The sequence below is a fragment of the Sus scrofa genome, chromosome X (assembly GCF_000003025.6).
Source record: "Sus scrofa isolate TJ Tabasco breed Duroc chromosome X, Sscrofa11.1, whole genome shotgun sequence".
NCBI lineage: Eukaryota > Metazoa > Chordata > Mammalia > Artiodactyla > Suidae > Sus > Sus scrofa.
This window is the reverse complement of record NC_010461.5, coordinates 62,708,420-62,852,598: the sequence shown is the minus strand read 5'-3', so window position 1 is coordinate 62,852,598 and position 144,179 is coordinate 62,708,420. Positions and strand designations below refer to the sequence as shown.

General features: G+C 36.9%; 1 protein-coding gene across 1 annotated transcript; it reads left to right on the top strand.

Moving 5' to 3' along the window:
* Positions 125,363-126,899, top strand: RTL3 (retrotransposon Gag like 3). The gene is given in 3 exon segments (XM_003135208.1): positions 125,363-125,787; positions 125,877-126,010; positions 126,013-126,899. Coding segments are annotated over 3 exon segments (1,446 nt in total).

Sequence of the window (144,179 nt, the reverse complement as noted above, 5' to 3'; positions counted from 1 at the left end):
AAAAAATCATACACCATGGCCAGGTAGGGGTTCATCCCAGGTTCACAAGGATGGTTCGACATCTGCAAATCAATCCTCATACACCACATTAACAAAAGAAAAATCAAAAATCATATGATCATCTCAATACATGCAGAGAAAGCATTTGACAAAGTTCAACATCCATTCATGATCAAGACCCTCGCCAAAGTGGGTATAGAGGGAACATTCCTGAATATAATCAAAGCCATTTATGAGAAACCCACAGCAAATATAATACTCAATGGGAAAAAACTGAAAGCCTTCTCACTCAAGTCTGGAACAAGACAGGGATGCCCACTCTCACCACTGCTCTTCAACATAGTTTTGGAAGTCCTAGCCACAGCAATGAGACAAACAAAAGAAATCAAAGGCATCCATATAGGAAGAGAAGAGATAAAACTGTCACTGTATGCAGACAACATGATACTATACATAGAAAACCCTAAGGACTCAACCCAAAAACTACTTGAACTGATTAATAAATTCAGCGAAGTAGCAGGATATAAGAGTAACATTCAGAAGTCAGTCACATTTCTGTATACCAGCAATGAAATATTAGAAAAGGAATACAAAAATACAATACCATATAAACTGCCCCACACAAAATCAAATACCCGGGAATACACCTGACCAAGGAGGAAAAGGACTTATATGCCAAGAACTATAAAACTTGAATCAAAGAAATCAAAGAAGATGTAAAGAAATGGAAAGATATTCCATGTTCATGCATTGGAAAAATCAATAGTGTAAAAATGGCCATACTACCCAAAACAATCTACAGATTTATTGCAATCCCTATCAAATTACCCATGACATTTTTCACAGAACTACAACAAACAATCCAAACATTTATATGGAACAACAAAAGACCCAGAATCGCCAAAGCAATCCTGAGAAACCAAAACCAATCAGGAGGCATAACTCTCCCAGACTTCAAGAAATATTACAAAGCCACAGTCAACAAAACAGTGTGGTACTGGTATCAAAACAGACACACAGACCAATGGAACAAAATAGAGAACCCGGAAATAAACCCTGACATCTATGGTCAATTAATCTTTGACAAGGGAGCCAAGAACATAAAATGGGAAAAAGAAAGTCTATTCAGCAAGCATTGCTGGGAAACCTGGACAGCTGCATGCAAAGCAATGAAATTAGAACACACCCTCACACCATGCACAAAAATAAACTCCAAATGGCTGAAAGACTTAAATATATGACAGGACACCATCAATCTCCTAGAAGAGAACATAGGCAAAACACTCTCTGACATCAACCTCATGAATATTTTCTCAGGTCCGTCTCCCAAAGCAATAGAAATAAACCCATGGGACCTAATCAAACTGAAAAGCTTTGGCACAGCAAAGGAAACCCAAAAGAAAACAAAAAGACAACTTACAGAATGGGAGAAAATAGTTTCAAATGATGCAATGGACAAGGGCTTAATCTCTAGAATATATATGCAACTTATACAACCCAACAGCAAAAAAGCCAATCAATCAATGGGAAAATGGGCAAAAGACCTGAATAGACATTTCTCCAAGGAAGATATACAGATGGCCAGCAAACACATGAAAAAATGCTCAACATCGCTGATTATAAGAGAAATGCAAATCAAAACTACCATGAGATACCACCTCACACCAGTCAGAATGGCCATCATTAAGAAGTCCACAAATAACAAGTGCTGGAGGGGCTGTGGAGAAAAGGGAGCCCTCCTGCACTGTTGGTGGGAATGTAAACTGGTACAGCCACTATGGAGAACAGTTTGGAGATACCTTAGAAATCTATCCATAGAACTTCCATATGACTCTGTAATCCCACTCTTGGGCATCTGTCCGGACAATACTCTACTTAAAAAAGACACATGCACCCGCATGTTCATTGCAGCCCTATTCACAATAGCCAGGACATGGAAAAAACCCAAATGTCCATCAACAGAGGATTGGATTCGGAAGATCGAATACTACTCAGCCATAAAAAAGAATGTCATAATGCCATTTGCAGCAACATGGATGGAACTAGAGAATCTCATACTGAGTGAAATGAGCTAGAAAGACAAAGACAAATACCATATGATATCACTTATAACTGGAATCTAATATCCAGCAAAATGAACCTTTCCTCAGAAAAGAAAATCATGGACTTGGACAATATACTTGTGGATGCCTGATGGGAGAGGGAGAGAGTGGGAGGGATCGGGAGCTTGGGGTTATCAGGCACAACTTAGAATAGATTTACAAGTAGATCCCGCTGAGTAGCATTGAGAACTTTGTCTAGATACTCATGTTGCAACAGAACAAAGGTTGGGGAAAAATGTGTACATGTAAGGATAACTTGATCTCCTTGCTGTACAGTGGGAAAATAAAATAAAAATAAAAAGTTTGTCTCCTCTTGCCTAGAATCTATAAAGCTACAAACAGTGGTGATGTCTGGGCCACACTTATATCAGCCCCTGGGCCAAGAAGACCAGAAAAGTTGATGCTTGCTCCAAAAATGTGAAAAAGCATCAAGAGGGGGTAATGTAGGAGAAAACATCCCAATAAAAATATAGAAAGAGAGACCCTGGCCATGATGACTAAGCAAAGTCTAACCAACTGCCCCAACCCCCCCTCCCCACACATGTGCTTCTGTAAATTTGTTTCCACATCTACTACCTTGCCTGACATCACTCAGGTCCAACTAGCCAAGCATGGACCCAGAAGAGGTAGCCCATAAAAGCCTTGTGAAACCCTTCTTCAGGGCTCAGACTCTGGAGATCGATCTCCTCTGAGCCTGCCAGTGTAATAAACCTGAGTTCTCCAACTCTCCGAGTGCTTGCTTGGTGTCTTGCCAGGTAAAAGAGCTGATCCACTGCAGCCACAGAGCTGCTGGAGCTAGTATGCTACAGCCACAGGGCTGTCACCAGAGCTGATACGCTGTGGTGCAGGGAGTCTGGGTAGCTGAGGTAAAATGATTAGTATTTAAATACGTCAAAAAAAGAAAGAAAGAGAATTCTTTTCAGGTGACCAGACACCACTGATCAAATGCAGTAGATATAAAGTGAGACAAGGTGAAAATGAAACTGATCTCTGAAGTGAAAAAAGGATAAGGAGAAGAGCTATATTTGTGGGGTACTCAATGGTAGCAACTCAATGCACTACAATGATTAAAGTCCAACCTATAGTCATGGTCACTGTCTATCTGTGTTACCAGTTTATAATCTTTCTCTTCTTTGGATTAATATTCCTCAGTCTTCTCATTCATCTGCTTTCATTTCTCCCTAAAATACTCAAGTACTTTTCTCATTAACCTCACAACTCCCAAGTTATTTACCATATCACTGGGTCATATGCCCTTCTAGCATCACTCTTCCTCTTGAGCTCTAGCTTCACTGACCTATTTTCTGCTTCCTAGAATGAGATAAGATTCCTCACACCACAGACTTTTCCACATGCTATTCCCCTTGCCTATAGCACTCTCCCCTTCTCTAGCCTCCCCTTCACCAAGTTAATTTTTACTCTTCCTTTAGAAATTATGCCAGTAATCATGTCTTCAGGGAACCTGTCCTTCACCCATTGTTCAGGTCGTATCCACTTATTTCATCATGTTGTTACAGCATCATGGACATTTTCTTTATTGTATTCATCTCAGGTATAAGTTTACATGCTATTGTCAATTTTTTTTTAATTTGTGTGATAATTTGATTATCGGTCTCTCCCAATTGCAAACTCCAAGAGGATAGGGTCTATATCTGCTTAATTCAAAATTAATATTAGCAGTATTCTAAAAAACTCCTCTCTTGCCTAAGCAGATCAGTAGTGTTTCTTGTTTTCTTTTGTTTTGTTTTACTCATTAGCTGAAAACATGTGCCATTTCATGCATTTACAAACAAGTTCATATCAAGGTGTTATTTTAGAACAAAGAGTACAAAGATATAAAGCAAAAAAAAAAAAAATCTATGAACAAGAAAGTACTGAAGCTTATCCACTACATTTCCTTTTGCTCTCACCTCATAATCCTCACTGAACATTCTGTTTCTGCTTATTCTAATATTTGTGAGGTAGAAGAAGCAAAATGAAAGGTTTTCCAAGGTTTTCTCCAAACAGCTAGTTTATAGCCACACAACTTTGTTCAAAAAGTCCTTTGAAAAAAGCCTTCGTTGAGTTGCTGATGCCTTTGCTACTGTGTGGGAAATGAATATGTAGCTGAAAAAGTGCATTAAACTACCTAGGGGGGTATACATTTCTATTCTATCTGGTTGAAAAGAAAGTAAAATATGACTAACTTCCAACTGGGAATTTACACACTTGAAAATGAACAGCCAGATGCTTAAGACCTTAACACTCCAAAACCAAATCAATTTTTCTTTCTGCCAATGATATCAAAGGACTGGGTGAATTCACCCCAAGTGCTAGAGACTCAAATATATGTTAGTTTATTTAGAAACAGTACAAATGCAACCAAAGGATTTTAACTATGCTTATGGCTTAGGGTCCAGCTAAAAATTTTTGTAACTCTCATATTCTTTAAATGAACATAGTGCCTATATAAACCTGGGCAGTGTTCTATGAAGGGAAGCCATTTAATAACTCATGTTGCATTAATTAGCAGATGTCTTGAAAACTTTCAGAAAACAAAACAAAAAGGCTAGATCCTGAATCTCACAGACTTTCTTTTTTAATACAGTCTTTTGTTTCAATGGGAAAAAGGGACCACAAATTAAGTTCCAAACCAGTTCATAACACTGGACACTATATCACTGAAAGGACAGAAAATATTTTAGTCAAGCACTATCTCTGGAAGATTTTTTTTAGTTCATCCTTCATGTTCGAGTGCCATCACCTCTTAGTTGTTGATCTAGCAACTGGGATTTCCTTCTCACTAACTGAACAGGCTTAGATAATAGTAAGTTCCCACTGCTATAGGCAGGGTTATGTTTGGAAAATATGAATGTTTTTACCAAAGAACTTTGTAAAGCATCCAGAAGCCTTGAATGTTTGGTATAGGGGAGAAAAATGTCGAGGTAATAATAACTGCAATAAAAAATTTTAGTGTTGCATTAATATATGGCAGACAATACTTCCCATGCTTTATCTACATTATTTTGCCTAATCTGCACAACAACTTCATGTTGTAGTTAGTTATTATTCCTGCTTTATGCTTAAGAAAAATTAGGCACAGAAAGGTTAAGTGACTTGCCCAAAGCCACATAGCTAGTGATTCATCCATTAATTCTGAGAATTTCTGGGCTAATAATCCTTATCATATCTTCTTTTCAGAGAGGTCTCACAATTCTACCCAAATTATCTTGTTCATGAGCAAACAAAAGGATCTGTCTTTTGTAATACAAACTGCTCATTAGAAGCTGACAAATCCCACTTCTAAATTTTGAAAGTTTCTGGATCCAGATCTGCTAATATGAGGCCTTAAGTCACAGGCTAACTCTCAAAGGCATAAGGAAAAAATTTCTCAACCTAAGACAACAAAGCTAATAAATACCAAAACCAAATCAAAGTGAAAATTTTTGGAACTATGTTAGCAAAAATATGAAGTAGATTTTGATATGTTAAGCTAAAGATGGGAAATACAAGAGCAATCACTAAGAAAACAACACAAAACATAGTAAAAATCATTGAAACAATGGAAAAAGTATACTAGAAAATAGCCATTCAAGACAACGATAGATAGTTAAAGAGGAACATAGAACAAAAATGGTCATGAGCCATATAAAAAACAAAATGCAATATGGTATACAAAATTACAAACATATCAATAATAACATTAAATAGGATAGTTTGAACAATCCAACCAAAAAGCATCTAAAAGATTATAAAACTGAATTTAAAAACAAGATCTAGCAATATTCTAAAACATACACTTTAGATCAAAGACACAAATAGTTTGAAAGTAAAAAGGTAGAAAAAGACATCTCACAAAAAGACCAAGAAACAAAAAAGAAGTTAGAGTGGCTACATTAATATCAGATAAAGAAGACAAGACAAAAACCTTTCCCTAAGAATAAAAAGGGATATTTTATAATAATAATAGTCAATCAATCATAAATATTTTTATGATTATAAACACATATGTACCCATACACAGAGGCACAAAATATATGAAGCAATAATTATAACTTCCATAATTCAAGGCAGAAATAAACATTTCAATGATAATAGTTGGAGACTTCAACACTTCACTTTCAGGAACTTTCAGGAACAATGACTAGTGACTAGTCAGAAGGACAGGGATATAGAATAATTGAAAAATACTATACACCAACTAGACATAATAGAACTAATATTTCTATAAAATGCCACACTCAACAACAGCTAATATACATTCTTTTAAAGTGCAAATGGACTATACTCTAGGATAGACAATATGCAGGGCATAAAACATACCTCAATAGATTTAACAGTATTAAAATCCTACGAAGTATGCTGAGAGTTCCCATTGGAATTAAATTAGAAATCATCAACAGAAAAAAATTAGTACTTTATTTAAGGGTGCATATTAAACAATACACTCCTAAATAATAGTAGGTCAAAAAAGAATCGTGACAGAAAAAGGAAAATACTTTAATATGAATAAACATGAAAAATCATACCAAAACTTCTTATAATTGAAGTATAGTTGATTTACAATATTATGTTAGCTTCAGGTATACAACATAGTGATTCACAATTTATAGAGATTATATTTAATGTATCATTATTATAAAATATTGGCTGTATTCCCTGTGCTGCACAATAGATCCTTGTTGTTTATTTATTTTATATAGTAGTTTGTATCTCTTAGTCCCCTACCCCTATCTTGCCTCTCGTCCTTTCCCTCATCCCACAGGTAACCACTAGTTTGTACTCTATATCTGAGATCCTGTTTATGCTTTGTTATAATCATTCCTTTGTTTTATTTTTTAGATTCTACATACAAATGATATAAGTATTTCTCTGACATTTCACTAAGCATAATAACTTCTAGCTCCATCTACATTGTTGCAAATGGCAGAATTTCATTCTTTCTATGGCTGAGTATTATATATTATATATATGCCACAGCTTCTTTATACATTCATTTGTTGATAGTTACTTAGGTTGCTTCCAATCTTGGCAATTTTAAATAATGCTGCTATGAGTATTGGGGTCTATGTATCTTTTCAAATTAGTGCTTTCATTTTCTTTGGATATTTCTGGCTCATATGTTAGTTTTATTTTAGTTTCTTGAGGAACCTCCATTTTATTTTCCACAGTGACTGCACCAATTTACATTCTCATCAACAGTGTATGAGGGTTCCCTATTCTTCACATTCTCATCAACATTTGTTATTTCTAGACTTTTTTTAATGGCCACACTGGCGGCATATTGAATTTCCCCAGTCAGGTACTGAATCTGAGCCTCAGCTGCAACCTCAGCTGTGGCAATGCTGGATCATTTAACCCTCTGCATGGGGCCAAGTGTCAAACACACACCTCTCCAGAGACCAGAGCCACTGCAGTAGAATTCTTACTCCACTGTGCCACAGTGGGGACTCATAATTTGTAGACTTTTTTATGATTGCCATTCTGAGAGGTGTGAGGTGATAGCTCATTGTGGTTTTAATTTGTCTTTCTCTGATGATTAGTGATGTTGAACATCTTTTAAGGTGCCTAATGGTCATCTGTATATCTTCTTTGGAACAATGACTATCCATGTCTTCTGCCCGTATTTTTAATTGTTTTTGTCTTTTTAGAGCTGCACCCACAGCATATGGAAGTTCTCAGGCTAGGGGTCCAATCAGAGCTACAGCTGCCTACTATGCCACAGCCACAGCAACACCAGATCTGAACTGCGTCTGTGATCTACACCACAGCTTATGGCAACACAGGATCCTTAACCCACTGAGCAAGGCCAGGGATCAAACCTGCAACCTTATTATTATTAATCATATTCATTTCTGCTGCACCACATCAGGAACTCCTGTTTTTTTGATATTGAGTTGTATGAGATGCTTATACATGTTAGATATTAACCCTTTACTGGTCACATGAATTGTAAATATCTTCTCCCATTCAATAGGCTGTATTCTTGTTTTGTTTATGGTTTCCTTTGTTATGTAAATAATTTTAAGTTTAATTAGTTTCCATTTGTTTATTTTTGCTTTTGTTTCCTTTATTTTAGGAGACAGAGGTAAAAAACATATTGCTATGATTTACATCAAAGAGTGTTCTGCCTATGTTCCCTTCTAGAAGTTTTATGGTTCCAAGTCTTCACAACATACCAAAACTTACATGATAAGCAGTTCTTACAAGGTAATTTATAGCTGAAAATAACTACTTTCAAAAAGAATAAAAATCTTAAAACAATCAATATCCTACCATTTAACCTAAGAAACTAAGAAATAAAGAGCAATCTAAACACAACCCAACCACAAGGAAGGAAATGATAATAATTAGAGCAAATATTAATGAAATAGAGAATAGAAAAATAATATTGAAAAATCAATGAAACTAAAAGTTGGTTCTTTGTCTAGATCAACAAAATTGGCAAAACTTTAGACTGACCAAGAATATATATATATTCATATATATAGTCATATATATATATGACTCGTTACTAAAAATTGGGAATGAAATGGTAAATATTACCACTGATCTTACCAAAAATAAAAATTATTATAAGGAATACTATGAATAATTGTATGCTCACAAAATTGAGTATCTATAATGAAGAAATGAAATGGAGGATGAGGTCTAAGATGATGGAGTAGCAGGACATAAGTTTCACCTACTCCCACAAATACATTGAAAATACAACTATATGTGGAACTACTGACACAGAAAATTTGTGAAAAACTGATAAAAGACCTCAAGATTATGATAAATAAGAAATACACATAGGACATAAAGAAGAAAGAAGAAAAGAGAAAAAGAAACGAAAGGAAACAAAATGGGATCTTCTATCCCAGAGGGAGCTGGAAAGAGGAATAGCTTCTGCACCCCAGGAAGTTCCCCCACCAGCAACGAGATCAGCCAAAAATGGAGGAGAAACTCTAGACAAATGGTCTGAAGCAGTTAAGGAGACAGTCCTCCACAAATGGTTAGTGCTATGGGCAACAGGAAACTATAGGCAGGTGCCAGCACATGTTGGGAACTATAACTTTGGTCTTAGCAATCAGACCAAAAGAGGGAGCTGGGGCTGGCTATATGGGGGGCGGGAAACAAGGTTAGCCATGTAGAAACAGCCTGAAGGGACAGGAGTATAGGGCGACCACAATTGAGACCACATAAGCAGATCCAATCCAGTCGGGCTTAGAGACTAGATACCATTGCTTAGGGGTGCTGGAAGGAAGGGTGGGATCCACCACTACAGCCTTCTTCCCTCCACCTGCTTTCTCAAGCTGCAGGACACTGCCTCAGCTCCAGCTTGGGAATCACTTGGCCAAAGCAGCTGCCTACCAATGGCTGGGAAGCAGACCTGCTCTTAGGGTACAGACTTCTTGGAGCAGGTGGAGTAACTATCTAGGGAATAACATAAGTTCCTAGTTCCTTCAGGTGGAGGCCCTGTTGTGCTAGTGGAGCCCAACCTGCATCAGAAGAGCAGCAGGCAGTGGAGATGCTCAGCCCCTGAGAGATCAGGGAAAACATATGTGCTTTGGCTCCACCTGGAGAATCTGCAAAGTCTCTTACCAGCAGGGCAGCACCAGAAAAGCTGTCAGCAGCAGCACCAACTTCCTGCAAAAGCAACAACCTGCTTGAACAGGGAAAACATAGGAGTCTCAGCTCCACCCAGAGAGGAAGTGCCCATTCCCACAAGAGGACCACTGGATCTCGCTCCCTGCTGATCAGGGAAAACACAGGCACATTGGCTCTGCCCAGAGACTCTACAGAGGCTCGTGCCAGCAAAGCAGTGCCATAAAAACTGCTGGTGGCAGTGCCCACTTCCTGAAAAAGCAGTGGTCTGTGTGAAAACACAGGCAAACACAAGCATCTTAGCTCCACCCAGAGAATCTGCAGAGGCTTGTGCCAGCCTGTCAACAGCCATTCCTGTGAGAGGGTTGTCGGTTCCTGTTTCTTGTTGATCGGGAAAACACAGGCACCTTGGCTATGCTCAGAGAATCTGCAGAAGCTTGGGACAGCAAAGCAGTGCCAGAAAAGCTTCTGTTGGTAGCACCCATTCCCATGAGAGGGCTGCCGGTACCTACACTCTGATGGAGCTGTGAGCTTCCCAACTGATAAAAAGCACAAGACATCAGACCCCTGCCAATGGCCCTGTGAAGGCTTATGTCAGTGACTCTATTTCCACACCAAGGGAGCCAAGGGAGGCCCATTAACCTACATTCCAAACTGCAGGGCTACAGGGAGCACTCCTACCAGCTGCAAAGCAGGGGGAGGGACCACCAGAAATACACCCCAAAGATACAGAGAGAGCCTATGAGCAACAATTAGGGAGAAGCCCCCCACCCCTGAGGCTTTAGAGAGAGATACCTAGACTGGCCAAGCAAGGAGAATGCCTGCAGAGGAGCAGCACCTGCTACTATAACTACATAGAGGAATCCCTAGAACCTACCCAGCAAAGAGGTACACGTGAAGCACTACCACACCTGAGAACTCCAGAACTGGGTACCTGCTTCAATATCTACATACCAACTGCCAAGGGAATGGTAAACAGAAAGGTAGACAACATGAGGTGACAAAGAAGCAGCTTTCAGACAAAGGGAAAAAGACACACACACACACACACACACACACACAAAAAAAAAAAAAAAAAAAAACACTGAATGATGAGGGTATAGGCAATTTATCTGAAGAAGTCAGAGTGTTGATAGTAAAGATGATCCAAGATCTTGGAAAAAGAATGCAGACACAGATTGAGAACTTCAAAGAAATGTTTAACAAAGACCTAGAGGACTTGAAGAACAAAATGAATAGTGCAATAGCTGAAAAGAAAAATAATCTAGAAGGAACCAATAGCAGGATAACAGAGGCAGAAGAATGAATTAGTGAGGTGTAAGACAGAATGGTGGAAATCACTGCTATAGAAAAGAATAAAGAAAAAAGAATGAAAAAAACTGAGAAAAGTCTAAGAGACATCTGCGACAACATTAAATGTACCAACATTTGCATCATAGGGGTTCCAGAAGGAAAAGAGAGAGAAAATAGTTGGAGATTATAACTAAAATTTTCCCAAATATGGGGAAGAAAACACTCACTTAAATGGAAGAAGCACAAAGAATTCCATACAAAATTAACTCCGTAAGAAATACAGCAAGACATATACTAATCAAACTGACAAAAATTAAGTTCAAAGAAAAAATATTGAGACACAAGGGAAAAGCAACAAATCACATATAAGGGAAACCCCATAAAGATAACAGCCGATCTTTCAGCAGAAATTCTACAAGCCAGAAGGGAGTGGCAAAATATATTTGAGGTGATGAAGAGGAGGAATCTATAACCAAGAATACTCTAACCAGAAAACTCATTCAGATTTGATGGAAAGATCAAAAGCTTCACAGACAAGCAAAATCTAAGAGAATTCAGCACCTCCAAACCAGCTCTATAGCAACTACTAAAGGAAATTCTCTAACCAGAAAAGGAAAAGTCACAATTAGAAATAAAAATATTAAAAATGAAGAAGCTCACTGGTAAAGGCAAAGATAATTTAAAAGTAGGAAATCACTGATTGACAAATATGATATCTAAACTAGGAAGCATGAGAAAAGGAGAAGACAAATGCAGAACATTGAAAATGCATTTGAAATTAAGGAGACCATGAAGATGAAACAATCCTGCACACATATAGATGGATATATCAAAATATAAGGGTAACCACAAATCAAATAGCTATAATGGTCACATGCATAAAAAAGGAAAACCAAGCCAAACATAACACTAAACATGGCCAGCAAATGGAAAGAAAAGAAAACAAAAAGAGTAAGGGAAGAAAAAAAACCAAAATAGCAATCCTCCCAAAAATTTTAAGTAAATGACATAAATACATACTTATCCATAATTACATTGAATGTAAAGGATTAAATGTTCCAACTAAAAGAAAAAGACTGGCTGAATGTATTCAAAAGCAAGACCCATATATATGCTGTCTATGGAGACCCACTTCAGATCTAAGGACACATACAGACTTGAGGAGATGGAAGAAAATATTACATGCAAATGGAAATTATAGAAAAGCAGGAATGGCAATACACACATCAGACAAAGTAGATTTTAAAATAAAGGTCATGAGAGACAAAGAAGGACATTACATAATGTTCAAAGCGTCAATACAAGAAAAATAAATACCAATTTTAAATATATATGCACCCAACATAGGAGCAGCACAATATTTACAACAACTACTAACAGGCATAAAAGGGGAAATTGATAGTAACACAATAAGTGTGGGGGACTTTAACACCCAGCTTACAGCAATGGACAGATCATCCAGACAGAAAATCAACAAGGAAACACAGGTCCTAAATGATACACTAGACCAAATAGACTTAACTGATATCTATAGAATTTTTCACCCCAAAGCAGCAGAATATACTTTCTTCTAAAGTGTACCTGGAATATTCTCCAGGATACATCACATCTTCGGCCACAGACCAAGCCTTGTTAAATTAAAAAAAAATGAAATTATCTCAAGCATTTTCTCTGATCACAATGCTATGAGACTAGAAATCAACCACAAAGAAAAAAAAAGCAAAAAACACAAATGCTTGGAAGCTAAACAATATGCTACCGAACAAACAATGGATCATCAAAGAAATCAAAGAGGAAATTAAAAGAAATATAGGGACAAATAACAATGAAGATACAATAATACAAAGCCTCTGGGACACAGCAAAACAGTTCTGAGAGGGAAGTGTGTAGCAATACAATCTGATCTCAGGGAAGAAGAAAAAAACTCACTGTTGTTGGGAATGTAAATTGGTACAATCACTATGGAAAACAGTATGTAAATACATCAGAAAACTAAATATAGAACTACCATAAGACCCAGCAATCCTACTCCTGGGCATATATCCAGACAAAACTTTCATTGAAAAAGATATATGCACCCCTATGTTCATTGCATCACTACTCACAATAGACAAGACATGGAAATAATCTAAATCTCCATCGACAGATGAATGGATTAGGAAGATGTACATATATACAATGGAATAATAGCCATAAAAAGACAAAATAATGCCATTTGTAGCAACATGGATTGACTCTCATATTGAGGGAAGTCTAAAAGAGAAAGACAGACACCATATGATATCACTTATATATGGACTCTAAAATATGGCACAAATGATCTATATACAAAACAGAAAAGATCCTGGATATGTAGGACAGACTCAAATCTGCAAGGAGTGCAGGGAGGGGTAGGGAGCGAAATGTATTGGGAGTCTGGGGTTAGTAACTGAAAACTTGCATTTAGAGTGGGCGGACAATGAGATCCTGCTTTATAGCACAGGGAACTGTATATTTAGTCACTTGTGATGGAACATGGTGGAGGATAATATGAGAAAAAGAATGTATATATATATGCATGACTGGGTCACTTTACTGTACAGCAGAAATTGACAAAACATTGTAAATCAATCATAATAAAAATTTTAAAAAAGAAAAGGAACAAATTAATAGAAACATACAAACTTCTAAAGCTGATGCAAGATAAGTGGAAAATATGAATAACATAATAACAAATACTGAATTTGCATTTTATAATCTTCTGACAAAGAGAATTTCAGGAGCAGATGGTTTTTCTGGTGAATTTTGCCAATTATTTATGGAATAATTAACACCATATTTCCACAAACATTCCTTAAAGATAGCAGCCAAAAGAAAACTTTCCAATTTATTGTATAAGGCCAGTAATACTCTGCCACTAAAACAGAAAAAGACATCACAGGAAAGGAAGACCATAGACCATTATCTTTCATAAATTTAGTTGCAAAAATTCCTTCAAAAATACTAGTCAACCTAATCTAGAAACATATAAAAAGGATTTATATACCATATACAAGTGGGATTTGTTCCAGGAATTCAAATTTGGTTTAATACATTAAAAAAATCAAATTAACTTATCATTTTAATAGATAAAAGATAAACCACATGATCATCTCAATATATACTATAAAAGCATTGGACAAAAAAAATACCCTTTCAAAATAAAATCACTGAACAAACTAATAATAGAAGAGAAATTATTCAACATGTTAAAGGGCAGTTATGAAAAGCCTACTGCTAAGATCATACTCAATGGTGAAACAATAAACATTTTTCCAAGTTTGGAACTAAGTTTGGAACAAATAAAGGATGCCAGCTTTTACCACATTTATTCAACATAGCACTGGAAAATCTAGCCAGAGCAATTATGCAATAAAAATAATACACATCCAAATTGGAAAGGAAGAAACAAAATACCTCTACTTGCAGATAACATGATGTTATGTATAAAAAATTCCAAGGTATCCAGGAAATAACCATTATATCTAATAAACAAGGTCAGCAAGTTTGCAGGATACAAGATCAATATACAAAATTCAGTTGAATTTCTATACAACAGCAAGGAACATTCTAAAAATGAAATCTTAAAAAATATCATTTACTACTGCATAAAAATAAAACACATGGGAGTAAATTTAACAGAGAAATGAAAGATGTATATTGAAAACTATAAAGTATTATTGAAAAGAATTTAAGCATATCTAAATAACAGAAAGAGAAACTATGTTATGAACGATATAATGTTTTTAGGATAGTAATCTTCCTTAAATTGATCTATAGGTTCAAAATACTTTTTTCAAAATCTCAGCTAGCCTCTGTGCATAAAATGATAAGCTAAAATGCATTATGCAAATGGAAATGCAAAGTACCCAAAATTGCCAAATAATCTTTTAAAAAAGAGGATAAATAATCACAGTTAACCAATTTCAAAACAACATAGGGTAAATCAAGACTGTGCTGTTGGCATAAGGATAGACAAACATAAACATATAGATCAATGATATAGAAATGAGCATCCACAAATAAACCCATACTTTTATGTCATCAATGTTTGACAAGGGCACCAAGACAATTAAATGGGGAAAATTTTTTTTCACATATGGTACGAAACCAACTGTATATAAACATTCAAAAGAATGTCTTTGGATCTCTACTTAACATTATACGCAATGTACGAAACAAGCCTAAAGTCTGCCATCTACCTAAAATTGAGTAAAATTATAAAACTCTTAGAAAAATAAGAATAAACCTCCAAGATTTGGGGTTCGGCAATGATGTCTTAGCTACAATGTAAAACCCATAAGCTGTAAAAAAGAAGATTGATTGGCTTTTTTGCTGTGGGGTTGTATAAGTTGTTTATATATACTGGAGATTAAGCCCTTGTCGGTTGCATCATTTGAAACTATTTTCTCCCATTCTGTAAGTCATCTTTTTGTTTTCTTTTTTGGTTTCCTTTGCTGTGCCAAAGCTTTTCAGTTTGATTAGGTCCCATGGGATTATTTTTGCTCTCATTTCTATTGCTTGGGGAGACTGACCTGAGAAAATATTCATGATGTTGATATCAGAGACTGTTTTGCCTATGTTCTCTTCTAGGAGTTTGATGGTGTCCTGTCATATATTTAAGTCTTTCAGCCATTTGGAGTTTATTTTTGTGCATGGTGTGAGGGTGTGTTCTAGTTTCATTGCTTTGCATGCAGCTGTCTGGGTTTCCCAGCAATGCTTGCTGAATAGACTTTCTTTTTCCCATTTTATATTCTTGCCTCCCTTGTCAAAGATTAATGGACCATAGATGTCAGGGTTTATTTCTGGGTTCTCTATTTTGTTCCATTCGTTTGTCTGTCTGTTTTGATACCAGTACCACACTGTTCAGAATGGCCATCATTAATAAATCCACAAATAACAAGTGCTGGAGCGGTTCTGGAGAAAAGGGAACCCTCCTGCACTGCTGGTGGGAATGTCAACTGGTACAGCCACTATGGAGAACAGTTTGGAGATACCTTAGAAATCTATACATAGAACTTCCATATGACCCCACAATCCCACTCTTGGGCATATATCCGGACAAAACTCTACTTAAAAGAGACACATACACCTGCATGTTCATTGCAGCTCTATTCACAATAGCCAGGACATGGAAACAACCCAAATGTCCATCAACAGATGATTGGATTAGGAAGAGGTGGTATATATACACAATGGAATACTACTCAGCCATAAAAAAAGAATGACATAATGCCATTTGCAGCAACATGGATGGAACTAGAGAATCTCATCCTGAGTGAAATGAGCCAGAAAGACAAAGACAAATACCATATGATATCACTTATAACTGGAATCTAATATCCAGCACAAATGAACATCTCCTCAGAAAAGAAAATCATAGACTTGGAGAAAAGACTTGTGGCTGCCTGATGGGAGGGGGAGGGAGTGGGAGGGATTGGGAGCTTGGGGGTTATCAGACACAACTTAGAATAGATTTACAAGGAGATCCCGCTGAGTAGCATTGAGAACTATGTCTAGATACTCATATTGCAACAGAATAAAGGGTGGGGGAAAAACTGTAATTGCAATGTATACATGTAAGGATAACTTGATCCCTTGCTGTACAGTGGGAAAATAAATAAATAAATAAATAAAAATAAAATAATCTGGAAAAAAAGGAAGATTGAAAATTTGCATTTAATCAAAATTAAAACATTTGTAGGCCAAAGATCATCATCAAGAAAATAAAAAGACAGTCTATAGAACAGGAGAAAATATTGGCAATCATATATCTGGTAAGAAGCTAGTATGCAGAGAATATAATGAACTCTGACAACTCAGTAGGAAACAAGACAAATAGCTCAGTCATGGGCATGTGACTGGTAGTGATAGATGTTCATCCAAAGAAAATAACTAAATGGCCAATAAACTCATGAAAAGTTGCTCAACATCACTAATTATTCAGGAAATTAAAATCAAACCCACAATGAGATATCATTTCACATCTGTTAGGATGGCTACTATCAAGAAGAAAAAGTATCACAGAGGATGTAAAGAAATTGCAGCCCCTGTCTTCTGCGGGAATGGAAAATGGTACAGCCACTGTTGAAAGCAATATGGGGATTCTTTAAAAGGTTTAAAAAAAGAGATATTGTAAAATCCAGCATACACCTCCAGGTATTTATCCTAAAGAATTAAAATCAGGATCTCAAAGAGATATTTGAACACCCATGTTCATCATATAATTATTTACAACAGCTAAGATATAGAAATAACACAATAGGTATAAAGTTTAAACACAAGATGAGTAAGTTCTAAAGAACTTGATGCACAGCATCATGCATGTAGTTAACAATACAGTATTATGCACTTGAAAATATTTTATGAGGGTAGATCTTAAGTTAAATGTTCTTACCACTAGAAAAAAGATAAACAAATTAACTTTTGGAGGTAATAGATATATGTATTTTCCTGATTACAGTGATTGTTTCATGTGTACATTCATAAGTCCAAACTCATCAAATTATAAACATTAAATGTGCAGGTTTTGGTTAATCAAATGTACTTCAGTACAGTTGTTAAAAATAAAAATATATTGGTGTTCCTGTCATGGTGCAGTGGAAATGAATCTGACCAGGAACCACGAGGTTGCAGGTTCGATCCCTGGCCTCACTCAGTGGGTTAAGGATTTGGTGTTGCCATGAGCTGTGGTGTAGGTTGCAGCTGTGTCTCATATCTGGCATTGCTGTGGCTCTGGCGTAGGCTGGCAGCAAGAGCTCCAATTAGACCCCTAGCCTAGGAACCTTCATAGGCCATGGGTGCAGCCCTAAAAAGACAAAAAAATATTGATTATAAAAAAGATTTATTGAAAGATAATAATAGTACTTTAGAGTTATATTATTGTGATGATTACATAACTCTTTGAATATGCCAAAACCACTGAAAATTATCCATTTTAAACAGGTAAACATTAAAGATATGTAAATTATATCTCAACTAGGTATTTAAAAAGATGAGACTGGAAAAAAAATGGTCTCCAAAATCCACAGGGCTCTCATATTCAAGGATTCTATAATGTTTAATATATTTCATGCATTTTACCAATTTCTGTTGTCTTCTTTCTTTACCATACACTCTACTAGATTCCTTTCACCTCTGAACTCAAAATGAAGCAAATATTTAAAAACTCCATCATAGTCTAACTGGTTAATAAATCCACTTGCCAGACATTTTTAAATATCCTTAATGTACAAGCAGGCACATCACAGATGTGACTAATGCAGAATGATTAGACCTGATCCCTGCCTCCAAGCCTCTGACAATTAAGAACTCAAAGAATTGTAAATCAATGCACAGGAAGTCCTGATGAGCAGATCAGAGCAAGAAGGCTTGATAGAGTAGGGAGAATTCAAGCCTACTATTCAAGCCTATTTATTGAAAAATAAATAACATCTAGTAGGTGGACACAAGGGTACTCCCAACTGAGAAAACTACATAAGCAAAAGGATACAGACAGGAAGATCTGTTGTTAATGCCATTCTCTGAAGAACCTCAACTATAATATAGTCTAATTTCAGCTACCATAAATATTTGAACGTCATAAATATACACTCCTTTTAAAATATTCCATCATTCATACTTCCTACTTCTATCCTACAATATTTTCAATTGATGAGGCTTTGTTGCATTCTTATTCATAGTGCTTTGCTCAATGACTACTGAGATCAATTTCTTCAAGGTCTTCTCTGGATTAATAAACTTTTTTCCTTTTTCTTTCAAGTCAGACTTAGTACAGTGCCTCAGGGGGCAGTCCAAATCTAAAATAAGGAGATGCTCTAGGTCTTTTTTATGACCCCCCAAAAATATATATATAATAAAAGATTCCCCTGAAGGTTTTGTGTATTAAGATCTTTTAAATGATTAGATTTCATTATTTAGAGCAGTTTCAGGTTTACAGAAAAATTGAGCAGAAAGTAATTCCCCCACTTTTTCCTCACATAGTTTCCCTTATTGTGAATATATTGTATTAGCGTGGTACATTTTTTAACAGTGATGAACCAATATTGATACATTAACAGAAATTTATAGTTCGTATTATGGTTCACTCTGTATCATACAATTCTATGGTTTTGACAAACACATAATGTCATGTGTCTACCATTACAATATCATACAGAATAGTTTCCCTGCCTTAAAAAAATCTCCTGTGCTCCACTTAATAATAATTCCCTAGCTCTTCCTTGAACCTCTGGCCAACCACTGATATATTTACTGTTTCAGTAGTATTGCCTTTTCCAGAATGTCATGTACTTGGAATCATAATATATGTAGCCTTTCAGACTGACTGCTCACTTATCAAATACATTTAAGATCCTTTGGAAATTCCCACTGTGGCTCAGCAGTAACAAGCCCAACCAGTGCCCATGAGGTTTGATCCCTGGCCATGCTCAGTGGGTTGCAGATCTGGCATTACAGTGAGCTGTGGTGTAGTGGCAGATGCATCTTGGATCCGGCATTGCTGTGGCTGTGGCTTAGGCTGGCAGCTGAAGATCCAATTCAACCCCTAACCTGGGAAGTTCCACATGCTGTGGGTACCCAACAACAACAAAGGAGAATCTTTGATTATTTGATGTATTTTTGTGTCATTTCTTTTTATCACTGAATAATATTCCATTTTCTGGATATACGAATGTTTGTCCATTTACCTACTGAAGTACATCTTGCTTGCTTCCAAATTTTGGCAATTATTAATAAGGCTTCTATTAATATTCACATTAAAGTTTTTGCACGAACAAATTTTTCAACTCGTTTGGGAAAATACCAAGTATCATATGGCAAAGCTATATTTGGCTTTACAATAAACTGTGAAATTAACTTCTAAAATGGCTATACCATTTTTCATTCCCATGAGAAAGATGTTACTCCCATTTCAAGATTATTTTAATGAAAACGATATTTAGTATTGAGTTATGTGACCTTATCCATTATGGCTAATTTCTGAATTTGGAAAATAAATAAGAGGGAAAAACAGAGTATGTTTTCCATTGTCCAAGTGATATTCTGCTGTGATTCCTGGAGATAACAATGATTCCTTTCAAAACTTATTGAGGAATTTCCCTTGTGGAACAGAGGCTTAAGGATCCAGCATTGCTTCAGCTGTGCCCCAGGCAGCAACTGTGGCACAAGTTCAATCCCTGGCCTGGGAATTCCCACATGCCATGGGAGCAGCCAAAAAATAAAAATAAACAAAAATGCATCATCTCAATAGATGTTGAAAAAGCATTTGACAAAGTCCAACATCCATTCATGATTAAAACTCTTACCAAAGTGGGTATAGGGGGAACATTCCTTAACATAATCAAAGCCATTTATGACAAACCCACAGCAGACATAATACTCTATGGGGAAAAGCTTAATGCCTTTCCATTAAAGTCTGGAATAAGACAGGGATGTCCAATCTCACCACAGTTATTCAACATAGTACTTGAAATCCTCGCCACAGCAATCAGACAAAAAAGAGAAATAAAAGGCATCCAAATAGGAACAGAAGATGTACAACTGTCACTATATGCAGATGACTTGATACTATATTTAGAAAACCCTAAGGACTCAACCCCAAAACTACTTGAGCTGAACAACAAATTCAGCAAAGTAATGGGATATAAGATTAACATTCAGAAATCAGTTGCATTTCTGTATACTAACAATGAAATATTAGAAAAGAAATACAAAATACCTTTCAAAATTGCACCAAAAAAATCAAATACCTCGGAATAAACCTGAGCAAGGAGGTAAAAGACTTATATGCTGAAAACTATAAACATTAATCAAGGAAAATAAAGAAGACTTAAATAGATAAAAAGATATTCCATAGTCCTGGGTTGGAAAAAACTAATATTGTAAAAATGGCGAACCTACCCAAAGTGATCTACAGATTCAGTGCAATCCCTATCAAATTACCCATGACATTTTTCACAGAATTCGAACAAAAAATCCAAAAATTTATATGGAACCACAAAAGATCCAGAATTGCCAAAGCAATCCTGAAGAACAAAAACCAAGCAGGAGGCATAACTCTCCCAGATGTCAGGCAATATTACAAAGCCACAGTCATCAAGACAATGTGGTACCAGTACCAAAACAGATATACAGACCAAAGGAACAGAAATGAGAACCCAGAAATAAACTCAGACACCTATGGTCAATTAATCTTTGACAAAGGAACCAAAAATATTAGATGGGAAAAAATCTCTTCAGGAAGTGGTTCTGAGAAAACTGGACAGCTGCATATAAATCAATTAAACTAGAACACACCCTCACACCATGCCCAAAAATAAAATCAAAATGGCTTAAAGACTTAAATGTGAGACAAGACACCATCAAACTCCTAGAAGAGAACACAGGCAAAACATTCTCGGACATCAACCTTACAAATGTTTTCTCAGGTCATTCTCCCAAAGCAACAGAAATAAAAGCAAAAATAAACCAATGGGAACTAAACAAACTGACAAACTTTTGCTCAGCAAAGGAAACCAAAAAGAAAACAAAAAGACAACTTACAGAATGGGAGAAAATACTTTAAAATGATGCCCCTTGACAAAGGCTTAATCTCTAAAATATACGAACAACTTATATAACTCATCAGCAAAAAAGCCAATCACCCAATGGAAAAATGGGCAAAAGACCTGAATAGACATTTCTCCAAGGAAGATATACAGATAGCCAACAAGCACATGAAACAATGCTCAACATCCCTGATTATTAGAGAAATGCAAATCAAAACTACCCTGAGATACCACCTCACACCAGTCAGAATGGCCATCATTAATATGTTCACAAATAACAAATGCTGGAGGGGTGTGGGGAAAAGGGAACCCTCCTTTACTGTTGGTGGGAATGTAGCTGGTACAACCACTATGGTGAACAGTATGGAGGTACCTTAGAAATCTGTACATAGAACTACTATATGATCCAGCAATCCCACTCTTGGTCATGTATTCAGAAAAAATTCTCCTTGAAAAAGACACATGCACCCACATGGTCATTGCAGCACTATTCACAATAGCCAATATATGGAAACAATCCAAATGTCCACTGATAGATAAATGGATTAGGAAGAAGTGGTATATATATACAATGGAATTCTACACAGCCATAAAAAAGAATGAAATAATGCCATTTGCAGCAACATGGACGGAACTAGAGAATCTCATCCTGAGTGTAGTATATCAGAAAGAGAAAGACAAATACCCTATGATTTCACTTATATCTGGAATCTAATATATGGCACAAATGACCCTTTCCACAGAAAAGAAAATCATCGACTTGCAGAATAGAATCATGGTTGCCAAGGGGAAGGGAGAGGGAGTGGGATGGATTGGGAGCTAGGGGTTAATAGATGCAAACTATTGCTTTTGGAATGGATTAGCAATGAGATCCTGCTATGTAGCACTGGAAACTATGTCTAGTCACTTATGATGGAGCATGATAATTTGAGAAAGATAATGTATACATGTATGTGTATCTGGGTCCCCATGCTGTACAATAGAAAAAAATAAAATATTGGGAAAAAAATTTTAAAAACCTATCAAGTATTACAGTGCAGATCGTACTCAAGCCCAACTAATTGGGAAAGGAAAATTTCTAAAAATCTGGATCTTTGTGTGATGAAATTGCACTTTGTAATACGTTTTCCAATCCTGCAGAAATTTCTCAGGTGTATTTACCCACTGAACAGCTTCTGATAGTCAAGGATAGAGGAACCACATATTAACCTTCCATAATTTATGGAGCTTCAGATATTATTATTTCCAAATCAGTCTTTATTCTTCAATGAGCTTGCCTTCATTGTTCCTTCAACAGGCACTGGGTAAAATCTACCTATTATTATTAATGATTTTCTACCTGGATATCCTATCTTTCTAATTAGATTACCAACTCTTTGAGGGCAGATATCCTACTAATCATCTTTATATCCTCCCCTTCAGTATTTATCCAGTATTGCATCTTGCTATTTCACTTAGCTCTCTTTGGGTTGCAAGGAGATAGACCCAGTAAATCCCACTCAAGATTTGCAGGCATTTCAAGGAAAGTGAAGCACAAGAACTTATATATAGCCAGGCCTCACAGGAAGTGTAACAGGGATAGGAGTAGGGTAGTTATGAATGCTAATTCTGATGCCAGATTGCCTGGGTTCAAATCTTGTGTTCAAATCCTTACCAGTGCATGACTATACAAGCAAGTAGCCAGTCTGTTCTTCAATTTCTTCATCTGTAAAATAAGGAAAATAATCACACTTAGTTCATAGTAACCATATAAAAATTAAACGAATTAATATATGTAAAGAGGTAGGAAGAGTGGTTGGAACATAGCATTTTGTAAATATTAATTATTATTTATTATTATTATTATTATTAATCAGTTGTCAATGCATCTCTTTCTCAATTCTCCATTTCTAATCTATAGTCCTTCCTTTATATCTATTGAAGGACCTTCCCTGTTTTCCTTTTCCTGCAAACTAATTTCCTCTTTCTTTATTTCTACTCTCCCCAAATTTCATTTTAAATATCTTCTACCTTCCTTTCTTAGTCAGTCTAGCTAAAAGTTTCTCCTTTGGCCTACTATACTTCAAATCCATGACCTTCTAGTGACGTGATTAAGAGCATAAACTCTGGTTCTGGACTGCCTATGTTTCAATCCTAACTCTTCCACTTACTATTTATATGCTTTTGGGCAAGTTACCAAGTCTCTCTGTGATTTCATTTCCTCATTTTTTAAAGGGTGACAAAAATAATAGAATCTATCCCATAGTTTGGTTTGGGGTTGAATGAGTTAAGATTTTGCCAGGTATATATAGAATCTGCTGCATGAGCATTTGCTGTCAATATGTAAATTCTCAAAGTATTTTGGCTTTTGCTTCTGCTGCTAACTGCATCAGAGTAGAGTTTGTTTGGCTTAATTTGTCTTTTGTAGCCTTGAATTCCTGGTTTATAAATTGGTGCCAAGTTTAGGCATAGATTTCCCTTGTTTAGGTACGCATTTATAGTCCAGTCAGTCATAGCCAGAGCAAAGGGGTCAAAGAATACAAAACATGGTTACTCCTTGGTGGGACTGCAATGGTGGTAAATTTAATATTTCCTTTAGCATGTGAGCAGGCAAGTGCTGTAAATATATCTAGAACAACTTAGAGTTCTCAAAAATTGTTAATGTTTGGGTGAGCTGGATGAATAGAACAGATGTAGATTGGCCTAAATATGTATGGGGCCCAGAGCTCTTTCTGGAAATACATTTGAAACAAAATCCTAGAACTACAGAAAGTCAGAGCTGGCTCAGATCCTAAAGAAATCTCCCAAGTAAAATCTCCTCTTTTCCCCACCGTCTCTGCCCCATGTTTCAGCTTATAAAACTAAAGTCTAGAAATTGAACATGACACTCCAAATCATACAATGTACTATCAGATAACCTCAGTTATTCTACAATTGCTGATGCACCATTTAATTCACCATTTAATCTAAATATTTTTATAAAACCATTTTCTCCATATCTCCAACCATACATCCCAGATAATTTTGTCAGTTCTATGGCCAAGCCTTAAGCCAATGAATAACTTTATTTAGGCTCCTATATTCCTTCTTACTGGTTTCTATTTAAAGATGGCATCTCACAATATAATGTTTTTGAAAGGCTCTTTCACACCTGATACCATAATACATCAAGGAACTACAGTAAGAAATATTGAAAGGACCAATTTGTAGCATGGCCTCATCCATAAATTAGCTTCACTACATAAAGCATCTATGTATACTATATTTTTAAGTCCACCAAGATGATGAAAAATTTAAAGAAAAATGTAAAATATTGATCTAATAAAAATGACTGTATTTCAACAAAAGAGGTCTTATTATTTCTGACATCACCTCATCAGGTATATTATTATATTATTTAATCGTATACCATCATTCACTTATAGTCATCTATAAACTTGAGACACTGAAGAAAGCATTAAATTTCAAAGTGATTCACATAAGAGACAGCACATGTTATTTGTTTTCCTCTGTCTGGCTTACTTCATTTAGTATGATAATTTCTAGGTTCATCCATGGCATTATTTCCTTCTTTTTATAGTTGAGTAATATTGCATTTTGTGTGTGTGTGTGTGTGTGTGTGTGTGTGTATATATAATTATATATACCATATATTCTTTATCCATTCCTCTGTTGATGGACATTTAGGTCATCTCCATGTCTTGACTTTTGTAAATAATGGTGTTATGAACATTTGGGTGCATGTATCTTTTCAAATTATGGTTATCTCCAGATAAAAAAATGATATAATTGAACTTATATACTAAAGGGAAATAGAATCACAGACAGAGAAAACAAAGTTATGGTTACCAAAGCCTTTCCCTTTGGAAAAAATGGGGAGGGAGGGATAAGTTAGGAGTTAAGGATTAATATATACATACTACTATATATAAAATACATAACTAACAAGGACCTCCTGTACACCACAGGGAATTTGACTTAATATATAATAATAACCTATAAGGGAAAATAATCTGAAAAAGGACATAAATAAATATATATATGTATATATATGTATAACTGAATCATTTTGCTGTAAACCTGACACTAACACAACATTATAAATCAACTATATTTCAATAATGATATAGTGATTCATAAAGCAGAACCATGATAATAAATAAATCTAAAGTGAATTAAATTTTTCTTTAATCAGAACATTATAATCCCTCAATAATTGTGCATTTTAGTCTCTATATCTTTACTTATCCTAATACACAAGCCAGATTCCTTTTCCTTCAATTTCAATTTCTTCAAATATGTATTAATGAATCTTCACGTTATTTGAAAGGGGAAAGCTGTAGTATTCGCTGACTGAATAACTGATTTTTTTCGACAAAATACACATAACATCAAAATAATACTAAACATAAACAAGTCTCTCTGATGAATTCCCAGAAACAGAGACTCCTTGGCTTGATAGTAAGTGCTCCCACAAAATGATTCCAACTCATCACTCCAGACTTAACATCCATCACTGCCCTCCAGGAATCTGTCACTCAAATCAGAAAGGTTTACTTGTTTTCCTTTAAAAATGTTTTGCACATTCCAGCGTTCCTAATAATACACCACTTACATGACCCCTCCCTGCCCCTTACCACAGATTTTATGCACCAAAATTCTATTGGTTGTGATAGGAGCTTGGCAAAGGAGGAAAATCATGTACAATTGTTGTTTACACAGAAAGGCTTTACAGAGGAGGCAAAAGGATATGAAATGAGATTTGAAAACTAAGATTTGAAGTAGAGAGTTGGGGAAAGCATCTGGTTTGGGTATTAGGATAGGCAAAGGTGTGGAAGTAAAAATGCACAAGGATGTTTGCAAGAGGAGTAAACTAGTTTTGATGGTAAGAGAAAGCAAAAGTCTAAATTAAATAAAGGAATTAATTATTTAAATTTTGCCTATTTCCATAAGCTCTCTGAAGCAGGGCTGATATAGAGCATTGGTGTTAAGAAATTATGCATCTGAACAATATTTGAATGGAAAATCAACAAGACTTGCCAAGAGTTTTAAGTATGGAGGTACAGTAGTCATATTTTTTCATTTTGCTTTAGAAAGTTTGCTCTGGCAATGGCGTGAGAAATCCAATGGTGAGAAGCAGGAAGATCACTTAGCAGACTACTATAGAGATCAAAACATGAGGTGATGAGAGCCTAGCCCTGCCTGGACTAGTGAAAAGGATGATAAGGAGGAAATGTAAGAAATAATGTGAGGAAACTGGAAGAATAAGGTATCATTGATAAAAATAAGAAAGATGAAAGAGATAACTAATTTGGGAGATGGTACAGAGTTTATTTTTGGACAGTGCAAGAAGGGTGTAGCATTTGTGTGTGTGTGTGTGTGTGTGTGTGTGTGTGTAATGTGATTTTTTATGAATTACACTAGTATATATTAAATTGTATAAATTCTAACTTTAAAAGAAACTGGAGAAAAGAAGTTCAGGAGGATTTCAAGAAGAAGGTTGGGAAGGTAAGAGGAACAGTTTACATCTATCAAGATACAAAAATAGAGCATGCCATTTTTCACCCATAAAAGCACTGGCTTTAGACATATTATGATTTAGGTGACAAGAGAACCTCTAAATGGAAATTTTCTGGAGACTGTTTGAAAAACTAAGTTGGAGCTCAAATGAGAGGTCAGGATTGTAAATCTAGATTTGAGGCTTATTTTACAGAGCAAATAATTGAAGTGTTGATATTTCACAGAGGGAGAACACAGGGAATTCTGGCAATTTCCTGCATTTAAGGATTAGAGGAAGGAAAAGAGGAAGAAGTCACTGAAAAGATCAAGGAACACTATGACCCCAAATTCACCAATTAGCTCCAAGAAAGCAAGGACAACCAGCATTGCTTGTTAAATGCTGAAAAATGTTGTGATTCTGCTTGGGTTTGGCCATTGGAACTGGTGACTAGGCAATCACTAATAACCTCTGAGAGAAAAAATTAGGTAAAACCACAGGAAATAAAGAATGCAGTGGGTCATGAAGCAAAACATTTGGCAAAGAAAAGAACTAGGGAAGATAAATCTAGAACAGTGACAGGATCAAGTAAAAGACTTCCTTTATTCACACCAAAAATGGGTGAAATCTGTGAAGATTTCATCAATGAGCATTCCATCCTATAACAAAAAAATTACTTATTTTTATTTTGAAATCATTTGTATTCTACAAAGATCTGAGTTTATTGTAACATATTAGAAATATATTTGATCTATTTTCCAAAAAGAAATGCAATTGTCTATATTAGCATAGGCTAAGTGAAAATAACATCAGTTCCATATATTTCAAGAAACTGGAGATATATATAGACATATAGATATAGATATATATAGCTATATATGAATGACTGGGTAACTATGCTGTACAGCAGAAATTGACACACTATAAATCAACTATACTCTAATAAAAATAAAATTTAAAAAACAAAAACAAAATAAGCCAAGGGGAGGGGAGAACTGGTTGTAAATTTTATATGAGTGGCCCATTGTACAGCTATTTTATTTTTAGATTTTTATTTTTTCTATTATAGTTTATTTATAATGTTCTGACAATTTCTGCTGTATAACAAAGTGACCCAATCATACATGCATATACATTCTCTTTCTCACATTATCCTCCATCATGTTCCATCACAAGTAACTAGATACAGATCTCTGTGCTATACAACAGGATCTCATTGCTTATCCACTCCAAATGTAATAGTTTGCATCTACTAACCCTGAACTCCCAATCCATCCCAATCTCTAAGCCTCCCCTTTAGCAACCACAAGTCCATGAGTTTATTTCTTTTCTATAGACAGATCATTTATGCCATATATTAGATTCCGAATATAAGTAATATATGGTATTTGTCTATTTTTTACTTACTTTACTTAGTATGAGTGTCGGAGTTCCCGTTGTGGCACAGTGGTTAACAAATCCGACCAGGAACCATGGGGTTGTGGGTTTGGTCCCTGCCCTTGCTCAGTGGGTTAACGATCCAGTGTTGCCATGAGCTGTAGTGTAGGTTGCAGACGCGGCTCAGATCCCACGTTGCTGTGGCTCTGGCGTAGGCCGGTTGCTGCAGCTCTGATTCAACCCCTAGCCTGGGAACCTCCATATGCTGCGGGAGCGGCCCAAGAAATAGCAAAAACAAAAACAAAAACAAAGAAAAAAAAACAAAACAAAAAACAAACAAACAAAAAAAAAGAGTATGAGTGTCTAGTTACACCCATGTTACTGCAAATGGCATGATTTTGTCCTTTTTGTAGCTGAGAAGTATTCCATTGTGTATATGTACCACAGCTTCTTAATCCATTTCTCTGTTGATGGACATTTTGCTTTTTCCCTTATCTTGGCTATTGTGAATTGTGCTTCAATGAACATAGGGGTGCATGTATCTTTTTCAAGGAAAGTTTTTTCTGGATATATCCCCAGGAGTGGGAATCCTGGGTCTAATGGTAGTTCTATATTTAATTTTCTGAGGTACTTCCATACTGTTTTCCACTGTGGTTGTACCAATTTATATTCCCACAATGAAGGAGGGTACCCTTTTCTCCACACCTTCTCCAGCATTTGTTGTTTGCTGACTTGTTAATGATGGCTATTCTGACTTGTGTGAGGTGGTACCTCATTGCAGTTTTGATTTGCATTTCTCTAATAATTAGTGATGTTGAGCATTTTTTCAGGCACCTATTGGCCATCTGTTTATCTTCTTTGGAGAAATGTCTATTTAGGTCTTTTTACCATTTTTCAGTTGGGTTGTGTGTCTTTTTGCTGTTGAATTGTATAAGTTACTTGTATATTTTGGAAATTAAGCCCTTGTCAATTGCATCCTTTTAAACTATTTTCTCCCATTCTTTAGATTGTCTTTTTTAAAATTAATTTCTTTGCTGTGCAAAAACTTACAAGCTTTTGCAGAGCAAAAGACAGCTATTTAAGAGCATGCATATTTATGTGTATTTGTGTCTGTGTGGGTGAATGTGTATGTGTGTGTACAACCAAAATAAAATTATTTTATTGTATTTTATTTTTATAGAGGTATATCAATGTACAGCATTATATAAGTTACAGATATAAAACAAAATGATTCACAATTTTTAAAAGTATATTCCTTTTATTCCTCTTAGAGTTATTTTAAAATATCGGGTACATTCGCTTATATATATCTTTGTAGCTTATTTATTTTATGCACAGTAGTTTGTACCTCTTAATTCCCTACCACTAACTTGCCCCACCGTCTTTCCCTCTCATCATGGGTAATCACTAGTTTGTTCTCTAATCTTTGAGTCCAATTATTTTTTGTTATATTCATTAGTTTTTTTTTTATTTCACATGTAGGTGATAACATACAATGTTTGTCTTTCTTACTTGGCTTGTTTCATTGAGAATAACACTTTACAAGTCATCCAAGATGTTGTAAATGGCAAATGTTATTTTTTCATTGGATGAATAATATTTAAATGTGTATATATATATATATTTGTATTGTGCATATACATATACAAATAGGTATGTAGAGAGACTTGTGATATATATATATATATATATATACACACAGCTCATTTTTACTTTAATCTTTTATTTATATTGGAGTATAGTTGATTGTATTAGTTGCAAGTTTACAGCAACGTGATTCAGTGTACATATACATATACATTTGGCCACTATTCATTTCAGATTCTTTTCCCATATAGGTTATACAGAATATTGAGTAGAGTTACCTGTGCTATACAGTACGTCCTTTCGATTATCTACTTGATACATAGCAGTGCATATATGTTAATCTCAAACTTCTAATTTATCCCTCCCCCCTACCTTTCCCCTTTGATAACTCTAAGTTTGTTTCCAAAGTCCGTGAGTCTATTTCTGTTTTTTATATAAGTTCATTTGTATCACTTTTATAGATGCCACATATGTGATATTATATATTTGTCTTTCTCTGTGTAATATACTTCACTTAGTATAATAATTTCATCCATGTCATTGCAAGTGGCATTATTTCTTTCTTTTTATGGATGAGTAATATTCTATTATGTGTATTATGCATATACACACACCACATACTTTTCTTTATTCATCTGTCAGTGAACATTTAGACTGTTTCCATGTCCCATGTATTTTCTATGATAAATAGTGCCAGTGTTGCAATGAACATCGGAGTGCATGTATTTTTTCCAATTATGGTTTTCTCTATATATATGGAGTGGGATTTCTGGATCATATGGGAGCTCAATTTTTAGTTTTTTTGAGGAACATCCATACTCTTCTCCACAGTGGTTTCACCCGCTTAGATTCCCATCAACAATATAGGGGGGTTCCTTTTCTCCACAACCTCTCCAGCATTGATTGTAGACTTTTTGATGATGGCCATTCTAACTGTTATGAGGTGATGCTTCACCATAATTTTGATTAGTACCTTTTCATATGCTTTTTGGCCACCTGTCTGTCTTCTTTGGAGAAACATCTATTTAGATATTCTGTCCATTTTTGATGGTATTTTTTATTTGATATTGAGTTGCATGAGCTATTTGTATTGATCCCTTGTTAATGGCTTCATTTGCAAAGGTTTTCTCCCATTCTACATATTCTCATTTTGTTTTGTTTATGCTTTCCTTTGCAGTGCAAAACTTGTGAGTTTAATTACATCCCATTTATTTTAAGGCTTTTCTGAGAATTATATCAAAATGTGTTTTGCCTAAATTTTACATTAAGAGTTTTACACTATGCAGTCTTTCACTGCGGTATTTAATCCATTAAGAGATTATATTTCTGTATCATAATAGAGAATGTTCTAATTTCATTCTTTTACATAGAGCTGTCCTGTTTTCCCAGCACCACTTACTAAAGAGACTCTTTTCTCCATTGTATATTCCTGCCTCCTTTGTCATAGATTCATTGATCATAGGTGTGTGGGTTTATTTCTGGACTTTATATCTATTCCATTGATCTATATTTCTGTCTTTGTGCCAGTACCATATTTTGTAGTATAGTCTGCAGTCAGGGGGTCTATTTCCTCCAGCACAGTTTCATTTTGCAGTATTTCTTTGGCTAATTGGGATATTTTGTGTTTCTATACAAATAAAAAAATTTGCTCTAGTTATGTGAAAAATGCCATTGGTAATTTGACAGTAGTTGCATTTAATCTGTATATTGTCTTGAGTAGTATAGTCTTTTTGACACTATTAATTCTTCCAATCCAAGTATATGGTATAATTTTCCATCTGTTTGTGTCATCTTTGATTTCTTTCATCAGTGTCTTATAGTTTTCAGAGTGTAAGTCTTTTGCCTCCTTAGCTAGGTTTATTCCTAGGAATATTATTATTTTTGATACTAGAATAAATGTGAATGTTTCCTTAATTTCTCTTTCTTATTTTTCATTGTTAATGTGTAGAAATGCAAGATATATCAGTGTATGTATTAATTTTGCATTCTGCAACTTAAATGAATTCATGAGCTCTGGTAGTTTTTTTTTTTCTTTGTAGCATCTTTAGGACTTTCTATGGATAGTATCATCTCATCTACAATCAATGACAATTTCACTCCTTCTTTTCCAATTTGGATTCTTTTACATCTTGCTCCTCAGATTACAATGGAAAGGATTTCCGTAACTATGTTGAATAAAAGGGGAGAGAGTGGATATCATTGTCTTTTTTTCTGATTTTAGAGGAAATGCTATCATATTTCACTGTTGAGTATGATATTGGCTGTGGACTTTTCATATATGTCCTTTATTAGGCTGAGGTTGGATCTGCCTCTGCCTACTTTCTAGGGAGTTTTTTTTTTATCATAAATGAATGTTCAGTTTTGTCAAAATTTTTCTAAACCTTTTGAGATGATAGTGTAATTTTTATTCTTCAATTTGTTAATGTTGTATAACACTGATTGATTTGGAGATATTGAAAACTCCCTGGGAGTTCCCATCATGGATCAGTGGAAATGAATCTGACTAGTATCTATGAGGATACAGGTTCAATCCCTGGCCTTGCTCCATAGGTTTAGGATCCGGCATTGCCGTGAGCTGTGGTGTAAGTCACAAATGTGGCTTGGATCCCACATTGCTGTGGCTGTGGTATAGGCCAGCAGCTGCAGCTCCAATTCAAGCCCTAGCCTAGGAACTTCCATATGCTGCAGGTGTGGCCCTAAAAAACAAGAAAAAAAATAAAAATCCTTGCATACCAACTTGATCATTTTATGTGATTGTTTTATTATATTTTTGGATTTTGTTTGCTAGTATCTTGTTGAGGATTTTTGCATCTATGTTTATCAGTGATATTGGCCTGTAATTTTGGGTTTTTTTTGTGGTATCTTTGGTTTTGGTGTCATGGTGATGGTCACCTCATAGAATGAGCTTGGGAGTGTTCCTTACTCTGCAGGTTTTTTGAAGAGTTTCAGAAGAATAGGTGTTAACTCTTCTCTGAATGTTTGATAGAATTTGCCCGTGAAGCTTTCTGGTCCTAGACTTTTGTTTTATGGAAGTTTTAAAATCACAGTTTAAATTTCTGTACTTGTGATTTGTCCATTCATTTTCTATTTCTTCCTGGTTCTGCACTGGAAGTTTGTAACTTTGTAAGAATTTGTCCATTTCTTCTAAGCTGTCCATTTTATTGGCATGTAGTTGCTTGTAGTAGTCTCTTATGATCCCTTGTATGTCTGTGAGGTCAGTTGTAACTACCCCTTTTTCATTTCTAATTATATTGATTTGACCCTCTCCCATTTTTTCTTGATGATTCTGGCTAATGGATTGTCAATTTTGTTGATGTTTCAAAGAACCAACTTTGGTTTTCATTGATCTTTTCTATTGTTTTCCTCATCTTAATTTTATTTCTGCTATGATCTTTATGATTTCTTTCTATCTACTAACTTTGGGTTTTTTTCATTCTTCTCCCTCTAGTTGCTTTAGGTAAAAGTTAGCTTGTTTATTTGAGATTTTTCTTGTTTCCTGACTTAATATTGTATTGCTATAAATTTCCTTCTTTGGACTGCTTTTGCTGCATCCCATAGATTTTGTATCATAGTGGTTTTGTTTTTATTTGTTTCTAGGTTTTTTTTTAATTTACTCTGAGATTTCTTCATTGATTGATTGGTTGTTTAGTCTCCACATGTTTGTGTCTTTTGCAGTTTTTTTTCTCATAGTTAATTTCTACTTTCATAGCATTGTGGTGGGAAAAGAAGCTTGATTTGATTTCATTTGTCTTAAATTTACTGAGGCTAAGTTTGTAGCCATGCATGTGATCCATCCTGGAGAATGTTCCATGTGCACTTGAGAATAACATGTATTCTACTGCTTTTGGATGGACTGTGTTATAAATATCAATTAAGTTCATCTAATCTAATGTGTCCTCAAGGCCTGTGTTTCCTTTTGATTTTCTTTCTGAATGGTCTATCCATTGACATAAGTGGGTTATTAAAGTCCCCCACTATTATTGTGTAACTGTCAATTTCTCCCTTTATGGCTGTTATATATTGTGGTACTCCTATGTTGGGCACATATATGTTTAAAATTATTATATTTTTTCTTAGATTTATCCCTTGATCATTAGATAGTATCCTTTTTGTCTCTTGTAACAATCTCAATTTTAAAGTCTATTTTGTCTGATATTAACATTGCTACTTAAGGTTTCTTTTGCTTTTCATTTACATGGAATAATTTTTTCTATCCCTTAACTTTCAGTCTGTATGTGTCCCTAAAACTGAAGTGAGTCTCCTGTAGACAGCATATATATGGGTATTATTTTTATATCCATTCAGCCAGTCTATGTCTTTTGATTGGAGTATTTGATTCATTTACATTTAAAGTAATTATTGATATGTAGATTCTTATTGCCATTTTATTAATTGTTTTGTGTTTGTTGTTGTAGCTCTTTTGCCTCCCTTCTTCTTTTGTCCTCTTGTGATTTTATGACTATGTTTAATGTTGTGTTTGGATTTCTTTTCCTTTTGTGCATATGTATATATTGTATATTTTTGGTTTGTGGTTATCATGAGGATTTGATATAGCAGTATACAAATATAAAAGTGTTTTAAGTTGCTGATCTATTAATTTCAAAAGTATTTCTAATAGCCTTCTTTTGTATTGTCCTTTTCTAAAGATTGATTTTTTTGGTATCATATTTGTCTGTGGATGATTTCCTGCTTTTACTATATGTTTGCCTTTACTGGTGAGCTTTCCTAGTCCTATTTTCTCTTTTTCTAGTTATGGCCATTTCTTTTCCATCAACAGAGTTCCTTTTGCATTTGTTGTAAAGTTGGTTAAGTGGTGCTGAATTCTTTTCACTTTTACTTGTCTGTAAAGCTTTTGATTTCTCCATCAAATCTTTATGAGAATGTTTCTGGATAGAGTATTCTTTTTTAATTTTATGGCTACACTCGTGGCATGGAAGTTCCTATGCCAAGGATTGAATCCAAGCCACAGTTTTGGCCTACACTGCAGCTGCAGCAATACTGGATCCTTTAATCCACTGTGTCAGGCCAAGGATAAAACCCACACTTCCACAACAACCCAAGCCACTGCAGTCAGATTCTTAACCCATTGCACCATGATGGGAACTTCTGGGTAGAGTATTCTTGGTTTTAGGTTTTTCCCTTTCATCGCTTTAAATATTCCATGTCATGCCCTTCTGGCCTTCAGATTTTCTGCTGATAAATCAGCTGATAATCTTATGATGGTGCTCTTGTTTGTTATTTGTTGCTTTTTTCCTTGTTGCTTTTAATATTTTTTCTTCATTTTTAATATATGTCAGTGTATGTCTCTGCATGTTCCTCCCTGGCTTTATGCTGTATGGGACTGTATTTCCTGGACTTGAATGAGGAAGTCATGTTAGGGAAGTTTTGAGCTATTACCTCTTCAAATAATTTTCCTGGCCGTTTCTCTCTCTCTTCTACTTCTGGGATCCCTAAAATGTGAATGATGGTGCATTCAAGGCTGTCTCAGTGGTCTCTGCTCTCATTTCTTTTTGTTATTTTTTCTGTATTTTTCCCATGTCAGTGATTTTTACTCTTCTGTCTTCCAGCTTACTAATTTGTCTTCTGCCTCATTTATTCTTCTATTGATTCCTTCTAGCGTATTTTTCATTTCAGTTATTGTACTGTTCATAACTATTTCTTCTTTAAACCTTCTAGCTCTTTGTTAAACATGTTTTATATCTTCTAGCTCTGTGCCTCAATTCTTTTTCTGAGTTCCTAGGTCATCTTTTGCTATTATTTCTCTGAATTATTTTTCAGGTAGATTGCCTATATCCATTTCATATAGTCAATCATATAGAGTTTTATCTTGTTCCTTATCTGGAACATATTTCTCTGTTGTCTAATTTTGTCTAGCTTTCTGTGTTTGTGTTCTCTGTTCTGAAGGCTGTAATATTATAGGTATTCTTATGTCTTGTGTCTTACCTTCTGGTGTGAAAAGTTGTCCAGGAGTTTGTGTAGGCTTTTTGGTAGGAGAGACTGGTTCCTGATCACTAGTGAGTGAAGCTGAGTCTTGTTCTTTCGGTGAGCAGGGCCATGTCACAGTGTGTGTACAGAAGCAGCTGTGTGCCACGGATGACTTTCAGCAGCCTGTCTGCTGACTGGTGGGGCTGTGTTCCCACCATGAAGGTTGTTTGACCTGACGTGTACCAGAAGAAGATTCTGCAAGCTATTGGGTGGAGTCAAGTCCTGGGGGCAAAATGGTACCATCCAGGAAAGCTCATGCCAATGAATATTCTCTGAGGCCTCTGCCACCAGTGTCCTTGCCCCCACAATGAGTCACAACTGACATTTTCCTCCCCAGGAGACCCTCCAGAACCAACAGATAGGTCTGACCCAGGCTCCTATGGAGTCCCTGCTTTTCCCTGAGTCCCAGTGCACATGAAAACTTTTGTGTGCCCTCCAAGAGTGTGTTTCCCCCAGACTTGTGTAGCTCATTCTAGCCTTGGTGACTTTCAATGCCAAATGCTCTGGGGATCCTCTTTCCACAACCAACTCCCAGGAGCCTGACTTGGGTCTCAGAACTCTAATTCCTATGGGAGAACATCTGTGATATAATTATTTTCCAGTTTGTAGATTGCACATCCAGCTACTATGAGATTTGATTATATTGCAAAGGGTCCCTCATTCCATCTCATTGTGGCTTCATCTTTGTCTTTGGATGTAGAATTTAATTTTTGGTAGGTTCCAGTCTTTCTTGTCAATAGTTGTTCAACAGTTTGTTGTGATTTTGGTTTTTTTCATGAGAGGAGATGAGTTCAATTCATTCTACTCCACTATCTTGTATCTTAAGCTCTATTAAATCTTCTTTATCCATTCATCCATTGATGGTCACTTAGGTTGTTCCTACATCTTGGAAACTGTAAAAATGCTGCTATGAACATTGGGGTTCATGTTTCCTTTCGAATTCCTAGGGGCTTTTTTTAATTATATACACCGGAGTGGAATTTCTGGGTCATATGGTAGTTTTATTTTTAGTTTTTTTTTTTGAGAAACACTCATACTGCTTTCCACAGTGCTGCACCAATTTATATTCATACCAACAGTGTACAAGTTTTCCCTTTTCTCCACATAATTGCTAAAAAAATTTTTTTTATGATAGCCATTCTGAAAAGTGTGAGATGATAGTTCATTCTGGTTTTAATTATAATTTCTCTGGTGTTTAATAGTGTTAATCAGCTTTTCATGTGCCTATTGGTCATCTGTAGATCTTCTTTGGAAAAATAACTATTCAGAACTTCTGTTCATTTTTCAGTTGGGTTTCTTGGTCCTTTGTTATGTTGAGTTGTTTGAGCTAATTATATATTTTGGATATTATTCCCTTATTGGTCATATCATTTGCAAATGTTTCTTTCTTTCATTAGATTGTTCTTTCATTGTGTCTGTAGTTCCTTTACTTAATAACTCAAGTTACATTTGTTTATTTTTACTTTTACTTTTTTTTTAGGAGAGGGATTCAAAAATAATTGCTGTGATTCATATTAAAGCAGGTTCCATCTATGTTTTCCTTTAAGAGTTTTATGTTTTCTAGTTTTATATTTTCATTTTTAATCTATTTTGGGCTTATTTTTGTATGTGGTGTTAGGGAATGTAGTGATTCCATTCTTTTACATGTAGCTATCCAGTTTTCCCAGCACCACTTTTTGAAGACACTGTCTTTTCTTCAGTGTATACTCTTGCTTCATCATTGATTAATTGACCATAGGTGTGTGGGTTTATTCCTGGGCTTTATATATTATTTCATTGATCTATCCGTTTTTGTGCCACTACCATATTTTTTTATTATTGTAGCTTTGTAGTATAGACTGAATACAGGGAGCCTGATTCTTTCAGCTCTGTTCTTTCTCATGCTTGTTTTAGCTATTTGGAGTCTTTTGTGTTTCCATACACATTTAAAAATTATTTCTTCTAGCTCTGCGGAAATACCATTAATATTTTTACTATTAATATTTTGATAGGTACTTCATCAAATCTTTAGATTGCCTTAGGTAATATTGTCATTTTTACAATATTAATTATTCCAATCCATGAATACAGTATATCTTTCCCTCTGTGTGGTCTTCAATTTCTTTCTTTCTGTCTTTTTTTTTTTTAAAGGCTGCACCCACACCTTATGGAAGTTCCCACTCTAGGGATCAAATTGGAATTGCAGCTGAGAGGCCTACACCACAGCCACAGCAATGAAGGATCCAAGCCATGTCCATGACCTACACCACAGCTTACAGCAATGTGAAATCCCTAACCCACTGAGCAAGGCCAGGGATTGAACTGACAGTCTCATGGATACTAGTTGGGTTTTCAACCCACTGTGCCACAATGGGAACTGTTTCAATTTCTTTCATCAATATTTTATAGATTTGTGAGTTTAACCTCAGTGTTTAATTTTTTGCAATATGATTGTATATGGAATTTTTTTCCTTAATTTTTCTTGCTTATAATTCATTGTTATTGTATATAAATGCAACAGATATATGTATATTAATTTTGTATGCTGAAACTCTACCCAAATCAGTGATGAGCTCTTGGGCTCTTTTGGTAGCATCTCTAGGATTTTCTATGTATAGTATCACATCATCTTCAAATAGTGATAGTTTAACTTCTTCCTTTCCAATTTGGATTCCATTATTCCTTTTTCTTATTTGATTGTTGTAGCTAGGAGTTCCAATACTATGTTTAATAAAAGTGACAAGAATGGGCATCCTTGTGAAATTGGCCTGTAGTCTTTTTTGTGATATTTTTGTCTGCTTTTGATATTGGGTGATTCTGGCCTTGTATAATGAGTTCAGAAAAGTTTTACAATTTTTGGAATCAGTTGAAAAAGCCATTTTTAACTCTTTTCTAACTATTTGATAAACTTCTGTGAAGCCATCTTGTTCTGGGCTTTTGCTTGTATTGGTAGTTTGTTTCTTTTTTTTAAATAACAGATTCAATTTCATTATTGGTAATTAGTCTATTCATATTTTCTATTTCTTCCTTGTTCAGTTTTGGGAGATTGTGTATTTTTAGGAATTTGTCCATTTCTTCTAGTTCATCTATTTTATTTTTATATAGTTGTTTTTCATTGTCTCTTATGATTTCCTTATATTTCTGTGGTCCCCTTTTTTATTTTTGATTTTATTGATTTGGACACTCACATCTTTATTGATAAGTTTGACTGAAGTTTTATTGATTTTGTGTATCTTTTCAAAGAGCCAGCTTTTTTACTTTCATTTATCTTTTATATTGTATTTCAGTCTTGATTTTATTTCTGTTCTTATTTTTATGATAACTTTCCTTCTACTAACTTTGGGTTTTATTTGTTCTTTTCCTAGCTCTATTTGTTATAAAGTTTGGTTATATATTTTAGATTTATCTTGTTTCCTGAAGTAAGTTTGTGTTGCTATAAATTTTCCTCTTAGAACTGTTTTGCTGTATTTCATAGGTTTTGGATTGTGGTTGTGGACATATATAATTTTACTTTTTTTTTTTTTTGTCTTTTAACTTCCATTCTAGTTATATACGTGAATGATTTCCTACCTTTACTGTATGTTTGCCTTTACTGGTGAGCTTTTTCATTTTATAATTTTCTTGTTTCTAGTTGTGGCCTTTTCTTTTTCATCTAGAGAAGTTCATTTAACTTTTGTTTTGAAGCTTTGGGTGATGAAGAATGCTTTTAGCTTTGTATGTTTGTAAAGGTTTTCATCTCTCCACCAAATCTGAACAAGAGCCATGTTGTGTAGAGTATTCTTGGTTGTAGTGTTTTGTTTCTTTTATTACTTTAAATATATCTTTTAACTCCTTTCTGTCCTGCAAACTTTCTGCTGAAAAGTTATCCAATAGCCTTAAGAGAATTCCCTTGTGTGATATATATTGTTTTTCCTTGCTGCTTTATTTTCATTTTATTTTTCCTTTTTAGGCAGCCCCTGCAATATATAGAAGTTCCCAGGTCAGAGATCAAATCCAAGCCAGAGCTGTGACCCATCCACAGCTGCAGCAATGCTGAATAATTAACCCATTGCACCAAGCCAAGGATCAAACTGGCACCTCCACAGAGACAAGCAAGATTATTTACCCATCAGGCCACAGCAGGAACTCCCTTTCCTGCTTTTAATTTTCTCTATTTAAAAAAATTAAAGTATAGTTTATTTACAGTTTTGTGTCAATTTCTACTGTACAGCATAGTGACCCAGTCATACATATATATATGTGTGTATACATATATATTCATTTCCTCATAATATCTTCCATCGTATTCTATCCTAAGAGATTGGATATAATTCCCTGTGCTGTGCAGTAGGACCTCATTGCTTATTCATTTTATTTTTTTATTATTTTTTTGTCTTTTGTGTTTTTAGGGCTGCGCCCATGGCATAGAGAGGCTCCCATGCTAGTGGTCTAATCAGAGATACAGCTGCCAGCCCACACCAGAGCCATAGCAACACCAGATCCAAGCTGCATCTGTGACCTACACCACAGCTCATGGCAATGCCAGATACTCAACCCCCGGAGTGAGGCCAGGGGTTGAACCTGCAGCCTCATGGTTCCTAGTCAGATTCGTTTCCACTGTGCCATGTCAGGAACTGCCTTTTTTTTTTTTTTTTTTTTTTTTTTTTTTTTGCTTATTCATTTTACATGTAATATTTTACATTGGCAAACCCCAAACTCACCATCTATCTGTCTCCTCCCTGCCTCGGCAACTACAAGTCTATTCTCTATGTCTGTGAGTTTTACTATTCTCTCTTTATCTATAATTTTTCCACTTTATTTACAATCTTAATGCTGTGTTCCTCTTTGGGTTAATCTTGTATGGGACTCTCTGTGCTTCTGGAGTCAGATATCTGTTTTCTTTGTCAGGTTAGGGAAATTTTCCACTGTTATTCCTTCAAATATGTTCTTAGTTCCTTTCTCTCTCTTCTTATGGGACCCCTTATAATGGAAGTGTTAGTGCACCTGATGTTGTTTCAGAGGTCTCAACCTGTCCTCATTTCTTTGCACTCTTTTTCTTTTTTTTCTCTTGAGCATCAGTAATTTCTATTACTCTTACAGATCCCTGATCTGCTCCACTTTATCACTTAATCTACTGTTGTTTTATTTCTAGTATATTTTTCATTTCAATTATTGGGTTTTTTTTCTACAGCTGCACCTGTGGCATATGGAAGTTCCTGGGCCTAGGGGTCAAATTTGAGCTGCAGCTGCCAGACTACATCACAGCCATATCAATGCTGAATCCAAGCCTCATCTGCAATTTATGCCACAGCTTGTGGTGACACTGGATCCTCACTGAGCAAGGCCAGGAATCAAACCCATATCCTCATGGATAGAATGTCAAGTTCTTAACCCTCTGAGCCACAGTAGGAACTCCTCAGTTGTTGTTTTCTTCATCTCTGGTTGTTCTTTATGTATTCTGATGCTTTGTTAAAAACTTCTAAACTCTCACTTTGCATATCCATTCTTCTCTCATGTTCTTTGGTCATCTTCTTAATCACTCTCCTGAACACTTTCCTAAGTAGATTGCCTATCTTCACTTCACTTAGTTCTTCTTCTGGGGTTTTATCTTGTTCTTTCATTTTAAGCATGTTCTTCTGTTGCTTTATTTTGCCTAAGTTGCTGTTTTTATTTTTATGTAACTGGCCAGTTGGTTCCTGAGCTTGGAGAAGTGGCTATAGGAATGTCCTGTGAGTCCCAGTAGCACTCTCCCAACCTCTCATTAACAGTCATATGCTCTAGGGATTCCCTTTATGAAAGCTGCTTGGGTTATTCTGTTGTAGCAAGCTAACTATGTGGGCAGTCTGGTAAGTATGATTGGCCCATGGTCCAGCTGGTTACAAGTCCCCGCCTCCTATGGAGGCTGCTGGTTGTTGCTGGGACCAGATCACAAGGTAGCTGACTAAAGAACCCCTGGGAATAGTTCAAGGTTACTGGTAGGCGAAATCAGGGTCTAGGAGACCCCAGGAATGTTGCCTCCCTGTTGATGGGTAAAGCCAGGTATAGGCATAATGTCAGCATACTAGTAGGGAAAGTCAGGTCCTAGGGTCTAGTTATAGGGCCCTAGAGTTCCAAGAACTGGTGTCAATTTGCTGGTGTGTGGAGCCAGTTACTGACACAGCTGGTTATGGGGTCTGGAGCTTCCCAAAGCTTGTGGCCCATTAGTGGATGGAGCCAGGGCTCAGCCAGTCCCAGGGCAAGATCTGGCCTGCTACTTGGTGGGCCAGGTCCACAGACTGCAGGGCTACATTTTTCTTGCAGCTGATTCTGCATATTTGTGGCTAAAGCAGGGCATGAGGCTAGAGAAGTATCGCTGGTGGACAAGGACAGGGCCCAGCCAGTCTCAGGGAAGGGCATGGCCTGCTTGTGTGTGGGCTACAACTGAAGACTACAAGGTTGTGCTTTTCTTGTAGTGAAAAGCTCTCTGGTGTCAGTTCTCTGGAGGGTGAGCCTAGACCCAAAGCTGGAGCAGGCTCCTTGGAGGTAGAGGATAGGGCCCAGGCAATTCTGGAAGTAGTGCTTGCCTATTGGTGGGTGGAGTTGTGTTCTGGGGTCTCTGGCTAGAGGGTCTTGGGGTCCTGGTCCAGTGCCTGCTCACTCATGTGTGGAGCCAGGTCCTGGGCCCCTGGTGGGCAGGGCCGTGTTCAGGGTTGGTTCTGCACTCAGAGGGTCTTAAGGCAGCCTGTATGCTTGTGGGTGGGGCTATGTATTTGCCAAGTTAGTTGCTTGGCCTGAGGCATCCCAGCACTAGTGCCTACAAGTTGTTGGGCAGGGGCAGTGTTGGGTCCTGGGGTTAATAAACTAGAGGGCAGATTCCAAAATGGTGTTTGTCAGAACCAGTGTCTACATGGGGCATATGTCCTCAGGTTGAGCTGCAGTTGCCTCTTGACTCTCCTGGATACAGTTTAAGACTATTAGTCAGGTATGACCAAGGGACCTATCAAATTGCTGCTTCTGCCCATGTCTGAGAATGTGAGAGACTTTGTGTGTATCCTTTAAGAGTGAAGTCTCTATTTCCCTCAGCCCTATGGGTCTCCCAATGTTAGGCCTCACTGTCCTTCAAAACCAAATACTCTAGAGTCTCAAATTCCCAGTGCAAGACTCCTGGGCTGGGGAGCCCAATCTGGGACTCAGACATCTCACTCCTTTGGGAGAACTGCTGAAATTGTAATTATTCTCCTTTTTGTTTATTGCCAAACCTGGAGTATGGAACTTGACTATATTGAGACTTCACCCTTCTGACCTGTCTGGACATGGTTCTTTCTTTATTTTTAGTTGTATAATATCTTTTCTGGTAGGTTCTATGCTATTTCTTCATGGTTATTTTGTAAACAGATGTGATTTTGGTTTGCCTGTAAGAGGAGGTGAGCTTTCTATTCCCTAATCTTACCACCAACCTAAATTGTTTTTTAAATACCCAGTTCAGGAGTTCCTTCATGGTTCACTGGTAATGAACCTGACTAGTATCCATGAGGACTCAGGTTTGATCCCTGGCCCCACTAAGTGGGTTAAAGATCTGGCATTACTGTAAGCTACACCATAGGTTGAAGATGTGGTTCGGATATGGCATTGCTGTGGTTATGATGTAGGCTGCAGCTCCAATTCGACCCATAGACTGAAAATTCCATATGCTGCATGTGCAGCCCTAAAAAGCACAAAAATAAAAAATACTCAATTTAAATTTCATCTCTCCCATAAATACCTTACTGATTATCCCAGTATGCATTTGTGAAACTGCTAAACTGACAACTGTCCTTTTTATTTGTATTTCACATTCACTGACTTCTCCTAATTCTTCTGCTGTTTTCTCAAATAGTCTTTTAAGTGTTACTATTGAGCTTTCATCCATTTGTCCCATCTGCCTCTCCACTTTGTTAATTTGTAAAACTCTAAGATCAGAGCTCCTTTTTATCAGTATTTATACCCCTGAAATATCTATAAGTCTTCCACAAAGGAGAAACCTCAGTGGTTATTTATTGATTGGATTTTTTAAAATATTCTGATAATTTGCACATAAATTGCATGTATTTTCATATTACTGACCCATGCAATGCAGTCATTTTAAACAGTAAACTAGTAGCAAACACAAGTCATTTGTAATCTTCATGTTCTTTCAAATTTTAAACTAATTTTAAGGTTTAACCTTCTGTATATTTGAAGAGGAGTAGTCCTTGAAATCCTTGCACCATTATTGATCTTTCGAACAATCTCCTCTTTGTATTTTCTGGTATCTTTTAGCTGTCATCTGTTACTGAGATTTCACTCTTAGCTTTTATATGTGCACAATTGATCCATTTAACATCTCTGATTTTTCACCACTGAGGACTGAATTATTTTCAATCTGCCCCTTTCACTTATGAGTTATTTTTCCATTTTAGTTAGGAAAAAAATGAAGTCCAAGTGGATAGCCCTCATAAGCCAGGGGCATTGTACTTGGAAAACACCTATACATCTAAATGCCTACTAGGTGCCTTTTTCACCTGCCTGTATATACCTAAAGCATAACTGAAGTTATACTACAAAGACCTAGGTGAAAGATTATGAGAGATTAATTAAGGGAAGATGGAGAAGACAAGTGAGGAAAGAGACAAGTAAAGCAGAATTTAGATAGCAAGATGAAATGCTATATTAGAAGGGAAATGAAGAGGAAAGTATTTCTTTATTATGTTGAATACTTCTCAAGTGTTTCTTTCATCTATATATGATGCTCTCTCTCTCTCTCTTTTTTTTTTTTTTCCTTTGTAGGGCAGCACCCTCAGCATAAAGAGGTTCCAAGGCTAGGAGTCTAATCAGAGCTACAGCTGCTGGCCTACTCCAAAGCCACAGCAAAACCACTTTTAGGAAGGGAATCAAATGAGGAAAATTTTATTTCTCCCTCTACCTACAGAGCATGAGTTTTCTGATATAGCCTTTTCACTCAAAAATGAAGTCCCTTGCCTTTAAACATGACCAATTCACCTTTCCTATCATCTTTTCCAGTTTTATTGGGGTATAACTTATGAATACAAATTGTATATATATGGGTTGTACAATGTGATTGTTTAATATGTGCAACATGATGATTTAACACACATATACCCTGTTAAATGTTTACTACAATAAAATTAACATATCAATTAAATGATTACCTTTATTTAATATTACTGATCATCAGAGAAATGCAGTTCAAAACCAAAATGAGACACCACCTCATATGTGTTAGAATGGCTATTATCAAAAATGCAGGAGATAACAAATGCTGGTGAGGATGTAGAGAAAAGGAAATCTTTGTACAGTGTTGGTGGGAATGTAAACTGGTATACCCATAATGGAAAAAAGTATAGAAGTTTATTTCCTGTAATTTTAACTATTTAGTGGTAGTCACAACACAAAACTACCCTTAAAACTGACAGCACTAATGGCCTGACCCCAGCCAGAACACAAACTGGAACTTGAATCCAAGTGCTGGGACTCAAACCTGGCCTAAACCCATGTTCCAGGGCTCAAATCCAGCCTAAACCCAGATCAAGACTTGAACCCATGTGCTGGGGCTTGAACCTGGCCTAAACCCAGATTGGGACTTGAACCCACTGTTTTAAATTAGAATCATTCACCCTGTGTCTGGACTCACTGATGTTCAGGTTCTTCATGTCTCCATGCAGAAGGAATTCAGAGAGAGACAAAGTGACAGGCAAGAAATAGATTTATTAAGATAGGACACTTGTGAATGGTGCAAGTGGGCAGGCATGGAAGATCTGCCCCAAGGATCAGGTGGGCTACAGTTTTATAATCCAGGGGAAGTGGGGGTCAGAAAAGACTGCCTCTTCCCTTCCTGGAGTACTAGCTCCTCCTTGGTAGCCTGTAAGGTGTGTACTAAAATCAGCAGAAGGGCAGTCCTCAAACTCCTGCCCTTGGTCTGAATCTGAATGCAGACCTCATCCCATCCCCCACCCAATGACGTGATACAATTCTCACACTTCTACTAGTCAAGCAAGACTGCCTTGTTCTGAGGGCCTTTTTAAGCAATTTATTAACTTACAGTGATCTCCCAAAGTCCCCTAGATTTCCCTCTCTATCTATGATCCTCTACTGGGACTTCTACAATTACCCGTGTACTTCATCCCTATCACCCTCATACCAGTTCTTACAAAAGGCAATGATGATTTCCTTGTGACTCTTATTTATCCAGCAGGCCAGACTCCATTCTTGCATTGAAGGACATAGGCCTTCCTGTGAAATGGATCCTTGGAGATTTTCTCCCTAAGTGATATATTCATAACCTATTCTCAACTTCAAGTGTGCTTGTCATAATATTTCAAATAAACATAAATCATGCTCTACCAGTTATGTGGCCTCAAACAAATTTTTCTCCTTTCTGGGCCTCAGAGCTTTCATCTAGAAAATGAAATTTTAAGACTAGATGAACCCTAAGGTATCTTTAATTTCTAACAATCCCCCTGTCAATAGTGTTTTTTGGTATCAACTTACACACAAGCACATATACACATACACATAGATGTATTCAGACACTCAGACCAATCTCATTCTTTTGTAAAGCTGACACAACATGGTAGTGAGGAAAGAATAATTCTTGTACTCAGAAGAGCTCAGCTCATATCCTAGCTCTGCTATCAAGTAACTTTGGAAAGATGACATCATATTTAAACATAAGTATTCAATTTTCCAGTCCATAATATGGATGGAAAGCGAGCTTTCAGCTAAGTAGATTTCTAGAGGTATATCCCTTCTAGCTCTGAGGATACCATCTCAAAAGTGCAGCACTTTACAGTCATCCTTCCAAAGTTCTTAGACTGTCTATTGGAAGAACCATTTTCTTGGTTATCCAGGCTCTCTCCAATTCCCTATATCCAATCCATAACTAGCTCTTGACAAATATCTCTTCCAAACGTCTTCTTTCTATCCTCACTTATATTATCTGACTTGAGTTAATTTCTTACACTGTTGCCAGAGTTACCCCTTGAAGGACATCTTCAAAGGTGGTATTTTAGTGCTCAAAATCCTTTATTTGCTACCCATTGCCTCTAATAAAATGTCCAAACTCTTTAATGCTGTCATTTAAAGCCCTACATGCAACCACTCCACTTATGTGTTCACTCTTTCTAGACTGTGTCTTGCACATTCTCAGTTCCATGCCTATACTCAGTGATGTTCCCCTTGCTAAACAATATGCTCCCTATAGCAACCCTTTTTATTGTGGGATTTTACACATTTTTAAGATTCAGCTCACATTCAGCTCACTGCCTCTATGAAGTCTTCTTTGGTTTATGTAGATAAAATCTTTTTGTTTGTTTGTTTTGGCTTTTCAGTCTACATATTTTATTGTTATTTCTGCAATACAGTTTTTTTTTCTACTATACAGCATGGTGACCCAGTTACACATACATGTATACATTCTTTTTTCTCACATTATCATGATCCTTCATAAGTGACTAGACATAGTTCCCAGTGCTACACAGCAGGATATCATTGCTAATCTATCCGAAAAGCAATAGTTTGCATCTATTAACCCCAAACTCCCAATCCATCCCACTCCCTCCCCCTCCCCCTTCCCCTTGGCAACCATGATTTTATTCTGCAAGTCATTGATTTTCTTTTCTGTGGAAAGGTTCATTTGTGCCATATATTAGATTCCAGATATGTGATATCATATGGTATTTGTCTTTCTCTTTCTGACTTACTTCACTCAGGATGAGAGTCTCTAGTTCCGTCCATGTTGCTGCAAATGGCATTATTTTGTTCTTTTTTATGGCTATGTAGTATTCCATTGTGTATATATACCACATCTTTCTAATCCAATGATCTGTCGACAGATATTTAGGTTGTTTCCATGTCTGGCTATTGTGAATAGAGCTGCAATGAACATGTGGGTATATGTGTCTTTTTAAAGGAAAGTTTTCTCCCTATGCTATAATCCCATAGCACTGGTTCTGAATCTCTTTAATGGTATTCATTATAGTCTGCTATGTATATGATACTGGCCCTCATTGGACTGCAATTTCATTGAGACCAGGGTCCATGTTTGACTCACTCATGTTACTACTCTTATATTCATCATAACTTGACACAAAGTCCTGCTGCTCTGCACTTAATAAGCATGCAAAGAATTTTAAAAGTCATGAAGCTGACTCAAAGCAAAGAACAGACTTGTCATAGAGAAGATGAATTCTCCCAGAAATGAGATGATAGAAAAATCAGATACGTCAGGTCTATACAAACGTGAAGATCTGCACTGAAGGGATCCTAAAAAATAATCTAATGCACTGAGAACTTATGGGCAAGGAGGTTTAAAAATTCACAAGACACCCAAAAGACACATGTACTCCAATGTTCATTGCAGCACTATTTGCGATAGCCAAGACATAGAAACAACTTAAATGTCCATTGACAGAGGAGTGGATCAAGAAGATGTGGTGCATATATACACAATGGAATACTACTCAGCCATTAAAAGGAATGAAATAACATGGATGGACCTAGAAATTATCATGCTAAGTGAAGTCAGTCAGACAATGAGACACCCTGTGCCCAGAGAGGAGCACACGTCTCCACCTCACCCCTCCCCCTCAGCCTGGCAGTGGCCATGGTGGCAGCAGCAGCTTGAATGACTCTGAGAGCCAACAGTGGCCTTTGTGGGAACCAAAATGAGTGCTGGCTCTGGCTGAGCCTTTTTCCCTCCAACATTTGGGACAAGGTGTGTGAGACATCTGAATGGGGCCCTCATTGTCCCCCCACTCAGTAAAAGAGGAGCACAAACACCACAATATCCTTGACTTTGCCTGATGTAGAATCACAAGAGGAGCTCATTTCTCTGAGACCTATGGCAGAGGTTGGCAAGGCTTTGATCTAAAGAGAGTTTCTAGACGGGATTAAGATGGTGGAATAGAAGGGCGAGAGCTCAACTTCTCTCCTAAAAACAACAAAATTCACAACTAAAGACTGAGCATTCCTCAACCAAATGGACCAGAAACCTTAAAAAAAGATATCCTACTCCAGAAGAAAAAGAGGAGGACACATCACGTAGGAGGGGCGATTTCATGATATAAACAATCCCATACCTCCTGGGTGGGAAGCCCCACAGACTGGAAACTAACTGGTTCACATTCAACCACAGGAGTGAGAGTTCTGAGCCCCACATCAAACTCTCACCTGTGGGGATCTGACAATGGGAGAAAGAGCCCCTGGAGCATCTGGCATTGAAGGCCAGTGGGGCTTGTGAGCAGGAACTCCATGGGACAGGGGCAACAGAGACCCCATTCTTAAAAGGCACACACAGATTTTCATGTGCAATGGGTCCCAGGGCAAAGCAAATTCTCCATAGGAATCTGGGTCAAACCTAACTGCAGTCCTTGGAGGACATCATGGGAAAACAGGGGTGAACGTGGCTTATTGTGAGGGAAGGACATTGAAAGCAAAGCTCTCAGGAATATTCAGCAGCCATGCCTTTTTCTGGAGGTGGCCATTTTGGGAAAATCTGGCCCCACCCATTGGACAGTGCTGAGAAGCCCCAGGGCAAACAACAATCCAGATGGGATAGTAGCCCTGCCCCTCAGTAAACAGGCTACCTAAAGATGCCTCAGGCACACAGCTGCCTCTAATCTCATCCAGAGACTAAGCCCCACCCAACAGAGGGATTAGAATTGGCTCCACCAACCAGTGGGGAGGCATCAGCCCCTCGCATCAGGAAGCCTACAGCAAGCCCCCCATACTGACTTCAGCCACAGGGGAGCAGACATCAGAAGTAAGAGAGGCTACAACTCTAGTATCAGTAAAATGGTCACCACACAAAAAACCTATAAAAATGAAAAGACAGAGAACTATAACTCAGATGAGGGAGAAAGGAAATATCCCAGAAAATCAGCTAAGTAATGAGGAGATTCTTAGCCTCTAGGAAAAAGACTTTATAGACAGTTGTTGCTGAAGATGATTCAAGATATTGGAAATAAACTGGAGGCAAAGATGGATAACTTACAGGAAACACTGACCAAAGAGATACAAGATATAAAACTGAAACAAGAAGAGATGCAAAATACAATAACTGAAATAAAAAATTCACTAGAAGCAGCTAAAAGCAGAATACAGGAGGCAGAAGAACAAATAAGCGAGGTGGAGGACAGATTAGTGGAAATTACGGATGTGGAACAGAAAAGAGAAAAAAGATTGAAAACAAATGAAGAGAGCCTCAAGAGAACTCTGGGAAAACGTGAAACGCACTAACATCTGTATTATAGGGGTGCCAGAAGGAGAAGAGAGAGAAAAGGAGACAGAAAAAATATTCCAAGAGATAGTTGCTGAATATATTCTTAACGTGGGGAAGGAACCACTCACTCAAATCCAGGAAGCACAACGAGTACCATATAAAATAAACCCAAGGAGGAATATGCCAAGACACATATTAATCAAACTGACCAAAATTAAAGACAAAGAGAAAATCTTGAAAGCAGCTAGGGAAAAGAAACAAGTAACATACAAGTTATCCCCAATAAGGTTATTGGCAGATTTTTCAGCAGAAACTCTGCAGGCCAGAAGGGAGTGGCAGGATGTACTTAACTGTGATGAAAGGGAAAAACCTACAACCAAGACTAATCTACCCAGCAAGGCTCTCCTTCAGATTTGAAGGAGAAATCAAAACCTTCACAGATAAGCAAAAGCTGAGAGAATTCAGCAACACTAAACCAGTCTTGCAACAAATACTAAAGGAACTTCTATAGGCAGAAAAGAACAGGAGAAGGAAAAAAAAGAGCAGCAAAAACAAATCCAAAGTAATTAATAAAATGGCAATAAGAACATACATATCAATAATTACCTTAAATGTTAATGGACTAAATGCCCCAACCAAAAGACATAGACTGGCTGAATGGAGACTAAAACAAGACCCATATATATGCTGTCTTCAAGAGACCCACTTCATGTCTAGGGACACATACAAATTGAAAGTGAGAGGATGGAAGAAAATATTTCACACCAATGGGGATCAAAAGAAAGCAGGAATAGCAATACTCATATAAGACAAAATAGACTAAAAAATGAAGAATATTTTAAGAGACAAAGACATTACATAATGATCAAAGGATCAATACAAAAGAAGATATAACAATTTTAAATAGCTATGCACCCAACATAGGTTCACCACAAAACATAAGGCAACTGCTAACAACCTTAAAAGGACAAATTGACAATAACATAATCATAGTCAGGGACTTTAACACCCAACTTATAGCAAAGGACACATCAACCAGACAGAAAATCAATAAGGAAACACAGGCCCTGAATGATGCATTAAACCAGATGATCATAATAGATATTTATAGGACATTCCATCCAAAAGCAACAGAATTCACATTCTTCTCAAGTTCACATGAAACATTCTCTACGATTGATCACATCCTGGGCTACAAGTCCAACCTCAGTAAATTTAAGAAAATTGAAATCATATCAAGAATCTTTTCTGACCACAACACTATATGACTGGAAATCAACAACAAGAAAAAACTGCAAAAAACACAAACATGAAGAGACTAAACAACATGCTACTAAACAACCAATGGATCGCTGAAGAAATCAAAGAGGAAGTTAAAAAATACCTAGAAGCAAATGACAACAAAGATACAACACTCCAAAACCAATGGGATGCAGCAAATACCATTCTAAGAGGAATGTTTATAGCAATACAAGCCCACCTCAGGAAACAAGAAAAGGCTCAAATAAACAAGCTAACTTTACATCTAAAGCAGCTCAAGAGAGAGGAACAGACAAGACCTAAAGTTAGTAGAGGAAAGAAATCATAAAGATCAGAGCAGAAATCAATGAAACTGAAGCAAAGAAACCCATAGAAAAGATCAATGAAACAAAAAGCTGGTTCTTTGAAAAGATCAACAAAATCGATAAACCCCTAACCAGACTTCTCAAGAAAAGAAGAGAGAGGACTCAAATCAATAATATTAGAGATGAAACAGGAGAGGTAACAACAGACATCACAGAAATACAAAGGATCCTAAGAGACTACTATAGGCAACTATATGCCAATAAATTGGCAAACCTATAAGAAATGGACAAATTCTTAGAAAAGGACAATCCTCCAAGACTAAACCAAAATGAAATAGAAAAGATGAATAGACCAATCACGAGTACTGAAATTGAAACTGTGATTAAAAAACTTCCAACAAACAAAAGTCCAGGACCAGATGGCTTCACAGGCAAATTCTATCCAACATTTAGAGAAGAGTTAACAACTATCCTTCTGAAACTATTTTTAAAAATTGCAGAGGAAGGGGTAATCCCAAACTCACTCTATGAGGCCACCATCACCCTGATACCTAAACCAGACAAATATTCCACAAAAAAAGAAAACTACAGGCCAATTTCACTGATGAACATCGATGCAAGAATTCTCACCAAAATACTAGCAAACCGTATCCAACAATACCTTAAAAGGATTGCACATCATGATCAAGTGGGATTTATCCCAGGGTTGCAAGTGTTCTTCAATATCCACAAATCCATCAGTGTGATACACCACATTAACAAACTGAAGAATAAAAACCATATGATCCTCTCAATAGACATGGAAAAAGCCTTTGACAAAATCCAACACCCATTTCTGATAAAAACCCTTCAGGAATTTGGCATAATGGGAACCTACCTCAACATCATAAAGACTATGTATGACAAACCCACAGGGAACATAATTCTCAATGGCGGAAAAGCTGAAAGAATTCCTGCTGAGTTCAGGAACAAGACAAGGATGTCCACTCTAGCCACTACTCTTCAACATAGTTTTGTATGTCCTAGCCACAGCAATCAGAGAAGTAAGAGAGATAAAAAGAATCCAAATTGGAAAGGAATAAGTAAAACTATCACTATTTGCAGATGACATGACACTATACCTAGAGAATCCTAAGGACTACCAGAAAACTGTTAAAACTCATCAATGAATTTGGCAAAGTCGCAGGATACAAAATTAATACACATAAATTGACAGCATTTCTATACACTAACAATGAAAGATCAGAAAGAGAAATTAGGGAAGCAATCCCGTTACCATCACATCCAAAAGAATAAAATACCTAGGAGTAAACCTACCTAAAGAGACAAAAGACTTGTACTCTGAAAACTATAAGACACTGATGAAAGAAATCAAAGATGACACAAATAGATGGAAAGATCTACCATGCTCTTGGATTGGAAGAGTTAATATTATCAAAATGACAATACTACCTAAGGCAATCTACAGATTCAATGCAAACCCTAGCAAATCCCCAAGGACATTTTTCACAGAACTTGAACAAAATATTTTAAAGTTTGTTTGGAAGCACCAAAGACCCAGAATAGCCAAAGACATGCTGATAAAGAAAAATGGAGCTGGAGGAATCAGGCTTCCCGACTTCAGACTATACTACAAAGAAACAGTCATCAAAACCATATTGGAGTTCCCGTCGTGGTGCAGTGGTTAACGAATCCGACTAGGAACCATGAGGTTGTGGGTTCGGTCCCTGCCCTTGCTCAGTGGGTTAATGATCCGGCGTTGCCGTGAGCTGTGGTGTAGGTTGCAGACGCGGCTCGGATCCCGCGTTGCTGTGGCTCTGGCGTAGGCTGGCGGCTACAGCTCCGATTTGACCCCTAGCCTGGGAACCTCCATATGCCGTGAGAGCGGCCCTAGAAATGGCAACAACAACAACAAAAAAAGACAAAAAATAAATAAATAAATAAATAAATAAATAGTGTCAGACTGTAAACATTATTCTGAAAAAAAAAAAAACCATATGGTTCTGTCATGAAGATAGAAATATAGATCAGTGGAACAGGATAGAAAGCCCAGAATTAAACTCACACACCTATAGCCATCTCATCTATGACAGAAGAGGCAAGAAGATACAATGGAGAAAAGACGGCCTCTTCAATAAGTGGTGCTGGGAAAACTGGACAGCCTCATGTCAAAGAATGAAATTAGAACACTCCCTAACACCATACACAAAAATGAACTCAAAATGGATTAAAGACCTAAATATAAGACCAGACACTATAAAACTCTTAGAGGAAAATATAGGCCAAACACTCGCTGACATAAACGACAGCAACATCTTTTCAGATCCACTTCTTAGAGTATTGACAAAAAAACAAAAATAAACAAATGGGACTTAATCCAACTGAAAAGTTTCTGCACAGCAAAGGAAACCCTAAACAAAACAAAAAGACAATCCACAGAATGGGAGAAAATCTTTGCAAAAGAAGCGACTGACAAGGGATTAATCTCCAAAATTTATAAACACCTCCTACCACTCAATACCAAAAAAACAAAAAACCCCATCAAAAAATGGGCAGAAGATCTAAACAGACAGTTCTCCAAAGAAGACATGCAGATGGCCAAAATACACATGAAAAGATGTTCAACATCACTCATTATTAGAGATATGCAAATCAAAACCACTACGAGGTACCCCCTTACACTAGCCAGAATGGCCATCATCCAAAAGTCTACAAACAATAAGTGCTGGAGAGGGTGTGGAGAAAAAGCAACCCTCATACACTGTTGCTGGGATTGTACATTGGTGCAACCACTGCGGAAAACAGTATGGAGATGCTTCAGAAAACTAAACATAGAACTACCATTTGATCCAGCAATCCCACTCCTGGGCATCTATCCAAAAAAACCACGACTCACAAAGACACATGTACTCTGATGTTCATTGCAGCACAATTTTCAATAGCCAAGGCATGGCAACAACCTAAATGTCCATGGACAGAGGAGTGGATCAGAAGACGTGGTACTTATACACAGTAGAATATTACTCAGCAATTAAAAAGAATGAAAATTTTGGCATTTTTGGCAACATGGATGGACCTAGAAGTTATCATACTAAGTGAAGTCAGCCATACAATGAGACACCAACATCAAATGCTATCACTGACATGTGGATTCTGAAAAAAGGACACAATGAACTTCTTTGCAGAACAGATACTGACTCACAGACTTTGCAAATACTTATGGTTTCCAAAAGGGACAGTTTGTGGGGTGGGGTGATTCCCTAGGGGTGTGGGATGGAAACCCTATAAAAATGGATTGTGTTGATCATTGTACAACTATAATTGTATTAAATTCATTGAGTAATAAATAAATAAATAAAAATAAAAATAAAAAGAAGACACCCCCAAAAAGTGAATAACTGAAGTGGAAAGTATCATTCCCATAAAAATAAATATGTCTCCTGAGAGTTACATTCTGATTGGTCAAATTCAGAAGCCATGACAAACAAATAGTTAGACCTGAAACAAAACTGAGCAATAAGCTGTCAGGAGCATACATACTAACCAAAAACACATTGTACCAGCCATCTGAATTATTTTACATTTGTACAAATTAGATTCATTATCAAATGAAAGCCCTCATCAGACATCTTTGATTTTTTGTGAAACAGTAAGCAGGTGCTTTTGGGTTGTTTGCTTGGAAAAAATTGGCCACAGGGCTGATTTACATGCATGCAGGAATGAGAAGAAGGGGTGTTCTGATAATGGATTCGGGCAGCACATGGTCAAATAATGGGCAGTGATCATGGTCCACTTATAAAGAAAAATATAAACCTTTAGCACACAAAAGTATTTCCCCCAATCCCAATATGGCCATATTAGTTGAAAGTAATAGCAAATAAAGCCATCGAAAGAACACTGCTGAGTGGGGCCTGAACTGTGGAGTTGGCTGAATTTGTTATCCTTGGCTATACAATACTGTTTTCTATGTGTCTCTCCTTTTGTGCTATCAGTCCCTTCTTCACAGTGACCTATGGCTTCACAATGCCCCATGGTTATCCAAGATCCCATAATGTGACCTTTTCCCCTATGAATGGGGGCCCTGGGCTTCCCTCTTCCCCCATCTGAACTCAAAAAAGTCCTTCCCTGTCTCCTTGTCACTACAGTACTCAGTTCTCAGATGGCTCCATGTATCTGACAGTACACAGAAAGAGGATGAGAACTTTCAACAGAATGAATTAGTTACCTCTTCCAAGAATATCAGTATGTTAATGCCAAATAACTAATCCAAAATTTGAACCTCTAGTGGTTGTGGATTTTACAAGCACATCAGAAAGCCAGAAGAGTGATTTTTCCTCTTAAAACAAGATAACTTAAAGACATGAAGCCCAGTGTTGGCTCTGTTGCTAGTTGACAATGTACTTTTGTACAAGTCACTTTGTTTCTATGAACATAAGTGTTCCTCTCTAAAAAATGGAATGGATCATATACTCTTTCCAGTTCTAATAATCTGTTCTAAGTAAATCTCAGCACATTTACTACTTTACTTATTCTACTTCTTCATGAGATTGGTCCTAGATGTCATCAATCACACTAATAGAGAAGCCTGTTTTTTCCACATTCCATGCCACTGCTACCAAACATATATGCATGCAACTCAGTAAAACAAAATATACTATAATACTCACCAAGTAAAAGATAATGTGTAAAGTTGTATGAGGTTTCATCTACACAGTAGGGAGATATAATTACAAAAAGTATATATGGAATAAGATGTCACTAACATATAATGGGAATAACATTGGACTTAAAGTCAAACAACTTGGATACAAATCCTAAGTCTACTATTTAATAGTTATATGATAAACTCTAGGCAATTCTCTTAACTTCTTGAACATACATTTCCCTTTTTTCTAAAACAAAGGCTAGATATTTTAGTTTCCAAGTCTGAAGGTTACTGCAAGGGTTAAATGAGAAGACATATGTGAAGTATTTGGCACAGTGTCTGGAAAATAGTAGTGTCTCTGTTCACATTACTGGAATCTGGATTGGAAAGAGGAATTACTCAAGATTTCCCTGAGAAAAAAATTTGATGCAAATTGAATGTGAACATGTTCTTAAGGTTCATTCATGTTGCCTCATAGGGCAGTATATCTTTCTTTTTAAAAGCTAAATAATATTCCACTGTATGAATATGCCACATTTTCTTTATCCATTCATTTGCCAATGAAAATTTAGGTTATTTCCACAACTTGGCATCATTCTACTTATATGAGGCATCTAAAATAGTCAAACTCAATAGAAACAGACAGCATAATTGTGGTTGCCAGTGGCAGGGAAGTGGAGGAGGAAATGGGGAGATGCTTCTCAGTAGGTATAAAGTTTAAATTATGCAAGATTAAAAATTTCTACAGATCTGATACACTGCATTTATAGTTCACAATACTGCATTGTACACTTAAAATATGTTGACAGAAGATTTCATCTTAAGTGCTCTTACCACAATTAAAACTAGATACATGCACCTGTACATTCATCACAGCACTGTCACAATACCCAAGGCATGGAAACAACCTAAATGTCTATCGACAGATGAATGGATTAAGAAAATATGGTACATATATACAATGCAATACTACTCTGCCATAAAAATGAAACAACATAAATGTCCATCAACAGATGAATGGATTAAGAAGATATGGTACATATATACAATGAAATACTACTTAGCCATAAAAGGACAAAATAACGCCATTTACAGCAACATGGATGGAACTAGAGACTCTCATAATGAGTGAAGTTAGTCAGAAAGAGAAAGGTAGACACATCATGATATCACTTATATGCGGAGTCTAAAATATGGCACAAATGATCTATCTACAAAACATAAACAGATCACAGATATGGAGGACAGACCTGTGTTTGCCAGGGGGAGGGGGATGGATTGGGAGTTGGGGTTGGTACATGCAAACTATTGCATTTGGAGTGGATAAATAATGACATCCTGATGTATAGCACATCCTGATGTATATGCAATCACTTGTGATGGAACATGATGGAGGATAATGTGAGAAAAAGAAATATGTGTGTATATATCTGGGCCACTTTGCTGTACAGCAGGAATTGACAGAACATTGTAAATCAACTATGATAAAAATACTTGGAAAGAAAAAATAGTATTAAAATTGCCAAAAGCTACATTAGACTAAGAATGTTATAGAGCAATAGCTTAAAATTCAAAAGAAACTTAGTTTTCAACTTACAACAATATACCCAGCCAAACCATTATTCAAATATCTGTATAGAGTAAGTATATTTCAAGAATGTAAACAATCATGATTGATTCTTGTGCTCTGTTCCCTTCAGCTTTATTGAAGTGTGATTAATAAATAAAAATGATATAAAAACTTGATTGTATATGAAAGAAATTAGTAGGCTCATCTAGAAGAACTGATCTGTGAAAAAAGATCCAAAAACATGTATTCTCCAGGTAATGCTATGAAAGAATGTAAGGAAGAATTTTAGCCATTGTGAAACCCAAAGAAATGTCACAAGGATACACATATATAAATTTATTTATTTCTGTTTAGAGAAAAGGAGAAGAAAAAGTGGAAAAGAGAATAGTTTATTCTTCTTATACTAAGTCTATTTTACTATGTGTCCCAGAGGTTGTTATTATTGTTATTATTTTGTATTTATCTAAATAGAACCTTGGAATGCTTCCTCAGAGACATAATAGAAATCCAAACTGGAAGCATTTACAATAGCTAATACTTGACTAGATTGTTTTTTGGCCTTTTAGGGCTGCAGCCATGGCATATATAAGTTCCCAGGCTAGGAGCCAAATCAGAGCTACAGCTGCCAGCCACAGCCACAGCCACGTGTATAGATAGCAATGCCAGATCTTTAATCCACCGAGCAAGGCTAGGGATTGAACCCATATCATCATGGATACTACTCAAGGTTTTTTCTGTTGAGCCATGATGGGAACTCCTTGACTATATTTTTAAAGTAAATTCCTGGTGCTTTTCAAAGCATCTTTAAAAGTATTTATCAAGACACAATGGGTTTTTAATCTTGAAACTACAATTTTACTTACAGAGATGTACACAGTGAAACAAAAGATACACAGTTGCTTTTATTTCCATATAAGAACTCAATTGTTTTCAAAATAAGGGAGATGATTTTATCATAAATAAGCCATGTGTTACTTGGTCTCAATCCAAGTATTAATTTCATAAATGAGCAATTTAGCTATGTATGAGCTAAACACATTGTTACGTGTTTCTTTGTCTATATGTGACTTTAGCCTTGCACTATATTTAGACAGAAAAAGGAAATTGCCATCAATTTAATAAATTTTATGTGAATGTCCACTCTTATTATTTGAAGAACTGGGCTAATTGTTAGAGGATCCATAAGTGAATGAAACATTATATTTTCCTTTCACTAAGCACAAAGTTTCCTTGTTAGGGAAATGGATGAGTCTGAATCTGAGTATTCTAGCTTAGGTGACAGAGTGATACTACTGGCCAGGAGAAGAAAGATAGGAGGGAGAACTAGTTGAAGCAAAGGGATGAGTTTGGTTTTGCTTAGGTTGTGTTCATTTGACATGACTATGAGACATCTACGTGAAGAAGTCAAGTATATAGATAGATGGTCTAGGGCTTAGGAAAATTTTCAGGGATGAAGACATAGATTATTGAGCCATATTCATAAATGACATGGTTGAAGAAAAGTGAATATAATCACTCAGGGAGAACTGATATAATGATATGATAAAGCAAACTGAGAGCAGTGCAATGAGGAATACTCTTAAGGGGCAAGCAGTATATTATAAGACATAGAGAATGATAGTTCCAAAATTTACTGATTGAACCTAAATATCTAAATTTCCCCTCCTGAAACCTCATTAATACAACATTATGAATACTTTAGAGTCATAAACCCACAAATACAAAAAGAACAAGAGAGAAGAAAACAACACAATCTGAAGGATGAAAAGCAGGTGGTTGAGTGGTAACTAATTTAACACCTAGAAGTATTAATAGTGAATGCCTCTGGAAAATGGGAAATGGGAGCAAGGAAGTACTGATTTTTGTAACTCTTTTCTGACAAACCTAATAGAACTCTAGGGATCAAAATCTGAATATGTATAGGTTGAATAGTAAATTAAATGTAAAGAAATGGAAATATTATATAGTAACTACATCTTCAAAATATTTGTGTATGAATGGAATGAGGCAGATGTAGCTTGAGGAGTAAGGAGTTAAAATTAAGTTCAATGATACAGGAGAGAAGGCAAATGATCAATAACTACACGGACATTATATGGAGAAGTAGGAGAGAATTGTCACCTGGTGGCATTTTTAGTGAAATAGCAATGTGGATTATCTGCTCAAAGTAAGGAAGCCAGAACTGGGGCCTTGAGAAGAGAAGTGATATTTTGGAACAGCTGCAGTGGGAAACAGAAGAAGGAGCCAACTACGGATAAGAAAAGGATTAAGGGTGAGAGTTAAGGGTCCAGATGAGGTTGGAAAGCACACATGTGTAGTAGAGCCAGTGAGCATGAATATGCAGTTTTCTCCAGATGGGTCTTCAGAAGCCTGGGAACAAGAACAGGCAAAGTCAACCACTGAACTGAGCCCAACCTGCACAGGGATTGCCAAATCTGTGAGATGTAGGGTGAAGGAGTTAAAGAGTAGAAAATGCTTGTAAGAATGTCATTAAAATGGGACCCAGAATAAAGAGGAAGGGACAAGACAGGATATGGATGTTGGCTGAAGGCATTAAGTAAGAAAGAAAGGAATGAAGGTCACAAAAAGGACAATTTGGTTGAGCTGAGGCCCATTCCTCAGTGTTTTACATACAAGTTCAAGTAACCTCTGCGACCAAACATCTGAACCCTTTTAGTTGGATATTTGTCAATTTTCCAGCAAGTGCAGTGTTTATGAGACCTAAAGTCCTGCTTTATATCAGAATTTACTTCACTGTGGTGATCTTCATTCCAGTTTCCCCATTGTTTTAAAGCCATTTATCTTAAATAATTCTAGGCAATGTGTCCTGTGTAGGGAAGGGGGCCTGAGGCAAAATGAGGGGCAGTAATGTTTGATGATCTCCTTTTGTGTATGGCTCTAGGTCTGTCTGGCTCTACCACAGAAGCTCCTTGCTGTGGAAAACACAAAGAACATTTAGAATCTATCAATTTTCTGAAAGTGCCAAAGTGTAGCTTGCTTTGAACAGAAATCCTGGCCAATCCTCTTTAAAAAGAGGTCTAAAGACCTCCTCTATAGGGCAGCTGTTTTCTTATTAGTTTGGAAGCTCATCTTGCCTGTAGAGCCATTCACCATTTACACACACTGATTTTACATCAGTAGGGAAATGGAATGTGAAGTGGGGAGTATTTCAGAGAATGCAGAGGACTTAAAGCCTGTCAATTCCCAGCCCATAAATTCTTCTTCACACCTCCTGGATCATGGTTTCAGGAGAAATTTTTATTTCTACCCACATAATTTTGGTGGGTTCAGACATATTTGCATCAGTAATAATTGCCCCTGATTCGTGAAACAATTATTCAGCCTGGCTTCAGTTATGTGAAAATGCCCCATACCCCAAATCTTCATTATTAACTGGTTTATGTAAGATTAATCCTTTTGAAGAAAAAAAGTCTCCAATTATTTTAAGATTACCAACTGTGATGTATGGCAATGCAACCTTTAATAAGTGCCCCTTACATTTTCAGGGGCAAAAGTTTGTGCTTACAGAAGCTATAACATATTAATAATCTATCATGTTGTTCTTCCACTCCTTACTGTTGGAAAACAGGAAATTTACTGGAGCTACCCAACATAGTCCTGCTTCTTTTAGTACTCAAAGACATATGAAAATTTTTGTCTGGATATTCAATTCCATTGAAGTCCTGTTATTAGTCCCATGTATTGCAGTGTGACCATTATTTGTTCAGTTGGAAAATAAAATCCAATGAGGGAGCCTTGAAACGAAAATATCAATTGCTCATAGAATAAATGTTTAAGACCTGTAGTTGTAAAGAAACAGGTAGGCTAAGATAGTTTTGATTGTAACTCTTCCCCATCTTTGGGATATGAATAGTCAATTTTAGTACCAATAGTTTTGTTTTGTTAACAGAAAAAGCTTTCAGAGAAAAAACTGTAAGAGTAATGCAGCTCTCATAGAATACATAGGTCTGTAGAGCATTTTTTTGTCTTTTGTCTTTTTAGAGCCACACCCATGTCATATGGAGGTTCCCAGTCTAAGGGTCTGATCAGAGCTACAGCTTCCGGCCTACACCAGAGCCATAGCAATGCCAGATCCAAGCCGCATCTGCGACCTACACCACAGCTCACAGAAAGGCTGGATCCTTAACCCACTGAGTGAGGCCAGGGACTGAACCCACAACTTCATGGTTCCTAGTCAGATTCATTTCTGCTTCACCACGATGGGAACTCCTGTAGAGCATTTTTAAAAGTCTGTTACTAAAGGAGCATAAATAGGACTGTAGGTCAGCACAAAAGTGGAAATATTTGCAGTTTAGTAAGTTTAAACAGAACCAAAATAATCTAGTCCTATATAAATGGAAAAAAGCACTTGGCTTACTTTGGGGCTAAACTGCACTTGATGAAAAAGCCCTTTGTAGAGAGAGAGGACAAGATGGCGGAGGAGTAGGGGGACACGCTCGCCCTCTCAAAAAAAGCACATCTACAGAATAAATGACTCGCACAGAACAGCAACCAATCGCTGGCAGAGGAACCTAAACTCCAATAACGGTAAGAAGTTCGTGACATTACTGGACAGAACGGGAGAAAAGAGGAGAGTGAGAGAAGGTGAATCCAAGAGGGACAGGCGCTCCCGAAAGGGAACTGCAGAGGAGAAAGGGATCCCCCACCCTGGAAAGTCACCTACATGGGGGAAAGATCAAACAAACCAGAGGAATCTCCAGATGCGGAGAAGAGTGTAGCAGTAAGTTGGAGTATGGAAAAGCCGATCAAGAACCAAATGGACCATCTGAACTACGGGCACAGTCACCAAAAATTGAGATGCCTGGATGGGGGCTGGGCACCAAGATCTCGGCTCCAGAGGTTAGACCCTGAGAACTGGTGGGGGGACGGGGCGGAACTGAAACTGCTTGGGAGGTCTAGAAACCATTTGACAGGGCAGAGACTGCCTGGGAGACTAGAAAACAAAGCTGTCGCAGAGAAAGGGAACAATACTCTAGGGGCGGGGAAGTGGAAAGCCGCATCAGAGGGAACCTGGGAGAAGAGCCTGGTCTGCGCCTGTGCTGGGGAGGGGAGAGAAGAAGGGGTGGGTCCCCATAGAATACCCCCCATGCCACAGCAAGCTTACAGGCCCGCTAGCTAGCAGAAAGCTGTGCTTCCCAGTGCATCCCCTCCCCACACCCCCGCCACCCCCTACCCTCTCACCAGACCTGGGGCTGCCTGCCATCCAGGAGGGCTGGCCTCAACAATTGCCTGAAGCCTACCACCACAGGGTCTGTCCCTGCACAGGCCTGCTTGCCCTTTGGAGGGGCTACACTTCCGCAGAGCAGCAGCAAACACCACCAGAACCCGAGAAAAGGCCTGCAGCCCAGAAAAGCTAGAACAAGCCTAGCCAGGCTGTGAATAGATTGGCCTAATTCTCAGACAGTTTCTCTGAGTCGGGCTGCCCCAGGGAGGAGCTTCTGGGGTTTCCAATGGCACTGCTACCCACCCAAGCCCCCAGGGGGTACACTAGTGGATCAGCTGCATAGGACTGCCAGCTCCAGGCAGGATCCCCTGCAGCCCAGAAAAGCTGCAACAAGCCTGGCCGAGTTGGGAAAAGATCTCAGATGGTTTTTCTGAGTCGGGCTGCCCCAGGGAGGAGACTCTTGGGTCTCCAGTGGCCCTGCTACCCGCCAAAGCCCCCAGGGGGTGCCCCACTCCCACGGAATAGCTGCTCAGCACCACCAGCCCCCTGGAAGAGCCCCTGCAGCCCAGAAAAGCTGCAACAAGCTCAGCCAGACTGTGAAAAGACCTGCCTACATTCTCAGGCTGTCCTTCTGAGTTGGGCTGCCCTAGGGAAGAGCCTCTTAGGTTCTCAGTGACCCAGATAACTGCTCCAGCCCCAGGGGGTGATGCACCCTGAAGAGCAGCTGCCCAACACCGCCAACCCCCTGCAAGAACCCCACAGCCTAAAAACACCAGAGCAAGCTCTGCATGACCGAGTGAAATCTGCTACCATCGTGGTGTGGACCTCTCAGTCCTGTCTGCCCTCAGGAAGCCCTCCTTTGCTTCAAAGAAACACTGTTAGCCCCATCAACACTCCAGAAAAGCCGCACTGCCTCAAAAAAGATTGACCAACAATGCCAGCCATCAGGAAATATTCCATGGCAGTGACAAGGCAAACACTGCCCGATAATGGAGAGTATAACTCCCTCAGGAGAAAGAAAACAACAAGCAAGATGAAGAAGCTGAGAAACCACCCCCAGTCAAACCAACAGGAGAACTCACCTAAAACAGTCAACAATGAAACAGATCTCTGCAGTCAGACAGACCTGGAGTTCAAAAGAGAAATAGTGAAAATACTGAAGGAATGAAGAGAAGATATGAACAGTAATGCAGATACCCTCAGAAAGGAACTAGAAAATATAAGGAGGAGCCAAGAAAAGCTAGAACATTCATTTGCAGAGATGCAAACTGAACTAAGGGCAGTAAAAACCAGAATGAATAATGCAGAAGAACGAATCAGTAATGTGGAAGATAGAATAATGGAAATCACCCAATCAGGTCATCAGACAGAAAACTGAATCAAGAAACTGGAAGGCAATATAAGAGACCTATGGGATAATATAAAGTGGCCAATCTATGCATAATAGGAATTCCAGAAGGAGTAGAAAAATATAAGGGGATGGAAAATATATTTGAAGAAATTATCACTGGAAACTTCCCAAATCTAAAGGATACTGTGTTCAAGATACAAGAAGCACAGAGGGCCCCAAACAAACTGAACCCAAATAGACCCACACCAAGACACATCATAATAAAAATGGCAAAAGTTAGTGATAAAGAGAGGATCCTAAAGGCAGCAAGAGAAAAACAGAATGTTACCTACAAGGGAACCCCCATAAGAATATCAGCTGATCTCTCTACAGAAACACTACAGGCCAGGAGGGAATGGCAAGAGACATTTAAAGTGCTAAAAGGAAAAAAATATGCAACCTAGAATACTCTATCCAGCAAGAATATCATTTAAAATAGAAGGAGAAATAAAAATTTTTTCCAACAAACAAAAACTTAAAGAATACAGCAACACAAAACCCAGGTTCAAGAAATATTGAAAGGGCTTCTCTAAACCAAAAAGAAAGGAAGGAAAGGGAAGAAAAAAGTAAAGAAAAAAAAAGAAGAAGAGGAAGAACTAGGACTGAGGAGGATGCAATCAGAGAGCAGTCACTCAAATAAGCCAGCATACAGATTTCCTCATGAACATGCTTCAAACAAAATAAAATTAAAAAGAAAAAAATAAAAAAGAGTCATCAAAACCATAAAATGTGGGCAAGGGATGTTAGGAAGGAAATAACCCTTTTTGTTTGTATGTCTCTCTTCTTAATTTTAATATAGTAATGAAGTGTTTGAACTTACAGGACCATCAGGCTAAAACACACAATTATGGGAAGGGGTTAGCATACTTAAAAAACAGGGCAACCACAAGCCAAAACCAAATATTGCATTTGCAAAAAATGAAAAAAAAAATACACTCAAGCAGATAATAACAGGAGACCATCCAACCAAAAAAAAAAAAAAAAAGGAAGAATGGAGAAACATAGAATCAACTGGAACACGAGGTTCAAATGGCAAAAAATAATCATCTATCAATTCTCACCTTAAATGTCAGTGGACTGAATGCCCCAATCCAAAGACACAGAGTGGCTGAGTGGATAAAAAGGCAAAAACCTTCAATCTGCTGCCTACAAGAAACTCACCTTAGGACAAAAGATACATATAGATTGAAAGTGAAAGGGTGGGGAAAAATATTTCACGCCAATGGACATGACAGAAAAGCAGGAGTCGCAACGCTCATATCAGACAAAATAGACTTTAAAACAAAAGACATAAAGAAAGACAAAGAAGGACACTATGTAATGATTAAGGGATCCATCCAAGGAGAGGATGTTACTATCATCAACGTATATGCCCCAAATATAGGAGCACCCAGATACATACAACAAATATTAACAGACATAAAGGGAGATATTGATGAGAATACAATCATAGTAGGAGACCTTAATACCCCCCTCACATCAATGGACAGATCCTCTAGACAGAAAACCAATAAAGCAACAGAGATCCTAAAGGAAACAATAGAAAAGTTAGACTTAATTGATATCTTCAGGACACTACATCCAAAAAAAGCAGAATACACATTCTTCTCAAATGCTCATGGAACATTCTCAAGAATCGACCACATATTGGGACACAAAGCGAATCTCAATAAATTTAGGAGCGTAGAAATTATCTCAAGTATCTTCTCTGACCACAACACCATGAAATTAGAAATCAACCATGGGAAAAGGAAAGAGAAAAAACCTACTACATGGAGACTAAACAACATGCTACTAAAAAACCAACGGGTCAATGAGGAAATCAAGAAGGAAATTAAAAACTACCTTGAAACAAATGATAATGAAGACACAACCTCTCAAAATCTATGGGATGCTGCGAAAGCAGTGCTCAGAGGGAAATTTATAGCAATACAGGCCTTTCTCAAAAAAGAAGATAGATCCCAAATGGACAACTTAACCCTCCACCTAAATGAATTAGAAAAAGAAGAACAAAAAAGTGAGCAGAAGGAAGGAAATTATAAAGATCAAGGAAGAAATCAATAAAATAGAGACTCAAAAAACCATAGAGAAAATGAATAAAACCAAGAGCTGGTTCTTTGAAAAGGTCAACAAAATTGACAAACCCCTGGCCAGACTCACTAAAAAGAGGAGAGAAAGAACCCAAATCACCAAAATTATAAATGAAAAAGGAGAAATCACAACGGATTCTGCAGAAATACAAAAAACCATAAGAGAATACTATGAACAACTATACGGCAACAAATTTGACAATCTGGAAGAAACAGGCAATTTTATAGAATCTTACAGCCAGCCAAAACTGAATTAAGTAAAACAGACCAACTGAACAGACCCATCACTACAAACGAAATTGAAGAGGTCATAAAATCACTCCCTACAAATAAAAGTCCAGGACCAGATGGCTTCACAGGTGAATTCTATCAAACATATAAACAGGATCTGGTGCCCATCCTCCTGAAACTCTTTCAAAAGACTGAAGAAGAAGGAATACTCCCAAAGACATTCTACGAGGCCACCATCACCCTCATTCCAAAACCAGACAGAGATACCACCAAAAAAGGAAACTATCGCCCAATATCATTGATGAATATAGATGCAAAAATTCTCAACAAAATCTTAGCCAACCAAATCCAACAACATACCAAAAAAATTATACACCATGACCAGGTTGGGTTCATCCCAGGTTCACAAGGATGGTTCAACATACGCAGATCAATCAGCATCATACACCACATTAACAAAAAAAAAGTCAAAAATCATATGATCATCTCAATAGACGCAGAAAAAGCATTTGACAAAGTTCAACATCCATTCAGGATCAAGACCCTCGCCAAAGTGGGTATAGAAGGAACATTCCTGAATATAATCAAAGCCATTTATGATAAACCCACAGCAAATAAAATACTCAATGGGGAAAAACTGAAAGCCTTCTCACTCAATCTGGAACAAGACAGGGATGCCCACTCTCACCACTGCTCTTCAACATAGTTTTGGAAGTCCTAGCCACAGCAATTAGACAAACAAAAGAAATAAAAGGCATCCATATAGGAAGAGAAGAGATCAAACTGTCACTGTATGCAGATGACATGATACTATACATAGAAAACCCTAAGGACTCAACCCAAAAACTACTTGAACTTATTAATAAATTCAGCAAAGTAGCAGGATATAAGATTAACATTCAGAAGTCAGTTGCATTTCTGTATACCAGCAATGAAATATTAGAAAAGGAATACAAAAATATGATACCTTTTAAAATTGTGCCTCGCAAAATCAAATATCTTGGAATAGACCTGACCAAGGAGGTAAAGGACCTATATGCCGAGAACTATAAAACTTGAATCAAAGAAATCAAAGAAGATGTAAAGAAATATGTTCATGCATTGGGAAAATCAATATTGTAAAAATGGGCATATTACCCAAAGCCATCTACGGATTCAATGCAATCACTATCAAATTACCCATGACAGTTTTCACAGAACTACAAAAAACAAGCCAAAAATTTATATGGAACCACAAAAGACACAGAACGCCAAAGCAATCCTGAGAAACAAAAACCAATCAGGAGGCATCACTCTCCCAGACTTCAAGAAATACTACAAAGCCACAGTCATCAAAACAGTGTGGTACTGGTACCAAAACAGAGAGACAGACCAATGGAACAGAATAGAGAACCCGAAATAAACCCTGACACCTGTGGTCAATTAATCTTTGACAAGGGAGCTAAGAACATAAAATGGGAAAAAGAAAGTCTATTCAGCAAGCATTGCTGGGAAACCTGGACAGCTGCATGCAAAGCAATGAAACTAGAACACATCCTCCACCATGCACAAAAATAAACTCCAAATGGCTGAAAGACTTAAATATACAACAGGACACCATCAAACTCCTAGAAGAAAACATAGGCAAAACACTCTCTGACATCAACATCATGAATATTTTCTCAGGTCCGTCTCTGAAAGCAATAGAAATTAGAGCAAAAATAAACCCATAGGACCTCATCAAACTGAAAAGCTTTTGCACAGCAAAGGAAACCCAAAAGAAAACAAAAAGACAACTTACAGAATCGGAGAAAATAGTTTCAAATGATGCAACTGACAAGGGCTTAATCTCTAGAATATATAAACAACTTATACAACCCAATAGCAAAAAAACCAATCAATCAATGGAAAAATGGGCAAAAGACCTGAATAGACTGTTCTCCAAAGAAGATATACAGATGGCCAACAAGCACATGAAAAAATGCTCACCATCACTGATTATAAGAGAAATGCAAATCAAAACTACCATGAGATACCACCTCACACCAGTCAGAATGGCCATCATTAATAAGTCCACAAATAACAAGTGCTGGAGGGGTTCTGGAGAAAAGGGAACCCTCCTGCACTGCTGGTGGGAATGTAAACTGGTACAGCCACTATGGAGAACAGTTTGGAGATACCTTAGACATCTATCCATAGAACTTCCATATGACCCCACAATCCCACTCTTGGGCATCTATCCGGACAAAACTCTACTTAAAAGAGACACATACACCTGCGTGTTCATTGCAGCTCTATTCACAATAGCCAGGACATGGAAACAATCCAAATGTCCATCGACAGATGATTGGATTCGGAAGAGGTGGTATATATACACAATGGAATACTACTCAGCCATAAAAAAGAATGACATAATGCCATTTGCAGCAACATGGATGGAACTAGAGAATCTCATCCTGAGTGAAATGAGCCAGAAAGACAAAGACAAATACCATATGATATCACTTATAACTGGAATCGAATATCCAGCACAAATGAACATCTCCTCAGAAAAGAAAATCATGGACTTGGAGAAGAGACTTGTGACTGCCTGATGGGAGGGGGAGGGAGTGGGAGGGATCGGGAGCTTGGGCTTATCAGACACAACTTAGAATAGATTTACAAGGAGATCCTGCTTAATAGCATTGAGAACTTTGTCTAGATACTCATGTTGCAACAGAAGAAATGGTGGGGGAAAAAATGTAAATGTAACGTATACATGTAAGGATAACCTGACCCCCTTGCTGTACAGTGGGAAAATTAAAAAAAATATATTAAAAAAACATTAAAATAAAATAAAAATAAAAATAAAAATAAAAGAAAAAGCCCTTTGTAGATCTAATTAAATGCTACTTCACTCAGGTGTATGGCAAAGTAAAAAAAAAAAGAATGCTACTTCACAAGATAAATCTAGACTGTCTATATACTTATTTAAAGTATATCTAGCTATATATATATATATAATTCAAAAAGCTTAATATAAAAATCATATTTTTAAAAATGGGCAGATGATATAAATAGACATTTTTATAAAGAAGACATATGCTTGGCCGACAGTCACATGAAAAGATGTACAACATCATTAATCATCAGGGAAATGCAAAACAAAACCACAAAGAAAAGTCAACTCACATCTGTTTGGCTATTATCAAAAAGACAAGTCATAGCAAGTATTAAAAAGCATATGGAGGAGTTCCCGTCATGGCACAGTGGTTAACGAATCCAACTAGGAACCATGAGGTTGCAGGTTTGATCCCTGGCCTTGCTCAATGGGTTAAGGATCCAGCGTTGCCGTGAGCTGTGGTGTAGGTCACAGACACAGCTCAGATCCCATGTTGCTGTGGCTCTGGTGTAGGCCAGTGACTACAGCTCCGATTAGACCCCTAGCCTGGGAACCTCCATATGCCATGGGTGTGGCCCTAGAAAAGGCAAAAACAAACAAACAAAAAAAAAGGATATGGAAAAAAAGAAACTTCCATGAACTGTTCAAGGAAATGTGGCACAGCTACTGTGGAAAACAGTATGGAAGTTCCTCAATAATTAGAAATAGAGCCATCATATATTCCAGCAATTACACTCCTGGGTGTATATCTGAAGAAAATGAAAACACTAATTTGAAAAGATATATGAACCTGAATGGTCATTGTGACATTATTTACAATAGCCAAGATACAGAAACAACTTAACTATTCATTGATAGATGAATGGATAAGGAAGAAAAGATGTGGTGTACATATATTGGTGTGTGTGCCTGTGTGTATGTGCATATACATAACAATGGAATATTACTCAATCTTTAAAAAGAAAAACAAGACATAGCAAGTGTTAAAAAAGATATGGAAAAAAGGAAACTTCACCATACCTCATGATCAAGTGAGATTGATCCCACGGAAGGAAGGTTTTTAAATTATTTTTAGTATTTACCACATTAACAAATTAAAAAATAAAACCATGTGAATATCTCAATAGATGCAGAAAAAACTTTGATAAAATTTGACATTCATTTATGTAAAAACTTTCCAGAGTGGGCAGAGAGGGAATTGATTTCAACATAACAAAGGGCATATATGATAACCTCATAGTTATCATCATGCTCAACAGTGAAAAGCTATAAGTATTTCTTCTAAGATAAGGAAGAAGACAAGGATGTCTACTCTCACAATTTTTATTCAACATAATTTTGAAAGTCCTAGTTCCAGCACTCAAAAAAAAAAGAAATATAAGGAATCAAAATTGGAAAGGAAGAAGTAAAATTGTCACTGTCTGCATATGACATGATACTATACATAGAAAATCCTAAAAACACCATCAGAAAACTACTGGAGCTCATAATGAATTTGATAAAGTTGCAGGATACAAAATTAATAAATAGAAATCTATTGCATCATGATACACTAACAATAAAGTATCAAAAAGAGAAATTAAGGAAACAATCCCATTTACCATAGCATCAAAAAGAATAAAATACCTAGGAATAAAGCTACCTAAGGAGGCAAAAACTTATACTCAGAAATCTATAAGACACTGATGAAATAAATTGAAGACCATACAAATAGATGGAAAGATATACCATGTTCGTGGATTGGAGGAATTAATATTGTTAAAATGACCATATTGCCCAAGACAATCTATGGAGTGAAGCCGTATCTATCAAAATGCTAATGGAATTTCCACATAACTAGAGTAAAAATTTTTAACGTATATGGAAACACAAAATAACACAAATAGCCAAAAACAATTTTGAGAAAGAATAACAGGCCTGGAGGAATTAAGCTCCCTGACTTCAGAATCTACTATAAAGCTACAGTATCAAAACAGTATGGTACCAGCACAAAAACAGAAATAGACCAATGCAATAGGATAGAAAGCCCAAAAATAAACCCATTCTCTTAAGGTCAATTAATTTATGACAAAGGAGGCAGGAATATACAATGGAGAAAATATAATCTCTTCAATAAGACATGTTGGAAAAACTGTTAAAAAATGTAATTACAACATGTACCACATGTAAAAAATGAAATTGCTACATTTTCTAACATCACATGAAAAAATAAACTCAAAATGAATTAAGACCCACATGTAAGACCAGATACTACAAAACTCCTAGAGGAAAATAGGTAGAACACTCTTTGATATAAATCACAGAAGTATTTTTTAAACCTGTCTCCTAAAGTAAAGAAAATAAAAACAAAAATAAACAAAGAGTAACTAAGTAAACATAAAAGCTTGTGCACAGCAAATGAAACCATTGACAAAATAAAAGGAAAACCCACTAAATGAAAGAAAATATTTGCTATTGATATGGCCAAAAAGAGATTAATATCCAACATGTATAAACTAGTCATACAACTCAACATCAAAAAAATCAAACAACCTAATTAAAAAATGGGTAGAATAATTGAATAGACATTTTTCCAAAGAGGAAATACAGGTAGCTAACAGGCAGATGAAAAAAAATGCAGTACCACTAATCATCACATAAATGCAAATTAAAACCATGACATATTACCTCAAACCTATCAAAATGGTTATCATCCCCCAAAAAAAGCCAACAAATAACAAATTCTGGTAATGATATGGAGAAAATGGAATACTCATACAGTGCTGCAGGGAATATAAAGGTTTCTCAAAAAAACTAAAAATAGAACTACCATATGACCAAGCAAATCCATTCCTGGGTACATATCCAAAATGAAAACCAAAACACTAATTGAAAAGATACATGTACCCTCATGTTCATAACAACATTATTTACAATTGTCAAGATAGGGAAGTGACCTAAGTGATGATTAACATATGAATGGATAAAGAAAAATTGGTTACATACACACACACAAGTACACACACAGAGTGGAATGAATACTGCTCAGCCCTTAAAAAGAACGAAATTTTGCCATTTACATGCATGTACTTGGAGGACATTAAGCTAAGTGAAATAAGTCAGAGAAAAACAAATACTGCATGAACTCACTTATATGTGGAATCTGAAAAACTAAACAAACAAAAGCAAGTTCATAGATACAGAAAAGAGATTGGTGGCTGCCATAGAGGAAGGGTGATAGGGTGGGTGAAGTGAGTGAAAAAGGTGAAAAGATACAAACTTCCAGTTATAGAATAAGTGGATCATGGGGATATAATATACAGCTTGGTGACTATAGTTAATATTATATTGCATATTTTAAAGTTGCTTAAGAGAGTAAATCTTAAAATTCATCATCACAAGAAAAAAATTATTGTAACTATATGGTAATGACTGGTAATGAGACTTATTGTGATGATGGTCACTTCACAATATATATACATATCAAAGAATTATGTTGCATACATGAAACCAATACAATGTCAATATAGCTTAATTTTTTAAAAAGACAGTATATGCAAATGACTTCAGCCTGCTAGCTGTTTCTTTGTTATTTCTAACATATTATTTTTCTAAACTCACTCTCAATTTGCAAAAAAAGATTGTGCAAACCATTTGACAGAGCTTGAATGTAAGACACTTGTTACCCTTTAAGTTTGAGATGGAGGTAAATACATGTAATTTCGCCATTCCTCTAGAATAATCCAGCTCTGACTTCAAATGAACTCAGCCCACTAAAACTATTCACAGAAATGTTCATTTCACTTTTGACTCTTATATATTCTTGCTTCTTTCAGATAAATATTGGCATCTCATTCCATATCAGAACTTTCAGTTCATTGGATTTCATTCCTCATAGTATAGCATACCATTTCAACAATCTTATGTATACCATTTGACTATGGAGAGGCCCAGTCTAGAATGTAAAAATTAAAAGAAAAAAATTCTCTCTTACTGTAAACTCTCTTACTTGTATACTCATGGCTAGAGATCAGGGGGAATAATCTCCTCAACTGCAATTTCTATGAGAGTAAAGAAAGAAATCCAGAGGTCACTTTTAGATACATATGTGCATGTCACTGTGTTTGTCAGGATGACTTGGCAGCTCAAAATACTAAACAATTATAATATGTTAAGGGTATTACAAGACTATTATATTTCAGCATGTTCATAGGTGAGTTTTGTAGGAAGAAAGAACAGCTTCATGTAATGGATCGTGGACATTTACAGAAATAGAAGCCAAGAAGGTTTTTTTCAAGAATATTTGCAATAGGAAAAAGTTAAGTACCCAAAAGATAACCTTTTTGTAGAAAGTCTGGAAACATTTTCTGGGTGATTCATATTGCTCTCCAGTTAACCATAGCCAACTTATGATTAAAAGTGGAAATAAAAACTGAAATAAAACTGCAAAGTGTCTTTTTGGTAGGGTTTTCTTTTTCAGAAATCTAAAATAGATTTATGTCTTATCCCAAACCAATACTTTGATAAGTCACTGAAGTTTCCTTTAAAAAGGAAATTTATGATTAAGGACTCAAGCCCTAACTATGACACCACAGTAAGAGGGAATATAAAATAACTGCCAATAGTTGGTAGCATGTCATTTTAATACCTCAAAAGTGGAGAAGCTAATATATCATAACAAAGGGCAACTCATGGGCTAGGCCAAGTATGTATTCATGTACATGATATGGTTTAGAACATCCTAAACCTCCCAAAAAAGCATCCTGACCTAAAACATCTCCATAGACTCCTTCTTTGCTGATTCAGCTGTCCATATGACTGACAGTCTATGCTCTAGATTAAAGATGTTGTTACAATAAATCCTCCATTGAAAGATAACATACAAATAACTATGAACAAATTAACATTTCTGTTATTTATTTTCTATCAAAAAAAGAGTTTTGACAGTGATAAAGAAAGATTAAGGATGTACATCTAAAATCAAACAATGACTAAGAGGAACACTTGAGTTTTTCATTGGGTTCCACTTGGAGTGGGTGCCTGAATACCAAGGACATGGGGGTTGGACAGATTCTAAGAGGAAGGGTGGAACAGGAACATCATAAACACCATAATATAGTAGAAAGAGCACTGGTTGAGAAGTTGAAACATTTCCTTTTTTACTGCCCTTTATAGAATTATAATTTACGACCTTGAACAAATCCTCTCCCTTCCCTAGATACAAATTTCTCCTTCTATCAAAAGAGCATAGTGTTGATGAAATAAGTAATCTCAGAAATCTTTCTCAACACTCTTCTAATCATAAAATGTATGAAACCTGGACAGCTGCATGCAAATCAATGAAACTAGAACACACCCTCATGCCATGCACAAAAATAAACTCAAAATGGCTGAAAGACTTAAATATAAGATAAGACACCATCAAACTCCTGGAAGAGAACATAGGCAAAACATTATATGACATCAACCTTACAAATGTTTTCTCAGGTAAGTCTCCCAAAGCAATAGAAATAAAAGCAAAAATAAACTCATGGGACCTCATCAAACTGACTAGCTTTGGCACAGCAAAGGAAACCCAAAAGAAAACAAAAAGACAACTTACAGAATGGGAGAAAATACTTTCAAATGATGCACCTGAAAAGGGCTTAATCTCTAAAATATACAAGAAATTTGTGCAACTCAACAGCAAAAAAGCCAACAACCCAATGGAAAAATGGGCAAATGACCTGAATAGATATTTCTCCAAGGAAGATATACAGATGGCCAAAAAGCACTTGAAACAATGCTCAACATCCCTGATTATTAGAGAAATGCAAACCAAAACTTCCACGAGATACCACCTCACACCAGTCAGAATGGCCATCATTAATAAGTCCACAAATAAGAAATGCTGGAGGGGGTGTGGAGAAAAGGGAACCCTCCTGCACTGTTGGTGGGAATGTAAGCTGGTACAACCACTATGGAGAACCATATGGAGGTATCTCAGAAAACTATACATAGAACTTCCATATGACTCTGCAATCCCACTCTTGGGCATATATCCAGACAAAACCTTCCTTGAAAAAGACACATGCACCCACATGTTCATTGCAGCCCTATTCACAATAGCCCAGACATGGAAACAACCCAAATGTCCACTGGCAGATGATTGGATTAGGAAGATGTGGTATATATACACAATGGAATACTACTCAAACATAAAAATAACAAAATAATGCCATTTGCAGCAACATGGATGGAACCAGAGACTCTCATACTGAGTGAATTAAGTCAGAAAGAGAAAGACAAATACTGTATGGTATCAGTTATATCTAGAATCTAATATATGGCACAAAGGAATCTTTCCACTGAAAAGAAAATCATGGACTTGGAGAATAGAACTCTGATTGCCAAGTGGGAGGGGGTGGGGGAGGGAGGGAGTGGGATGGATGGGGTGCTTGGGGTTAATAGATGCAAACTATGGCCTTTGAAATGGATTAACAATGAGATTCTGCTGTGTAGCACTGGGAACTATGTCTTGTCGCTTATGATGGGGCATGATAATGTGAGAAAAAAGAATGTGTACATGTATGTGTAACTGTGTCACCATGCTTTACAGTGGAAAATTGACAGAACACCGTAAACCAGCTATAATGGAAAAAAATAAAAAAATATATAAAAATTTTTTAAATGTATGGGCAAGGGGAAGCTGAAAATAAACCGGCTCTTCCATTATTTTTCCTATCCCCACTTTCAACCTCTAGGTCCGAAATAACAACTGTGGAGATACTGCGGAAACTGTAAGAAGTAAAATGGATTCCCCTTTAAAGGAACCAATTCCAAGAAGTAACAGCATTCTCTATCAATGAAATAATAATTTTTCTCCCTTTGCTCCTTCTATTCTGTCATTATAAAACAATGATTTCTAACAATTAAAACACATGATTTTATTGATATATTCCATCCAGTTTTCTCTATCTGACACAACAAATTCATGAACCATGTTTTTCATTTTTACACATTTAATTTACTGATGACCCAAGGCTTACCAAATCAAATTCTTTTATTTTCCTATCTGGCAGGTTTTGTTTTGTTTTGTTTTGTTTTTGTTTTTGTTTTTGTTTTGTCTTTTTTTTTTTTTCTTTTCAGGACTGCACCCATGGCATATGGATGTACAAAGGCTAGGGGTCAAATCAGAGCTATAACCACTGGCCTACACCACAGTCACAGCATCATCCAAGCTGGGTCTTTGACCTACACCATAGCTCATGGCAACACCAGATCCTTAACCCACTGAGCGAGGCCAGGGACTGAACCTGCATCCTCATGGATGCTAGTCAGCTTCATTTCTGCTAAGCCACAATGGGAACTCCAAATTTTCCTAGGTGGCATTTTAATATGCATTGCAACAAAACAATAACAGCATGCACATGATTATGAGTGAGCCACCAAATGGAGAGGTAGGAAACATTTAGAGGCTTCTTGTCAGTATAGGATTACTTTCCATGATCAGCCTTCAAAAATATTGCACAATTCATGTTGAAATCCCTTAAGTGGTGTTCTCATAACCTCTTGGAGACCAAGCCTTAGTATAAAAAGATTCTATGGTCAAAAAAATTTAAGCAATAGCATGCCCAAACTCTTCTCTTTTACTTCCATGTTTTTTCATTACACATTAGGCAAAAATGGAAAGAAATTCCACCTACCACCACCCTCTTCTTTTCAACAATTTCTACCTTTACAAATCGAAGCACCACAGTTTAATCTACATCATTTGGCCTATATGCTTCCAGCTCTTTAACCTAATATTATTTTAACCACCTTGGTCTACCTAAATTTGCTTTAGCCTCTTGTCATAGGATAATGAGGGATTTCTAGGTTTATCATCTCTCACTAGAAGGTGTCTACTTCCTTTTTGTCAGTGGAGCTTCAAGCTTGGTGTCAGCAAAGAAGCAATCTTCAGGTCGAGCTGATAACTACTATATTCTAATTGCCCAAATTGCATAGGAAAGACAACTATAGTGCCCTTTTTAATTAAAGTATAGCTGATTTACAGTGCTGTGCCAATTTCTGCTGTTCAGCATAGTGAACCAATTATATATATATATATATATGTATATATATATATATATATGTAACTTTTTTCATACTACCTTCCATCATGTTATATCCCAAGAGATTGGATAGTGGATATAGTTCCCTGTGATGTACAATAAGACCTCATTGTTTATCAATTCTAAATATAAGAGTTTGCATATACCTGCCCAAAATTCCCTGTCCATCCCACTACCTCTCCCTCCTCCTTTGCAACCACAGTCTGGTCTCCATGTATTTGACTCTGTTCCTATTTTGCATACAGGCTCATTTGCTCCATATTTTAGATACCACATATAAGTGATATCATAGGATGTTTGTCTTTCTTTTTCTGATTTTCTTCACTTGTATGAGAATTTCTAGTCCCATCCATGTTGCAGCAAAATGGCATTAATTTTTTCTTTTCATGGCTGAATAGTATTCCATTATATATATGTACCACTAATCCATTCATCTTTATATGGACATTTAAGTTGTTTCCATATCTTAGCTATTGTGAATAGAGTTGTAATGGATATAGGGGTGCATATGCCTTTCTGAATTATATATGCTTAGGAGTGGGGTTGGTGGATGATATAGTAGTTCTATATTTAGTTTTCTGGGGTACCTCCATACTGTTTTCCATAGTGGTTTTATCAATTTACATTCCCACCAAAACTGTAATAAAGTTCCTTTTTCTCCACACCTTTTCCAGTATTTGTAATTTGTATAGACTTGTTAATGATTACCATTCTAACCTCTGTGACATGATAACTCATAGTTTTGATTTGCATTTTTCTAATAGTGATGTTGAGCATCTTTGCATGTGCCTATTAGCTATCTGTATGTCTTCTTTGGTATAAGAACAGATAGACCCCAAAATTAGTAGAAGGGAAAAAATCAAAAAAATCAGAGCAAAAACACATGAGATAGAGGCAAAAAAAAAAAAAAATAGAGATGACAAATGAAACCAAAAGTTCTTTGAAAAGATCAACAAAATTGAAAAGGCTTTAGCCAGTCTCATCAGGAAAAAAAATGGAGAGGGTTCAAATCGATAAAATTAGAAATGGAAAAGGAGGATTTACAACTGACACCACATAAATGCAAAGGTTCATAAGAGAATGCTATAAGCAACTACATGTCAATAAAATGGACAACCTAGAAGAAGTGGGCATATTTTACAAAGGTACAAACTACCAAGACTAAACCAGGAAGATAGAAAATATGAGCAGACAAATCATGAGTACTGAAATTGAATATGCGATTTAAAATTTTCCAAAAGAAAAAGTCCAAGACCTAATTGTTTCACAGGCAAATTCTATCAAACATTCATAGAAGAGTTAACATTTATTTTTCTGAAACCCTGCCAAAAAAATTGCAGAGGAAGGAACATTCCCAAGCTCATTTTATAAGGTCACCATCACCCCAATACCAAAATCAGACAAAAATACCACAAAAAAATTATGGGCCAATATCTCTGTTGAACATAGATGCAAATATCCTCAACAAAATACTACCAAATCAGGAGTTCCCATCGTGGCATAGTGGAAATGAATCCAACTAGGAACCATGAGGCTGTGGGTTCGATCCCTGGCCTCACTCAGTGGGTTAAGGATCCAGTGTTGCCGTGAGCTGTAGTGTAGGTCACATAAGCAGCTTGGATCTGGCATTGCTGTGGCTGTGGCATAGGCCAGTGGCTACACCTCCAATTAGACCCCTAAAAAGACAAAAAATAAAATATTACCAAATGAACTTCAACTATATATTAAATGGATCATACACCAGGATCAAGTAGGATTATCCCAGGGATGCAAAGATTCCTCAATACCTGCAAATAAATCAGTGTGGTACACCACATTAACAAACTGAAAAATGAAAGTCGTATGGTCACCTCAAAAGATGCAGAAAAAGTTTTTGACAAAATCAAACACCCACTTCTGATTAAAAAAAATACTCTCCAGAAAGTGGGCATAGAGGGAACCTACCTCAACATAATGAAATCCATATATGACAAACCCACCACTCAATTGTCAAAAACTGAAAACATTTCTACTGAGATCAGGAACAAAAAAAGGATGCCCAATTCAACCACTGTTCTTCAACATAGTTTTGGAAGTCCTAGCTCCAGCAATAAGAAAAGTAAAGGAAATAAAAGGAATCCAAATTGGAAAAGAAAAATTAATACTATCACTGTTTGCAGATAACATGATAACATGCCTAGAAAATCCTAAAGATACTAAGTGAAAACTATTAGAACTCATAAATGAATTTGGGAAAATTACAGGATACAAAATTAATACACAGAAATTGTTTGCATTTATATATACAAACAATGAAAGGTCAGAAAGAGAAATTAGGAAAACAATCCCATTTACCATAGCATCAAAAAGAATAAAATACCTAGGAGTAAACCTACCTAACAAGACAATAGCCCTGTACCCTGAAAACAATATACTGATGAAAGAAATCAAAGAAGACACAAACAGAAAGATATACCATGCTCTTGGATTGGAAGAATTTACAATGTCAAAATGACTGTAGTTCCCAAGGCGATCTACAGATTCAATGTAATCACTATCAAATTAACCAGTGATGTTTTTCATAGAACTAGAACATAATAACTTAAAATTTGTATGGAAACAAAAAAGACCCTGAATAGCCAAAGCAACATTGAAAAATAAAAATGGAACTGGAGAAATAAGGCTCCTTGTCTTCAGACTATACTACAGAGCTACAGTAATCAAAACAGTATGGTACTAGCATGAAAATAGAAATATAGATTAATGAAACAGGATGGAAAACCCAGAAATAAACCAATGTACTTATGATCAACTAAACCATGACAAAGTTGCAAGAATATACAGTGGTGGAAAGATAGTCTCTTCAATAAGTGCTACTGGGAAAACAGGGCAGCTACATGTAAAAGAATGAAGTTAGAATAATATCTAACACATACACAAAAATAAACTCGAAATGGATTAAAGACCTAAACATAAGGCCAAATACTATAAAAATCCTAGAGGAAAACCTAGGCAGAATTCTCTTTGATATAGGTTGCAGCAACATCTTTTTTGATCCACCTCCTAAATAAAAATTTAAAAATAAATAAATAAACCAATGGGACCTAACTAAACTCAAAAGCTTTTGCACAGAAAAGGAAACCATAACAAGAAAACAAAAAGACAACCCACAGAATCAGAGAAAATCTTTGCAAACAATTCAACCACCGAAGGCTTAATCTTCAAGATATACAAACATCTATCTTAAAAAAATCCAATCAAAAAATGAGCAGAAGATCTCAACAGATATCTCTGCAGTGCTCTCTTAATTAGAACGGATACTTGACATTTTGAGTAAGACACATCTTAAAATATGGTTCCATCCTTAATCACTTACTGTCCACTTAACACAGTGGTACATTTGGCCTAATTGAAATCTTGACTTTTATTGCTCATTTTGGTGTGGTCATATCTCCTCAACAAAATGGACATTTGTTTTATATGTGTTATTTTTGTGAAGCATAAAACCTTTACAAATGGCTACTTCTAATAAATGTGAACTTCATGAGAAAATAATTCATCAGGGGATATGGCTCTATTTGATACAATGAATCTCCTGGTCTATTTTGGAAATAATAAATTTGGGACAAGGGAAGTAGAGAAGTTCTGAAGTACCTCAAGGTCTTCAGGGATCATCCAAAAAATACATACAAAATAAGTTCAAGTCATAATGTACATAAAGGTATATAAATATGTTTTCTGCCTTCGTAGTGCCTTTGTAGTATGCAGCTGTCATAAAAACAATAGTCCAAATATGGTAAATGCCATTTAAAGAGGTACAAACTTTTAAATGTGTTCAGAGAACATAGATCGCTACCAGCTGTAGAAATCCACAATAGGAGATTCAGTGATCAAAAATTAAATGTTTGTTGGCTGACTGTCTGAATGAGTGAATAAATGATTGCGCTTGGAGGATATGGCAGGTACTTGAACTGAACCTTGAAGAATATACAGGATTCATAAGGAAGAGATGTGGATGGTACATTCCAAAGGAAAGAAAAACCACAAAGCTTACTGAAGGATAAGTTGAGGATCATAATATGGACAGATTAACATGCAAGGGTAAACTCTTGAATGTGCATGTGTGTGTTTTCACAACAACCTCCTCCTCTATGACACAAACTCTAGTCCTGTTTATTGCCTGGAACTCTTTTGCCTGCATGCACTTCTGTCAGAAACACACATTCCTCAGATCTGACCTCAAAGCAGGGAAGTCATGAAAAGGAAGTTCATGTCTTTACACTTAGCTCTTTTTTTTTTTTTTTTTTTTTGTCTTTTTGCTATTTCTTTGGGCTGTTCCCACAGCATATGGAGGTTCCCAGGCTAGGGGTCGAAACGGAGCTGCAGCCGCCGGCCTACGCCAGAGCCACAGCAATGCGGGATTCGAGCCGCATCTGCAACCTGCACCACAGCTCACGGCAACGCCGGATAGTTAACCCACTGAGCAAGGGCAGGGACCGAACCCGCAACCTCATGGTTCCTAGTCAGATTCGTTAACCACTGCGCCAGGACGGGAACTCCTACACTTAACTCTTGATATCTGATACATATCTGCACCACAGAGGTTCAGTATAGTGTACCCTGACTTGATTATGGCCATGTTATAATGAAAATGGCCAGTCTCAGTTGCAGGTTTGATTCCAATAATATCCAGAAAATTGACCACCAATCTAACACTTCCTTTTCTCTACGTATGATCTTTCTCCACTCACTCCTTTCTACAATGCCAAATAATGACTTTTTTTATATTAATCTAAGGTTAAATATAATCTGAAAATAACAGGGATTTTCCCAATCCCTTCACATGCCAGTTATTTCATTAAAATCAATAGTATGCATCCATCATTGAATCAAGCAAGGTAAGTCATAATGAATTAGAAGAAGCATTGGTTTTACATGCTGGAAACAAATGTACATTCAAGTGAACAAATCATTCTACAAGTTCAGAGAACCTGAAAGACTTGATGCTTCAAGAACATGATTATTTCATTTCTAAGTTCCACAAATGAATTTTTAAGACTGTCAAATTGCCACTGCATTTCATAACTCTAAGTCATCTCTGCAAACTTACATAATATGTCATGCAAGATTTATTCTGATAATTTTGGAAATCTGATGTTGTAAGCTTATCCATACTAGGTGTCAAAAATGATTGCATGATGTTGGGCCACAGGGCCAAAGTTTTCTGATTTATGAAAAGTTTCTCATAAATGCTAAGTGGTGTAATTATATATAATATTTTTCTTTTTAGGGCTGCACCTGCAGCAAATGGAAGTTCCTGGTGTAGGGGGCAAATTGGAGCTGCAGCTTCCATCCTACTCCAAAGCCACAGCAACATGGGATCTGAGCCATGTCTAGGACCTATGCCACAGCTTGCAGCAACACAGGATCCTTAACCCACTGAGCAAAGCCTGGGAATGAACTTGCATATTCATGGACAATATGTCAAGTTCTTAACCCACAGAATCACAATAGGAATTCCTTATGATTTTATATTTTATAGTCCCAAACTATAAACTCTTCAAGGATAAGACCTATACCTTAATATTTTCAGCTTTTCCAGTATATGATGTAGTAACTGCATGAAAATAGGTCACTATTAATTAGTCATGCTAAAGAAAAGAGATAACTACTTGAAAAATATATGCATAATGAACAGCTTGATCATCCTCTTCCACTCCATTCTATGCCTATTTCTATACTGTATCTGACTTTGCCCGTCAATTAGGAATCTTGTACAAATTGGAAAAAAGAATTTATCCCTCAAGTAAAAATAAATAAATAAATAAATGTACAACCTCAATAACTATACATGGCAGCCTTATGTAGAAGAAATCCCTAGCTGAATGAAAAAATGCACCCATACTCTTGCCACTCACACATATTCTGGATAGCAGAGGCACACATTTAATAGGAAGTATCCATATTTCAACGTCCTTTCCCTGACCCAAGATAAGGTGACTGTATCAGGCTTAGAATCTTTCTAAGGGGTTAGAATCAGACACTGAGAGTGGAGAGCAAGAAAGAAGAGTAACCTCGGTACACATCTGAAGTTCAACAGAGACGAGGTTTATATTCACACAAATCTTTGCCAGTGTGTGTGCATGTGTGCTCTCTCAAGTGTGTAAGTGGCTGTATGTGCCGGCATGTGTTTACATAAGATGATGCTCTCTTCCACTCTAGAACTTGGTTGAGAGATATAGAATTTCCATGCCTCCTCCTCTTTCTCATATAACTTAATAGCCACACAAAATGTGAAAAGTATGTCTTATAAGGAATATCCTTGGGTAGTAAACTACTGAACACTCATTCATACCAGCCCTGCCTTTAACCCTGAGTTTTATCTGATTTTTATGCTGTGCACTATATTAAGGGAAATATGGTAGACTTGTCTTTTCTTTCTTTCTTCCTTCTTTTATTCCTTTATTTTTGCTGTTATTATCATTGGGTACTTGGGTGGGGGTGATTTTGTCCTGTTCAACTTGCTTCACTAGTGCAACTACAGCTGATGTTTCTAATTCAGTACTGTTTTGTGGTTGACACATTCCAGGCCAACTTCACTGGATATTGCAGAATGTATGTTTATCAGAAGAAGATGTTATTCTTCTTGATTAGTTACAGCTTACTTTAGTATGGAACATTGGCTTCAAGTTAACGAATTTTTCCTGAATAGCCTTCTTGTGATGATTTTTTTTCCACCCAAATAATATATTCTTGGTAAGTCAATCATAAACAGAACTACTTATTTATTCGAAAAGACAATACATCTGTCTTATCAGATGTAAATAATGCCCTTTTCAAAAGCCAATGCATTAGATTCTATTTTCCAATGTGCATGAGTAAACCCACAAGGCTGGTTTGCATTTGTTGAATGAATTTCACCTCCAAATTATGCCTTCTATAGAATGAATCCTTCTCTCTGGGGATTTACTTTGTTAAGTCATTCAAACCTACAGGTATTTTATACATTTACTAGGTACCTACAGATATAAACTACTAATACTAGATACTACAAATGACTGAAAAATGAATGAAACAGTTCTTAGCCTTAGGATAGTTTGATGGTTGAGAGTATGTACTTTGAAATGACACATGACTGGGTTCTGATTTCTCATTCACCACTTTTCAGCTATATAACCTTGAATAAATTACACAAGCTCTCTAAGCCTCAGATTCCTCATATGCAGAAAATAAATAGTAATATATACCTTATAGAGTTTTCTAAAGTGATTAAATGAAAAGGCCATTATATTAAGGTGGCTCTAATCCTTGGTAGCATGCATTAGCAAACCTAAATCTAAGCCAGTGTTAATATACTCAAATCCAAGAAAATGAAACTTAAGAACAATCAATTGCAAAGAGCCAAATAATCTTTCCCCCAAAGGGCAACCACTTAAGCTATAGTCAATCATTAATGTCCTTGTTTTCCTTCTTCAGTTTCTCTATAAAACTTCTCCCCAATCTCCAGTTTGTGGAGTGCTTTTAACCACATTTAATTTGGTGCTAATATATGTGCAAATAAACTCTTAAAATTTTTAATATGTGCAGATTATATTTTAACAGTTTTCGTGTCAGAAGTGGGATCCGAAGGGGACCTACCTTCACTATCAACAACTCCCAGGGCCAAGAAGCATCCAGACATAGGCATCTACTGAGCACTTTCACTGCTTTAATTCTGGGTCTAAAATTTTTCTCAAATATCTAAGTCCCACAGCTTATATGTTATAAGCTATCTGACTTTATTTGAGAATTTCTTTGTCCAAACTGTATCTAGTGTTAGACTGGATCTAACTGAATTTCCTCTGGATCCCATGTCATGCCTGGTCTGATTTAAACTGGACTGTGTCAAGTGAGAGGTACCCCTTTTATTTAAGGGGAAACACTTTTATTTTTTAATGATTTTTATTTTTTTCCATTATAGTTGTTTTAGAGTATTCTGTCAATTCCATTTTTATTAATTTATTTATTTTATTTATTTCCCCAATACCTTATTTTTTTCTACTGTACAGCAATGTGACCTAATCACACATATATACACATTATTTTTCTCAGATTATCCTGCATAATATTTCATCAAAATTGACTAGATATAGTTCCCTGTGCTATACAGCAGGATCTCATTGCTTATCTACTCCAAATTCAGTAGTTTGTATCTATTAGCCCCAGACTCCCAGTCCATCCCACTCCCACCCATCTTCCTTGGCAACCACAAGTCTGTTCTCCAAGTCTATGAGTTTCTTTTCTGTGGAAAACTTCATATGTGCCATATATTAGATTCCAGATATGAGAAATCATATGGTATTTGGTTTTCTCTTTATGACTTACTTAGTATGAGAGTCTCTAGTTCCATCCATGTTGCTGCAAATGGCATTATTTTGTTCTTTTTTATGGTTGAGTAGTATTCCATTGTGTATATAAACCACACATTCTTCATCCATTCATCTGTCCATAGACATTTAGGTTGTTTCCACATCTTTGCTATTGTGAATGGTGCTGCAATGAACATGTGCCTTTTTCAAGGAAAGTTTTGTCTGGATATATGCTCAAGAGTGGGATTGCTTGGTCATATGGTAGTTTTATATTTAGTTTTCTGAGGTACCTCCATACTGTTTTCCATATTGGTTGTACCAATTTACATTCCCAAAAAGAGTGTCCATTTTTTCCACATCCTCTCCAGCATTTGTTATTTGATGACTTGATAATGATAGACATTCTGACCATTGGGAAGTTGTACATCATAGTAGTTTTTGGTTGATATTGAGTTGTATAAGTTGTTTGTATATTTTAGAGATAAAGCCCTTGTCAGTTGCGTCATTTGAAACTATTTTTCTCCCATTCCATATGGTGTCTTTTTTATGATTTCCTATGCTATGCAAAGCTTGTCAGTTTGATTAGGTCCCATTTGTTTTTTATTTTATTTCTGTTGCCTTGGGAGACTGACCTAAGAAAATACTTGTACGGTTGATATCAGGGAATGTTTTGCCTATGTTCTCTTCTAGGAGATTGATGGTGTCTTTTTTACATTTAAGTCTTGAAGCCATTTTGAGTTTATTTTGGGGCATGGTATGAGAGCATGTTCTAGTTTCTTTTATTTACATGCAGCTGTCCAGTTTTACTAGCACCATTTGCTAAAAAGACTGTTTTTTTCCCATTTTATATTCTTGCCAACATGTCAATGATTAATTGACTGTAGGTTTCTGGGTTTATTTCTGAGTTCTCTATTTTATTCCCTTGGTCTGAGTATGTCTGTTTTGGTACCAATACCACAGTGTCTTTATTACTGTAGATTTGTAATATTGCCTGAAGTCTGGGAGAGTTATGCCTCTTCCTTGGTTTTGTCCTCAGGATTGCTTTTGCAATTCTGGGTCTTTTATGGTTCCATATAAATTTTTGGATTGTTTGTTGTAGTTCTGTGAAAAATGTCATGGGTAATTTGATAGGGATTGCATTGAATCTGGAGATTTTTTGGGGTAGTATGGCCATTTTAACAATATTAATTCTTCCAACTTAGGAGCATGAACTATCTTTCCATTTATTTGAATCCTATTTAATATCCTTGATTAATATTTTATAGGTCTCAGCATGTAAGTTTTTCACCTCCTTGGTCCGTTTATTCCTAGTTATTCAATTTTGGGGGTGTGATATTAAAATGTATTTTTATCTTCCTTTCTATTATTTCATTGTTAGTATACAGAAATGCAACCAATTTCTCAATGTTAATCTTATATCCTGCTTCTTTGCTGAATTTATTGATCAGTTTGAGTATTTTCTGTGAAGTATTTAGAGTTTTCCATATATCATATCATGTCATCTGCATACAGTGACAATTTTACCTCTTCTCTTCCAATTGAATAGCTTTTGTTTCTTTTGTTTGTCTGATTGCTGTGGCTGGACTTCCAGTACTATGTTGAATAAAAGTGGTGAGAGTGGGCATTCTTGTCTTGTTCCAGATTTTATCGGGAAGGTTTTCAGCTTTTCTCCATTGCATATTATATTGGCTGTGGGTTTGTCATAAATGGCTTTGGTTGTGATAAGGTATGTTCTCTCTATACCCACCTTGGTGAGAGCTTTTCTCAGGAATGGATGTTGGACTTTTTCAAATGCTTTTTCTGCATCTATTGAGATGATCATGTGGTTTTTGACTTTTCTTTTGTTAATGTGGTGTATGACATTGATTGATTTGAGTTATGTTGAACCATCCTTGTGAATCGGAGATGAATCCCACATACTTGGTCGTGGTTTATGGTCTTTTTTATATGTTTTAGTATTAAGTTGGTTAAAATTTTGTTGAGAATTTTTTCATCAAATATATTGGTGTATAATTGTCATTTTGGTAGTTTTTTTGTCTGGTTTTTGTATTACGATGATGGTGGCCTCATAGAATTCTTTTGGGAGTAATCCTTCTTCAACCTTTTGAAAAAGTTTAAGATGGATGGGTATCAGTTCTCCTTTTTATGCTTGGTAGAATTCACCTGTGAATCCATCTGGTCCTGGACTTTTGTTTGTAGAGAGTGTCTTTATTACATATTCAATTTCATTTCTAATGATAGATATATTCAGTTGATCTATTTATTCTTGATCCTGTTTTGGTTGGCTGTAAGTCCCTAGAAAGTTGTCCATTTCTTATGGGTTGTCAAATTTGTTGGCATATAATTGTCCATAGTATTCCTTTATGGTTTTTTATATTTATGCAGTATCCTTTGTGATTTCTTCTTTTTAATATCTTATTTTGTTTATTTGGGTCTTTTCTCTCCCCTTCTTGATGAGTCTGGCCAGAGATTTGTCAATTTTGTTGACCTTTTCAAAGAACCATCTCTTGATTTTATTGATTTTTTTCTATTGTCCTTTGAATCTCTATTATATTGATTTCCTCTCTGATCTTTATGATTTCCTTCCTTCTGAGAGGAGAAACACTTTTAAATGAAAAAGAGTTCTTGTGAGTTTAAAGATTATGGAGCTCTTCTATCTGGGACTCCAAGTAACTCACTAACTAACTGTATATATGTAAATTATATATGTAAATCATATAACTGTAAAATATATGTATGTAGATCATATATATGTAATTGTATATATGTAAATTATGGCCCCCAAACCTAGGTTATATCTGATCAAGTGGGTTAAACTTACCAATGATAATTTGGATTACAGTGGTCAGTGAGAAGTGTTTACCTAGATAAGATTATTTATGAAGTGCCTTACAGAAAAATGGGTCTCATATTTCCCAAAGACAAAGAGATGCACTTATGATTGGTATGTAGAAATTTCTGAGTCAAAATAAATCCAAATTTTCCTATTTATAGGAGTTCAATGATGCCAGGAATATTTACTATTTGTTCTTGCTTTAACCTAATGATAAGGTATTTGAAAGAATTTTTTCTTTAAAAGAACTATGTGTCTCTAAGTTGGCCAAATTGGAGAGTAATATTAAGAGCCCTTTTAAGGATCTCTTTTCTAAGCTAAAATGGATCTATGTATCTGGAGGAAAAGAAAAAAAAATATTAAACTTTCATAGAACAATTTATTTAGACATTCCAAAGACACACAGCTGTAAAACTAGAACCTACATTTTTTTTTTGTCTTTTTAGGGCCACACTGACAGTGCATTGAGGTCCACAGGCTAAGGGTCAAATCAGAGAGGGAGCTGCTGGCCTACCTCACAGCCATAGCAATACCAGGTCTGAGCCGTGTTTATGAAATACACCAAAAATCTTGGCAATGCCAGATCCTTAACCAACTGAACAGGGCCAGGGATTGAGCCTGTGTCCTCATGGATGCTAGTCAGATTCGTTTCCACTGAGCCACTATGAGTATGAACTCCCATAGAACCTACAAATCTTTTGAAGCTTTCATCTTAGTTAAAAATCCTCTCCCTGTTGTAAAGAAGCAAATTGAATATACTCTCCTTGGAAGGCTATGTCAGCCCTTGATATTATTCAGGCTGCTACCAAATTCTTTCTGGAATTAAATATAACTGTTTTGTCTTAAAAATCAAGTCTTGAGGGGGCAGAGCAAGATGGTAGAGGAGTAAAAGTATGCACTCGTCTTCTCCCACAAACACATAAAAAAACGCATCTACATGTAAAATGACTCACACACAACATAAACTCAATACTTGCAGAAGAATTTAAACCTCCAAAAAGGGCAAGAAACTCTTGACATAACTGAGTGGAAAAAAAGAAAAACAGAAAGAGAGAAAAGGAATCAGGATAGAACTAGCATTCCTGAGAGGGAGGTATGAAGGAGAAAAGGAACCCACATCCTGGGAAACCACCTACCAGATGGAAAGATCAGCTGAGTCAGAGGGACCTCAAAGTAATGAAGAAAAGCACAGCAGTTGGACTGAAAACAGCAAAGCAGAGTGAGAGTCACACAGATCATCTGAACCACCGGCCTGGACACCACAGCCTAAGATGCTCAGGCAGGGGCTGGGCACTGAGACTTAGGCTCTGTAGGGCAGTCCTGGGGAGAGGTCTGAGGCTGGTGATGTAGAGACAGCCTAAGGGGCTAAGGAACAGTGAGCTATGGGTGGGGGAATGGTATACCCCTGTGAGGGAGGGGAATGCCGTGGCAGAGGGGATCCAGGAGATGGTCCAGACCTGCAGGAGAGGCAAGGAACCATTGTTGGAGAGACTGAGAGGAGGAGGGGTGAGCCACCATAGGAAACTCCCTGCACCAGAGCTGAATATGCCTGTGGGTTTTCAGAGGGCATGGTGGCTCTAGCACAAGCTACCAGCAGCAAAAAGCCTCTTGCTCATTTAGTGGAGACTGGGTGCTTCTTGTGTAGGCTACCAGTGTCCAGGGACATCTTGTGTGGGCTAAGGGCTTCAGGAGGCTCTGTGTGACATGGTGCCTCTTGCATGATCTACAGGTGGCAGAGGCCAGAGGGAGGCATGATTTGCCACCACTGGGGGCCTATGAGTGGCCTCCAACTGTGACCCTAGTCACCTAAGGGGTTGGCAAAAGAGAAACAAAGAGGGCACTGCAACAAAGCACCATCTGCTGTTGCTTGCACTCCCCTGGGAATACACCTGCCCTGCAGCTGCCACTGCCAAATGCTCTGGGCAGCACCCAGACACTTGGTCATTGTCCCTTCCCAAGACCCTACAACTAGGACCAGCTGGTGCAGCACTTCCTGCATGGCCTAAGTGGGACAAGGTGATTCTTGTGTGGTCTGCAGGTGGTAGGGGCAAACCACTGCAGTTATCTCTGACTCCAGAGGTGGGTGTGGCCCAATGACACTGGAGATACCTGAACAAAAATCACTTGCAGCCCCAACAATCTCAGAGGGCAACACAGAGAAGGACAATGCAACTGAATACCACCTGTTGTTGCTCTTGCTCCCCTAGGAGCACACCTGCCCTGCTGCTGCCACTGCCAAACACTCTGGGCAGTGTCCAGATGCTTGATCACTCTCCCTTTCCAGAAACCTACAAATATGAATTAAGATAGGATATGAATAGTAATGCAGATTCCTAGAGAAAGGAACTAGAAAATATGAGGAGCCAAGAAAAACTAGAAAATTCATTTGCAGAGATGAGCAAAAGGCAATAATGAGCAAAAGGCAATAATGAGCAGAATGAATAATGCAGAGGAGTAAATTAATGCCATGGAAGATAAAATAATGGAAATTAACCAATCAGGACAGCAGACAGAAAACCAAATGAAAAAACATGAAATCAATATAAGAGACCTATGGGATAATATAAAGTGGGCCAATCTACACATAATAAGAATTTCAGAAGGACAAGAAAAAAAATTGGGATTGAAAATATATTTGAAGAAATTATGGCTGAAAACTGTACAAATCTAAAGGAAACTTATATCAAGATACAGGAAGCTTAGAGAGCCCCAAACAAGTTGAAGCCAAACAGGCCCATACCAAGACATATAATAAAAATGTCAAAAGTTAAAGAGAGGATTCTAAAGGCAGCAAGAGAAAAGCAGATCATAAATTATAAGGGAACCCTCATAAGTCTATCAGCTGATTTCTCTACAGAAACACTACAGGCCAGAAGGGAGTGGCAAGATATATTCAAAGTGCCAAAAGGAAAAAATTTGCAACCTATAATACTCTATCCAGCAAAGATATCATTGGGAAATACTATAAAATTGGACTGTGATGATTATTGTACAACTATAAATGTAATAAATTCATTGAATAATAAAAAATAAAATAAAATAGCATGGGAAATAAACAATTTCTCCAACAAACAAAAGCTAAATGAGACAGCAATACTAAACCCATTCTAAAAGAAATACTGAAAGGGCTCCTCTAAATTAAAAAAAATATGTAAGAAGAATTAAGATGGAGCAAACCACAATTGGAAAGCAATCACTTAAATAAGCCAGAATACAGACCTAAACATGAATATGTTAAAATAAAAAAGACATCAAATTCATGCAATGTGGGGAAGGGAAGTAAGAAAATATAGATTCCTTTTTATTTTACTGATGTGTTTGAGCATATATGACTATCATTCTAAAGCAAAAAGATATAGGAAGAGGTTTACATGCTTAAAGAACAGGGCAACCCAAATCAAATCCAAATATTACATTCGTAAAAACTGAAAACAAAAGTACTCAAGAATGGAACAAATGGAAACCATCTAGCCAAAAGAAGAAAAGAAAAGAGAAACAAAGAATCAACTGAAAAATGAGGTTTAAATTGGCAATAAATACATATGTATCAATAATCACCTTAAATGTCAATGGCCTGAATGTTCCAATCAAAAGACACAGAGTGGCAAATTGGAAAAAAGAGGCAAAAATATTCAACATGCTGTCTACAAGAAACTCACCTTAAGGCAAAGGACACATACAGTTTGAAATTGAGAGGATGAGAAAAGATATTTCATAACAACGGACAAGGCAGGAAATAGGAGTAGCAATACTCATATCAGACAAAATAAACTATAAAATGAAGGTCATAAAGAAAGACAAATAAGGACACTATTTAATGGTTAAAAGATCCATTCAAGAAGAGGCTACTACAATCGTCAATATATATGCCCCTAATATAGGAGCACCCAGATAACTACAACAAATACTAACATACATAAAAGGAGAAATTGATGGAAATTCAATCAGAGTAGGAGACTTTAACACCCCACTCACATCAATGGACAGGTCCTCTAGACAGAAAATCAACAAGGCAACAGAAATCCTAAAGGACAAAGTAGAAAATTTAGACCTAATCGACATTTTCAGGAGATTACATCCAAAAAATATCAGAATACACATTCTTCCCAAGTGCACATGGACCACTCTCATGAATGGAACAAACACATTGGGGCACAAAGCTAACCTAAACAAATTGAAAAGTATAGAAATTATTTCAAGTGTCTTCTCTGACCACAATGACATGAAACTAGAAATCAACCACAGGAAAAGAAAGAGAAAAAAACTGACTACATGGAGACTAAACAACATGCTACTAAAATCCAATGGGTCAATGAGGAAATCAAGAAGGAAATAAAAAAATACCTCGAGATAAATGATAATGAACACACAACCACTCAAAATTTATGGGATGCTGCAAAAGCAGTTCTCAAAGGGAAATTCATACCAATACAGGATTTCCTCAAAAAAGAAACATTTCAAATTGAAAACTTAACCCAACATGGAAACGAATTAGAAAAAGAACAATAAACAAAACCTAAAGTCACCAGAAGGAAGGAAATCATAAAGATAAAGAGGAAATCAATAAAATAGAGATTAAAAAAAGAATTGAAGAAATCAATAAAACCGTGAGCTGGTTCGTTGAAAAGGTAAACAAAATTGACAAACCTCTGGCTAGACTCACCAAGAAGAGGAGAGAAAAAACCCAAATAAACAAAATAAGAAATGAGAAAGGAGAAGTCACAACAGATGCTACAGAAATACAAAAAAAAAAAATGAGAGAATACTATGAACAATTGTATGTCAACAAATTTCAAAAACCTAGAAGAAACAGTCAACTTTCTAGAGACTTACAGCCTGCCAAAACTGAATCAAGAAGAAATAGATCAACTGAACAGACCTATCAGTAGAAATGAAATTGAATATGTCATTAAAACACTCCCTACAAATAAAAGTCCGGGACCAAATGGATTCACAGGTGAATTCTAACAAACATACAAAAAAGAACACTTACCCATCCTTCTTAAACTTTTTCAAAAGGTTGAAGAAGAAGGAACACTCCCAAAGGTATTCTATGATGCCACCATGATGGTAAATCCAAAATCAGAAAAAGATACCAACAAAAAAGAAAACTATAGGCCTATACCTTTGATGAACATAGATCCAAAAATTCTCAACAAAATTTTAGCCAACCGAATCCAACAATATATAAAAAAGATCATACACCAGGACCAGGTGGGATTCATCCCAGGTGCACAGGGATGGTTCAACATACACAAATCAATCAACATCATACACCACATTAACAAAAGAAAAGTCAAAAACCACATGACCATCTAAATAGATGCAGAAAAAGCATTTGACAAAGTCCAACATCCCTCCATGATCAAAACTCTTACCAAAGTGGGTATAGAGGGAACATTCCTTAACATAATCAAAGCCATTTATGACAAAGCCACAGCAAACATAATACTCAATGGAGAAAAGCTGAAAGCCTTCCCACTAAAATTGGGAACAAGACAAGGATGCCCATTCTCACCACTGTTATTCAACATAGTATTGGAAATCATATCCACAGCAGACGTGGCTCAGATCCTGCATTGCTGTGGCTCTGATGTAGGCCGGTGGCTATGGCTCTGATTAGACCCCTAACCTGGGAACCTCCATATGCCATAAAAGCGGCCCAAGAAAAGGCAAAAAGACAAAAACAAACAAACAAAAAACAAAAAAAACCCTAAAGTCAGCAGAAGGAAGGAAATCATAAAGATCAGAGAGGAAATCAAGAAAATAGAGACTCAAAAACACCAGAAGAAATTTGGTAAAACTAAGAGCTGGTTCTCTGAAAGAGTAATTAAAATTGACTGACTTCTGGCCAGACTCTCTAAGAAGAACTACTAAAATTAAAAAAAAAAAATGAAAAAGGAGAAACATCAACAGATACTGCAGAAATACAAAAAAAAGAGTGTACTATGAAAAATTATATGCCAACAAATTTGACAACCCAGAAGAAATGGACAATTTTCTAGAAATATACAGTACACCAAAACTGAATCAAGAATAAATAGATTGATCAAACAGATCGATCACTAGAAATGAAGTTGAATATGTAACAAAACACTCCCTATGAATAAAAGTCCAGGACCAAATGGCTTCAAAGGTGAATTCTACCAAACATACAAAGAAAAACTTATAAACATTCTTCTTAAACTTTTCCATAATATTGAAGAAGGAATAATCCAAAAGATATCCTAAAAAGTCACTATCACTGTAACACCAAAACCAGACAAAAATACTACCTAAAAAGGAAATCATAGGCCAAAATCTATAATGAATATAGATGCAAAAATTCTCAACTAAATTTTAGCCAGCTGAATGCAGCAAAATATATAAAAGATCATACACCATGAGCAAGTGGGATTTATCCCAAGTTCACAGTGATGGTTCAACACACACAAATCAATCAACATCATATACCACATTAACAAAGGAAAGTGAAAACCATACGATCATATCAATAGATACAGAAAAAGCATTTGACAAGGTCTAATATCCACTCAAGATAAAAACTCTTACCAAAGTGGATATAGGGAACATACCTTAACATAATAAAAGCCATTTATGACAAACCCATAGCCAATATAATACTCAACAGAGAAAAGCTTAAGCCTTCCTACCACAATCTGGAACAAGACAAGGATGCCCACTCTCACCACTTTTATTCAACATAGTATTGGAAGCACTAGCCACAGATATCAGGCAAATAAAAGAAATGAAATTATAGAAATTGGAAGAGAAGAGATACAATTTGTCACTCTATGCAGATGACATCATACTATACATAGTAAACCCAAAATACTCCACACAAAAACTACTAGAACTGATCAATAAATTCAGCAAAGTAGCAGGACACAATATTAACACTCAGAAATTGGTTGCATTTCTGTACACTAACAATGAAATATTAGAAAAGGAATATAAATATACAATACCTTTTAAAATAACACTGTGAGATTTAAATACCTAGGAATAAACCTGACCAAAAAGCTTTATATGACTTATATGCTGAGAAATATAAAACATTAATCAAGGAAATTAAAGAGGATTCAAAGAAATGGAAAGATATTCCATGCTCTTGGATTGGAAGAATTAATATACTTAAAATGGCCATGCTACCCAAATCAATATACAGATTCAGTGCAATCCCTCTCAAATTACCCAAGACACTTTTCACAGAACTAGAACAAACAATCCAAAAATTTATATGGAAATATAAAAGACTCAGAAAGGCAATTCTGAGGGGGAAAAAATCAGGAGACATATCTTTCCCAGACTTCAGACAATATTACCAAGCTACAATAATCAAGACAGTGTGGTACTGGTACAAAAACTGACATACAGACCAATAGAAAAGAATAGAGAACACAGAAATAAATTCAGACATCTATGGTCAATTAATCTTTGACAAAGGAGGCAAGAATATAAAATGGGAAAAAGACAGACTTTTAAGCTAGTGGTGTTGGGAAACCTGGACAGCTGCATGCAAATCAATAAAACTAGAACACACCCTCACATCATGCACAAAATTAAACTCAAAATGGCTTAAAGGCTTAAACGTAAAACAAGATACCATAAAACTCCTAGAAGGGAACAGAAACAAAACGTTCTCTGATATAACCATACAAATATTTTCTTATCTCAATCTCCCAATGCAATGGAAATAAAAACAAAAACAGACCAGTGGGACCTAATCAAACTTACAAGCTTTGGCATGGCAAGGGAAATCATAAAAAAGAACCTATGGAATGAAAGAAAATACTTTCAAACAATGCAACTGAGAGGGATTAATCTCCAAAATATAGACAAAATTCATACAAGTCAAGAACAAAATAAAAATCCAATTGAAAAATGAGGAGAAGACTTGAATAGGCATTTATTCTAAGAAGATATACAGATGGTCAACAAGCACATGAAAAAATGATCACCATCACTAATTATTAGATAAATGCAAATTAAACCTACAATGATGTAGCACGTCACACCAGTCCGAGTGGCCATCATTAGTAAGTCCACAAATAACAAATGCTGGAGAAGGTGTGGAGAAAAGGAAACCCTTCTAAACTGTTGGTAGGAATGTAAATTGGTACAACCAATATGAAAAACAGCATGGAGGTACCTCAGAAAACCAAATCTAGAACTAGTGTATGATCCAGCAATTCCACTCCTGGGCATATATCCAGACAAATCTTTCACTGAAAAGGATACAATGTGTCCCTAGGTTCATTGCAGCACAGTTCACAACAGCCAAGACATGGAAAAATCCTACATGTCTATATACAAGATGAATGGATTAAGAATATGTTGCATATATACACAATGGAATACTTGGCCATAAAAAAGAACAAAATACTGCCATTCAATGCAACATGGACAGAACTAGAGGTTCTCATACTAAGTGAAGTAAGTCAGAAAAAGAAAGACAAATATCATATGATATCACTTGTATCTGGAATCTAATTATATGGTACAAATATACCTAACTACAGAAAAGAAACAAACCCATGGACTTGGAGAACAGACTTGTAGTTTCCAAGGGTCAGGGGGAAGGATTGGGATGGACTGGGATTTTGGGGTTAGTCGATGCAAACTATTGCATTTGGAGTGTATAAGCAATGAGATCCCACTCTATAGCATAGGAAACTATACCCAATCACATGTGGTGGAATATGGTATAAGACAATATGAGAAAAAAATGTGTATGTATATGTGTGTGTGTGTGTGTGTGTGTGTGTGTGTGTGTGTGTGTGTGTGTGTGTGTGTGTGTGTGTGTTTAGGTAACTTTGCAGCAGAGCAGAAACTTACAGAACATTGTAAATCAACTATAAAAAATAATTTTTTAAAAAGAGGGTAGTCAAAAGCCACATAAACATCTCAATAAGCTGCAGAAAAAGCATTTGCCAAAATTCAATATCCATTCATGATAATAGCTCTTACCAACATGGGTATACGGTGAACATAAGTTAAATAAGAAAAGCCATTTATTACAAACCCACATCCAATATAGTACTCAACAGAGAAAAGCTGAAAGCTTTCTTACTAAAATGTGGAATAAGACAAGGATGCCCATGCTCACCATTTTTATTCATTACAGTTTTGGAAGTCTTAGCCCCAGCAATCAGACTAACAAAAGAAATAAATGGTATCCAAATTGGAAGAGAAGATGTAAACTTGTCACTCTATGCAAATGACAGCATACTATATATATATAAAATGCTAAGGACTCCATGTAAAAACTATTACAACTGATCAATGAATTCAGCAAAGCAGTAGGATGCACAATTAGCACTCAAAAATAGGTTGTATTTCCATATACTAAAAATGAAATATTAAAAAGAGACAGTCTTTTCAACAAGTGTTGCTGGGAAAACAGGACAACTCTATGTAAATCAACAAAATTGGAACACATCCTCACACCATGCACAAAAATAAACTCAAAATGGCTGAAAGACATAAACATAAGATAGACACCATAAAACACCTAGTAAGAGCACAGGCAAAACATTCTCTGATATTGACCTTACAAATGTTTTCAGGTTAGTCTCTGAAAGCAATAGAAATAAGAGCAAAGATAACCAATGCGACATAATCAAACTGACAAGCTTTTGCACAGCAAAGGAAATCAAAAAGAAAACAAAAAGACAACTTACAGATGAGAGAAAATACTATCAAATAATGCACCTGAAAAGGGCTTAATCTGTAAAATATACAACTCAACAGCAAAAAAGCCAACAACCCAATGGAAAAATGGGCAAACAACCTGAATAGACATTTCTCCAAGGAAGGTATAGGGATGGCCAACAAGCACATGAAAAAATGCTGGACATCCCTGATTATTAGAGAAATGCAAATCAAAACTACCATGAGGTACCACCTCACACTAGTCAGAATGGCCATGATTAATAAGTCCACAGATAACAAAATGCTGGAGGGGGCTTGCAGAAAAGGGAACACTCCTGCACTGCTGGGGAGAATGTAAATTGGTACAACCACTATGGAAAACATTATGGAGGTATGATAGAAAACTCTTCATATAACCACCACATGACCCAGCAATCACACTCTTGGGCATATATCTGGACAAAACTTTCCTTAAAAAAAGACACATGCACCTGCATATTCATTGCAGCACTATTCACAATAGCCAAGACATGGAAACAACCCAAATGTCCACTGAGAGATAATTGGATTATGAAGATGTGGCATATGTACACAATGGAATACTACTCAGCCATAAAAAAGAACAAAATAATGCCATTTGCAGCAACACAGATGGAACTAGAGACTCTCATCCAGAGTGAAGTAAATAAGAAAGAAAGACAAATACCATATGATATCACTTATATCTGGAATCTAATATATGGCATAAATGGACCTTTCCACAGAAAAGAAAATCATGGACATGGAGAACAGACTTGTGGTTGCCAAGGGGGAGGGGGAGGGAGTGAGATGGACTGGGAATTTAGGGTTAATAATTGCAAACTATTTCCTTTGGAATGGATAAGCAATGATACCCTGCTGTATAGCACTGATGATAGAGCATGATATTGTGAGAAAAAGAATACATATATGTATTTGTGACTGGGTCAGCTTGCTGTACTATAGAAAATTGACAGAACACTGTAAGCCAGTTATAATGAAAAAATAAAAATCATTATAAAATTAAAGATAAATAAAAATTAAAAAGAATATAAAAATATAATACCTTTTAAAATCACACCTGCAAAAATTAAATACGTTGGAATATTCCTGACCTAGGAGGTGAAAGATTTATATGCTGAAAACAATAAACATTAATCAAGGAAATTAAAAAGTATTTGAAGAAATGGAAAGATATTCTATGCTCCCAGTTTGGAAGAATTAGTATCATAAAAATGGCCATCTTAGTCAAAACAATCTACAGACTCAGTGCAATCCCTGTCACGTTCCCCATGACATTTTTCACAGAACTATAAGCAACAATCCAAAAACTATAAGGAACCATAAAAGACCCAGAATTGCCAAAACAATTCTGAGGGAAAAAAAAAAAACACAAGTAGCAGGAATATCTTTCCCAGACTCCAGACAATGTTGCAAAGCTACAGTAATCAAGCCAGTGTGGCTTGGCTTTTTAGCTTAGGAAAATTTTTTAAAATATAAGATTTCTTATTATCAGAAGCTTCAGAAACTTGTAACAAAGTCCCTTTGATAACACCAAAGCTTTAATTGGAATATCATATATCTATGAATGTACATAACTCTTCTTGCTTCACTTATGTAAATAATCAAGCCAAGTTTAGTGATATAGGCTCTTGTTAACTAATGGTATACTACATGGCTTATATTTGAGTTTCTGCAATATTAGAATAGCAGGCATAGAAAATTCAGTAATGGTGTTCATTGAATTCATTTACAGATGTTTAAATGGCCAGCCAGCTACTGAACACTATATCTATTTGTTCTTCAATTAAACCATCTAATATTTCAAGAAAAACATATTCAAATATACAAAGAATCATTTTTTTTTTGCCTTTTTGTCTTTTTAGACCTGCACCCATGGATGTGGGTTCCAAGCCTAGGGGTCCAATCAGAGCCATAGCTGCTGGCCTATACCACAGCCACAGCAATGCAGGATCCAAGCCACGTCTGCGACCTACACCACAGGTCACAGCAATGCTGGATCCTCAACCCACAGAGCGAGACCAGGGATTGAACCCACAACCTCATGGTTCCTAGTTGGATTTGTTTCTGCTGTGCCACAACGGGAGCTCCTGAAGAACCACTTTATTTCCTTCAGACATTAGTATAGTATCAAGAGTTTATGCATAATATCTGGATATTTTCTCAATTTTTCTAGGCAAGATTTCATGGAAACATTGTAAGAAGGTACATATGTAGATAAGAAGCTACACGCATAGATAAAAAGCTACAAGATTCTGAAATCTCCACCTAACTTTCTGTTTCTTTAGGTTTTTAATATCCATTCTGCATTTATTTCAGCCTCAATAATGGTGGCTAATGCATAATTACTATATTTGTAAATGAAAAGCAGGGATTATGCCATAGATGCCTTCTTCATCAAGATTTTAGTCCTTGATCCTCACTATGCGATTTTATCTCAGTCTTGAAAATGTGTACACACTAAGACTGTCTTCATTTCTCCTTCATTCTGAAAAACATTTCAGCCGGCTGTAGGATTCTGTGTAGGCAGGGTTTTTTTCCCCATAGCACTTGAAAAATATTGTTACTCTTTTCTGACTTCAACTGTTTCTGATGATAAATTCATTATCATTTGAAAAGTTTTCCTGGTATAGGGTAAGGTGTTAGTTTTCTTTGGCTGTTTTCGAAAAAGTTTGTTTATCCTGTTTGGGGATTCACTCAAATTCTAGAATACACAGTCAGGAAGAATTGTCTTTCTTCCTCTTTCAGTGACTATGTCTCTCTCTCACTCTTGCTCTCACTCTCACTCTCTCTTTTCCCACTCTCCCTCCTCTAACTTTATAACTTCAATGATACCAAGGTTGGATATTACTGTTAATATTCCACAGGCCCCTGTGAGCTCTGATAATTTTTTCTTACAGTATAATTTCTCTCTATTTTTCAGCTCTGGTATTTCCTATGTTATGTGTTCAAGTTTATTGATTCTTTTCTCTATCTTCTGCATTATTCTCTCAAGCTCATTAACTTATTATTTTATTATTTCATTACCATATATTTCAATTCCAAAACATCCATTTTTTAATTTTATTTATTTATTTATTTTTATGTCTTTTTGCCATTTCTTGGGCTGCTTCTGTGGCATATGGAGGTTCCCAGGCTAGGGGTCTAATCGGAGCTGTAGCTGCCAGCCTACGCCAGAGCCACAGCAACGCAGGATCCAAGCCGCATCTGCGACCTACACCACAGCTCATGGCAATTCCGCAATGCCAGATTGTTAACCCACTGAGCAAGGGCAGGGATCGAACCCGCAACCTCATGGTTCCTAGTCGGATTCGTTAACCACTGCGCCACGACGGGAACTCCTGTATATTATTAATATATGTAAGTATAAGACTTTTTTTTAAAAAAGAAGGAAATTTTATTTTTATTATTATTTCCCCAACATAATTTTAATCTACTGTATAGCATGTTGACCCAGTTACATGTACATGTACACATTCTTTCTTCTCATAATATCATGCTCTATCATAAGTGACTATACATAGTTCTCAGTGCTACACAGCAGGATCTCATTATTAATCCATTCCAAAAGCAATAGTTTGCATCTATGAACCCTAAACTCCCAATCCATCTCACCCCTCCCCCTCCCCCTTGGCAACCACAAGTCTGTTCTCAATATCCATGATTTTCTTTTCTGTGGAAAGGTTCATTTGTTCCCTATATTATATTCCAGATATGTGAAATCATATGGTATTTGTCTTTCTCTTTATGACTTACTTCACTCATGATGAAAGTCTCTAGTTCCATCCATGTTGCTGCAAATGTCATTATTTTGTTCTTTTTTATGGATAAGTAGGATTCCATTGTGTATATATACCACATCTTACTAATCCAATCATTTGTTGATGGACATTTGGGTTGTTTCCATTTCTCAGCTATTGTGAATAGAGCTGCAATGAGAATGTGGGTGCATGTGTCCTTTTTAAGGAAAGATTTATCCAGAAAAATGACCAAGAGTGGGATTGCTAAATCATATGGAGGTTCTATGTATAGATTTCTAAGGTATCTCCATACTGTTTTCATAGTGGTTGTACCAATTTACATTTCCACCAACAGAGCAGGAGGGTTCCCTTTTCTCCACACTCCCTCCAGGAGGGTTCCCTTTTCTCCACACTCCCTCCATAATTAAGGACATATTAATTATGACATTATGACTGGTGTGAGATTGTACATCACTGTAGTTTTGATTTGCAATTCTCTAATAATCAGTGATGTTGAGCATTTTTTTTCATGTGCTTGTTGGCCATCTGTATATATCTTCCTTGGAGAAATGTCTATTCAGGTCATTTGCCCATTTTTTTATTAGGTTGTTGGATTTTTTGCTTTTGAATTGTTTAAGTTGCTATTATATTTTAGAGATTAAGCCCTTGTCAGTTACATCATTTGATGCTATTTTCTCTCATCTGTAAGTTGCCTTTTTGTTTACTTTTTTGGTTTCCTTTGCTGTGCAAAAGCTTGTCAGTTTGATGAGGTCCCATTGAATTATTTCTGCTCTATTTATGTTGCTTTGGGAGACTGACCTCAGAACACATTTGTAAGGTGGATGCCAGAGAATGTTTTACCTATGTTCTAAGCCAGGGGTTTCATAGTATCTTGTCTTATATTTAAGCCTTTTGGCCATTTTGAGTTTATTTTTGTGCATGGTGTGAGGGTGTGTTCTAGTTTCATTGCTTTGCATGCAGCTGTCCAGGTTTCCCAGCAATGCTTGCTTAAAAGACTGTCTTTTAGGCACTTTCAATTCTTGGCTCCTTTGTCAAAAATTAATTGACTGTAGTTCTCTGGGTTTATTTCTGGGTTCTCTATTCTGTTCCATTTGTCTGTCTGTCTGTTTTGGCACAAGTAACACACTGTATTGATGACTGTGGCTTTGTAATATTGCCTGAAGTCTGGGAGAGTTATGCCTCCTGCTTGGTTTTTGTTTCTCAGGATTGCTTTGGTAATTCTTAGTCTTCTGTGATTCCATCTAAATGTTTGGATTGTTTGTTTTAGTTCTGTGAAAAATGTCATGGGAAATTTGATAGGGATTGCATTGAGTCTGTAGATTGCTTTGGGGAGTATGGCCATTTTTACCACATTAATTTTTCTGGCCCAGGAGCATTTGGTAAGAGAAATAGATGGGAATACAATAATAGTAGGAGACTTTAATACCCCACTCACATCAATGGACAGATCCTCTAGGCAGAAAATCATGAAGGCAACAGAGATCCTAAAGGACACAATAGAAAAGTTAGACCTAATCAACATTTTCAGGAGATTACATCCAAAAAAATTAGAATATACATTCTACTCAAGTGCATGAAACATTTTCAAGAATTGATCACATACTGGGGCACAAAGCTTACCTCAACAAATTTAAGGTTATAGAAATTATTTCAAGTATCTTCTATGACCACAATGGCATGAAAATAGAAATCAACTATAGGAAAAGAAATGAGAAACAACACACTCTATGGAGACTGATCAATATGCTACTCAAAAATGAATGGGTCAATGAGGAAATCAAGAAGGAAATTAAAAAATACCTCAAGACAAGTGATAATGAAGACAGAAGCACTCCAATTGTATGAGATGCTACAGAAGCAGTTCTCTGAGGGAAATTCATAACAATACAGGCCTTCCTCAAAAAAGAAGAAACATCTCAAATCAAAAACTTCACCCAACAGCTAAATGAATTAGAGAAAGAAGAACAAACAAACCCTTAAGTCATCAGAAGGAAGGATAACATAAAGATCAGAGAGGAAATCAATAAAATAGAGATTCAAAAAACAGTAGAAAAAAATCAATAAAACCAAGCAGTGGTTTCTTGAAAAAGTCAACAAAATTGACAAAACTCTGGCTAGACTCAGCAAGAATAGGAGAGAAAAGAACTAAATAAACAAAATCAGAATAGAAAAAAGAGAAGTCAGAATGGATATTACAGAAATATAAAAAACCATGAGAGAATACTATGAACAATTGTATGTCAACAAATTTCAAAAACCTAGAAGAAATGGTCAACTTTCTAGAGACTTACAGCCTACCAAAACTGAATCAAGAAGAAATAGATCAACTGAACAGACCGATCACTAGAAGTGAAATAGAACATGTCATAAAAACACTTCCTACAAATAAAAGTCCAGGACCAAATGGTGAATCCTAACAAACATACAAAAAAGAACACTTACCCATCCTTCTTAAACTTTTTCAAAAGGTTGAAGAAGAAGGAACACTCCCAAAGGTATTCTATGATGCCACCATGATGGTAAATCCAAAATCAGAAAAAGATACCACCAAAAAAGAAAACTATAAGCCAATATCTTTTATGAATACAGATGCAAAAATTCTCAACAAAATTTTAGCCAACCGAATCCAACAATATATAAAAAAGATCATACACCAGGACCAGGTGGGATTCATCCCAGGTGCACAGGGATGGTTCAACATACACAAATCAATCAACATCATACACCACATTAACAAAAGAAAAGTCAAAAACCACATGACCATCTAAATAGATGCAGAAAAAGCATTTGACAAAGTCCAACATCCCTCCATGATCAAAACTCTTACCAAAGTGGGTATAGAGGGAACATTCCTTAACATAATCAAAGCCATTTATGACAAAGCCACAGCAAACATAATACTCAATGGAGAAAAGCTGAAAGCCTTCCCACTAAAATTGGGAACAAGACAAGGATGCCCATTCTCACCACTGTTATTCCTCATAGTACTGGAATTCCTAGCCACAGTGATTAGACAAACAAAAGAAATAAAAGGCATCCAAATAGGAAGAAAAGAGATAAAACTGCCACTGTAGGCAGATGACATGATACTAGATATAGAAAACCTGAAGGACTCAACCAAAAATTACATGAATTGTTCAACAAATTCAGCAAAGTAGCAGGATATAAGATTAACATTCAGAAATAAGTTGCATTTCTGTATACTAACAATGAAAAATTAGAAAAGGAATACAAAAATGCAATTCCTTTTAAAATCACACCCCAAAAAATCAAATACCTGGGAAACACCTGACCAAGGAGGTAAAATACTTATATGCCAAGAACTATAAAACAATAATCAAGGAAATTAAAGATGTAAAGAAATGGAAAGATATTCCATGTGCCTGCGTTGGAAAAATTAATATTGTAAAAATATTTGTTTTCTAAAAGAGTACTTTTTTAACATTTTTATTAGATTCCACATATAAGTGATATCATGGGATATTTTTAATTTCTCTGACTTTTTCACTCATTATGATAATCTTAGGTCATCCATGTTGCTGCAAATGGAATTATTCTTTCTTATGTTGATTAATATTTTATTGTATGTATGTAACACTTCTTCTTTATCCATTCCTCTGTCCATGTAAATATAATTTGGTCCATGTCTTGGCTGTTGGAAATAGCGCTGCAATGAACTTTATCTTTTCAAATTATGGTTTTCTCTAATATATGCCCAGGGGTGGGATTGCTGGATCATATAGTAGTTCTATAGTTTTTAAAGGAAACTCCACAATATTTTCCTTTGGGGTTCTAGCAATTTACATTACCACTAATAGTGTGGGAGGTCTCCTTTCCTCTATACCCTCTCCGTCATATATAGATTGTAGACTTTTGTCATTATTGCCATTCTGACTGGTATGAGGTGATATCTCACTGTGGCTTTTATTTGCATTTCTCTAATAACCACATTATTGATCCAAATCCACACTGTTTTTTTGCCATCTGTTTGTTTACTTTGAATAGATGTCTATTTAAATCTTCTGGCACTTTTAAATTAGGTTGTATGTTTTGTTGATAAAAAGCTGCATAAGAGAGAGATGGGATTAAGATGGTGGAATAGAAAGACTGGAGCTCAACTGCTCTCCTAAAAACAAAAAAAAATTTACAACCAAATACTAAGCAATCTTCAACCAAATGGACAGGAAACTTTCAAAAAGTTATCCTACTCCAGAAGGCAAAAGGAGGCCACATCAAGAAGTAGTAGGGATGATTATGTGATATAAGAAACCCCATACCTCCTGGGTGGGAAGCCCCACAGACTGGAAAGTACCTGAAACACAGAGACTCACTTATGGGAGTGAGAGCTCTGGGCCCCAGATCAAACTCCTGCTCATGGAGAACTGGCACTGGGAAAAAGAGCCCTGGAGCAACTGGCATTGAAGGCCAGTGGGGCTTGTGCACAGGAATTCCATGGGACTGGACGAAATGGAGACCCCAATTCTTAAAAGGTGCACACAGATTTTAATGTGCACTGGGTTCCAGGGTAAAGCAAAGTCTCCATAGTAATCTGTGTCAAACATGACTGAAGTTCTTGGAAGATCTCCAGGGAAAACAGGGGTATGTGGCTTGTTATGGTCAAAGGACACTGGAGGCAAAGGTCTTGGGAAACTTCATCAGAGTGCCTTTCTCTGGAGGTGGCCATTTTGGGAAAATCTGGACCCACCAATCAGTGCTGAGAAGCCCCAGGCCAAACAAAAATTGAGGTGGGATCACAGCACCACCCATTATTAAACAACCTGCCTAAAGTCACCACGGGCACACAGCCACCTCTAATCTCATCAAGAGACAAAGCCCCACCCACCAGAGGGATAGGAATCAGCTCCACCTACCAGTGGGCAGGCATCAGTCCCTCCCATCAAGAAGACTACAGCAAGCCCCCATACTGACTTCAGCCACAATGGGGTCAGAAACCAGAAGTAAGAGAGGCTACAACTCTATTATCAGTAAAAAGGTCACCACACCTAAAACATATAAAAGTGAAAAGACAAAGAAGTGTAACTCAGATGAGGGAAAAAGAAAAAAACCCAGAGAAAGGGCTAAGTGATCAGGAGATTATCAGCCCCCAGGAAAAAGACTTTAGACTGTTGATGCTGAAGATGATGCAAGACATTGGAAATAAACTGGAGGCAAATATGCATAACTTACAGGAAACACTGACCAAAGAGATACAAGATATAAAACATAAACAAGAAGAGATGCAAAATACAATAACTGAAATAAAAAACTCACTAGATGCAGCTAACAGCAGAAAACAGGAGGCAGAAGAATGAATAAGTGAGGTGGAGGACAGATTAGTGGAAATTACGGATGCAGAACAGAAAAGAGAAAAAAGATTGAAAAGAAATGAAGAGAGTTTCAGAGAACTCTGGGACAATGTTAAACACACCAACATCTGGATTATAGGGGTGCCAGAAAGAGAAGAGAGAAAGAAGGAGACACAAAAAATATTCCAGGAGATAATAGCAGAAAACTTCCCTAACATGAGAACGGAATCCCTCACTCAAATCCAGGACGCACAATGAGTACCATATAAAATAAACCCAAAGAGGAATACACCAAAACACATATTAATCAAACTGACCAAAATTAAAGACAAAGAGAAAATCTTGAAAGCAGCTAGGGAAAAGAAATAAATAACATACAAGGGAACCCTGATAAGGTTATCAGCAGAAACTCTGCAGGCCAGAAAGGAGTGGCATGATATACTTAATGTGATGAAAAGAAAAAACTTCCAACAAAGATTCCTTTACAGAGCAAGGCTCTCATTCAGATTTGAAGGAGAAATCAAAACCTTCACAGATAAGCAAAAGCTGAGAGAATTTAGCAAAATTAAACCAGCTTTACAACAAATATTAAAGGAACTTCTCTAGGCAGAAAAGAAAAGACAGCAACCAGAAACAAAAATACCACAAATGACAAGGCTCACCAGTAAAACTATATATACAGAAAAGATATAAAATCATCCATGCACAATTATGCTACCAAAATCAGAAGTCCTGAGAAGAGGAGTGTACAAATGCAGGATACTGGAAATACACTTGCAAGTAAGAGACCAACAATTTAAAACAATCTTATATACATATAGACTCCTATAGCAAAACTTCAGGGCAATTGCAAACCAAAAATCTACAATTGATACACACACAACTAAGAAAAAAACCACTCAAATACAACACTAAAGATAGTCATCAAACCACAAGAGGAGAAAACAAGAAAAGAAGGGAAGAAAAAAGAGCAACAAAAACAAATCCAAAACAGTTAATAAAATGGCAATGAGAACATACATATCAATAATTACCTTAAATGTTAATGGACTAAATGCCCCAACCAAAAGACATAGACTGGCTGAATGGAGACAAAAGCAAGATCTATATATATATGCAGAATTCAAGACACCCACTTCACTTCTAGGGACACATACAAATTGAAAGTGAGAGGATGGAAGAAAATATTCCGTGAAAACGGGGATCTAAAGAAAGCTGGAGTAGCAATACTCATATCAGACAAAATATGCTTTAAAAAGAAGAATATTTTAAAGGACAAAGAAGGACATTACATAATGATCAAAGGATCAATCCAAAAGAAGATATAACAATTTTAAATATCTATGTAACCAACACAGGTTCACCACAATATATAAGGCAACTGCTAAAACCTTAAAAGGACAAATCAGCAATAAGTCAATAATAGTTGGGGACTTCCACACCCCACTTATAGCAATGGACAGATCATCCAGAGAGAAAATCAATAAGGAAACACAGGCCCTGAATGAAGCACTAAACCAGAAGGACTTAATAGATATTTATAGGACATTTCATCCAAAAGCAACAGAATACACATTCTTCTCAAGTGCACATGGAACATTCTCTAAGATTTATCACATCCTGGGCTATAAATCCAGTCTCTGTAACTTTTAGAAAATTGAAATCATATCAAGTATCTTTTCTGACCACAATGCTATATGACTGGAAATCAACAACAAGAAAAAACTGCAAAAAACACAAACATGAGGAGACTAAACAACATGCTACTAAACAACCAATGGATCACTGAAGAAATCAAAGGGGAAGTTAAAAAATACCTAGAAGCAAATGACAACAAAGATACAACACTCCAAAACCAATGGGATGCAGCAAAAACCATTCTAAGAGGAAAGTTTATAGCAATACAAGCCCACCTCAAGAAACAAGAAAAGGCTCAAATAAACAAACTAACTTTACATATAAAGCAGCTTGAGAGAGAAGAACACACAAGACCTAAAGTTAGTAGAAGGAAAGAAATCATAAAGAGCAGAGCAGAAATCAATCGAATAGAAACAAAGAAAACCATAGAAAAGATCAATGAAACGAAAAGCTGGATCTTCGAAAAGATCAACAAAATTGATAAACCCTTAGCCAGACTTCTCAAGAAAAAAAGAGAGAGGACTCAAATCAATAAAATTAGAAATGTTAAAGGAGAAGTAACAATGGACATCATAGAAATACAAAGGTTGCTAAGAGACTACTATATGCAAGTATATGCCAATAAAATGGGAAACCTAGAATAAATGGAGAAATTCTTAGACAAGTACAATCTTCCCAGAGTAAACCAAGATGAAATAGAAAAGATGAATGAACCAAAGCAAGAACTGAAATTGAAACGGTGCTTTAAAAACTTCCAACAGGAGTTCCTGTCGTGGCTCAGTGGTTAATGATACGACTAGAAACCATGAGGTTGTGGGTTCAATCCCTGGCCTTTCTCAGTGGGTTAAGGATCTGGCATTGCCGTGAGCTGTGGTGTAGGTTGCAGACGCAGCTCGAATCCCGCATTTCTGTGGCTCCGTCATAGGCCGGTGGATCCCTAGCCTGGGAACCTCCACATGCCATGGGAGTGGCCGAAGAAATGGCAAAATGACAAAAAAGACAACAACAACAAAAAAAAAAAACTTCCAACAAGCAAAAGTCCAAGACCAGATGGCTTCACAGGCAATTTCTATCCAACATTTAGAGAAGAGCTAACACCTATCCTTCTGAAACTATTTCAAAAAATTGCAGAGGAAAGCACACTGCCAGACACATTCTATGAGGCCACCATCACCCTGATACCTAAACCAGACAAAGATGCTAAACAAAAATAAAACTAGAGGCCAATTTCACTGATGAACATTGATGCAAAAATCCTCAACAAAATAATAGCAAACCGCATCCAACAATACATGAAAAAGATTGTACACCATGATCAAGTGGGATTTATCCCAGGGATGCAAGAGTTCTTCAATATCCACAGATCCATCAGTATGACACACCACATTAACAAACTGAAGAATAAAAACCATATGATCCTCTCAATAGACATAGAAAAAGCCTTTGACAAAATCCAACACCCATCTCTGATAAAAACCCTTCAGAAAATGGGCAGAGAGGGTACCTGCCTCAACATAATAAAGGCCACATATGACAAACCCAGAGCTAACAGCATTCTCAATAGTGAAAAGCTGAAAGAATTCCCACTGAGATCAGGAACAAGACAAGTATATCCACTCTCCTCACTACTCTTCAACATAGTTCTGGAAGTCCCGGCCACAACAATCAGACTAGTAAAAGAAATAAAAAGAATCCAAATTGGAAAGGAAGAAGTAAAACTATCACTATTTGCAGATGACATGATACTATACCTAGAGAATCCTAAGGACTCTACCAAAAAAACAGTTAGAGCTCATCAGTGAATGTGGGAAAGTCACAGGATACAAAATTAATACACAGAAATCAATGGCATTTCTACATACTAAAAGTGAAAGATCAGAAAGAGAAATTAGGGAAGCAATTCCACTTACCATCACATCCAAATGAATAAAATGACTAGGAGTAAACCTACCTAAAGTGACAAAAGACCTGTACTCTGAAAACTATAAGATACTGGTGAAAGAAATCAAAGATGACACAAATAGATGGAAAGACATACCATGCTCTTGGATTGGAAGAGTTAATATTATCAAAATGACTATACTGCCCAAGGCAATCTACAGATTCAATGCAATCCCTAGCAAATTCCCAAGGACATTTTTCACAGAACTCAAACAAAATATTTTAAATTTGTTTGGAAGCACAACAGACCCAGAATAGCCAAAGACTTCCTGAAATATAAAAATCGAGCTGGAAGAATCAGGTTCCTGGACTTAGGACTATACCACAAAGCAACAGTAATCAAAACCATACGGTACGGTCACAAAAACAGAAATATAGATCAGTGGAACAGGATAGAAAGCCCAGAATTAAACCCACACACCTACAGCCAACTAATTTACGACAAAGGAGGCAAGAAGATACAATGGAGAAAAGACAGCCCATTCAATAAGTGGCGCTGGGAAAACTGGACAGCCATATGGAAAAGAATGAAATTAGAACACTCCCTAACACCATACACAAAAATAAACTCAACAGGGATCAAAGACCTAGATATAAGACCAGATGCTATAAAACTTTAGAGGAAAACATAGGCCAAACACTCGCTGACATAAACGACAGCAACGTCTTCTCAGACCCACCTCCTAGAGTGATGACAGTAAAAACGAAAATAAACAAATGGGACTTAATCCAACTGAAAAGTTTCTGCACAGCAAAGGAAACCCTAAACAAAACAAAAAGACAATCCACAGAATGGGAGAAAATCTTTGCAAAAGAAGCGACTGACAAGGGATTAATCTCCAAAATTTATAAACACCTCCTACCACTCAATACCAGAAAAACAAACAACCCCATCAAAAAATGGGCAGAAGATCTAAACAGACAGTTCTCCAAAGAAGACATGCAGATGGCCAAAATACACATGAAAAGATGTTCAACATCACTCATTATTAGAGATATGCAAATCAAAACCACTACGAGGTACCCCCTTACACTAGCCAGAATGGCCATCATCCAAAAGTCTACAAACAATAAGTGCTGGAGAGGGTGTGGAGAAAAAGCAACCCTCGTACACTGTTGCTGGGATTGTACATTGGTGCAACCACTGCGGAAAGCAGTATGGAGATGCTTCAGAAAACTAAACGTAGAACTACCATTTGATCCAGCAATCCCACTCCTGGGCATCTATCCAGAGAAAACCATGACTTGCAAAGGGACACATGTACTCTGATGTTCATTGCAGCACAATTTTCAATAGCCAAGACATGGCAACAACCTAAATGTCCATGGACAGAGGAGTGGATCAAGAAGATGTGATACATATACACAATGGAATATTACTCAGCCATTAAAAGGAACGAAACACTGGCATTTTTAGCAACATGGATGGACCTAGAAATTATCATGCTAAGTGAAGTCAGTCAGACGATGAGACATGAACATCAAACGCTTTCACTGACATGTGGAATCTGAAAAAAGGACAGACTGAACTTCTTGGCAGAAAGATACTGACTCACAGACTTTGAGAAACTTATCGTCTCTGCAGGAGACAGTTTGTGGGACGGGGGGATGCTTGGGGTTGTGGGCTGGAAATCCTATAAAATTGGATTGTGATGATCATTGTACAACTATAAATGCAATAAATCCATTGAGTAATTAAAGAAGGAAAAACATGAAGAAATGTCTGGTCATATTTGGAAAATATTCCAAGTGTTGCTGAAAAAAATGGAAAATGGGAGTTCCCATTGTGGCTCAGTGGTTAACTAATCCAACTAGGAACCATGTGGTTGCGGGTTTGATCCCTGGCTTTGCTCAGTGGCTTAAGGATCCAGCGTTGCTGTGAGCTGTGATGTAGATTGCAGACGTGGCTCGGATCCCAAATTGCTGTGATTGTGCTGTAGGCTGGTTGCTACAGCTCTGATTTGACCCCCAGCCCAGGAACCTCCTTGTGCCATGGTTGTGGCCCTAGAAATAAAGGACAAATATATATATAATAAAAATTGAGTCTTTTCCACCTCCCTAACCCAGAGTCACTTAAGATTAACAGTTTCTTGTGAAACTTGGCCTGAAATGTTCCCCATGGAGTTATTTTAAAAATAGCAATCTTTATCTTTCAAGCTGTGTCATCTACTGCAGTAACCCTGATGTAGCACAAATTACTAGATTGCACCATATATGGCTTACACAAATGTTGAATGCAAAAAGTGCCCCATAAAAACAATCTGGCCTGCTTGAAGGCAGCAGACAAATAAAAAGAAGAAATTGCCAAGCTCTCTCTAAAAATTAAGAACACCAAAGTGCCTTTTCAGCCCTTGACAAATAATTCATCAGTGTAATCTTTCCCATTTACACATGCTACTGGACCTTTCTCTTCCAGCATGCATGGTGGAAATACAGATGTCCCAGGAATCTGATGTTAATCTTTGCTAGTGATATTTATGCTTCATTCTTTCAGCCAAGAAATAATCAGTGAATAAGAGGGGGACTATTTTTTCTGTCAGGGATATGTACAAAAAATTCAAATTTAGATAGTCCAGTTGTGGTAGAAAAATTAAATATGGCAGTGATGAGAAAAAATAATCATGGCAGAGATAGAATGGAAACAAATAGGGAAATGGAATTTGGTTTTTAAACATACTTCAAAGAGAAATAATTGAGATGAAATAACTAAGTCAAGAGGTCCATGCCAGAGTTAACATGAGAATGTCTTGCTTATTTAATACCTGACTTGGAGGAGGAGTGGAATTTAACCATTCTGAGCATGGAAGACATCACAGGCAGGATTATAGCGTGCTAAGAAAACACATTAAAAAGTTCTTGAAAATGTTAAGAGATAGAATCAGCTGATAGAGCATAGTCAAGCTCTATCAGGTATTCTTAGGTGGGGTTGGGGTGTGGCTAATGGTGCTGGTAGTTTAGTTAATTAAGAAAATATATAGGGAAGTTAGAAATTCAGGATCACACATTATATATATATATATATGTATATATATACACACATATATAAACATTTGCATTTTACTTTAATCTCTGCTAGATCACAATTTGCTCTTTACATAGCTATGTATCATGTTACATATCTGTGTACTTACACTCTTTTTTCACATACCCAGGCTTCATCCAAACTGAACTACTCTTTGTCCATTCATATGGTCTGTAACTTCTAACCTCTGTGCCATTATTTTCACCATTTCCTCCATTGGGAATGTCCCTTTCTTCATTCATTCTAATTTCACCACCAAAGTGAGATGAAAAAAAACTTATCCTTTTTCAAAGCCCAATGCAAAAGCCAAGCTTAAAAGTCACCTCTTCTACTAAGCCTTTCCAGATTCTACCTCTTATTCCTCTTCACCCACCCTACCACAGTCACAATCTTTTTTCCACCTTCATTAAACTGTTAACTATATCTTTTCTATGATATTTAACATTAAGAGATTTCTGCATTATTAATACTAAAGTACATATTTTTACTGGATACTGGCCTGCAGAGTCTTGGAGAAAAAACTTCAAGAGGAATTATCTTTGTATTCTTCATCTCAGCATACACAATTCACACACACACACACACACACACACACACACACACACACATGCTACAGCACAATGGCTTTAACCAACTAAATGGTCAATAAATATTTGTGAAACAGTTACATAAGTTACGATAAATTTAAATAGAAAACTTTGAGGGGAGTTTTGTTTGAATGCACTAGGTAAGGTGATATAGAAAAGAAGTGGCAATAACTTTTACCATCAGCATGATTTCATCAGAAACAACTCAGAAAATTATTGTTAAGTACCTACATTATTTCTTTTAATTTTATTTTATTAAAATTTTATAATAGCTGATTTACAAGTTTCTGTCAATTTCTGCTGAACAGCAAAATGATCCAGCCAAACGTATTTTTTTCTCATATCATTCTCCATCATATTTCATCACAAGTGACTAGATTTACTTCCCTGTGCTGTACAGCAGGACCTTATTGCTTATCCATTCCAAATGCAATAGTTTGCATCTACTAACATCAAATTCCCCATGCATCCCACTACCTCCCCCTTAGCAACCACAAGTCTGTTCTCAACGTCCATGAGTTTATTTCTTTTATGTAGATAATATTGTAAAAATGGCAATACTACCCAAAGCAATCTACAGATTCAATGCAATCCCTATCAAATTACCCATGACATTTTTCACAGAACTACAAAAACAAGCCAAAAATTTATGTGCAACCAACCAAAGACCCAGAATTGCCAAAGCAATCCTGAGAAACAAAAACCAAGCAGGAGGCATAACTCTCCCAGACTTCAAGAAATATTACAAAGCCACAGTCATCAAGACAATGTGGTATTGGTACCAAAACAGACAGACAGACCAAGGGAACAGAATAGAGAACCAAGAAATAAACCCTGACACCTATGGTAAACTAATCTTTGACAAAGGTGGTAAGAACATAAAATGAGAAAAAGACAGTCTTTTCAGCAAGCATTGCTGGGAAACCCAGAGAGCTGCATGCAAAGCAATGAAACTACAACACAGCCTCACACCATGCACAAAAAATAAACTCAAAATTGCTTAAAGACTTAAATGTAAGACAAGACACCATCAAACTCCTAGAAGAGAACATAGGCAAAACACTCTCTGACATCAACCTTACAAATATTTTCTCAGGTCTGTCTCCTAAAGCAACAGAAATGATAGCAAAAATAAACCCATGGGACCTAATCAAACTGACAATCTTTTGAACAGCAAAAGAAAACAAAAAGAAAACAAAAAGACAACTTACAGAATGGGAGAAAATACTTTCAAATAATGCACCTGACAAGGGCTTAATCTCTAAAATATACAAAAAACCTATACAACTCAACAGCAAAAAAAGCCAACAACCCAATTGTAAAAAGGGCAAACAACCTGAATAGACATTTCTCCAAGGAGGATATACAGATGGCCAACAAGCACATGAAACATTGCTCAACACCACTGATTATAAGAGAAATGCAAATCAAAACTATCACGAAATACCACCTCACACCAGTCAGAATGGCCATCATTAATATGTCCACAAATAACAAATGCTGGAGGGGGTGTGGAGAAAAGGGAGCCCTCCTGCACTGTTGGTGGGAATGTCAGCTGGTACAACCACTGTGGAGAACAGTATGGAGGTACCTTAGAAAACTATACATAGAACTACCATATGACCCAGAAATCCCACTCCTTGGCATGTATCTGGACAAAACCTTCATTGAAAAAGACACATGCACCCACATGTTCATTGCAGCACTCTTCACAATAGCCAAGACATGTCAACTGATGGATGATTAGATTAGGAAGATGTTGTATGTGTACACAATGGAATAGTACTCAGCCATAAAAAGCATGAAATAATGCCATTTGCAGCAACATGGATGGAACTAGAGTCTCTCATACTGTGTGAAGTAAGTCAGAAAGAGAAAGACAAATACCGTATGATACCCCTTATATCCGGAATCCAATATATGGCACAAATGAACCTTAATCCACAGAAAAGAAAATCATGGCCTTGGAGAATAGATTTCTGGTTTCCAAGGGGGAGGGGGAGGGAGTGGATTGGATTGGGACATTGGGGTTAATAAATGCAGCCTGTTTCCTTTGCAATGGATAGGCAATGAGATCCTTCTGTGTAGCACTGGGAACTATGTCTAGTCACTTATGATGGAGCATGATAATATGAGAAGAATTAATGTATACATGTGTGTATAACTGGTCACCATGTTGTACAGTGGAAAATTTACAGAACACAGTAACCCAGCTATAATGGAAAAAAACTAAAAACCATTATATTAAAAAAGAAAATGTTTATAAATTCCAGATATAAGTGCTATCATATGGTTTGTTGGGGGGGTTGCCACTTTTTAAGGCTGCACCCATGGCATATTTAAATTCCCAGGCTAGGGGTCTAATTGGAGCTGCAGCTGCCAGCCTATGCCATGGCCACAGCAACTTTGGATCCAAGTTGAGTCTGTGACCTACACCATGGCTCACGGCAACTTGGATCCCTGACCCACTTTTCAAGGCTGTAGATTGAACCCACATTCTCATGGATACTAGCCAGATTTGCTTCCACTGAGCCACAGTGGTAACTCTCTCATATGGTACTTGTCTTTCTCTTTCTGACTTACTTCACTCAGTATGAGAGTCTCTAGTTCCACTCATGTTGCTGCAAATGGCATTATTTTGTTCTTTTTATGACTGATTAATATTCCATTGTGTATATATACCACATCTTCTAAATCCATTCATCTGTTGATGGACATTTAGGTTGTTTCCATGTCTGGGGTATTGCAAATAGTGCTATAATGAACAAAGGGGTGCATGTATCTTTTTCAATGAAGATTTTGTCCAGATATATGCCAAGGAGTGGGATTTCTGGGTTGTACGGTAGTTCTATATTTAGTTTTCTGAGATACCTCTGTATTAATATTATTTCCAATCTTCATAGCAAGTCAATAGTGTTCTATTATTATCCCCTACTTTCCAGATGAAGAAAATGACTCTCAGAGAATTTAAGGAATTTGGTCAAGATCACACAGCTAGTAAAAAGCAGAGCTGGGAGTTGAACCTTGGCCTGCCTTACTTCTTTCAGTTAGTACAATTTTTCAAAGTACTTTCACAGCTGTTATCTCATTTGTACCTCATAGCAAAAGTAGAGATGTCAATTGCTCCCTCCTTAGCAACATATTTATAGCAGCATCTCTCACCATTACACTGAGATATTCCTCCCCAGGCCTACTGAGAGTCTACTACAGCCCCTTCAATGGTCTACAATCTTTTAAGGACCATACCACTCCCATTGCCTGAATAAGAACTTTAGAGGTATTTGGGTAAGCCTAAGCATTAAAAGATAGGGAACATTCATGAACATAATCAAAGCCATTTATGAGAAACCCACAGCAAAGATAATACTCAATGGGGAAAATCTGAAAGCCTTCTCACTCAAGTCTGGAACAAGACAGGGATGCCTACTCTCACCACTGCTATTCAACATAGTACTGGAAGTCCCAGCCACAGAAATTAGACAAACAAAATAAATAAAAGGCATCCAAATAGGAAGAGAAGAGATAAAACTGTCACTGTATGCAGACAACATGATACTATACGTAGAAAACCCTAAGGACTCAACCCCAAAACTACTTGAACTGATCAACAAATTCAGCAAAGTAGCAGGATATAAGAGTAACATTCAGAAATGAGTCACATTTCTGTATACCAGCAATGAAATTTTAGAAAAGGAATACAAAAACACAAAATTTTAAAATTGCACCACACAAAATCAAATACCCGGGAATACACCTGACCAAGGAGGTAAAGGACTTATATGCCAAGAACTATAAAACTTGAATCAAAGAAATCAAAGAAGATGTAAAGAAATGGAAAGATATTCCATGTTCATGGATTGGAAAAATCAATAGTGTAAAAATGGCCATGCTACCCAAAACAATCTACAGATTCAATGCAATCCCTATCAAATTACCCATGACATTTTTCACAGAACTACAGCAAATAAGCCAAAAATTTATGTGCAACCAACCAAAGACCCAGAATCGCCAAAGCAATCCTGAGAAACAAAAACCAAGCAGGAGGCATACCTCTCCCAGACTTCAAGAAATATTACAAAGCCACAGTCATCAAAACAGTGTGGTACTGGTATCAAAACAGACAGACCAATGGAACACAATAGAGAACCTGGAAATAAACCCTGATATCTATGGTCAATTAATCTTTGACAAGGGGGGCAAGAACATAAAATGAGGAAAAGACAGTCTTTTCAGCAAGCATTGCTGGGAAACCCAGACAGCTGCATGCAAAGCAATGAAATTAGAACACACCCTCACACCATGCACAAAAATAAACTCCAAATGGCTGAAAGACTTCAGCATAAGACAGGACACCATCAAACTCCTAGAAGAGAACATAGGCAAAACACTCTCTGACATCAACATCATGAATATTTTCTTAGGTCCGTCACCCAAAGCAATAGAAATAAGAGCAAAAATAAACCCATGGGACCTAATCAAACTGAAAAGCTTTGGCACAGCAAAGGAAACCCAAAAGAAAACAAAAAGACAACTTACAGAATGGGAGAAAATAGGCTTAAACTCTAGAATATATAAGCAACTTATACAATCCAACAGGAGAAAGCCAATCAATCAATGGGAAAATGGGCAAAAGACCTGAATAGACATTTCTCCAAGGAAGATATACAGATGGCCAGCAAACATATGAGAAAATGCTCAACATCGTTGATTATAAGAGAAATGCAAATCAAAACTACCATGAGATACCACCTCACGCCAGTCAGAATGGCCATCATTAATAAATCCACAAATAACAAGTGCTGGAGGGGGTGTGGAGAAAAGGGAGCCCTCCTGCACTATTGGTGGGAATGTAAACTGGTACAGCCACTATGGAGAACAGTTTGGAGATACCTTAGACATCTATCCATAGAACTTCCATATGACCCCACAATCCCACTCTTGGGCATCTATCCGGACAAAACTCTACTTAAAAGAGACACATGCACCCGCATGTTCATTGCAGCCCTATTCACAATAGCCAGGACATGGAAACAACACAAATGTCCATCAACAGATGCTTGGACTAGGAAGAAGTAGTCTATATACACAATGGAATACTACTCAGCCATAAGAAAGAATGACATAATGCCATTTGCAGCAACATGGGTGGAACTAGAGACTCTCATACTGAGTGAAATGAGTCAGAAGGACAAATATAAATACCATATGATATCACTTATGACTGGAATCTAATATCCAGCACAAATGAACATCTCCACAGAAAAGAAAATCATGGACTTTGAGAATAGACTCGTGGCTGCCCAGGGGGAGAGGGAGGGAGTGGGAGGGATCGGGAGCTTGGGGTTATCAGATACAACTTAGATTTATAAGGAGATCCTACTGAGTAACACTGAGAACTATGTCTAGATCCTCATATTGCAATAGAACAAATGGTGGCGGAAAAAATGTATACATGTAAGAGTAACTTGATCCCCATGCTGTACAGCTGGAAAAAGTTTTTAAAAATTAAAAAATAAGAAATAAATAAATAAAATACAGTTTGAGGAAAAAAATCATGAGGAAATAAAAATGAGATCTGTATGTAAAAAAAGATAGTCTCTTATCACGTGATTTTTAAAATTATAAACTACAAAATTAAATTTTTTTCTTTAACTGACCAAAATGTACTTATGATATTTTTAAAGCATCTTTCTAGATTTCCATGATTTTTCCTTCTCTCCTCCCTTCTTCATCTCCCTGTGCTCTCCTTCCCACCTCTCTTTCCTTCTCCCTCTCTCTTCCCTTCTCACTCTCCTTCCTTGCTGTTGCCCTAAGCTTTGAATTAGTCTGCTTTATGTGTGAACCAGCATTGGAAAATCTCAGCAAGTAGGTGTCCAGAAAGTAAAGGAGACAGCCAGATACCTACAAAGAGGACATTGCCAAGAGTGGGGTTATGGCAAAGGCTCCCTATTCCACTGTTAGGTTATGGTGGTTGTTCCTTCAGTCCTCAGCTAGGGCAGCCTGGACAGCACATCTCCAGGGTTCAAAGAAGTTAGAGCCCTTAAATTATTAAGCAAATCTGCTAACACTAGAAGCCATACTGGCCCAAGCTTGTAAGGAAAAAAATATAGGGCCACATGGTATGATCTAAAGGATGTTAAAATCTTTAACATCTGTCTCACAGTCTCTCTCTCAACAGAAGGGTATTGAAGGGATTGCAGCCTTTCAGAATAACATATGAAAATGCAAACACCTCAAGAAATTTCCTTTTAGAACTCAGTAGGGATTCGTTTTCCCAATGTGATAGCTAGTCAAAGGGAAATGTCACCTAAGTATGCATAGGACAAGAAATAAAATGGGAAGGTGGCTGGAGTTTCCACTGTGGTGCAAGAGGATAAGCAGCATCACTGCACCTCCAGGACACAGGTTCCATCCCGGTGGTTAAGGCATCCAGTGTTACCTTAGCTGCAGCATAAGTCAGAACTGAGGCTTGGATTTGATTCTTGGCTCTGGGAATTCCATATGCCCATATGCCACGTAGGGCAGTCAAAAAAGGAAAAAAAAAGATGGTAAATATCATAAAAGATGAATGTGTAACAAATGTTGAATCCTTCAGAGTTGTATGGGGCTAGACCCTGTTCCTATTCCATTACCATGTGCTCTAGATCCCAGTCACATGAGTAAGGAGAATTCTTGGAAAACTTTCCAACTTTCAAAGGGATTGAGAATACCAGTTGCCCCAAATGCTGTATAGCATTGACAGTGAAAAGTTTCAACCTGTATTAAGCACATTGTGAGGTAAACTTGAAAGTGCTGAAAGACTCTGACACAACCATAGGAATAACATGTTGAACAAAGAAGACATGAGGGTGGGACTTCCCCCAAGGAGTCCCTGGGCATTGTGCCAGAGGCCTGTTCCAGTTGACTCTTTTCCAGATTGGAAGAAGGAGGAATAGGAGCATGAGTTGCTTGAAGATGTAGCCTAGCCAGGTTTGGGAAGGATGACTCTGGCAGAAACCTAAAATGTTTCAGATTGTACTTTTGCCAACAAAATAAAATTATCATTCTTAGTTCAATGTACAAAATAGAATTTCATTTTATTCAAACTTTCCCTTCCCTTTCTCCCTAAGTTAGCAATTAACGTATGTAACTTAAGAAAACTGAGCATAACTGTGCAGCCTTTTTATGTTTGTTAAATGAATGCATTTGTCTTTTTTTCCCTAAAAATTGATTTGCATAGTTTAAAAAAAATCATTTACTTAAAATGTTTTCATAACCATTCCAAATCTCCATAAATCCCATCGGGTTGTGAATGTAAGAAGGATTAAAGTGTAGTGAAAACATGATGAGAGTTTTGAAGTGATTACTTACTTGACTAATTCAGGGTATTAAAATTACTTTAGGCATTTTGACAAAAGACAGTGTAGCTCTTTTTTCCACTCAAAAGAGAATTCTCTGTTTAGACAGTTTGGGTCTTATACTTAAGGACTTTGAATTTGTTCTTTGCTCTTTAGCAGGGGTGGGAGTGAGGTCTGTGCATTTACCCACTGAATATGTATGCCTGTAGGCAAGGCACTGTTCAGTGCTTTCATCCATGTACTTTTTAAACATCTGTCTTGGCTGCTCCACTATCCCTTTGTTAATCATCTCCTCTTCATGTTCAGGTGCCTCCAGTTCTGATTCTAATGCATTATTTGGTAAACTAAATCATCCATAACCTAGCCAAGAAGAAAAGAAAATCTCATGACTGGAGAAAAATCAATGCTGTAAAATCCATGCACTTTAGATTTCTTCATATGAGAGCCCCTATTCAGCTGTTACACAATTCTAAGCTTAACTCTCTATTTTCCCAACTCATAGATTATTAAAAAGAATAAAGTAAAATGATGTTTCAGTTGCTAGAGTTGCTTATTTTATTATTATTGTCAACCTTCACTGGGTGTTAACTAACTGCTAGATACTTAAACATTTTCCATGCATTATTTTATTAAATCTTTGCAACAACACTATAAAGTTAAGTACAATTACTAGCTCCATTTTACAGTTTTCATAAACTGAGTTATAGATTAAATTTTAGAAGGACTATGTAATTTGTCAAATTTGCCTATACTTAGTATAGACAGGCATGCAGGTAACACCATGAAGAGCTGTGACAGCTTGATAGCAAAGGAGTAGAAAAACACAAAGTAAATAGAAATTAAAAGAAGTTGGATAGTATAGCAATTTGGAGGTGTGTAATTTGGAAACAGGCTACTTTATACTTCTCAATATCTTTCAGAAGGCAACATGGTGTTATACACAGTAAAGGAGATGGTTTGTATAAGTATGAGCCCAAACCATTAAAAAATAAATTACATTCAAAATAATCTACTTAAAAATGGAGAAAGAAGTGTAATGCACACTATAAATATTTCTTGGGATTTTTTTAATTGGTAAGGCAAATATCAATTGTGTGTGTTGGATTCTCAAAAAGATGGCTTCAGTTATCTGAAAAATTCATATAACCAGAATACATTATTTCCTGATGATGGTGGTATTTTTACGTGTAGTGTGTTTTTAAAGGATAAAATATCAAAAGGAAGGGAGGGAATATCATTAGATTTGCAAAGAATTTTACTTTTAAAAGCCTCTGCATTCAGGTTCAGGCCAGTCTGTCAATTTGCTGTGGTTTGGGCATATTCCATCACCAGAGTTTATCCCTTTTGCTGAGTAATGTGAAACTGGCCTTTTTTATTATTATAGTTTATTTACAATGTTGTGCCAATTTCTGCTGTACAGCAAAGTGACTAAAAAACTGACCATTTTAATGGATACTAGGGACTATGACTAACTTGATACATGATTTCAAGTGGCCAAAGAGAGTACCCAACCACATTCCTTACTAGGACAAAAATGGGTCTTACCTAAAATGGCCACATGGCCCATGCCCAGGGTGTGAGTGTGATTTGTCATGAAAAGAGAAGGTAAGATGTTGTGAAAGGTCATTTCTAAAGAGTTCAGCTCTTTGTGGGCTACTTGAATATTCCAGAGCACTTAAGTGGCCCAGGGAAGGATGAGAACTCTCAGCCAAGACATTCAGAAGGAACAAGGGATCCTGCAAGACTATGAGGAACCATCAACAAAGTTGGCCTGCTCCACAATCTTTCCCTATTATACCTTGTCTAGATCAGTCCATGGTAAAGTTTCCAAGAAATTGCTGCAGGGAGAGACCATAATGACTGAGTAGGTGGGTCGAGGAAGGGACTAAGGTGCTTCAGGCTTCTCTCTGAGTATGAACTAAACAAACAGCACAGTGTGAATAGAGTGATAGGAGGTTACATGAGGCAGACATAAAAAATAAAGTCCCAAACCACTGTGGTCATTCAGAAATGTTTGCAACTTTTCACAAGGGCAGTGGCATTACTCCAAATTTCCTGGCCAAATATTTATTGAAGTAACCAAGGACTGAGTACATGAGGCTGCCTCACATCAGTGCAGCATCCTACTTTCCTATGGCTCTAAACTGAGAGGTACTGTCCAAAAAAAAAAAAAAAAAAAAAAAAAAAAACACCACCTCCTCGCATTTGAAATAGCTACGTTACAGAGGAGAGTTTGGAATGTGTTCTGGGAGTTGGTGTGTTTGTTTGAGTTCAGTGTATACAGAAAGGGCAAGTTTCCACAGCCATTCACACACTTCCCTTCTCAGCGATGGGTATGCAGACTCTTGAGCTCCTGGAGTCTGAATGGTAATATACATTTATAAAGATTATTCGCTTAACTATTTTGAGGCATTTTATAAATAATGTGCATGTGTTTGCTGTACATATGTGTGTGTGTGTGTGTGTGTGTGTGTGTGCTTAGTCAACTTTTGCTTGTTTTCTCCTGAGGCTGGTCTTGTGTGGTTACATATGTGGTATAATTTCTGAGGTGTCAGAAAGAGCTCCCCCATACTCCTACCCCAGCCATCCAAAAATATCTCTTGGGTTGGCCACCACAGAACTTAAAACCCCCACATTGCCCAAACATTTGATTTAGTCATTGAAAGCAGCTGTAAAAATTGAAGTGTTACATTGGGAAGCAAGGCAGACATTAGAAACTAAAGACTATATAAAACAGAAAAGAATATGGAGATATTGCTTCTAAGATAATGCTCAGTTTCAAAAGAAGAATGCTATTCTTAAAATTTCATGGAGCCAGAGCCAGCATGTATGACCCACCTCATGAATATGAGCCTATAGTAAAATAAATCTAGCACTGTTGGGCAAATTTTGTTCTGATTTATTTTGAATGAGTGCTTTCCACAGTTTCTGATCCTCAGATCCCACTCTTTTCACAGTGTATCTGACACCTCCCTCTGCTGAGCTCTGGAGGCTCACAATGACCTCCTGTTAATCAACCTTGGTGGGGCCCAAATCCCCATTTTTTTGAAAACTCACAGAGCCTGTCATCTGCCTATAAGGAGCTTTTATAAAGACCTAACAAGTGCTTACCCAATCTCTCTTGGCATCAAACTTCCAAACCAAAGTCATTTTCTCTGAAGATGGTAGAGAACTTAGCAGCCTCCTATATTGCTCTGAAATTGGAGAATGAAATTCTGCAGGCTCAAGTGCAGTGGCTGATGGAGGAAAATGCTGCCTTGCAGTCTCAGATTCCAGAGCTCCAGAAGCCCTAAGAAGCCAAAGAGGATGAACCACTCCAGAAGCCCTCAAAGGCCCAGGAGCCCCAGAGACCCCCAGAGCCCCTGGACTTGCCAGAAACCTTGGGGTCCCAAGAACCCCCAGAGGTCGAGACACAGAAGCCCAGAGAATCTCAGGACTTCCCATTCTGGGAGCCCCTAACAGCCCAGGAGCCCAAGAAGTCCTTGGAGCCCCCAGCAGCTCTGGAACCCCTGAAGCCCCCAGCTACTGAAGATCCCCAGGAACCTTTAATGGTCCACAAACTCTCAGGAGCATGGGAGTCCCAAAAGCTTTCAGAAGCTAAGGAGCTTCAGAAACTCTCAATGTTCCAAGAGGATATTAAGCCCCAAGAATTCAAGGATCCTCAGGAGCCCCCAGATGCCCAGGATGCCAGGATTCCACAGTGGCACAGGAGCCTGAGATTTCAGAGCCCCAGTATCCCCCAAATGTCCAGGAGCCTCAGGAGATACCAGAATCCCAGGAGACCTCAATACATCTGGAGTTCCTTGAACTTACAGCCCCCAGGAGCTCCTGGATCTTTCAGATGCCCAGGAGTTCCTAGGGCTCTTAGCACCCCAAGAGTACCTTAACAGCCTAACAGCTGCTGAGACAGCAGCTTCAGAGTTTCCGCAGTCCTCCAGTTGGCTAGAGCCTGAAGCCTTCCCCCTAGAATACCCCTTAGTCTTCAATGGGGATGCCCAGAAGCTTCCTGAGTTTCTGGTTCAATTGAATAGTTACATGAGAGTCAGAGGGCACATGTATCCCACCAAAGCAGGCCTGGTAAGCTTTGTTGGCAACTGCTTCTCAGGTGAAGCAGGAAAGTGGTTCCATCCCATAGTAAATACTCAAAGCCCCCTGCTGGAGCAATTTGAAAGTTTTATACAAGTGTTCCAAGATACTTTTGACAATCCAGAAAACATGGAAGATTCCAACCACCATATCCGTCAACTCTGCCAAGGGGGGGACCACATCCACCAGTATGCCATTCACTTCCACTTCATTGCTCAAGAGATAAAATGGAATGAAAGCACTCTTTGCATTCAATTTCAGGAAGGGCATGCCAGGTCTATCCAAGAACTGTCTCACACAAGCCCAGCCACCAACCTATCTGATCTGATCACCCAATGTATCACCCTAGAAGAGAAGCTAAATGATAAGCCTGATCTAAGTCCACAAGAGGCAAGTCCCTCTGAGGAGAAATTAGATCTTGATAGTCCACCAGCTGAAAACCAGCCAGTGAAGGCTTCAAGCAATCACCCACACCTCAGTGAAGCTGAACAAGCCCATCGTCTTGAAAGACACTTGCGCCTCTACTGCGGTAATCCTGGTCATCTTGCCAGAGGTTGCCCTGTCAAGCCCCATCACGCCCAGCAGGTGGGAAACATCGTGGCCTGGCAGTAAGGGGGAACCCGGGTGGGCCAATCTACAAATATGCATCCCCCTCACTTCCAATATCCATGTCTCATGCCCTATTGCTTACTGTTGAAATCCGACTGGGAAGACGACAGTTCTTTGAGCAAGCAATGGTGGATGGATTCAGGCTCCTACAGAAATAGCATTGACCATTCTGTGGTTCTTCAAAAGAAGCTGCCCATCCGCGATAACATCTTTCCTCTGATGCTTGAAATGGTAAATGGGCGCCCATTGATTAATGGACACATAACCAAGGAAACACCACCTGTTAAAGTTAAAATTGGAAATCACATCGAAGAGCTCCAGTTTGACGTTATTCATGCACCAAGCTACCCTCTGATTCTTGGAATCCACTGGCTTGAAACATGATCCTAGCATTGAGTGGAGTACCCGCACTGTGTCCTTTCCATCTCATTATTGTCATCACAATTGCTTCAGGCACAGGTGGAATAGAAGATGTCATGATGAAATAATTGCTGGGTAGATCCTGTGTCCTAGAGACTACTCCTATCAACCTGTCTCCTGTTACCTCATCTGTCATCAGTATTTGCTGCTCCCAGAATCTTCCACTGAATCTCTGGCAATGAACTAAGGATACCTGTACAACAACCCTGCCTCTCAGATCATGGACTGAACTTGACAACTTTGAGCTGCTTTTTTTTTAAACCAACAAAAAATTTCATGACCCATTTTTTTTGTTTGTTTGTCTTGTTTTTTGCTTTATAGGGCTGCACCTGTGGCATATGGAAGTTCTCAGGCTATGGGTTGAATCGGAGCTACACCTGCCAGCCTACACAGCAGCCACAGCAGCAAAGGATCCAAGATTCATCTGCAACCTACACTACAGCTCATGGCAAAGCCGGATCCCCAACCCACTGAGCAAAGCCAGGGATCATATCGAACCTGCATCCTCCTGAATACTAGTAAGATTCGTTTCTGCTGTGCCACAGCAGGAACTCCCAGGACCCCCTCTTTGAACTCTGTGTTAATGTGAGGCTGTTTTAATTACAATTTATACTCACAATATGCATACGAATAGAGATTAGAAACTAATATCAAAAAATATAGTTGTTAGACTGACAATTTTTTCTTATCAAGATTGTCTTTATCACAATTGCACCGTCTTTTCAATAAAGAACATAAATTTGTGAGTGATATTTTTTAAAACCAATAAACATTGGCAATTTCTACTAGTGTTTTAATATATTTTTGGCTTAGCTGAAGGAGGACAATACGACACAAATAAGTTGGAAGGGAGAGAGGGGATTGGTAAAGTCTCAAAATTTGGGTGGGTTCCTGCATATTCCAAGAGTAGTCACAGGTCAGTTGGTGATAGCATATAGGTAGATGGAGAGAGTAGGGGACTGGCTGGAGTGGAGGGAGATTGGGTGAGGTATGGAGGGATTAGAGAGAGGATAGAGGGAAAGTTGAGAAAAGGGTTTTGGGAAAAATTGGAAAGACATTGTAAACGGTTTAAGAGAGAGCTGGGTGTAATGAGGGCAAGGGTGAAGGGAGGGGCAAACTCCTACAAAAATAAAAGGTGTACTGACAGAGAAATTGAGCAGCTTGAAAGCAAACTTCTTGGACTTTATAAGTTGACCAAACTAAGAAAGGCACTGGAGAAGGTAATGAGACCTCTCAGTGATACAGCTTTCCTGGTAAAGTGACAAGATCTTATTCCATGTATCGAGAAATTTGCCCTAGATTTCATGCCTATTAATCTGCTCTTGTCAGTGCACAGGAGCAGGGTAGAAGCAACCAGCTTTCAACACATTCAGATTATTAGTAGCCAACTGTACCTGTTCTGCTAGCCATGCTGCTTGCATGACATGAATGCAGAGTAAAGTTCAAGGAAAGGAATTTATGTTATTATGGACCCAAGAGGGCCTAGTGCCCTGACTTAAATCACACAAACAGATAAACTACAGGGCTTGGGGGTGGAATGGAGGGGGTTGGATCTCCAGGTCTCCCTGGATATCCAAAGATATGAGGATTATATTTCCTCTGTGTTTTCAACTCTCCTTTGGAAGTTTTTTCTGAGGTCACTTAAAGGAGATTTTGCATCTTACTTAAACAAATAATCAAATATATGATCATAACCCTAGAAGAAGATAGGTGAGGAAATTACCATTCATTAAGCCCCTAATATCTTCCAGCTACCATGTCAGGCACATTATACACATTAATTACCTCCTTATTTCTCAGAACAACCAGGTGAAGTATGTGTGTTTGCTCCTATTTAATCACTGAGCAAATAGCTCCAGTGATGCTAGTTCACTCGATCAAAGTCACGAAGCTAGTCAGTGACAGAGGCCTCTTTGGTTCTCAAAGCCTGTACCCTTTCCCCAGCATGCCAGTCTCTATAATGTGGTGGTGAGAACAAAACAAGATTGTGGCAGCAGATACCTAAGTGAGATAACCCTAAAAAGAAGGGAAAATCTCAAAAGAAAAATTACAGTAACTACTTGGACAGTAGTTCTGTTTCCCCAGTTCCCTTGACCTAGCTCCCAACTTCCTCATCACACTAAACTTCTCTTTCATCTCTTGGAGGACATCCTTTTTTAACTAGTGGTATTTTTTTCATGAGAATTGGAAGTCCATGAACAATCATCTACTTGTGGGACCTATGCACTATCTAGCAGCATGAGTATCACCCCTCAGATTGTCTGTCTAGCAATTTCCATAACCAATCCAAATCCCATACAGTCTTAAATTCTCCTCCTCCCTCACTGGCCTTCCCTTCTTTCTTTGAACAGTCTAACATATTTCACCATTATACACTGCTTTGTAATATGTGGGGACATTTTTTTAGGTGTATGTTCTATATCCCCAAACTCCCCCCTCCCCCCCCACACGCAAATACTTAGCCTAGGTACAGAGATAGAATCTTCTACATGCTTATGCTTGACAGCATAGCCTAGTACAATGCCTGGTACATTAAAGTTCTCCAAAGTGACTGATTCAATGACACTGAATATCATTACCCAAAGAAGAGTGCTAATTTATATATCATGGGCTTTTTTATTTTTTTCTCCTACTCAATTTGTCATCTCTACCACAAAAACCAAACACTATTTGTTAATGTAAAATTGATAACAAAAAAGTTTTAAGCCATAATAAAGGAAAAATACTTTTATTTGTCAAACTGCCTGGAGCGTGTGTTGGTTTTCCCAGGACTGAGAGGATTCATGGGACTTAGGAGTTTCTGTGTTAAGACTGGGACACTTCTGGGAAAACTGGGATTGGAGTTCCTGTCGTGGTACAGTGGTTAACGAATCCGTCTAGGAACCATGAGGTTGCAGGTTCAATCCCTGGCCTCACTCAGTGGGTTAAGGATCCAGCCTTGCCGTGGGCTGTGGTGTAGGTTGCAGACATGGCTCAAATCTGGGGTTTCTGTGGCTCTGGCACAGGCCCGCGGCTACAGCTCCAATTCAACCCATAGCCTGAAAACCTCCATATGCTGCAGGTGTGCCCTAAAAAAAAAATTTAAAAAATGTAAAAAAAAAGAAAGAAAACTGGGTTTGTTGGTCAAACTACCTTGGCTCTACACTTTTCTATCTGGGTGTAGAAGCTTATTTAACTATAGTACAATTCCTTATTTCAGGAAAATAATCAATTATTTAACCTTAAAATCACACTTTTGAATTGTAAAAGACTCAATAAATCTATTTCCTAAATTTTACAAATGAAGGAGAATAGGAGACACAGAGAAAGGAGTTTCTTAATATAGCTCAGTGTTATCCAGATCTCCTGACTCCAAATCCAGTGTTTTTTCACCATAAGCACAGTTCTAACTCAGTAGTTAAAGCTTGAGTATGTTGCCAGCAAAGAGCTAAGTACTGTGGACACTGTCTAAAGTATAGCATGAGAAGTTTGCAGTGTTATCAAGAAAAAAATAGCAGGCATTAAACATAGATAACCAAATGTATAGTTGTAACAAATATACTAAATTGAAAGATTGTTGTACAGGCTCATAAAACCAGTAGTTTAATAACTACCACTTAATGAACACTTGGGTTTTGCAAAACATTGGGTTAGGTGATTTAGGTTTCTTCCAACTGTCTGCAAGGTAGATTTTATTAGCCCCATTATACAATTCAAAGAAGTGAAGCCCACTGAGGTGAGGTCACTTGTCAAAGGTAACACTGCTAGAATTTGGTAGATGCTAAAAACAATCCCTGATCTCTTTCATTCCAGAGCTGTAGTTATATCCAATACACCACATTGCTTCACAGGCTGAATGTATTTTACTCTCTATTTAGAACTTTAATAATATTTATTTGCTAGAGTTATATTACCTTAGAAAATATAATAATTTGTTAATGCATCTATTTGTTCATTCAACGATCATTTACAGAATGCTTTCTATGTGTCAGGCACAGGCATGGGGAAAAGGAATAAAGTACTCCCAGTCATTTTTTACCTTCTTAGATTTTATGAAGATGGATTAAATCATCAAAAGCAAATAATTAAAAGAAAATTAATTCCTATTTTTCTTAAATGTTAGAGGTTTTTTTTTTTTTTTTGTCTTTTGTCTTCTTGGGCCACACCCATGGCACAGGAAGTTTCCCAAGCTAGGAGTCGAATAGGAGATGTAGACTCTGGCCTACACCATCGCCACAGCAATGCCAGATCAGAACTGCATCTTTGACCTATACCACAGCTCACAGCAATGCCAGATCTTTAACACACTACAAGGCCAGAGATCAAATCCACATTCTCATGGATACTAGTTGGGTTTGTTAACCACCAAGCCATGATGGGAACTATTAAAATATTTGAGCTTATGTTTTATTAAAATTACTCAATGGATTTATTGCATTTATAGTTGTACAATGATCATCACAATCCAATTTTATAGGATTTCCAGCCCACAACCCCAAGCATCCCCCCATCCCACAAACTGTCTCCTGCAGAGACGATAAGTTTCTCAAAGTCTATGAGTCAGTATCTTTCTGCCAAGAAGTTCAGTCTGTCCTTTTTTCAGATTCCACATGTCAGTGAAAGTGTTTGATGTTCATGTCTCATCGTCTGACTGACTTCACTTAGCATGATAATTTCTAGGTCCATCCATGTTGCTAAAAATGCCAGTGTTTCGTTCCTTTTAATGGCTGAGTAATATTCCATTGTGTATATGTATCACATCTTCTTGATCCACTCCTCTGTCCATGGACATTTAGGTTGTTGCCATGTCTTGGCTATTGAAAATTGTGCTGCAATGAACATCAGAGTACATGTGTCCCTTTGCAAGTCATGGTTTTCTCTGGATAGATGCCCAGGAGTGGGATTGCTGGATCAAATGGTAGTTCTACGTTTAGTTTTCTGAAGCATCTCCATACTGTTTTCCGCAGTGGTTGCACCAATGTACAATCCCAGCAACAGTGTACGAGGGTTGCTTTTTCTCCACACCCTCTCCAGCACTTATTGTTTGTAGACTTTTGGATGATGGCCATTCTGGCTAGTGTAAGGGGGTACCTCGTAGTGGTTTTGATTTGCATATCTCTAATAATGAGTGATGTTGAACATCTTTTCATGTGTATTTTGGCCATCTGCATGTCTTCTTTGGAGAACTGTCTGTTTAGATCTTCTGCCCATTTTTTGATGGGGTTGTTTGTTTTTCTGGTATTGAGTGGTAGGAGGTGTTTATAAATTTTGGAGATTAATCCCTTGTCAGTCGCTTCTTTTGCAAAGATTTTCTCCCATTCTGTGGATTGTCTTTTTGTTTTGTTTAGGGTTTCCTTTGCTGTGCAGAAACTTTTCAGTTGGATTAAGTCCCATTTGTTTATTTTCGTTTTTACTGTCACACTCTAGGAGGTGGTTTGGAGAAGACGTTGCTGTCGTTTATGTCAGCGAGTGTTTGGCTATGTTTTCCTCTAAAGTTTTATAGAATCTGGTCTTATATTTAGGCCTTTAATCTATTTTGAGTTTATTTTTGTGTATGGTGTTAGGGAGTGTTCTAATTACATTCTTTTCCATATGGCTGTCCAGTTTTCCCAGCGCCACTTATTGAACGGGCTGTCATTTCTCCATTGTATCTTCTTGCCTCCTTTGTCGTAGATTAGTTGGCTGTAGGTGAATAGTATGAGCAAGAAAGTGAATTATGCACAAACATAAATACACAATGTCCCTTCCCTTAAAAATTTTACAATTTGTAACTGGGTTACCATGATATACAGTAGAAAATTGACAGAACACTGTAAACCAGCTATAATGGAAAAAATAAACATCATTATATATATGATTAAACCATTCTGAGAAAAGGGAAAAATTTACAATATAATAACTGATAAAGATTCATGAATTATAAGAAACTATCTTTCCATTTGGGCCTCTTCAGTTTCAAATTTTAAAGTCTCTAAATGAAGAGGTTTTTCTAAAAAACATATGTTCTTCAATATCTTGCACAAACAGAAAACTTCCTTGTTTTGTTAACTTTTTTAAGTTTAAAATTTAATAGGAAGCATAATGTATTTTGGTGGCCTCTCTTTCTTGTTTGTTTTCTTAACAATTATTTCATATTTCATACTATTAACTTATGCCTTGAGTAGTTATGATCATACCATAATAGGATTTATACATGTTCCATTTCTTAAAGTACCCATACATTTATTTTTTTTCTTTTTTTAACTGTACTTTATTTATTAGAATATTATATTATTTAAAATGCCAATTCCTTCCTGGGGCATGAAAATTAAATGTCAACTTACTATAATTGGCCTGAGTTTGTTTTTTCTTATACTTAGCTCAACCTAGAGAAAACAAATTAAAACAATATTAATATTTATGTTCCCAAGAAAATAAAACTAAATTAAAAATTAAAACTCATAAGACTGTTATCATTTCCATTTCTAATTTATATGACTTTTAGGTTAAAAAAACAATTGAAAATTAAAAGGTCAAACTCCTAAGTCATAATGTCTGTAGGAAACAACTGCCATTATTTAATATGACTAACAAAGCTCTCACTTCAGTTATTTTTCCAACATGTGAGGAAGTTTGGTGAAGTGTTTTTAGTTTGAAGCATGTGGGACAATTTACAAGCAGGTTGGTGGAGGAGGGGAGATGAAACAAATGCCAACAGTAGTCAACTGTGTCTTACATGGCACAAATGTAAAGGCTATTATGTCTTCTGATACAGATGAAAATGGGACATGGCACAGAATAGTCATATGTGCCCAGGACATCTGGCAACTTAGAATTCACATGAGAATAAGAAAGCATGAAATGTTACAATAACACAGAATAGAATGTTTGAAACTCTGTGGCTGAGTGCACTGTTTTTCTTAGCCTTTTTTCCTGTTCAGTTATACCACAGATACCACAGAATAGGCAGTAAGTGAACCAGCTGCATCACCAGTGAAACTCTTCTGACTGTTAGAAGAAAAGGCAGTTTAATGCCAATGTTATTAAAGACACCAAAAAAGGTGAATGCCAGAGGGAGTCTCCAAATTTCAATTTCTACTTTTTATTTATTTATCTATTTATTTATTTTTGATTTTTAGGGCCACAAGTGTGGCACATGCAAGTTCCCAAGGCAGGGGTTGAATGGGAGCTACAGCTGCAGACCTACATCACAGCCACAGCAACATGGGATCCAAGCCATGTCTGCAACCTACACCACAATTCACAGCACCATGGGATTCTAAACCCACTGAGCAAGAGCAGGGATCAAACCCATGTCCTCATGGATACTAGTCAGGTTTGTTAACTACTGAGCCATGATGGGAACTCCTCAATTTATACTTTTATAACACTGTCTTCTGTTGTAAAATTGGATATATATTTGAAGCAATGGGGAGAAACCAGTCCTGGACAATGAAAAATAAAAGAACACTTAAAAATTAACAATATTTGATGGAAAATGTTAATATGTTCCATTTTTTCAGTAATTATGCTAAAATAAAATGTAGAAAACAAGATTCCTGGCATGGAAACCAGAAATTGGTGGTCCCAGAGCCTTCTAATACTCCCTATCTCCTCTCCAGGTCTGATCTCTTGCTGGGCCCTTTTCTTTTTGTTTTCCTGTTGGAAACCTAAGCAACAAAACACTCACAGATAATTAATCATCAATATCTTGCAGTAAGAAGCCTTTCTCCTTGCTGTCTTTCCATATGTGGAAGAAAAATAGATTAGAAAGCCTCTCGGAATTCCCCATCATGGCTCAGCAAAAGTGAATCTGACTAGTATCCATGAGGATGGAGGTTCTATCCCTGGCCTTGCTCTGTGGGTTAAGGATCCAGCATTGCTGTGAGCTGTGGTATAGGTTGCAGATGTAGCTTGGACCCTGTGTTGCTGTGGCTGTAGGCCAGCAGCTACAGCTTCGATTTGACCCCTAGGCTGGGAACCTCCATATGCTGCAGGTGCAGCCCTAAAATGACCAAAAAAGAGCCCCCTTACACTAATTTAATAACTTTGTTAAAGCCTTATGAAAATAATAAATATATTGTTTTATAGATGGAATGCATAGTCAGGCGAGGGCTAAGAAGCTTTCATCCAGCCACATTCTGAGGGCAACTGAGCTGCAGAGGAGCAGCCAGGACATGTCAACTTTAGATTTAGTTTATAACTTGCCCTGTGACCTTTGGTAAGTTAATTGACCTCTCTTATGAGGTTTAGTTTCTTCATGTGAAAAATTATGATGGTGATATCTATGCTCTCTACTTTTGCAAAATACTGCAAAGTGTAGTTATTCAATAAACTCTAATTTTGAGTTCTACTATATGTCAGACACTGAATTAAGAAAAAGTGAGGTAATAAATATTAACACAGTAAGGCCACATATAATAGTGTTATTATTGCTTTAAAAGCTGCCTAACTCTCCAAAGGGATATAGATTTTGTACAAAGAGTAAGTTAATGGAACATCAATTTTTTTGCATTTAATATTCTAGAAAAATTCCATTATTACCTCATGCTGTCTAGCCTATAAGAATTAATGTTTTTCCTCCCTACTAGGTGTGAAAGCTCTCATTTAAAGTGTACAGACATGCATAACAACTATTATTATTATTATTACTTCTATTCAGTCTTTTTGTTGATTAGTCATAAAGAAAAAGAAACTAAACATTTATAAGTAAGTACTTACTGTTGGCCACAACCTGTGCTAGCTCCCTTACCTAGGAAATCCTAGTTAATACTAACAAATATTTAGCAAGGTATATATATTCTCCCATTGTATAGATCCAGTAACCAAGTTCTAGTGAGGTGAAGGTCACTTGAAGAAACTGGTCACTTCTAAGACAAACTCAAGTCTCTCTCTCAAATATCATGCTTTTTCTGACCCATTTAAAGAATACTGGAGGTAGAATACTCTGTATGTACTAATAGAAACACTGCAACCCAGAAAAATCAGACTCTCCATGGAGGCCGCAGAGCAAATTAATGATAGGCCCAGATCTAGAATCCATGCCTTCTATTTTCCAGTTTAATGTGTATTTTCTTTAAATTTTACTAAACTTATTTGATGTCAGTTTAATAATATTCACCAAATATAATAAATTAATTGAATAAGAGGTTTAGCATAATTATCCTTGCTTTTTATAATTTACTGAAAACTATTTTCCATAGGAACTAAATTAAAAAGGAAAAAGCATTTTAACACATGAATACACATTGTAAACCTTTTCATTTTCTTTTTCTTTTCTTTTTTTTTTTTTTTTTCGTCTTTTTGCCTTTTCTAGAGCTGCTCCTGCAGCATATAGAGGTTCACAGGCTAGAGGTCTAATTGGAGCTGTAGCCACCAGCCTATGCCAGAGCCACAGCAATGCCAGATCTGAGCCACGTCTGCAACCTACACCACAGCTCACAGCAATGCTGGATCCCCAACCCACTGAGCAAGGCCAGGGATCGAACCCGAAACTTCATGTTTTCTAGCTGGATTCATTAACCACTGAGCCATGACAGGAACTCTGATTTTCTTTTTATATGTTGATTTGGATAGTACTTTCTTGCCTTTCTTAAAGTTTTATCAACTTGACTGGCTTTTCAGGTAAAAGAGAAAACACTGAGGAATTCCATTGTAGTTCAGTGGGTTAAGAACCTGACATAGTCTCAGTGAGGATATGGGTTCAATCCCTGGCCTTGCTCTGTGGGTTAAAGATCTGGTATTGCTGAAAGCTGTGATGTAGGTCACAGATGTGGCTTGGATCTGGCATGCTGTTGCTGTGGTGTATGCCTGCAACTGCAGCTCTGATTCAAACCCTAGCCTGGGAATTTCTATATGCTACAGGTGTGGCTTTAAAAAGAAAAGAGAGAGAGAAAAAACAAAAATATTGTTTAAAACTGCAATTAAAAATATACTACCCAGCACTATAAACCAACTAGACACAACGGACTTCTAGAATACTGCATCTAACGATAGCAGAATACATATTCTTCAAGTGAACATGGAATATTCTTCAGAATAGACCATATGCTAAGTCATAAAATAACCACCAATAAATTTAAAAGGTTTGAAATGCTATGAGGTAAGGTCTCATAATGGTATAAAATTCAAAATCAATAACAGAAAAAAAGGAAATTCACAAATATGTGAAAATTAAGCAACATGTTTCTAAATAACTAACTGGTTGAAGAAGAAATCACAAGTGAAATGAAAAAATGCTTTGAGATGAATGAAAATTAAGCCATAACATAGCAGAACTTATGGGAACAGCATATCAGTCCTTAGAGGGAAATTTGTGGTTCTGAAGGCCTATACTGATAAAGAAGAAAGCCAACAAGGACTTACGTATAGCACAGGGAATTATATTCAAAATCTTGTAATAACCTATAATGGAAAAAAAGAAGAAAGCTCTCAACTCAATAACACTTTCAACATTAAAGAACTAAAAAAAGAAACACAAATTAAACTCAAGACAAAAAGATTGAAATAATAACATTTAAAGCAGTAATTAAGGAAACAAAGAACAGAAAAACAAGAAAATCAACAAATCCAAAAGCCAGTTTTTTTCAGGGATCAACGAAATTGGTAATCCTTCAGAAAGACTGAATAAAACAAGGGAGAGATGACATATTACTAAAATCTGGAACTAAAGATGGGACATTATCATTAATATTATATAAATAAAAAGGATTATAAGAAAATACTATGAAAAATTGTATGCCAACCATTAGATAATCTAAATAAAATGCACAACTTCCTAGAAAGACACAAACTACTGAAACTAAATCAAAAAGAAATAAAACTCTTAACAGATCTATAAAAAGAAAAGAGATTAACCCTTTGCCATTGCATCATTTGAAAGTATTTTCTCCCATTCTGTAGGTTGTCTTTTTGTTGTCTTTTGGGTTTCCTTTGCTGTGCCAAAGCTTGTCAGTTTGATTAGGTCCCATGGGTTTATTTTTGCTCTTATTTCTATTGCTTTGGGCAACGGACCTGAGAAAATATTCATGATGTTGATGTCAGAGAGTGTTTTCCCTATGTTCTCTTCTAGGAGTTTGATGATGTCCTGTCTTATGCTTAAGTCTTTCAGCCATTTGGAGTTTATTTTTGTGCATGGTGTGAGGGTGTGTTCTAATTTCATTGCTTTGCATGCAGCTGTCTGGGTTTCCCAGCAATGCTTGCTGAATAGCCTTTCTTTTCCCATTTTATATTCTTGCCTCCCTTGTCAAAGATTAATGACCTTAGGTGTCAGGGTTTATTTCCAGGTTCTCTATTCTGTTCCATTGGTCTGTGTGTCTGTTTTGATACCAGTACCACACTGTTTTGATGACTGTGGCTTTGTATTATTTCTTGAAGTCTGGGAGAGTTATGCTCCTGCTTGGTTTTTGTTTCTCAAGATTGCTTTGGTGATTCTGGGTCTTTGGTTGGTTGCACATAAATTTTTGGATTGTTTGTTGTAGTTCTGTTGAAAATGTCATGGGTAATTTGATAGGGATTGCAATAAATCTGTAGATTGTTTTGGGTAGCATGGCCATTTTTACACTATTGATTTTTCCAATCCATGAACATGGAATATCTTTCCATTTCTTTACATCTTCTTTAATTTCTTTGATTCAAGTTTTATAGTTCTTGGCATATAAGTCCTTTACCTCCTTGGTCAGGTGTATTCCTGGATATTTGACTTTTTGGGCTTCAATTTTAAAAGGTATTATATTTTTGTATTCCTTTTCTAATATTCCATTTCTGGTATACAGAAATGTGACTCATTTCTGAATGTTACTCTTATATCCTGCTACTTTGCTGAATTTGTTGATCAGTTCAAGGAGTTTTGGGGTTGAGTCCTTAGGGTTTTCTATGTATAGTATCATGTCATCTGCATACAGTGACAGTTTGATCTCTTCTTTTCCCATATGGATGCCTTTTATTTCTTTTGTTTGTCTAATTGCTGTGGCTAGGACTTCCAAAATTATGTTGAAGAGCAGTGGTGAGTGTGGGCATCCCTGTCTTGTTCCAGACTTGAATGAGAAGGCTTTCAGATTTTCCCCATTGAGTATTATCTTTGCTGTGGGTTTCTCATAAATGGCTTTGATTATGTTCAGGAATGTTCCCTCTATACCCACTTTGGCAAGGGTCTTGATCATGAATGGATGTTGGACTTTGTCAAATGCTTTTTCTGCGTCTATTGAGATGATCATATGATTTTTGACTTGTCTTTTGTTAATGTGGTGTATGATGCTGATTGATTTGCAGATGTCGAACCATCCTTGTGAACCTGGGATGAACCCCTACTTGGCCATGGTGTATGATTTTTTTGATATGTTGTTGGATTTGGTTGGCTAAGATTTTGTTGAGAATTTTTGCATCTACATTCATCAAAGATATTGGCCGATAGTTTTCTTTTTTGGTGTTATCTCTGTCTGGTTTTGGAATTAGGGTGATGGTGGCATCATAGAATGTCTTTGGGAGTATTCCTTCTTCTTCAACATTTTGAAAGAGTTTCAGGAGGATGGGCACCAGTTCCTCTTTATATGTTTGATATAATTCACCTGTGAAGCCATTTGGTCCTGGACTTTTAATTGTAGGGAGTGTTTATGTGACATCTTCAATTTCATTTCTAGTGACTGGTCTGTTCCGTTGGTCTGTTTCTTCTTGATTCAGTTTTGGCAGGCTATAAGATTCTAGAAAACTGTCTATTTCTTCCAGATTGTCAAATTTGTTGGCATACAGTTGTTCACAGTATTCTCTTATGGTTTTTGTATTTCTGCAGTATCTGTTGTGCTTTCTCCTTTTTCCTTTATAATTTTGCTTATTTGAGTTCTTTCTCTCCTCTTTTTAGTGAGTCTGGCCAGGGGTTTGTCAATTTTGTTTACCTTTTCAAAGAACCAGCTCTTGGTTTGATTGATCTTGTCTACTGTTTTTTGAATCTCTATTTTATTGATTTCTTCTTTGACCTTTATAATTTCCTTCCTTCCGCTCTGGAATATATGAGCAACTTATACAACTCAACAGCAAAAAAGCCAATCAATCAATGGAAAAATGGGCAAAAGACCTGAATAGACATTTCTCCAAGGAAGATATACAGATGGCCAACAAACACATGAAAAAATGCTCAACATCACTGATTATAAGAGAAATGCAAATCAAAACTACCATGAGATACCACCTCACACCAGTCAGAATGGCCATCATTAATAAATCCACAAATAACAAGTGCTGGAGGGGCTGTGGAGAAAAGGGAACCCTCCTGCACTGCTGGTGGGAATGTAAACTGGTACAGCCACTATGGAGAACAGTTTGGAGATACCTTAGAAATCTATACATAGAACTTCCATATGACCCTGCAATCACACTCTTGGGCATCTATCCGGACAAAACTCTACTTAAAAGAGACACATGCACCCACATGTTCATTGCAGCACTATTCACAATAGCCAGGACATGGAAACAATCCAAATGTCCATCGACAGATGATTGGATTCGGAAGATGTGGTATATATACACAATGGAATACTACTCAGCCATAAAAAAGGATGACATAATGCCATTTGCCGCAACATGGGTGGAACTAGAGACTCTCATACTGAGTGAAATGAGTCAGAAGGACAAATATAAATACCATATGATATCACTTATGACTGGAATCTAATATCCAGCACAAATGAACATCTCCACAGAAAAGAAAATCATGGACTTTGAGAATAGACTTGTGGCTGCCCAGGGGGAGAGGGAGGGAGTGGGAGGGATCGGGAGCTTGGGGTTATCAGATACAACTTAGATTTACAAGGAGATCCTACTGAGTAGCATTGAGAACTATGTCTAGATCCTCATATTGCAATAGAACAAATGGTGGCGGAAAAAATGTATACATGTAAGAATAACTTGATCCCCATGTTGTACAGTGGGAAAAAAAATTTTAAAAAAAAGTAGAGATTGAATTGGTGCTCAGAAAATTGTCACAAAGTACCAGATGGCTTCATTGGTGAATTCCACTAAGTATTTAAGGAACACAAATTTTCCCAAAGTCTTCCCAAAAATTGTAGAGGAGGGAACACATACTAACACATTTTTGAGGCCAATATTACAGTCATACCCAAACTACACAAAGACATTGAATGAAAATTACAGATCAATATCCTTTATCAATATAGATGCAAAAATTCTCAGCGAAATATTAGTAAACCTAATCCAACAACATACAGAAAGGATGATACATCATGACCAGTTAGGATTTAGCCCAAAAAGGCAAAAGTGTTTCAACATCTAAAAATCAATCAATATAACATATTAATAGACTAAAGAACAAAACATACATAGTCCCCTGAAAAACTAAAGGCGTTTAAAAAATCCAACATGTCTACATGATACAACACTCAACAAAAATACAAAGAAAATTTCTCAACTTGATAAAAGGCATCTATGAAAATTCACAGCTAATATCATACTTAGTGACAGAAAATTAATTGTCTTCTAAGATTAGGCAGAAGATGAGAATGTCTCTTCTATTAAACATTGTAGTAAAGATTCTAGACAGGAAAATTAGATAGGAAGGAAAAAAAGTTAATATTGGAAAGGAAGACTTAAACTAGCTTGATTTGATGACATGATCTTGTATTTAGAAACTTCTAAGGAATCCAATAAAAATAGTAGGACTAATTAAGCAAGCTTGGAGGATACATGATCAATACACAAAGTCAGCTGTATTTTTTTCAGAGAAGCAATGCAAATTGCTAAAATGAAGTTTAAAAACTATCCCACTTGCAATATCAAGGAAAAAATAAATCAGGAATAAATTTAACAAAACAGATGCAAGACTCACACACTAAAAACTACAAAACATTGCTGAAAGAAATAAAGGAAAACCTAAATAAATGGAAAGACAACAATTGCACCTAGATTAAACAATATTTTTAAGTTTGGAAAAACTCCCCAAAATTGATCTATAGTTCCAATTTTCTAACAATCTTAGATGGATTTTATTCAGAAGTGGATAAGCTAATCCTGAAATTTATATAGAAATGAAAGAGACTTAGAATAGTCAAAATTCTTCAAAAAGGGAGAAAAAAAGTTGGGGGAGTCACATTATCCTTTTTTTTAATTAGCCAATGAATTTTATTACATTTATAGTTGTACAACAATCATCACAAGCAAATTTTTTTAGCATTTCCATCCCAAACCCAAAGCATCCCCCCACCCCCAACCTGTCTCATTTGGAAACCATAAGTTTCTCAAAGTCTGTGAGTCAGTATCTTTCTGCCAAGAAGTTCAGTCTGTCCTTTTTTCAGATTCCACATGTCAGTGAAAGTGTTTGATGTTCATGTCTCATCATCTGACTGACTTCACTTAGCATGATAATTTCTAGGTCCATCCATGTTGCTAAAAATGCCAGTGTTTCGTTCCTTTTAATGGCTGAGTAATATTCCATTGTGTATATGTATCACATCTTCTTGATCCACTCCTCTGTCCATGGACATTTAGGTTGTTGCCATGTCTTGGCTATTGAAAATTGTGCTGCAATGAACATCAGAGTACATGTGTCCCTTTGCAAGTCATGGTTTTCTCTGGATAGATGCCCAGGAGTGGGATTGCTGGATCAAATGGTAGTTCTACGTTTAGTTTTCTGAAGCATCTCCATACTGCTTTCCGCAGTGGTTGCACCAATGTACAATCCCAGCAACAGTGTACGAGGGTTGCTTTTTCTCCACACCCTCTCCAGCACTTATTGTTTGTAGACTTTTGGATGATGGCCATTCTGGCTAGTGTAAGGGGGTACCTCGTAGTGGTTTTGATTTGCATATCTCTAATAATGAGTGATGTTGAACATCTTTTCATGTGTATTTTGGCCATCTGCATGTCTTCTTTGGAGAACTGTCTGTTTAGATCTTCTGCCCATTTTTTGATGGGGTTGTTTGTTTTTCTGGTATTGAGTGGTAGGAGGTGTTTATAAATTTTGGAGATTAATCCCTTGTCAGTCGCTTCTTTTGCAAAGATTTTCTCCCATTCTGTGGATTGTCTTTTTGTTTTGTTTAGGGTTTCCTTTGCTGTGCAGAAACTTTTCAGTTGGATTAAGTCCCATTTGTTTATTTTCGTTTTTACTGTCATCACTCTAGGAGGTGGGTCTGAGAAGACGTTGCTGTCGTTTATGTCAGCGAGTGTTTGGCCTATGTTTTCCTCTAAAGTTTTATAGAATCTGGTCTTATATTTAGGCCTTTAATCTATTTTGAGTTTATTTTTGTGTATGGTGTTAGGGAGTGTTCTAATTACATTCTTTTCCATATGGCTGTCCAGTTTTCCCAGCGCCACTTATTGAACGGGCTGTCATTTCTCCATTGTATCTTCTTGCCTACTTTGTCGTAGATTAGTTGGCTGTAGGTGTGTGGGTTTAATTCTGGGCTTTCTACCCTGTTCCACTGATCTGTATTTCTGTCTTTGTGCCAGTACCATACAGTTTTGATGACTGCAGCCTGAAGCAAAAATACCACAAATGACAAGGCTTACCAGTAAAAGCATATATATAGAAAAGATATAAAAAATCATCCATGCACAATTATGCTACCAAAATCAGAAATCCTGAGAAGAGGAGTGTACAAATGCAGGATACTGGAAATACACTTGCAAGTAAGAGACCAACAATTTAAAACAATCTTATATACATATAGACTCCTATAGCAAAATTTCAGGGCAACGGCAAACCAAAAACCTACAATTGATACACACACAACTAAGAAAAAAACCACTCAAATACAACACTAAAGATCGTCATCAAACCACAAGAGGAGAAAACAAGAGAAGAAGGGAAGAAAAAAGAGCAACAAAAACAAATCCAAAACAGTTAATAAAATGGCAATGAAAACATACATATCAATAATTACCTTAAATGTTAATGAA